Genomic DNA, 125,000 nt, shown 5'->3' on the forward strand with positions numbered 1-125,000 from the left:
GTTTTAGACTATGGAGATGTGTTTTACACACACTCCACAAAGACCCTGTTGAAATCTTTGGATTCTGTGTATCATTCAGCATTGAGATTTATAATGCATGCAAAGTACTCTGTCCTTCACTGTGTATTATATGAAATGGTTGGTTGGCCCTCACTTAACACAAGAAGACTCAATCATTGGTTGACCTTTGTGAACAAATCAATAACTGGACACACTGTTTTTATTTTTAATATTCCTGTGAAAAAGTGTGTCCTCTATGTGCTGCCTTCTTGGCCAGGGCTCACTTGTAAAAGATATTGTAATCTCAAAGTGATTTTTTACCCCTGGTAAAATAAAGGTAAATAAATATATATATATGCCTAGAGACACTGACAGAAATATTAGAAGATTAAACGTTTTTATTGCTATGTTTATTTTCATGTAATTTTTTTATTTTTATTACTTATTTATTTTTATTGTATAGTGTTATGAATGCTTTGGCAATGTAAAGATTTCTTTCACCATGCCAATAAAGCTATTTGAATCGAGAGAGAGAGAGAGAGAGAGAGAGAGAGAGAGAGAGAGAGAGAGAGAGAGAGAGAGAGAGAAAGAGAAAGAGAAAGAGAAAGAGAAAGAGAGAGAAGTCAAGGGAAGAACAAGCATGTGAAAGCAGAAACTGAGACTGATCTATCTATCTATCGTTCTATATGTCTGTCTGTCTGTCTGTCTGTCTATCTATCTATCTATCTATCAGTTGATCCTTCCTTCCATCCATCCCTGGCACAGTTCACATCATTGGTCTGGTTTGTGTTGATGTGGTTCTTCTGAAAGTGCTGTGTCATGATCACGTTCCTCTGGTGTTCTCTGTTAGTTCTGATAATGTTCTCGAGTCATCTGGTGAATCCTCTCCCACTCGTGCAGTGGTGATTCCAGCGGCTCTGGTTTAATACTCTTCCAGCGGCACCAGACAATAATACCGTCCTCTCCACCTAAAAGTCACTCCAGAGGCCAAAGGCCTCATTTACAGAAATTAAGCAAATCAGCCAGAGGTGTGAGTTAATGTTCTTCTTCTCTGAGCAGAGGCGAGGTTGAAACACATTAAAGCGTATCAGTGTGAATGGACTCGACTGCGCCGGCGGGCCAGTGCGGACGGTTTCGACGAACGAGACGCCGGGAACGACTTGAATGAGATTCGTAATGAGCTCAACGCTTCCTCAGCATGCCATGTTTGCCCAGAGCCATGAAGCTAATCGTGTCTGGAGCGCAATGTGTTCAGAGAACATGCAACACACACGGCTGCTCTCGTTTACTGCACTCGTATTCATTAAAACCACATCCCTTTCTCATAATATTTCACTTGTACCATCTTCTGTCTTGTCCTCTTTAAGGTCTCTGTCTGGTATTATTCTTCCATGCATGTCAGCAAGACATTTATTTTGCACAAAGGCGGGTCTTTCATATCTTAGGAGACTTCAGTCACGGCGTCTCTCTTTCTTTCCTCCTAAAAAGGAACAAAAATAGACAGTTAATTTTAGACATTTAACAACTCAGATCATTTGCTCTTAGAATAATGTTTGAGATCTCAGGTTTTCAATCGCAGACTTGTGAGATCTCTTATGAAACTACAGAGAAGAGGCAAATGGTGATTTTCTCAATGAGAAACAAAATCTTTAATGAATTTAGTTTTTAAAGCGTTTCCTAAACTGCAGTATGCAGTATTTTCTGAACAAGTGTTTTCTGTTGGATGTTAAAGCAACGTCCAGCACAATGTTTTAAATGTAAATGAATCTGATCTTTTTAAGGTGTTTATCAGATGATTGTACATAAGATGCTTAAAACACAAGATGTGCTCCTGCTTCAAATTCACATTCTGTAAAAAGACTGCAGAAAAAATGCCTAAATATGAGGGAAAATGTGCAAGATGGAGATCTAAGGACAACTATGTTGGCCATATCACAGCTGGACAGCCTTCATTTACATCCGTCAGAAGCTTTTACCCAAAGTGACTTACAGTGCATTCATTTGCTGGGAATCAAACCCATGACCTTGGAGTTGCTCACGCCGTAGTTTCTCCAGGAACTCAAACTCAATGCATGATGCATGATGTGTCCAGGTTGCAATGCATTAAGCAAAGCGTTCACGTCTGTATACTTGTGTAAAGTTTGCATGTTTCAGGTAAGAGTCGTGTGAACAGAAGTCAGCTTGTCTAATGAAGTGCAGAATATTCATCAACTGAAACACTCAACTGTTCATCCCAGACGTTCCTGCTTAAAGAAAAATGGCCTCTATGATTCAACAAATTGATTTTTTTTTTTTTTTTTGCTTTTTCTATGGCTAATAAATCTAATTGTAAAAGCCAGTGGTCCTTAAAAAGGTTTCTCACAATGAAAGTGTGTCTGCGGCATGAGGACGAGGAGATACAATAACTACAATCCTAATAATGCATATATGCATATTCTGATGGACGAGTACGACACGCAAGCAAGCTGAAATGGCTTTATGTCAAATTGTGTTGGCACAGCTCTAAATGGACTTTCCCTAAATGTACTGTCTAATGCAGTGTGTAAAAACAGAAGAGGTTCGTTTAGGGTAAAAGCATCAGGTAACCGGTGTTTAGACGGTCCAATAGATCAGATGCAGTCTCATGATAAATATTTCGGTACTGTGTTGCACAAAATGCTTGAATATACATCGAAGTAGAAAAGGCCTCTTGAATATTCCGTCAAAGATCCGCTGTGTGTTTTTGCCACTGAAAGCCTTTATTATCACACACTCATGTGCTGAAGGTTGAGTTTTAAGATTTTAATATTATTGTGCTCCATAGCAGAGCATCTATATTTTAACTCGTATTTCAAGGCTATGAGTTCAGAGAATGTATTTACCAACTTAATTTAAAGCCTACAGTAATGCGAGACCGATCTCTACAGTGAGTCGTTTGTCCATGAAAAACTCACTGGTTGCCAGGGCGTTACTACGCAGGTTAAAATTGGATGTTGCTGTAGTCATACGGGTGGATGCTAGGTGTTTTCTTACTGCCTCAAGATTATTCTGTACTGTAGATATGTGCATATAGATAAGTATAAACAACAGCAATAGTGAGCAATCAAATTTGTGCTTTTGCCTGGCAGACGATAAAACAGGCGCACAAAAAACTTTTTAAAAAGTAGGCTAATTCCTTCAGGAACTGATTTCTACAGCTGCAAAATGCATTAAATAAAAGTGCATTGCACACGTTGATGGATATAGATTCCCATACAAAGTATGGATAATTCATAATAATTTTCCTTTGCAGTTGATTAATTCTTGGCAAGTATTTCAGAGCGAAGCCCGTTCTGGAGTCCTGCGTGTCGCGAGCGCCCGACTCGCCTTTTCATATTTCATGAGCGAAGGAAAGACGTGCGACAGTTTTCCCCATTGTGATGGTGATTTCCCCTTTTCTCTTTAATCCCGACAAACCAGATTATGAATGGTGCGCTCCTCTCCGCGAGGAAACGGGAATTTAAATAGGCCCTACGATTCATGGTGCCATTTCTCCCTCATCTCCCTGAAGGAGCAGCAGGTTTTTTCAGGAATTAATTAGCTGGATTTGTATGAAAATAGGTTTGGCGTGACATCTGGTCTGGTTGTAAGTGCTAAGTGCTAATGAGGCCTATTCAGAGGATTTGCATCTGTTGACTGCGTCTGGCAGAGCCGAGGATCCTGTGACCCGGTGTCCTCTCTCCAAGGAGACACGAGATCTCCTGACAAGGGCTTGAGTTCAGATCCTCTTCACTTTCTGAGGAGAATGAATCATTAGAACCATTAAGAAGAAGCATGTGGATATTTCACATAACACAATCAGCAAATATTGAAACGCTGAGTGTTGAATTGAAGTGCGGCGGCCTGACTGTCGATTAAACTTCCTGCCCTTAATAATGAAGAAATAATTCAGCAAAAATGAACATTTTGTAATCATTTACTCATTTTCTTTGAGATGTCAGGCTGAATGTCTGAACAACTTTTTCAATATAAGGGAATTGGATGGTGATTTGTTCTGCTAAACTCTAAAAAGAACAAATGTCATAAACGTGCACATTATTTTAAGTCACACAAAATGCAAATATGGATGGATGGATGGATGGGATCGATAAAGCTGTATTGCATTAAAAAATGATGTTTGTGACTGAGCGGTTGTGAACTCCAGAAAACCCCAGAGGTGTGATGACGCCTCAAAGAACCTCAACCTGCCCTCATTTCCACTGGTTAAACCAGTTTACCGCATCTGACTGCAGCTTAACCAGGAGAAAACACTGACCTTATGACCTCAAACATGTGCTTGCATTCAGACGTCGAGGATTGCAGAATAACTCATTCTTACATTCAGATTAGCCGGAGTTCACCGGTACATGGTGGATTTCTACAAAACATTATGTTTCTGTAAGCTTTTGTTTGTTGAACAAAAGCGGAAGAATTGAGCTGAGAAACGGCAGCGCACACTGGGACATAAATAGATGGCGTGCACATCCTTATTCAAGGTGAACGGCGCAGAGTGGAATCTGTACAGTTAGCTCAGCATTTTCACTCACAGAATCATTTATCAAGGAGAAAAGACGCTCCGCAGCGCTCCATATGTAAACGCTCGTCAGCATGACCCACGCACTAACACTCCAGGAGATTTACAGATCTGGATTAGGATATTATTATTGCGTTCACGCATGCTGTCAGGATACAGTTGTTTGTGCAAAGACAATCTGCCTACCAACACATTTCACTTACTTGCACATAAACCCACAGTGCTCTCTGTTTAGGGTTAGTTGGCCTGCTGGTTCAGCCTGAGATGTACCCAAAGCCCTCCTAAAACCACCAAACAAGACCAGCAAATCACGAAAGGCTGTTTCTGATTTGTATTTTTATTGGGCTCTTGACTTTTTGGACATGAACAGCTACTCCGAATACCCTAGCAACACCTTAACAAGTGCACGGCAACACCCTGTCAACCTGTGAAACACACATGCATGCACAACAAAACTTGGGGATGGGCTGTTTTGCAACTCTACAGCAACACCCTGGCAACCTTCCACAACAACCTAACATCCCAGCAACTACTCAGAACACCGCATAGCAACACCCTAGCAACCACCCACATGGTATCCTGGCACCACAAAACTCGGGATTGGTTGTTTTGAATTGGGCCAGTAAGAAACTACCTAGCAACCACCCAGAAGACCCTAGCAATGCCTTAACAACGACCAGGAAAACGCTTAAAACACCCTAGATACCACCAAGAAATGCCCTAAAAAATGCACAGCAACACCCTGGCAACCTTCCACAACACCCTAACAAAAAACTGTCTAGTACATTCTAGCAACTACTCACAACACTGCATAGCAACGCCTTAGCAACCACCCACACGTATCCTGGCACCACAAAACTCGGGATTGGTTGTTTTGAATTGGGCCAGTAAGAAACTACCTAGCAACCACCCAGAAGACCCTAGCAACGCCTTAACAACGACCCGGAAAACGCTTAAAACACCCTAGATACCACCAAGAAATGCCCTAAAAAATGCACAGCAACACCCTGGCAACCTTCCACAACACCCTAACAAAACTGTCTAGTACATTCTAGCAACTACTCAGAACACTGCATAGCAACGCCTTAGCAACCACTCACATGTATCCTGGAACCACACACACACACAAAAAAAAAACTCAGCATTGGCACTTTTGAATTGGTCCAATAAGAAACAATCCAACAACCACCCTGAAGAACCTAGCAAGTGCTTAGCAGCATGTTTGAGGTTTCTTTTATTTAACCCCAATGTAGGGATGCTGATCTCTCTCTCTTCACTACAATAAAACTGATTTACACACTCGCAGCTGCTGAGATCATAGAAGCTTTGTGCTGTAATCTACGTGAAACACGGGAACACACACACACACACACACACACACATTGTGAAGCGCCGTGTGTCAGATAATAAAACCGTGCCCTGCGGCCTCACTGAATTCAGCCCTCATCTCTCTGCCTCTCTCACAGTGGCTGTATATCTCTATCTGTGTGTGTGTGTGTTTAAAATACACTCTAATGATAGTCATGGAAACAATAACACACAGATTACACAAAAAACACCTGAAATGCACACACACCGAGACACTGATCTTAGTTTCATTTAAATATGAAATGTGTCATACCTTAAAAGGAACAGATCGTATAACTTCAGCAGACAAACATGTCAAAAGCACTATTTTTATGCTCATTCTCAGTCTTTTTTGCATAAAGATACTCTAAAATTTCTCCAAGCAATTATGTTTACGGGTTTGCAACAACATGAGGGCACGTAAAGAAGAACTTTCATGTTTATGCAAACGGTTCCTTTAAAGTGAACATGAAACGCTGTTCGAAATTGATTTTACTTCCTTAATGAGAACGAAAAGATGCAGGACAGGACTTGATTTTATCCATTGGGAACTGATTGGATGGTGGAAATCAGTGTTCAATAGGAGGCTGACTGGAACATGAAGGCTAAAAGAGCATCTCCACGAATCCCAATGGAAATGTTTCGTTTTCACATCATCATTAATGGCATTACCTACAACAGCAGCCTAAAACAATTGTCTCCCTGTGGTGAAAATCCAGGTTTTAATGTTGTTTATATGTCTATGTGGTGTTTTTAATGTGCTTTAAGACAAACCATGTGTAAATTCATAAGTCGACACCATTGCTGAGTATTTTCTGCTTAAAACTGCAGTGAACCAAAGACAGTCTCAAACACACGCTTTGAAATCGCTGGTGTTTCTGACGTCACAAACTACCTTGTAACAATCAGATCAATGTGTGATCGTCAACCAGTGGATCTCTGAGCTGAGTGAGTGAGGAGGCGGGGCTTATTTGCATATTCATAGAACCACGAATACTAAATGAGGCAAGGGTGTCACATTCAAGATATTTTAAGCCCTGACGAATGTTTTTTCAAGGATTGTTTTTTTTTAAATATGTCATTTTGGTGATCAAAGATGGGCTTTAGGGAATGGGGGGGGGGGGGACTTTAAAGGTACACTGTGTAGGAATTTCTCCCATCTAACAGTGAAATTGTATTTTGCATTCAAACGAATAGTGCTCTCTAGTGCCTTGCTTTTTCAAATTTGTGTTGCAACTATGGTAGCCATTATGTACCAAGAAGCTATGCCAACAAGTCTTCCAATAACACTTCATCGAGTTTAACTATGCATGTTCTACTGTTATGCTGCCTATATAATGATTTACACAACCAAGCAACGAAAAAAAGCTTGTAATTTAGACCATAACATTGACTTACCTGCCGAGAAGAAAGCAGGCACCTTCAGCATCCCTTTCAAAGTCTTTCTCCTTCATTTGCTCTTTCCACCTGGGAAAAGCTATCCCGATATTTACCCTCGGTTTTTGAATTCGCCGGTCACGTTTCAGTGACAAGTGCCTCTCACTGATCTCCTTGTGTTTCTGCTGGTTTCAGTCACATGATGCTGGCTCTGAATGAAAGCGCGTTGTGGAAACGCGTTGAGGTAGGCTAGTGCTTTTTGTCCCTCTCTGCTATTATAGTTTTTCAAAATGGCGGAACGACATGGACTTACCCGTCTAATGTAAATAAAGATAAGTAATTCTTCGCTTTCAAAGATAAGTCAGATCATTAGCAGAGGTAATTTTACACCAATGAGGACATATTTATGAATAAAGACATTGATTTAGCTAATAAAATACTTAAACTACACAGTGTACCTTTAACAGCTTTTCGACTATCTGTTAATATTTTTTTTTTGGAAAAGCGTGCTGATGAATCCTTCACAATAAAACCGACACACAATCAATTTTGATTTTACATGTTTACAATAAATAAGTGATTTCGGTCCTAATTGATGCCACGGTTGTATAACACTGTGCTTTATGGCAGGTGTGTGTTCTGTCAGCTTCCATTTCACTGGCTGTTGTTGTTGTACGGCGAGTGGAGTTGCATGTTTATCCTCCCCGAGGACCTTCGCTGTTCTCAGTCTGTGGCCTAGATACAGATCGACGGTGTGTTTTCTTACACCGCTGCCTCCGTCCTGCAAAACACGTCATTCTCGCCGGGCTCTCAGCGACTGTCCTCACACTCGCTCTCCGCTGGTTTAAGTCGTTAGCACGTTATTCACCCTCCACCTGACAGCAGCAACAGAGTCTGTGTGTTCGCAGTCACACACACCACTGTTCACAGCGAGTTTCCTCCACAGGTCGCCTCCATTCGCTCCACATGTGTTAAAGCAACAGGGACGCGCGTTAACACGTTATCCTGCTGACTGACAATGAGAAGAAGAGAGAAGACTGTGAACCAACAACCGCGTGTGAGGAGAGAAAACAAGGGAGGGACAGAGAACGAACACGGAGGTCTAAAGATTCAGGAAGTAAATAAGTAGCTAGTACAATTATAAAATGTTTTGGTAACACTATCCGATTGTTAAGTCTGACGTCACACGTCACGTTTAGCCTTTTCCGGGTCCAAGCGCTCCTCTCGTCCAGAAATAACAATGGTGGAACCTGTACATTTATTTACGATCACGTCCTTCTTAGTGAGGCACCCTTGGCGGTCAAAAAGGGTTTAAATTCCTTTAACACCAACAGAGTGGTTAGTGTAGCTCATCACTCAGGTGGCATAATTAAGGGTAGAGTCCAGGCATCAATGAAAAAGAAGATTTACGAGGTTGAAGTGAGTTAGCTCGGGACACGGGACACAGCACTACTGCATTGTAAAAACACTCAATAATAACCAAAACACTAGCGAAAGCGGTAGGTAGGTAGAGAGGACCTGGACTTTGGACCCGGAAAGAGTATTATCGGAGAGTGGTTACGTCACGACTTAACAACCGAATAGTTTAGGGGCAAATTCTCACTATTACCTAGTTGTTTTTAGCACATATTACTAGGATATTGGCTGTTTATTAGTATAAAGCACATAATAATGCCTTATTCTGCATAAACTTAACATCTACCTTACTATTGGTTAGCTATTAATAAGCAATTAGGGTTTATTGAGGCTAAAGTCGTAGTTAAAAGTGAGAATTGGACCCTAATCTAAAGTGTGACCCATTTTTTTATTTAATAAAAAAATACATACAGAAAAACTATTTGAGTAAAATGTTTGATTGAAAAACATGATTACAGATCATGATCAGCATCACTCATATACTTTTAAATATAGAAATAAATCAACAATAATTGACCTAAAATAGTGTTGTTCAATTCTACACTAGTCAAGTCAAGTCAAGTTTATTTGTATAGCGCTTTTCACAATACAGATTGTATCAAAGCAGCTTCACAGTATTAAATTTAAATAATACAACAAAGTTTATTTCAAGAGGAATTTATTGATTGATAAAATTAAATTAAATATCCCCAAAATATCCCCAACTGAGCAAGCCAAAGGCAACAGTGGCAAGGAACCGAAAAACTCCATCAAGTGACCTAATGGTGTCCTAAAACTCCATCAGGTGACTTAATGGAGAAAAAAAACCTTGGGAGAACCCAGGCTCAGTCGGGGGCCAGTTCTCCTCTGGCACCTATGAGCCAGAGGCCGGGGATTGTAGTTTGAACTGTGGGATTATATGAATGCCTGGCTGAAGAGATGCGACTTTAATCTAGTTTTAAACTGGGAGAGCGAGTCTGAGCAACGAACAGTATCAGGAAGACTATTCCAGAATTTTGGAGCCAAATGTGAAAATGCTCTCCCTCCTTTGGTGGTTCTGAATATCCTAGGTATGACCAAAAGCCTTGAATTTAGTGATCTTAAAGAGCGCGATGGATTATAGGGCGATAGAAGATCCGTTAAATAGACTGGAGCTAAGCCGTTTAGGGCTTTATAAGTCAGTAGCAATACCTTGTAATTAATACGGAACTTTATAGGTAACCAATGCAGTGATGATAAAATCGGTGTTATATGATCATATTTTCTTGATCTCGTAAGAACTCTAGCGGCGGCATTTTGGACTAACTGTAGCTTGTTTATTGAGGATGCAGGACAACCAGCTAATAAGGCATTACAGTAATCCAGTCTCGAGGTCATGAATGCATGAACTAACTTTTCTGCATCAGAAACTGATAGCATATTACGTAGCTTAGCAATGTTTCTAAGGTGGAAAAAGGCTGTTTTTGTAACATATGAAATATGATTTTCAAAAGACAGGTTGCAATCGAGTATAACACCCAGGTCTTTTACTGTAGAGGATAAAGTAACAGGACATCCTATGATGTTAAAGTTGTATTGTGCGAGGTTTTGTGGGCGGTTTTTTGAACCGATAAGTATTACCTCTGTCTTGTCTGGATTTAATAAAAGAAAATTACGCGTCATCCAATCTTTTATATCTTTAACACACTCTGTCAATTTGGAAAATTTAGCGTTTTCATCCGGCCTTGATGAAATATATATTTGAGTGTCATCAGCATAACAATGGAAACTAATTCCATGTTTCCTTATAATATTTCCAAGTGGCATCATATATATTGAAAATAACAGAGGGCCTAACACAGATCCCTGCGGCACTCCATAGTTTACTGGAGTTATGATCGATTTTTCTCCATTTAAATAGACAAAATGGTAGCGGTCAGATAGGTATGATTTGAACCAGCTACCAGCTACACTACCATTTCAAAAGTTTGGGGTCGTTCAGATTTTTTTATGTTTTTGAAATAAGTCTCTTCTGCTCACCAAAGCTGCATTTCTTTAATTAAAAATGCAATAAAAACAGTAAAATTGTGAAATATTTTTGCAGTTTAAAACAGCTGTTTTCTATGTGAATACAATGCAAAATGTAATTTATTCCTGTGATCAAAGCTGAATTTTCAGCATCATTACTCCAGTCTTCAGTGTCACATGATCCTTCAGAAATCATTCTAATATGATGATTTGATGCTCAAGACACATTTATGATTAATATCAATGTTGAAAACAGCTGTGCTGCTCTAGATTTCGGTTTTAAATTTTATTTCGAGGTTTAACTTTCTAGAAAACTTTCTAGAATCTATTGCTCTCAGACTTTTGGATCCCACAGTAAACGAACTGTAACAGCAGGCAATAGCCTGTATTCAGCCGGCATTTCCAGTCCCAGTCCATCCCTGGAAAGAATAAAGAGAAAGAGAATGAAAAATGAAAACCAGGAGAATAGCAGCGCTCCCACACACAGCTGGATAAACAGATCAACAAAACGCTGATGCAACTCCTTCTGTCTTCTTCCACACGGCCCTTCTCATCTCGTTATTAAGGTCACGCTTGTTTTTTATAATTCTTTTTTGGTTGGAGGAGGAGTGAAACCTCAAGTTTCAGGAGCAAAACTAATTATCCGTGGCCTGTAAGGAGCGGCGTGGAGGTGCGAGTGGGAAGATCGGATCACGCCACTGGATTGGATGTGGAGCGGCAGCTGATTGGTCCTTCAGGTTTAATACACTCGCTTCGGTTGCTCTCGACAGGGGAGTTTCCAGATGGATCCAGGTGTTGGCAGCTTTTGATGGCGGCCCGTCGGGATTGGACGATCTGGGGGTCACGTGACCTCCAGCCTGAACAACTTGTGTTTGTGTTAAAAATGTGCTGTAACAGGCGTTTGAGGGCTTAGTCATGCTGCGCTGCTTCTGACGCGGCTCTTTATCCCTGACGCGCCGCATGCATACAAACACACCTCACACACTCTCAGACTGCCAGCCTCACACTTCACTCGCTTCTGCAGTCAAACCACACACACCTTGATATTCTTCAACCTCATTTACACTGTAAGGCCTGATGAATAGACGGGATATGGTGACGTCTATTTACATTTAATAAAAGACTGCGTTTACTCTGCCAAGACACTACTCTGCTATCATTAGTTAGCTTCTTTTTTTTTTTTTTTTTTGCTTTCATAAGGGTTTAGGGTCATTTTTGTATGAGAAACACATTATTTTGGACAAAATTGATTTTATAATGAAACTGGAAATGAAAAAGTCATTCCACATTGTTCTCCTTTTGTGTTTAAAAATGTAATAGAAAATGTAGTAAAACTAGATTAGATACTAGATGTTTATAAATATATATATATATACATACATACATACATACATACACACATACACACACACACACACATACACACACTTTTAAAAATGTATATAGAAATGTAATTAAATATATATATATATAAATTGTTATTTAAATTAATTTATATATTATACATTTAAATGAATTAAAATATTTGAGAAGAAATACAAAAAAATTATTTTAAAATAATAATAATTAATAATTGGTTGACAGTGTAAATGCGCCCTTATACCAATTTACAGTGACATTCATCGTGCACATGCATATGATTGTTTTTTTTTATTATTATAATTGCTCTGCTGTTCTTGGTTTAATCAAAACAAACCCCACTTCCTTCCTAATACACTTGTCTTATTGTGAACAATTCATTATTGCATGTAAAGTCATGTTTGTCTTCATAATCTTTCATCAAATTGTAACAGCTTGCCTCACCCCTGAAATGCCTTTCTTCTTCAGCTGACAACACAAATCACTCTTTCAATCCCTCAACTTCAGTTTTTTACGATCCATTCAATTCCTGATGTATAAAGTCAAGTCCTTCTCTACATATTTCACTCTGTAATATCACAGATATAAGCGTTCACATCACGTTAAAACGGGTGTTAGGTGTTGCTAACCCTTTAATTAGTGCAATCCAGACTAACTGAGCAGGGAACGTTGTTAATAAACATGACTGACCCCTACACAAACACAGCCATCTAATGCTCGAGGCAGACTGTATCAATATGCAGAATCCATAAGCCAAACAAGTCAAAATATGAAGAGATTAATGCAGAGCCATGCCACAATCCATCACGCAAAAGGCCACATTTGTGTTCATATTGGAAAACTCGATCTGGCTGCTTCGTCCTGCCCTTTAAAACTGATAACTAAATCTGCGTTCTCCGCGAGCTGTTTGCGCGCGCCCTCGGTTTGATATGCATCAAAGCCAATTACATGCATAGGTGACTCCTATTAGCGAGAGTAGATCAATGTCACTAAGAGGGATCTGATAATTAAATCAATTTAACAATCAACTCACTAAACGAATGCGGGTGACGTTGAAATTAATCTGGCACGATCCGGCAATTGTTGATGTCCTATCCGTGCGGGGAGGATTCTCCAGAGGGATAATCACGGCTTGGCCGGAGTCCAGATCTAGAGGCGAAACCGAGGTTAACAGCGTTCGCATGGGCTTTGAGGAGTCATGAATTATGCTCTTCCTCAGCAGATCTGCAGTTAAAGCTCTGCTTCATCTCTGCTGTCCTCTTAGTTGGGTTATTGGGGAAAGACGTGAGCGTGCTGTGCTGGAGAGAAAAGGTTATAAGAGTTTAGTAAAGGTAACTAACCTTTTACATTCACATTCATCTCCAGTCTGGAAGTGCTTTGAATTCTGCTGATCTTCAGACACTCGTTTCTGCATATACAGGTCTTTTTGAATCATAAGCTTCTGGGAAAAGAGGTCCTGACATCATTGATGACACTGCGAGAACAAACGGGAGACATAAGTGCATTTCATACTTTGAGGAATTAAAGGATTGCTTCTTTTCAGCTCATGCATGAGTTGGAACTTGAATTGAATTGTTCACAAACAAGCAATGTATTCTGGAGAATTAAGTGCTCTTATTCTGAATGTCACACAAATGACACAACAAAATTGAGCACTGGCAAAACATTTGCTAAATATACTTTAACAGTTGCATTTTTCAGAATACGACAGAATGTGCACTTTCAAACGCCATCAACGGAGAAATGCAAGAGTGCAACCAAAACTTTCACGGCCATAAATCCAATTGCAAAAGCAATTAAAGGTAGGGTAGGCAATTTTTGGAGAGGCTAGCAATAGTGAGCTAGCTGTGAAATAATACGATCCCACCCTCCCGTCAGAGCGTCTCCAAAGCCACGCCTCCTCCAGAACACATGAACGCAAACAAATGCGTCATGAGAAATGGCGTTAAAATTACCTCATGTCTCAAAGCACATAACATTACAATAATAAATATAGCTGCGGGCAGCGATTATCGTGGTTCGAGCGCTTTAAGGCCTTGTACACGTAAAAAGGTATTATGTTTTATTTAGCAACCATTGAATCACTTAGATCATAGATGGAATAGACCATTTACAGCCAATACAGGCCGTTTACTAAGGAAATACTTGGATTTTTAAATCTTTTTTCACCTTTATATCAGTTAAAGCGATGTCCATAGAGTGTCCATGCTTTAGAATCATGTGACGCATGCACACCCAATTTTATGAAGTTTTACGCAAATCAGACAGGAAGAGGGACATTTCTAGCCATTTCATGTGATTTGCATATAAATACAGGATTTTTAGACCTTTTTAACAGTTATAGCCCCACCTATGGGCCAATCTCCGTAAAAGTTGGCACGCTTCTTTAGAATCATGTGCTCATCTAATGATGTGAAGTTATGAGTTTTCGTTTAGGAATGATAGGCTTTTGGGTAGACTTGGCCACATCTATTTTCTAAATGTAGCTATCCAAAGGCCAAAGTGTAAAAAAATGTTTGATAATCATTGACCTAGAGAGTCCGCAGTTGTTTTATCAAGGTTGAGCCGAAAACCTAGGGCTAGTTCGCCTAAGTTGGTTTTTGAAATAATCTCCAATATTTAACGAACGATTCAATGGACGGCGGTGGTCCAGAGGCAAAGATGCTCAGAATGAGGAGTTCTTCCATGTGTGATGAATGTCGTGGGTGTGTGCAAAAAACTGTACGATATACTATCCTTTACGCACATGAGAAATGCAAAGACGGCCTCCCGGTGGGCAATTTATTTCACAAATTTCTCACAGGCCTCTAGGGCCGCAAGTCAAACAGGCCCAGTGAGTTTCGTTCCGCTCGGCCTCCGTTAACCTTGTCTGATAGCTACTCAAACTTCAAAACACATATTTCGAGATACGCAAATGTGTTCAAAGGCGTTCTTGGAACTTTGGGCGAAGACACTGCATGCCAATTTATGTTATAGCACCATCAAGTGTCCAGTTGCCGCGTCCTTTTTCACACGGCCACAGAATTTTTTTTAATAATTATTGACAATCAGACTCCAGAGAATGTTGCTGCACTGGTTTGGTTCGTATTGGGCCAAAAACCTAGGACTAGTTCGCAAAGGTATGTTTTTCAAAATACCCCAAAAATTCGGGCCCTCGTCTAACGGTTTAGAAGTTATGAGGGATTTTGTACTTTTCCCCCGTTTTGTAGCGCCCCCTTCAGGCCAATCAGGGCGAGCCTTGGCGTTGTTGTAGACGGTGTGAGTACTACCAGCCCTCAAAGTTTCAAGTATCAACTACGACTGAATGCAGTGATTAGAAGAACATTTTATGGTCCTACGCCTTATACAGACTATATATATATATATATATATATATATATATATATATATATATATATATATATAGGGGAGAGCGGGGCACAACCTAACGCTTTTTGACTTTCTCAGTTTGTGTAAATCTACTTATGGTTCAGAGTATTTATTTTTTCCCACATTAATTTCCCACATGTCTAGTACAATTATGTGGTTTTGTTTTATTAATACAGTATATACTTTTTTCTTGACATACCCCGAAAGAATGGAAGTGAAATGTGACAACATGCCCCATAGGTGGGGTACATTGTAACATGTGTGGGGCACATTGTAACATAACATTATGACAGCTTAAAATGTTATCTGATCTAATAAAAAATATATACAAAACAAACTAAAATATTTTCTAAATAAAATACAATTAAAAAACTTTTTCATATAAAATAATGGCAATTTTTTATAATTAAATATAAACAAATTTTTGAGTTTTGACTACGAACACATGAAAACACAGCTATACAACATAGTTCAAAACAAATAAATAATTAGTAATTTCTGAACATTGACTCTCAGTCTTTATTCACCTTTTTCTCACGTTTTCCCAATAAAATTAATAAAAGTATAGAATATAATAGCATATTTCTAATAGGGGCACATTGTAACGCAGTGTGACAACATGCCCCCGCCTGCACAACTGGGGTTTAAACTCTGCTAGTGTCTTCTGCTAGTTAGCGAAGCATTAAATAACTATCTCAACTGTTAAATAACATATTGGAGATTAAAATAATATCAGATTTGTCTTATTTTAAATAAACACAAAAAAATAGAGATGAAAAATTAACTTAAGTAAGAAATTTACTTTTGCTATGGTTTAATAAATGTCTATGGATATCTTCCAAAAAAAAAAAAAATGTTGGCGGAATTTTTTTTTCTATATAGTGTTGATATGGCAACTAGTAAATACACAAAGTTTCGTCATCCAGTGCGGAAGTATTTAAAACAAGCGTGTTACAACTAGCCCCGTGTTAGGTTGTGCCCTGCGCTCCCCTATACACACACACACACACACACACACACACACACACACACATCCACACAAATACATTTAGACCACTTAACTTAGTGATTGCTATCAGGATGTGAAGAGACAGCATACAGTCACAAAAAATGTTTCTGGAAACAAATCACTTACTCTGCCTTTAATAGGCCAACTGTGAGCAAACTAAGCGATAACACTGCCGATTTAGTCCTATATGAAAGAAATATTTTACAGTTGCTTCTCCGATGGCAAAATCCCACAGCGTGCACCTGATATGCACTATTTTAACCAATAATAAATATGGTTGTGTGTGTGTGTGTGTGTGTGTGTGTGTGTGTGTGTGTGTGTGTGTGTGTGTGTGTGTGTGTGTGTGTGTGTGTGTGTGTGTGTGTGTGTGTGTGTGTGTGAGAGAATACTGAGCACAAGTCAACAGTCAGAAACACAGAAATAAAGAATCCAAGTACAAGTGAACTCTATGAAAAATCTTTAGCTATACTTTAGCCTCAGGCAGATCCCGCATGAGCGCGTGCGAGACATAATGCTGAGTGTGAGTTTATCAGCGCAGGTGCTCGAGACTGCAAGCTGTTCCCGCTCGAGTCCGGATCAGGGCCGCGCCCCGCGAGAATAATGACAGAATCTGAAAGATTTACAGTCATTCTGCACCAAAATATCCCATCTGACAGCCCTTCTGGAGGGCGTCCATAAATAAAGATTGTTGACTATTGACAAACGCGGCGCTTCAAAGCCAGGCTTCCTCCGGAGGAATGGAGATGAACTGAGATATTGATGCCGATTCTTTAAACTTTTATCATTTTGTTCGCGTTGGCTGCCAGTTCAGAGGGAAGCCCTGGTTTTGTGTCAATAACTTCATTTTATGCTCTTTTGCCTGAAATATTCAGCAGCTGCGCGTCTCCGCACAGAAACCGGTCGCTGTTGATTTACTGTAAATCTTTTGTTTCTCATCAGGGGATGTTTTCAAAAGCATCTGAACGATGTCGGTTTCGCAGTGGGGCCGCTGTGGCAATTTCGAATTATTAAGGTTCATTTGCGCCGAAAATGTTGAATTATTAAGTGTGAATAAGCGCGTTCTCCCACGCGCGCTCCGCTCGAGCGCGTTCACATGCGCTGCGCTCAAACTGTGCCCGACATAATCTCATCTAAATGTGTTCGCTCTCGCTTTCCGCTACCCTGTTAGAGTAGATAAAAATATTAAAGCTATCTGCCTTCAGATGAGATTAAAATACTCACCCCGGGTTCAATCTCATATGCGGCTCTTGACAGAAAGACATGTTGAGCTGTCTGTGAATATGGGCTTTCATTTAAAGTCAGTGAGAGTTAGTGGAGAGCTGGAACGAGGCGCGTAAACATCGGGCGTCAGGCCATCGCTCTTTAGTTCAAATCCACGCGCTGATGGATAACGGGAACGGAACGGGCTTTCTGACTGTCAGACGGTAAATTACTGCCACGCTCATGTCCGTTAGTACCGCATATTGTGTCCACACAGTAAATTAATGACGGAAATGACATTCAGTCGTTATTGGGGGTGTAATCAAACTTTACATATGTATATGTAGGCCTACGTTATATACGTTCTATAAAACGTTCTGCTAATGTTCCCATTGGGGGTGTAATCAAACTTTAGGCTACATAAGTAGGCTATATGTAGGCCTACGTTATATACGTTCTATAAAACGTTCTGCTAATGTTCCCATTGGGGGTGTAATCAAACTTTACATAAGTATATGTAGGCCTACGTTATATACGTTCTATAAAACGTTCTGCTAATTTTCCCATTAAGTTCGGAAAACGTTATTTCTGAACGTTCCAAACATTTTGGATTCAAAATTCCAACATTCCATTTAGTCATTCTGCAAACGACCGTTATATTTGAATGTTCTCTGAACGTTCTAAAACAAGTAGGGCATATTTTATACAGTCTGATTCATATTCCATATGAAACTGGAAAGCAGTTTCTCAATTTGGCAAACTCGAATCTGATTGGCTTGTGTTCACCAGCTCGGGTTATCAAGGTACTGGTTTGAACGCTTTTGAGAAAAGAACTAATCAGTGATTTTACCCAAATATTTTAGTTTGGAGAAATATTGAGAAGGCCTACTTTTGGATAAAATAATTGGAATTTGTCTTATTTCTTTTATACAACAATTCAGACGGTGGCACATTTTTAATTAAAAAAATATTTTTAATTAAATTATTTAATGTCAGTGATATAACAATAGACTGGTATGAAATAATAGGCTACATTCTATACATGTATAATAAATAAATTATAAATATAAAATGTACATATATAATTTATTTTATGCTGCTGATATATTAGAACAGCATGAAATAATACATGCATTTATTAAATAATAATATATAATAAATGTATAATAAATACATAAAACATAACTAAATATTATATGATAACAGACTGGCATACAATAAATGCATTTCTTAATTTATAATAAATGCATTATCAATTATAAATTAATATCAATAAAATAAATTATAAATATGAACTTTATTCTATGCCTGTGCGGTATGTGTTTCAAATAAACTGACACTTAAATGGTTCGTAAAAACAAAAAGTACTGTGGTCAGTCACTTTACATGTCGATTAGATGTTTCCCATGACTGGCAGTCTTGGTCCAAATAGCTAAGCATGCAAATTGAACCAGGCTTTATGTTGTAATCAAACGGCCTGACTATGCAGGGCTAGCCTTGACCAGGAGATAAAGCTGTGCAGCGCATCTTTTCTGTCATGTTAGCAGTGTGCTAATCACACGGCAGGGGCTCCATTGCTAAAAACAAGATCTTTAGTGCAACTCAGTGCTCCTTGACCCCCACAGTCATCGTGCTTCAAGATGTCCGAAATCTCCAGCGTCCCTGTCGTCTTCGGGATCAATCCCTTGACGTAACAGCACTGCCTCTGCAGTTTTGCTGTTTATGCAGCTTAATTATGATTGGGCTGCGCTGCGTGTCGGCTTGAAGCGCAGTAATGAGTGGAATCAGGGCTTTTTTCTTTCTTTCTTTCGGAGGTGTGCTTTTAATGTCGTCGTCTTCAATCAGCCGCATGTGTCTGGGCCTGCTCAGAGATGTCAAGACGAAGGATGTTTCATCTATTTTTACGGTTTATTTTGTGTTCTCCTCATTGGGGAGGATCTTTGGCCTTCTGTCCCGCGCGTCTCCGGATCTGCGGGTTTTAATAACAAACAGAACGTCAGTTGAAAGGCATTCGAGATGCGTTTTAATGTGACAGTGTTTCAATTCTTACTCGCTGCGACGGTTAAACATTTCTGGTCGGTTTCTTTGTGTCAACTCGATTTAGAGATTGTCGGCTCAACTGTCTGTTGTTTGTCTTTAAAAGAACACCTAAGTCATCCTGCAGGGGTTCTTGTAAAGGTAACGCAGACATTTGCATATGAAAGTCCTCGTCATTCAGATTTATACAAATATTTACTTGTGAATTTAATCCTTATCATCAAGTTGCTTATTGCTTATCATCAATCCTGTTGATGTTATTTTACTTTCAAACACTTATTTAAACTATATATTTCTTATTTGTGTAATTGCACTTTACAATAAGATTCAATATATTAACATAAGCTAATGCAACCTATCTTGAACTAATGATGAACAACAATTTTCCTTACAGGATTTATTCATCTAGATTAAATGTTAATTTATAAATAAAATACCGTTCATCGTTAATTTATTTTTGTTCATAATATATTAAAGGTTCTCTAAGTGATGTTGGGTGAAGTCACTTCTTGTTGACGTTCGAAGTATTGTCAAACAAAACGGAGGCTAGCTCAACCATCCCTCCTCCTCATGCTTCATTCTCCTCCACTCCCCACATGTGCACGTGCACTAACCCCCCACCCCCACCCCCACCCCTAAAATCTTTCTTGTTGGTTATTGGCTGGAACACTGTTTGTTATGTTTCGTGGTCCAGGCTGGGCCAGTTTGTTTTTGTTGCCGTTTGCGGAGCCTGGGGTGTCTACAGAGACCGTGTGTTCAGGGGACAGGCAGCTAGCGGATAGTGAGGAGATGTTTGCTGAATGTGACAAAAAAAATTTGGCCTAAAAAAAGCGTGACATTTAGCCATTATTTACCCATTTATCATATTCGAATTGTTAAATATGTGTATGCATTCATTCAAGTTAAGCAAAATGATTAAATCCAGCAATTTTTCGCTGCAATAACGCTGCATTGTTTACCAACAGTATGTAAACAGAAGCACCTACACAAGAGAGTGTGTGATTTCAGATGCAGCCATAGACTCTCTCTCTGTGTTACACTGTGTTGGCACAAGTGTAAAGCCTCAAGGTTGAGTTGTTTTGACCTTTTGCCCTTTAGATATTCAGTTTGTGTTTCAGTACAAGTCTGTGTGTGTGTTTGTCATAGGTGAATTTCCACTGAGCGCCGGTGTAATTTGCTCTGATGTATCCCGCTGACGTATGCAGAAGAAATCAGGCCTTAAACCCCAGAGGGCCGCGGTGACCCACACACCTTCGCACACGCAAGCACAAAACTACTACAATTTCACACACACACCTACTACACGCTGCAACTGCACAAAACGAATAATCACGCAGGGAAGAAAACTCACTCATGAGATCTCAGGTGTTTCTCCTTGACAGCGATGAAGAGAAATCCTGAAGATGATCTTAGATGTTTCCAGAGAAAATATCCTGTGTCTCCACTAGAGTTTCGGAAGAGATCTCGAACTGGCTCAAACGGGGCAAGAAGTCTGCAATAACATGTCAGAGATTATAATATCACTTTTTAGTCATTTTAGTTTTAGTTATTTTAGTACATCAAGTTAAACTAAATGAAAATGAGAAATGTTGCCATGGCAAATAGCTTAAAGGGGGTATATGTAAGAAGATTATTGTATTCATCGCTTTTTATTGCCAGTGTGTGAACAGCTTGTAAGGAAACTTTTTAAAAAAAGACCTTCCTTGACCTTCATTTTTGAGTGGAAGGAAAAACATGCTGTTTTCGTGCATATATCTTTAAATGCAAATGAGCTGCTGCTCCCCGCCCCCTTTCCAGAAGAGGGCGGAGCCTTTACCTTTATCATGTTCACGCTCACGTTACATTGCAGTCCTTCATCATCATGAACGTTTATTATCTGCATGCGTTTGAAAGCCATATCAGTCTAAACTTCTGATGGTTTTCTGAGCGCACACATCTGAAGCAAGCGCACAGAAAGCTGGATGTCAGACGGCGTGTGGCGTGAGTATTAAAGTAAGTTCTCTTTCACGTCTTATCGCTCTTAAACTATCAAAAACACAAAGTTCATAAACACAGTCGGTTATGTCTGTGAACGTAAACAGCAAGTAAAGAAATCGCTTGTGTATATTAGATCTGTGTATTAAAGTGACAGCAGAGTAATATACAGTACTTACTCTTATATATGCTGTAAATATGAATCAAACTGCTAAAGAGAAACAGAAAATCACTCACTGCGCTTGACTGAATAACTTCAGTAGCTTTGATAAAAACACATTTCTTACTTGAATGCTGCTGTTAAATGCTCTAGCGAGGAGATAAACATGGCGGAGTCAGTCAGCAGTCGTGGGCGGGGCCTGTGCAATGTGATGTTAGAATCTGCAAACGGCTTGTTCTGAGACACTGCTTATGATTTATGGGGAGTAAAAAAGGAGTGGGTGGATTTTTACCATTATAGGGGGGTTGTGTACACACACTGCACACACACATTCATGTTCAAACACCATGTAAAAGCTAATTTTGCATAATAGGCTTTAATTAAATTAAAGATTTTTAAATTGTTTTTGTTAATACAATAACAACACTGGAACCACATTCAACATTATAACAGATCTAGCCGGATATAATGTGAAGTAAACGTGTTTCTAAGGCGCTCGACTGCTGTTGACGGCTCAGGGTTCAACAGAGAACGAATGAAGCCACACTCAGACATTTTCTACCCAGAATGCTTAAATCTCATCTGATCTAACAGAGTTTATTCATATCAGCGCTGACTGGATGGGCCGCATGACATTTGGATATTTGAGGGGAGTCATCTTATCATTCCCGGGAAAACGAGCAACACGCAACGGCAAACGCTACAGCACATAAAAGACACGCAGCCCAAAAGTGACGCAGTTGTGTTTCTGAAAGCTTCAGCGGACTTAAAAAAGCAAACGCTCATGCTTTTCATGAATAAGCAGTTGGTATAAATATATGTATATAAATCATACATATACAAACATAGATATATATTATTACCAACTGCTTATTCAGGAAAAGCATGAGAGTTTGCTATATATATACATACATATGCACAATATTTATCCATAAACACAAAACATGTATATATAAAAAACTAAATATATTATATACATTTTAATTATTATTATTTAATTGATTGATTTATCAGAGTTATCCAGATTAATGAATTAATTTACCATGTGATCTAACAGTCTGAAAGAGTCTATGTGTATCTGTACTGACTGGATGGGCCACTAAAAAGCAAACGCTCGTGCTTTTCTCTGAATAAGCTGACGGTAAAATGAGAGGGAGTGAAGAAACAAACAAGGGATTCATTAAAAGGTTTCCGAAAGGATAGTGTGTGATGAATGTGGCACTTTTAGAGAGCCGCTGCCTCTGTAATGATCCTCTGAGGTCTGCGGCGGTCACGCTGTTTGCCCCCTGAAAAACACACACCGATCCTGACCTCGCAAACTCAATATCTACACACACATGCCTTATCCCAGTCCACAGATTTATAATAATGCACAATGGGATCCATTTTTCTGCTGCCGGGTGTCACAACGTTATTTACATTACAGTTAATGAACAGAGATCAGCTCATAAATAAATGTATAAATTCGAGCAGGCAAAGAGGATAGAGTCAGTTCTGGATGGAAACGTCGGTAATGGGAATCGGGAACACTATAATACAAACGCACAGAGGAAATGTGCGCGCTGAAAACATTAAAGTGCTGCTGGGTGTTTGAGGGGCCGTGGATGTCAGTCACTTGTGGAATTGAGGTCTTTCCTCAGAGCAATAAAGGTTAATAAGAGTTACTGTCGGGATCTGAAACAACTGCACGTGTTCATCAGGGTCAGAAGTGCAGGAGAGAGAGAGAGAGAGAGAGATGAAGCACAACTTCACCGAGAAACAACATCTGCTCTACACAATACCATCCGTCGCACGACACGGATGAACACGAGACACACACTGACAGCTTTAGCAAACGATGTCATGTCAACGTTAGTGGCACTGACTATCCTGAGGTGTGACGTCAGAGACAGAGAAAATATCATCTCACACTTTTAGGGCCCTATCTTGCACCCAGCGCAATTGACTTTGTACACAGACGCACAGCGGACTTTTCCCTCCACAGACGCACGTCGGTAAATTAGGGAATGAACTTGCGCTCCCGGGGGCGGTTCAGCGCAAAGAGGAGGCGTGTTCCAGCGCAAACGTTCCCTGGTGCTATTTTGCAGTTTCAGAAAACAATTCCACCACTGACCAGGAGAAACCTAGTCTAAAGTCAGTGGCGCGTTCAGATGCTATTTTAAGGGCAAATCCGCCGTTATAATAGATTAATATAGATTATAATAATTAGATTTGCGTCGGGCACAAGAGTCATTTACCCATTTATTTATATTAGAGTCATATAATAGCAACAGCGCCCGAGATCCGCCCACAAAGTTACTTGCGTTTCGCGCTTGATACTTGCGTTTCAGATCGTTAAAATAGGGCCCGATGTCTCTAAAATGACTAAATATAACAAATGTTGTGCTAAATATGTTAAATATAACACAAAACACATACTTTTTTTCCCCTTATAATTTTATTATATATGTATATACTGTATGTGTGTGTGTGTGTGTGTGTGTGTGTGTGTGTGTGTGTGTGTGTGTGTGTGTGTGTGTAAACGCATGCGATATATTTTTTTGTTTAACACGTAAAAAATATGTATTCAATATTTATTATATATTGAACACTTCACAGTCTTCACTGCGTAAATTATAAATTAAATATAGAGAGAGATGAAGCAAAACTTGAGAAACAACACCTGCTCTTCACTATCCGTCGCACGACGTCAGATGAACACGAGACACACACTGACAGCTTTAGCAAACGATGTCATGTCAACGTTAGTGGCACTGACTATCCTGAGGTGTGACGTCAGAGACAGAGAAAATATCATCTCACACTTTTAGTCTCTAAAAAGACTAAATATAACAAATGTTGTGTTAAATATATTAAATATGTGAAATATTAAATGAAACACACAAAACACACAGGTTTTTTGTATCCCTTAATCTTATATATGTAGAGCGAGGCGGTTGTTATAGCGAATACAACCCCGACAGGCTGATCATATATATATATATATGTAAACGCATGCGATACATTTTTTTCAGTTTAACACGTTAAAAATATGTATTCAATATTTATTATATATTGAACACTTCACAGTCTTCACTGCATAAATTATAAATTAAATATAGATGAACCCTTATTAAAGCTACAAGAGTTATTCAGTCGAGCAGTGAGTGATATTCTCTTTTGCTTTTGTTCCTTGATTAACACGAACAACTATTTAATTGACTAAAGCTGCAGTCGGCAAGTCTGGCAGATTGCGGGGTTTAATGTTTACAAACTCTCATGCCCCTCCCCCCCACCACTGAGCACCCTCCCATCGAGTTCGTAGTCGTCAGTGCGTGTGCACCAGATTTTCTGTGAACGTACCCGTCTCTTCAGCGTCAAAACATCATTTTCTTTGTTAGTAGATTTGTTAGTAGACCTTGTTAGTAGATTTTCTCTCCACCATCACACTTCCTACAATCCAACACACCTGCGAACTTCAGGCGTGTGCATGTGATATTGTAACGTGTGCGGGGGGAGGGGGATCTGTGGTGTGTGCACGAACTGTGATTGACAGTCAGATCTCACACAGCCCTGCGCTGATTGGACCAGAAGTACCGGGAGCGGTGGATTTTTGCTAAATAAATAGCAGGTGGAGGGAGAAGCGCGGGTGTTTTCTTAAACCGGCTGATTTATGTTGTTCTGTCGGAGCATAGTGTCGGTTTCAGTGAATATGATCAAAAAAATCTTGCCGACGGCAGCTTTAACTTTATTTAAACACAACCGTACGTTGACCAAAGTGCTGTACATGACGCGGATCTGATGCACACCCTATTTTCTTTATGTTCAATTACTCGTTAAAGACTGAGCTTGTGAAGATACTCAACAGAACAGGCATTTTGCCATAATTCTGTGTATTTTTGTCGGTTCATGCGCTGTCTGAAGCACTTTCTGTGTGCATGAGTTTGTGTGTGTCACATTTCCATAATGAATCATGAAGAGAAGTCATTCATTTTCAGTGAGAGTTGTCCATCTCCCGGTGACATTGACAGCAATGTCATGTGACGTGTTCGGCACTGCAACAGAGCTGAGAATGAGCGTTTAACTTCATGCAAATATGGTACGCCGTGCTCAAAATCATCTGTTCAAGTTTGGCTCTGTTCACACTAGACAGATCATATATGTGACCCTGGACCACAAAACCAGTCACATGTCGCACGGGTATCTCTGTGGCAGTAGCCAACAATACATTGTATGGGTCAAAATTATCCATTTTTCTTTTATGCCAAAAATCATTAGGATATTAAGTAAAAATCATGTTCCATGAAGATATTTTGTAAATTTCCAACCGTAAATATCTAAAATATTTATTTTTGTGAGTGAATGCAGCACAATCGTGAACATAAATGAACAACTTTAAAGGAGATTTTCTCAATGTTTAGATTTTTTTGCACCCTCAGATGTTCAATAGTTGTATCTCGGCCAAATATTGTCCTATCCTAACAAACCATACATCAACGGAAAGCTTATTTATTCAGCTTTCAGATGATATATACATCTCAGTTTCAAAAATTGAATGACCCATGTGACTGGTTTTGTGGTCAAGGGTCACATATAGTAAATTCAGCTAGTTTTTGTGGTTTTCACTGAATAGGAGTGACAACTATATTCATCTGCAGTGTGAACGTGTCTAACCTCTGCTTTATTCTTGATGTACGAAGCGCTGAAGTGTCCTGCGAGGATATTCCCACAGAAAGGGCAGTTCGCTCCTCTTCACAGCGAGTGAAACCGGCCGTGATCTTATTAGGGAGCGAGTCGGTCTGGGCGGCCCTTGGGCCAGACGAACAGACAGAAACAACATAATTACTTCCACTTAAAATGTTTAGCGTCACATCCAGGCAAGTCTGAGCAATCCTGAAGAAGCTGATCTCCAGTGTGTCTGAGGATTTTCAGACAGCGCGTGTGTTTACTGCTTTCAGGTTTTGTTTTGTCTGGGTCTTTTACTTCTCGCTGCTGTTCTGCTTTGAGACGCAGACGAGATCCGAGGGACTCATGCTTGTGAACTCACTGCAGTGTGGCATTTATATTCTCCTCTGTCTCTTTGCAAGCACTGTGTTTGAGGCTACATCTGCCACTGCGATCCTGCGAGAAGAGGTTAAAGAATTAGCAAACATGGCAGCTCAATAACTTCATGCAACTCCTTCCTTCATAAGCCAATGTGAAGCATCTGAGACTCTGCTTCGTACAAACTGTTGTTGGCTGGAGTAACTAAAAATAGCAACACTACTAACTTTTCAGACCTGCAAAATATATATATTTCTAAAAAGCATAAGGTTGTACTTATATCAAGTTTGATGCCAATAGAGTTACGCAAGATTTTATTGCAAGTAAGATTTTTTTAAAGAATTGCAATAGAATATATTTATTTTATATTACAATTTATTTTATATTACAAGTGTAATATTAGACTATAGTTACATAAAAGTCACTGATAGTCAAATTAAACAATAATATAGTATATTAAGTATATAAAAACCCATAACATTTACACATGAAATAATAATAAATTCATTTTAATTAAGAAATTTTTTTTTTTACATACAGTATAATTGAGAATTAATTAGTGAATTACTAAGATTTTTGCATTTGAAAATATTTATTTTATATTGGAATATAATAAATATAATATTAGATTATAGCAATATAATATGAGTCAAAAACAATAATATAATAAATGAATTAAATAATTATTTAATAAAGCAAATCATTATAAATTTATATAATTTAAAAATAAAACAATACATTTTTACATAAAGTATAAAGTTTTACATTAATTAAGTTTGATACCAATTGAGCTACTAAGATTTTTCAAAGATTTACATTGTAATGAAATAGATAGCAATATACAATATTGTTATATATATATATATATATATTTAAAATATAATTACATAATCTGAGAGTTAAATTAAATAATATATTAAATTAATATGATAATTAATAATTGAATAAAACATTTAACCATCTCTTATTGTACTCAACAAGTATTTAATAATAATAATAATAATAATAATATATCTTGTCATCATTGAAAAAAAAAACATTTCTAAAAAAAAATATTTATGAAATAAAAATAATAAAACAATACAATGGCTTCAATGTATTCAAGTTTTTGTTATTATCTTTTAGAGCAGCTAACTATATTTATAAGGGAAGCTTGACTGCATTTTCAGTTGTTTAAATTATGTATTTGCATTATGAGTAGTGTGGAAACTTCCCAGGTTTCCCGAGCGCATCATCTTGTACCTGCCTTGAAATCCTCCTCATCCTCCTCCTCCTCATCCTCAGGTGATCCAGCGGTCACTGGGACAAGAGTGACGGATAACCTGCGTCTGAAACCCACGAGACAGAAAGAAAACTCTGATCTGCAGGTTCAGCGGTGTGGATTTGAGATTCAGAAACAGTCTGACAGGCCTTTATTTCATCCACTGAAATTGTGAAAAGTGGGTGTTTCATACCTAAATGTTGATATTGTGCCCAAATACTGTTTGCATTGATTAATATTTCATTTTGATGAAGGATTCTCTAGAATAATATGCATCAAAAAAGTCATTCAACAAGTGAGTTGCATAAGTTTTGACTTTTACATTAAACTTTTAAACTTTCATAACTTGAATATATGTTTTGGTTCCCACAACATATAGATTTGGTGCAAATTATGCATTTCTTAAAATCCTGTAAATTTTTTAAATCAACTTTTAAACATTGCAGTGCTGATAATATAATTTGCAATAACATTGTTCATATCAAATTGAAAATGTGTGTAAAATATATATATTTTTTTTTTTACCAGGGGTCTCTGATTTTTGTACCCCACTTAAACCAATTAAATTACTACCTATAATTGTACTGAACTGTAAAAACAAGTATTTAATAATGATAATAATAATAATAATAAAACTAATAAGAATTACCCTTATCAAAAATAATTATTATAAATTATATATATATATATATAGAGAGAGAGAGAGATAGATAGATAGATAGATAGATAGATAGAGAAATATTTAATACTGTAATAATAAACAAGTATTAATATTAATAATAATTAAATCCTCATCGATAAATATAATTTTTATTTTATTTAAATAAATTAAACATCAATTATATTACTACTTATTAATGTACTCTTAAAATATAAACAAGTATTTAATAATATTATTGTGATCAATAATAATAACAACAATAAAATCACTAATAATAATCCTCATCATCAAATATTTCTATTATCAAAAAATTCTTTCATTTAAATGATATACATAAAAAAATTCAATAAATATTACAATTTATTACTGTACTGTAAAATAAAGCAAGCATTTAATAATAATAATAATAACCTCATAATAATAATCAAAATATTATTTATAAATATATTACTATTTATTATTGTACTGGAAATCAAAAACACAAGTATTTATAACTATTATTATTGATTTCCACTAATAAACACTGCATCCAGAAGAAGAAATGCCCACGACTGCTTCACATCTGTGTCTCTCGGACCCGGTGTCGGGATGTTAATGTCCAGATGTTAGTGAGTGTTTGTCCCGATCCGACACACTCAACACCTCTGCCCTCCGCTCCGGATGCAACACATGTTGGGCTTTACCATGTGGCCTTCGGTCACATCCACTGCCGATTCGTCTGGACCAGCGCTACGCCTGCTAAGAGAGCGGATCATCCTGGCAGAGCACAACACAGAAACTCAAGCGCTGGGAGGAATAATGATAAAAACTGATTATAAGTCTATTACGGCCACTCTGCAAGCCGAGCTGGGGAAGAGGAATCCCATTATCTAAGATGTCTGGATAATGGATTTTGCGTGAGGGGCTTTTTCTGGCACTGGGTATTGAGTGTTAGGAATATTATCTTCATGAAGCCTGTAATGATACCTGTGGGCTTGGCAATATGAGAGGAAGAAACTCATCGCAGAGACGCCATCGACTCTCTCCTCGTCTTCTGCATCGCTCAGCGTCTTCTCAGATCTCTCTCCTCTCCGTCTCTCCTCACCTGCTGTTATAAAAAGAGCCAGCGCTACTGTCAATTTTACTTCGGTGTTGCTTAGCCGACAGTTTTAGTTCTTGCAAATGAACGTTATTGCAAATTAACAACAGAAACGGGTACAAAACAGGTGAGAGCGAGGCACGAGGGACTCGGATGTCTTCGTAATCTAATTCGGCAGCATCTGAATCAAACTCTACAGATGCAATACTATATTAAGCATAAAAGCACGTTGGAAAAATTACTCTTGACATTTCTCTCGCATCTTGACATCTTGGATGCATTTGCAACAATGCACTGTTGGATTCTCCATGAAAAATTCAGGCAATGCTGCATGGGAATTTGGACAAAAGTAGGTCATCCTAAAAGTTGTTAACTTTTGCATTACAATACTACATTTATGCATTTGGCACACGCTTTTATCTGAAGTGAAGTCTCTGGTTGGAGTCGAACTGATGAGAATGACGTCGCATCACTCATTTTCAATGATATAACAATCAAGCAGTTGAGATTTGCTGTATATTAGGGGTGTCACAATATATCGTGTCACAACAGATCACAATACAAAAATGCAACAATATTTATCGTGGATAGTTCACCCAAAATAAAAATTACTGAGAAAAAATTCAAGTTTACAGAGTTTTGGTGTCAGTACTACATTAAACTATATATATATATAATGTTGAATATAATATATAATAATGCATAATGCAATATATAGTAATGCCAAATGTCTGATGTTACCAGTAAAAAGTGGCCTACATTATTTTAAAGGGGTGACTTTTCACAAGATGTAAAGTAAGTCTCTGATGTCCCCAGAGTGTGTGTGTGAAGTTTTAGCTCAAAATACCCCACAGATATTATTATATAGCATGATAAAATTGTCATTTTTTGAGGGTGAGCAAAAACGCACCATTTTGTGTGTCCCTTTAAATACAAATGAGCTGCTGCTCCTGGCACAGGGGGCGGAGCTTCAACAGCTTGCACTCACACAGACATGCACTGAAAATTTCAAAAACTTTTAGCCTTTTATGTTCAAACCGGAGTCAGACAATGATGGAGAGACTCAAGAAGAAGTGACAACATGTAGAAGCAACAGGACATTTCTGAATGGTTAGTTGATGAGTTTATGTTGCTTATGTGTAGTTATCTTCTAGTCATTGATTAGCATATTCTGTCATGATAATCTATAAATCGTGTTCCGGGGGCGGGGGTTATGTAAATTCTAGTGTTTGTGATGTCACTAACCCGGGAGGAATGTGGTGTAGTCTCTACCAGCCGTCTGTTGTAGTCCTTAAAAAGCCATTTCTTTAAAAGCAAATCTCTCCCTTTACTTTGAACTTTGAGTGTTGTAACTTTGCAGATGTTGATGATGCTCAAACAGCAACATTACACACTAACTAAAGTGAGAAAAGTGAAATCATATTTAACCACCCCTTTAAATATATCTAGTCAGTGAAAGAGTTCAAGCATATTCGTCTAAAATAATTCTGTTTTCAGCTTCAGAATCATGAATATTGTCATTCTGGTGTCTCTATTGTCCTGTGCTTTGGGTTTCCAGCACAAGTCCAAGTCTATTCATTTACACACACAATGTCATACCAAATTTAGCATTTTTATCAACAGTAATATATAGTATATATTTTGCTCTTTGCACATATACTGTCTGTGTGCATGCAGATCAAGTTGGATCCATTGACAGGTACACATTTTACAATCAACGAAACGAGGCATTAGAAGGCATGCAGTAAAATCATGCAGGCAATTTCCCGCCACGAGTGATGCTTTAAAATGTCTCTGAGAAGTGTTTGCCGCGCTCACATCTCCTTGTGTCACTCTCAGAGTAACTAACACAGCAACTTCACTGCGCAAGTCATTACCTGCAGTCTTTGGTCTCTGGCCAATACATTAAATCTAAATTACACGTCTGTGGAGCGAAGGATTCCCGCGGCGAACTGCCAGTAAACAAACAAAGAGCCCTCGTGCTTCTCACTGTTTACTCTGTTGCTGGCGTTTACACACACACGGCTAAAAACACACAGTTTGACCTGTAATTGACAAGCGCTTCAATCAAGCTGAGGACTGTAGCGTGCAACCGTGTTTGCTTTGTTTTAACGTCTCCCTCCGTCACGGAGGCCAAAGACACTGTCTTCTCGCTGTAAAGCGCACTACATGCATGCCGTTCCGTGTCACTGGGTTCGTACAGCGGCTTGCACTCATACATAAATGCATGCAGTAAGAAATGGGACACGTTTAAAACATTGGCCTTTACAGGGGACCCGAACGCCCTGACGGGACACAAGCTGCGCGAGCATCATTGCTTTCATTACAGGCAGTTTGCATCATGCGTGAAGGCCACGTGGCATCCGGTAATGCCCTGCGTTGGCGTCTCAATTCAGTCAAATGTTTTCGAGGCGTGGAACGCTGGCCGGGATGCTCGTAGAAAGCGAGTGTGATATTCAGAAGCAGACTGTAGGGGCTTTATTGAAATCTAAGTGTCAGATCCACAGCCCTGGGAAACTCATCCTGATGTGACTCATTCAACGAGCACTCGTCCGTTTAGAAAGTTCAGCTGAGAGGAAAACACAGAGAGATAGAGTCGTTAGATCTTGTTCCAAAACCTAGTGACCGTGCTTCACAGATGGTGCTTTATTTTACACTGTATGCATTTGACAGTATGCTTTTATTTAAAGGGATAGTTCACCCAAAGATGAAAATTTGGTTATTGATTACTCATCCTCATGTCGTTCTAAACCCGTGAGCCTTTCCTTCATCTTCGGAAATGAAGATATTTTCAATAAAATATGAGAACTTTCTATCCCTCCATTGACAGTCTACGCAACTACCACTTTCAAGCCCTAGAAAAGTGGTAAAGGCATCAAAATAGTAATCCGTGTGCCTGTTTGCACAAAAATTTACCGCGTTATTTACAAAATAGTTTTGTAAACGCACGTTCATGAGAGCAAGACCAATATACAAGCCTTTTAATATAAACCGTTATAAAGTCATTTTTGCAGTGCACTGCTTAACGAAACGTAACGTCTTCTCTATTGTGACGTATATCCGAGTGAAACGCTTCTGGAACAAGAACGCATGTGGGCGGGGCTTGATTTTGTCTGTGAGGAATTGATTGGATGGTGGTGGTTTGCTATTGGCTGATCTCATGTGAGTGACAGGTTGCTCCGCCCACATCATCAGAGAAGAGAAGAGATGCTGCGAGAGGAAAGGAAGTTATTCTGATTCAAGATTACGAGACACGTGAATTAAACAAAATAATGACGTGCAACGGAAAAATCATTTATAATAAATACTAAATATTCCATTAAAATATCATTTTGATTTCATGGTGACTAAAATGAAATAAAAAAGTTCAACTGACTGATTTAGTCCACTTTTTGTGCACATGTTTTGATGTAGGATCGACTCTATAGGAATATCAAATATTATAATTTGTGTGCGGCTGACTTGATGTCTATGCAGAGCGTGACAAATCTGCTACTTATTTTGTAATTTTAGGTCACAAAAACACAATTCAGCTGACTAGGTTTTGAAACGGAGCCGCTGAGTGAATAAGAGGCACAGATGCATGCTGGGAAGAGAGCTGGCCGTTGGACGGCGTGCTCAGAAAGCTCATTACAGATTTGGAGGAGCTCAGGGGCCTAATTAACAGCAGCTCATTTCCTACCTGTGCAGAAAAACACTCGGCTGTCGTTTTTCATTATTAATTCTCGATCAGCAGTTGACCGTCAGTCAGGCCAGAGTCACAGATCTCCAGGCTTCGTCAGTTAACCGGGTCATGGGCATGAATATTAATCCTCACCTTTGTCATGTGGGTACCCAGTGTGACCCCCTTCAGACAGGGCAGGTTTCTCCGGAGGATCCGCAAAGCTCTCGTCGCAAATGACCTTTAACCCCCCGTACGCTCTCCTGGATCCCCGAGCGAACCGCCGGCTCGCGTGACGTATTCAGCTCAGCTCCACTTTCAATCAGTTCATGCATTCTCTAGGAATCAAACACATGACCTTGGAGTTGTTAATGTCATGCTTTTTTGCTTTTTTAAGACATTATCGGCATTTACCAAGAAACTAAAAATAACAAGCACAAGATTATTATGACATTCAGAATTTAATTGAGAATGAAATGTCTAAAAACTCGAATCTGAATGTGAGGAAGCAGAAAAATAAACTCATCTATACATTTTAAGTCGAAAAATAAAACATTTTACATGGAAAAGCTTTTTTTCATTTCTTTTTTTTCCCAAAAGTTAAAGTTCAAACTAATTGAAATGTACAGAAATTTAATATAACTATAAATGTTAGCTAGAAAAGCATATTTTATTGGCTTTGCAAGCCTTGTTTAAATGTTTAAAAAAAACTGAAATATAAAGAAATTATTGCAACTATAAATTTTACCAAGAAAAGCAAATTGTGTTGGCTTTGCAAAGCCTTGTTTGAACGTTAAAAAGGCCTTCAAGTTTGAAGGTTTATTATAGGCTTAAAAATTTCAAAATGATGTTTCACAAACTGTACTTCAATACACAAAGCGACGCTTTCACGAACACCGCCTGGTTTTGAATAAAACCAGAGAGAAAAACATGAAGCCAGATTCACAGGTCATTAGTTCTTCGCCATCCTTTAAAAGTTCCCCTGCAAACACAGAATGTAAACCAAAGTTTTGTTCCCAAGCTCAAAAACTGTGGCAGGAATTCGCAGGTTTCCACTCCCATCAGGGGTTTGACCTCCGAGAGTTTTCTTGGCAAAAGACGGGAGAAGCCTCGCTGCTGGCCTGCTTAAACCTGCCGGTATGCATTAAACATGGAATTGGCCGAGGGAGCGGTGAGATACTCTGTTGCATGGGTGCTGCGAGTCTTTCATTACCTGAGCTGTGCGAAATCTTCATCTCCACAGGAGCCCATTCCCTCCCTGCCCCGCTGCTCCGGCTGAATGAGGCCGCTCGCTCTCCCATTCTGGGCTCCGGTTCCTTCTCTCCTGGCCTTTGGCGGGTCCATTGAGTTCCCAGTTGCCCTTTAATGCCGTTCTCACTCTCTCTCTGTCATCTCGTGCATCTATCGCTGCTCTTGCTGTGCTCTCCATGACCCTGCTATACAGTGAAGACACACACGTGCTCCTGGACTGCAGCCGTAATGAACATGACTAAAGCATAAAGCCTAGTGCACACTACGGGCCCTATCTTACACTCGGAGCAATGCAGCGCCAAACGCGGCGCAAGTGTTTTTGCTAGTTTCAGCCCGACGCAGTTATCATTTTCACGTCCTGCGCCACGTTGTTTAAATAGCAAATGCATTTGCGCCCAGGTGTGTTCTGGGGCATCATTGGCGCGTTGCTATTTTGAGGAACTGAAATAGACTGAGCCATTGACCAACTGAAACCTGGTCTAAAGTCAATGGCGCAATATTTGTTTTGTTATTTAAAGAGCGCATTAGTAATGTGCGCCTATAGGCGGGTCCACAACGCGCGTACACTCTGCTTATTACACACACAGGGACGCACAGCAGCACACAAACATGCCAAATATTTAAAATAAAAGGATAACAATGTAAAAGATTATTATTGTGTACATAAAGATATGGTGAATCCGGCTTGTCCCGTAGATGATCTGCTAGCGCACTTTAACGTTGCGCACGAGCAGATCCGTTTGCGCACTGGAGACGCGTTCGGTCTTTCCACCATCAAATTCCGTCAAGTAAATAGCGAATCCGCCATGGCGCGAGCGCAATTGGCATTTAAAGGGAATGGGAGATGAGACTCTGATTGGTTTAATGCACGTAAATCCCAAAATACACCCATTACTCATTAAGAGAATAGGGACAACACTTTTAGACCATTTTTCCCGTCGTTAAACTAGCAAAAGTGAACTTGCACCCTGCGCTTTAGACCATGTGCTAGATCATTCAAATAGGGCCCCATAGCTGTCATGATTTAAGTCTACTTAAAATAAATAGCCAACTCACAGTAAGATTTATAGTAAGACAAAATATATATATTTGACATTATCGACATTCACATTATCGACGACTGATCTTGAGAAATCGTTTCAGACTTGTTTGATAACTATACAAATAAAGGTTCCAAAATGGGGCGTTCGCAGTGATGTCATAGTAGAACCATTTTTGGGGGAAGAGGAAATAACCCATAGTCTTAATAAAACATACATGTGAACCGTCTGCTAACAGATTATTTATTTCCACAGAAATTAAAGCAAAATTAAATCACATCTTGGGTTTTTAGTAATAACTACGCCCTGTACACACTACTGTTTAAAGGTGTAGGGCTGGTAAGGTTTTATGTTTTATTTTGTTTTTTTTTTAAAGAAGATTCTTAAGGCCTGTTCACAGTAACACCCAGGACGAGAACTATAATGATAACGATAAAGACAGTCCTAAAAATCATTCTGAATCTAAAAGAGTAACAGAGCTCACATCACAGCTATAACAATAACGGCAGAGAGGAACGTTTTGTTGGAATCACTTTCAGAATGATTTTTTCCAGCATGATGAAGGATAATAACACTGACAGCCAATCAGAATCCATCCCACTTTAAAGAGCTCGAGCATTTAAAGCGACAGATGACAAAACTGCAGCTCTAATAAACAGAACGACATTGATTATAGTTATTGTTCTTGGTGTGAACGGGTTTTTATGCTCACTAAGGCTGCATTTATTTGATTCAAAAATACAGAAAATATTGTGAAATTTTATTACAGTTTTTAAAAAAATGTCTATGTGAATATACTGTATAGTAATCATTTATTCCTGTGATCAAAGCTGGATTTTCAGCATCATTACTCCAGTCTTCAGTGTCACGTGATCCTACAGAAATCACTCTAATATGATGATTTGCTGCACAAGAAACATGTTGAAAAAAAATGTTTTGACAGATTTTTTCAGGATTCTGAATAGAATATTAAAAACCAAATCTTTGAACAGTAGTGTATATTTTAAAGATAATTTTACCTTCTGACATATATAGTTTCACTTGAATTGATCCCCCACACTGTCGCTTGTCACATTGTCCAACAGGTTTTAAGCTTTTCTTCAGAAGACGACGTCCACGCAGAGCACGATCTGTTTCAGTCGAACAGCACATGCTCAGGTGCCGACTACACCTCGTCTAAACTCGGCCGGCGGAGAGCCAGATCATCTTTCCTGTCAAGTCTGTTTCCCACACCCAAACCTCTCTCACATCTGCTGGATCATCGGCCAACACGCCTTCTGGTCCTCAAACATACAGCACTGTACATCTTTAAAACTGAAGACAAAAGCCTCGCTGCCAACCATCTACAAAACACAAATTACTAAAAACAATTGTTGCAAATCATTCAAAAGTTTGAGGTCAGTAAGATTTTTTTTTAAAGAAATTAATACTTTCATTTAACAAGGATGCATTAAGTTGTTCAAAAGTGACAGTAAAGATTACAAAAGATTCTAGTTCAAATTCAACTCTATTTCAATAACACTGATAATAATCAGAAATGTTTCTTGAGCATCAAATCATCATATTAGAATGATTTCTGAAGGATCATGTGACACTGAAGACTGGAGTAATGATGCTGAAAATTCAGCTTTTGATCACAGGAATAAATTACACTTTGCATTGTATTCACATAGAAAACAGCGATTTTACACTGTAATAATATTTACTGTATTTTTGAGCAGGAGAGACTTCTTAAAAAATTTAAAAATAAATACTGACCCCAACATTTTTACCATTGTTTGACATTTAAAATCGTTAATGACCTTTAAAATGCATGAGGTCAAATTATAACCAAGAACTTGCATTAAATGGTATTTAAATTATTTATTTATTTTTCATTTAAGGCGATGAATTAACACTTCATATTTACACACTTATATTTTAATGACTATAGCAATGGATCTTACCGTTTCAACTTTTATGCATTTGGGCTTGTTTTATATCAATTAAATAACTCAAGTCCAAATGCATAAGTTGAGCATTTTTTCTAGCCAAATCAATTAATATAATCTGCATTTATGATACTTCAGGTTTAATTTTCGATCAGAATTTTTTTTCCTTCAAAACATCTTAATACGTTCTTTGTCTAAAAACACAACAAAAAAAACTTAAAAAAATTGCACTTTGGTTCAAAATAAATTTGCATTAAAGCAAGTCTGGCCAAATTTTGACTCTGATACACCAAACTTCATGAGCCACTCAGATCCGCTCAGAGGATGTCTGAATCACATTAAAAACACATTAAAGTCGCTGGGATGAAGACTTACTTCTTCTCACATTATTTGATCCTGTGTTTTGGCAGTGGTGATTTTGGGCCGAGGGCACCGTCTGGTAGCAGGCGCTCATCAACACCCGTGGCACAGCTGTGTAAGATCTCACATCAGTCCTGGAGTCGGCTCAAGATGCTCTCTCTGTGAACACAAGACTGTCACAGACATGCATGGCTCTTTATAGAAGACTTCACAGTCTGTCAAAGTTCAGAGCTCAAGTGAAGATCAAGAGGAATATAATGCTACTAATAGTCACAATAGACCGACGCCATATTTATTTTGGTGTGAACAAAACAAGGCATGTTTTCTGGCGTTTCTTAAATGGACTTTACTCCAATTCTTTATTGATGTCATATTAAATATGGCCTTGTTAGAAATCAATCCCTGGCCTTACAAACATTCAAGGAGGATCCGACTCGCAATTAAGCCTCGAAAAGAAGCAAAAACAAAAGACTGTAGGATTTTTAGAAGCACGGTCTTTATACGAACACATTTTGATAACAGTGTCTGCGGTTTCAACAATGAACTTTAAAATGCATGAGATCAAATAATAACCAAGACCTTGCATTCAAATGTATTTAAAGTCTGTTTTGAATGTAAGGTGATGAAATTTTAATGACTATAGCAATGGATCTTACCGTTTCTACTTAAATATAAATTAAATAACTTATATAAAGCAAGTCCAAATGCATAAATTGAGCATGTTTTCTTGCCAAATCAATTAATATAATCTGTATTTATGATACTTCAGATTTAATTTTTGATGACCAGTTGAATATAGTCAATTTCCTTCGAAACAACAACAACAAACCTGACAAATGTACTATGATTTTTCAAAGTTGCAAATAAAACAAAGATTATTGGGAGTACGTAAAAAAAAAAAAAAAAAATTGTTTAATTTCATTTCATTTACTTGTCATTTATTTGTAATTATTTGTGAAATGTAGCAGTTTCTGAGCAAAAACTGTTTAAAAGTAAATCCTACACCAGTTGCAAATTAATAAAGATTTTAAAAACAGACACTCAACAACATATTGTGTTTTGCTTTGGAACTTTGTATTGGTACATTAATAACACTGTCATCATATATGGATTTTTATATCACAAAATCTTTAAGACTGTTGACGTTTGGCTTCATACGCCACAAGGCCTTTAACATTTCCTATAGAAACTCCTTTAAAAAGCACGGGGTGTGTCTCAATCCACTCCACACTTCAGTACGTACACTCGTTTAAGCGCACTGAAACATTTACTGCCTAAAAACCAAATGCATAAACGCCAGTGACTTACAGTAACTTCTGATCGCAGACGGATAAAGCTCATGGAGATGCAGAACCATGTTTCACTCATGTTTGGTCTATATGCATACGTGAATGAAATCTTTGGCCGTTTTGCTGCGGCTCACTGCTTTTCAGCACAAACAGCATATCATCACAGGCACGGCGAAAGTAGGAAAATCAGGAAAAATGTCCATCAAATTTTATTTCAGTTTCAGGATTTTTAGTACTTAAAGTTTCTAATTTGTCTTTTCATTTTATTGTGTTTTCATTTTAAGTTTATAAATTTAACTTTATTAACAAAGATTATTGGAGTTTTCGTTAAAGGGGTCATCGGATGCCCATTTTCCACAAGTTGGTGTGATTCTTTAGGGTGTTTATGTAAAGTTTGTAACATACTTTGGTTAAAATTCCTCGATGGTCGTGTAAAACAACAGCACTTTACCTCCTCAAAAACAGCTCCTAAAGGGCTGAGGGCGGGAATATGCTAATACGGGACATATGCTAATACAGGAAATATGCTAATACGGGACAGTCCGTCAGTGGTCGTGGGTGGAGCATGAGCATTATGACATCATATTGCTCAGAAAATCCAAACGGCCTGATAATTGAGTGTTTAGACTTTTTGAGCTTTAAAAAAAAAAAGGACACACTGCAAAGACACATTCATATGCAAACACCATATAAAAGTGAATTTTGCATCCGATGATCATTTTAAAGATTATTGGAGTCTTATTGGAGTTTTCATTTTTATTAAAGATCATTCGAGCATTCGTTGGAGCATTATTGGAGTGTTATAGGATTTGTTTTGATTAAGGATTATTGGAGTATTAATTGGAGTTTTATTGGAGTGTTACTGTAGTTTTTATTTTTATAAAAGATTATTTAAGTATTAATTAGAGCTTTATTGGAGTATTATTGGCGTTTTCATTTTTATGGAGTATTATTGATGTTTTCAATTGTATTAAATATTGTTGGATGGATTTAAATTTATTAAAGATTTTTGGAGTTTTAATTTTTGTTTAAGATTACTGGAGTATTATTGAGATTTTCATTTTTATTAAATGATTGTTGTAGTATTATTGGATTTTAATTTATTAAAGATTTCTTTGGAGTAATATTGGAGTACATATTTTTTTATGAAAGATTATTTGCATATTAATTGGAGCATTATTGGAGTTCTTGTTTTTATTAAAGATTGGAGTATTATTGGATTTTTCATTTTTATCAAAGGTTGTTAGAGTATTATTTGGAGAATTATTGGAATATTTATTTTATTATAGATTATTGGAGTTTTTATTTTTATTAACAAAGATTATTGGAGTTAGTTTTACAGGAAAATTTCAGATTTTGTATGTTTAATTCAATGTTACTTATCATTTCTTTGTAATTATTTCTGAAATGTACCAGTAATTGGGAGTGAAAACTGGGTTACACTTTATTTTAAGGTGTCATTGTTACAGTGTAATTATATATTTAAGCACTGAGTAATATTAAGCAACTACATGTTCTTACTATAGGGTTAGGGTAGGATTAGGGTTTGGTTGAGGGTTAGTTGCATGTAATTATGTATAATTTACTGTTATTACTACGGTAAGTACATGTAACATATTAGGACACAGTAAAATAAAGTCACCGGAAACTGTGTAAATGTTTTCAGTGTAATGAGTTAACCAATGTATAACTCATGTCAGGGGGTCCTCAGATGACATCTAACACCTGAACCTGAAAGCATGTGTGCAAGCGTTCTCACTCTGGAATAAACTAGTTGTCTAAAGTGCTGCGTTCACCAGCGAGTCTCTGTGGTCTTTCAGCCTTCACCCGTTTTCTCTAATGAGCTTCACTCACTACTGACGGCGTTCAGCAGCCTTTTAATAATTTGTGCTCTTGCTGCTGTTCTGAATGCCCTAGCAGAGCACTTTCCCTGACATTCTGCTGATGGAACGACATCCAGAAGTGCTTATGATTACAAAAACCTCGTTTGACTCCTCCCACTTCCCCAATATTAGCTCGGCTAAAATCTATAAATAAGAAAAGCAGGAAAGGGTTCGGAAATAAATAAGCCACAGCTTATTTATCTGTTTTCTCAGGGTGTTTCGCACCACTTAACACATATTTTGCGAATGTCAGTTTGGCAGACGAGAACGAGGCGCTTTGCGTCAGAAGATCTGGGACAGGAACTCAGGTGCCCAGTCCATGGCGGTCTGGGCCACAGCTAGCGCCGCGGCCCCTAGCGTGGCGGACAGACCCCACACTGCCATCTTGATGAGTTGGTTAGTGTTCGCTGGCTGGGGGCTCATGGGAAGGGCTGGTGGGTTTTCATGGCGCTTCTGTTGGCGAAGGACCGAGTCTGGACGCTGCATCAGCGTGGACGTCTGGAAGTCCGTAAAGGTGCTGATGGCGATTCTGGAGAGAGAAACAGACAAGAGTGGTGTTTTAGTATCATTGTTATGCTAAGTATTTATTCATTTTTTTTATTCATTTTTTTTTATATATTGCATTTTCATTTTAGTTAACAGGTTTAGTCAATTTGTTGAGTGTTTTGTTATTTTGCACATTATAGTTTTATTAATAGTTTGAATTTTTATATTTACATTTTAATTTTATTTGAAGTTTTAGTCATTTTTATTACTTTTTTTGGTCTACTTTATACATTTTATTTCAGATTTAGTTTGTCATTTTGATTTCATTCCATGTAAGTTTTAATTTTAAAAAGTTTTTGTCATTTTGTTGTGTTTTAATCAGCCTTTTTAAAATATGCCATTACATTTCTATAATTTTTTTTCTTTCACTGCATTTCATTTAGTCATTTTAGTACTTCAACTGAAACTAAATGGACATTAAACATTTTCAAAGTTGTTTTTGTCTTTAAAAAAAAAAAAATGTCCAACTGAAATAAAAAAGTTAGGGTTTTTTTATACATTTTATTTTTGTTCATGTTTGACTTTATTTCAATCAATATAAATGTTTATTTTGAATATTTTTAGTTTTGTTTTAGTTCCTGATAACACTGGTTTAAACCTACACACATTAGCAATACTGCAAACACAACAAATGCTATAAACTATAAATGCTGTATGATTTAGTCTGAATGTTTTCGTCAAGAATAATGTTTAGTGTTAATGGACCTTTAATGGTTAATGGATCCTAACCAGGCGAGACACACGATGAGACACACGTTGAGTGTCATGTAACTTTTGTCTTCACTGAAAGAGAAATGGTGCATGAAGCCACAAAATTCATATCCAATTAAACAGATTTGATCCAAATTGATCCACATGAACATAAGAAAACAAATAGTTTTCCTTCAGAATAACATGCATCAAAAAAACACACAAAAAAAATTAAACCAGGAAAATTGTGGACCAATGAGATTCAACGACAGAAATAGAAACCAAGCGACCGACAAAAAGGGCATATTAGACGCCTGGTTTAATAGAGAACAACAGCAAGAGAAGAATAACTGGGTGAATCATCAGAACAAAAGAAAGAGGGAACTGGAATGAGAGCGGAGGCATGGCCTCAAGTCTTGATCGGATAGATCCTCATTTCTGGAGTTTTCCCAAATCCTGCGGAGCCCATGCTGAGGGCTACACCAAGCAGACTTTCTCTCGACAGTTTAGAAGAAAAACATCATTAAAAAATCATAAAATATTCAATTCCATTTCATTACGGTCTCTATGGAAGAATAGTAAACATGGAATGCAAATGCCTTTCACTCAAGATAATAAAACAAGCAGAAATACATTCAACATTTAATGAAAAAGTGTGAGAAACACCATAGGCAGGCGCTGACGGGCTCAGCGTCTCCAAGTCTTCATTCGTTTTTATGCTTTTTTTCTCTCCTGCCTCCCCCAGTTCTCATTAGTATCTACAGCTAATGCGCCACTGCTGGAAATAGCTGACAGGTAACAGCAGAGCAATTAACTTTTAAACTTTCCCTTTACCAGCGGAAGGCCCGGGAGAGCCAGTGGTGTGCGCTGACGAAACCCCAGTATAATGCGGTGACGCCGGCCCGGCGGAGCGCTGTCACTCACGTCGGCCTTAACCTCTAATGAAAGGATTTTGGGAAGGATCTTTACGCCGCTCTTTTCCATTCAGCAACAGTTCATCAGTCGGGTTACTGAAAGCACCAAAGAACTCGTGCACTGAGTCACAGCTCTTCTGACATTAAATATCAGCATTGCGTAAGGTGCAATTATTGTTTCTCATTTTCATTTAGTTTTAGTTATTTTAGTACTTCCACTTAAACTGAACCCCTTAAGTGTCACCCCCCCCACACACACACACACACACACACACCTTTTTTGCATAGACATGAAAAAGCACATTCCAAACTTACATTGTTGTAATTCAAGAATGCTTTGGAATACATAATTGGTATTGTTTTAAAGAAGATTTGGTAGATTTTTTGAAGAAATGAAATAAATTAAGAAAGTGAAACAGAAAAAAAGTTATAGAAGTCTGAGTTTATGAAAATGTACAATGTAAAAATGTAATTATTCATATTTTACATAAAATAAATATTTTCAAAACATGTTGGACTCTAAAACTGCAAGTAAATCAAAGCCAAAATTCTGAACAAGTTATGTTTCAAATTTTAGGTTGACATCTACAAAAATGAGCTTTCAGTAAGATTTTGTTTGGGCGCAGTACCAAACTTTTTCACTAGGTGACAAACAGACATTACTGCCCATATAAGGGCGCCTCCATTTCTATATGGTTTCAGTGATCTGAACCATATATATCCATAATTTTCAAACAATTTATGAAGTAGACATCCTTTTGAGAAGTACTATGGGAAGTTTGGCAGATTTTTATATGAGTTCAACCGATAAAAATATCACGCATGTGCGTTATAGCTCGCCTCTGTATCACAAATGGTGAATCTATTATTCTTTTCTTAATATTTAAAACATTTTAAGACCTTTTTAAAAAAAAAGAAAAAAAAAATTAATGGATGTTATCTCTTGAACTCTTGGCATGAAAATAAACTGAGGTTTCTACAAATCTTTCATGATTTTTCATGTTCAACACTATTTCAAAATAAAGGTCTTAACACGCCATATATGAAAATATTCTTGTTGCAAATTGATAAGTTATGTCTCCTCTGTCATTTATTTTGATAATCAGACACCAAATATGAAAACTATAGACTGTAAGCTTTCAAATGATATATAGTTTGTCAAGATTAGTTTAGATTTAGTATAGGATATTACGGTTATAAATATGTAATGGCTGTGGGCCCACCGGTGGGGCGGTGACACTCAGGGGTCATGAATTGAGAAATCAAATTGTCCTTGATCTTTTGACATATAAGAGGTCATTGTACTATAAAAAAGTATTAGTCCAAAACAGCTTTTATTGAAACCAAGCTGCCAAAACAACTCGTTTCAGATTTTGTCTCAGTGTGACGTCATAGACATAGTCCCGCCTCCGCAGAAGGTCAACGCCTACTTCTACATCATTGCCACTTTAGCCCCGCCCACGATTCGATGAACTTTATTTTTAACGTAGTTCGAGTCAGATCGCATCAGTAAGACACTGTTCACTTGGTTTTGCTGCAAATTCAGCACTTAAACAAGGCACAGTTCACGTTGCTGAGAAAATCATGAACGATGAACATAAGAATGACAGTCCAGCAAACGATGGTACATTCATTCATAATTCGTTTGCATGAAAAACCGTTAAGTTTAAGTACTTAAACTTTATTAGCCACAACCAAGATGTATAAAGCATATGTAATACGCATAAATGTTTCACAGTTGGCAAATGTTTGAACTATGTAACGAGATAAACACCTTTCTGTCTTCGCTTCAACATTAATATAATGTGATAAAAATACAGTAAAGAATTAATATAAATAAAGATGATTAATTCCAACGTTGTCACAGACTGGAGGATCGTTAATATTGGAGTAGGTGCAGGTTTGTCTTCGGATTCAGGATCTAAACATGTATGGCTGAATTTCACCGGATTTCAACATTGGAAGTTTCAAAACATCTCCACACGTGTAATCGCAGGGAGACGGCGAAAGATATTTGATTATGCAGAACTGTTACCCGATCATAGCAGTGGCCGCTTACTTGCAAGCCTATCGTTCGCAAGAGAGGGTCAAAAACAGGATAGAAAGTAGCTTATTACTTCTGTATGACGATGCTTTTGATGTAAAAATCTTGCTACATTATAAGTGGACCTAAAAGAACACTATAAAATTAAATAAAATGCAGTTAATGACCCCTTTAATTAAAATTATATAGACATAAAAGGAATTAAAAAAAACAAAAAACATTTACAAATAAAATATATCTCAAACTATAATATAATAGTATATAAACCCTAAAGTGATTGCTATGTACAATATTTACTGAAATCTCATTTGCAAAACTGTGGTCTAGTTGCATTGCACCAGGTTTTGACGTCATCAGTGCCAGCACAACTGATCCTCGTGAATATGGGGAGTGAAGAATAACTTTGTTTGATGGTTTTCTCACACAGAGCTTCACAAGGTTTGCATATGGTCCTTTTTTGTGTGTGTGTTTGTACTTTGTGGAGCTTGTCAGATGTGAAACTAACTGCTGTTGTACGGCAAAAACTGGGAGAAAATTCTACACGGATTCTATTCAAAGCATATACAGGTTTCGAAGGACACGAGGGTGAGCAAATAATGACAGAATTATCTTTTTTGTGTGGGGGTGAACGGTCCCTTTAACTCCTAACGTGATCAGCTCTGCAGGGAATCTCTCTTCCTGCGTCTTCAGAGATGAATCCTCGTCTTTGGTTTGCGCTCTTCTTCAAGGTGGCTCGTCTGACGGTCTTTGATCGCTTTTTCTCCCTCCCTCTTGTCTCTAAAACAGTTTCTAATTTTACCGTTTCCTCTCTCAGAAGCAGCAGATTGTGTGACCTCTGTCACATCATTCTTCTGTTTTTCCTTCACCCTCTTCCTCTTGCTCAATCTGTTCTTGCTGTGGTGAAGAAGATACAGCAGATGATGGATGTGTTTACGCTGGAAGAACATTTCCACGGCTGCACTCAGTCAAACCATCACAACTCCACAGTCTTCACGGAAATCCGATCCTCATCTTCCTCCTCTTTGAGAGCCTTGTTCACATGCACATGTGTTAGTGCATAAAATACGAGGGCAAACATTTTATATGTGTATATTAGGGGTGTAACGAGACCCTCATGTCACGATTCGATACATATCACGATACGATATTATTGCGATACTCCAAGACATATGATAAAAGGTTAACAAAAAAAAATTAACTGTTGATTAAAATGCTAAATTTGGTATTACATTGTGGGTGTAAATGAATAGACTTGGATTTGGTGCTGGAAACCCAAAGCACAGGACAATAGAGACGCCAGAATAACAATATTCATGATTCTAAAGCGGAAAATACAGAATTATTTTAGACAAATATTTGCACTCTTTCACTGACTAGATATATTTAAAATAATGACGGCCACTTTTTACTGCTAAAATCAGACATTTGGCAAATATTATACATTATATTCAGCATTATTTAGAGTAGCTTAATGTAGTACTGACACTAAAACTCTGAAAACTTGAATTTTTTTACACAGAAATGATCATTTTGGGTGAATTATACACAATACATACTGTATTGATGCATTTTTGTATTGCGATATAACGTGACACGATATATTGTTACACCCCTAATATATATATATGAGACTACTGTCAAAAACACTAAAAAACTCTTACAGACCCAAAACCGTTGAACATTAAAGTAATAAAGTTACAGCCTCTGCAAATGTCCAAACTAAGCGCTTAATATGCACTGACCCTAAAGTTGCCCCTGCTCTCCTACAAGTGTAACATGCCTGTAAACCTGATCACCATTACAGCCCGGGGAGCCTGTGATTGGCTTCTACAGCATATACTTAAACCCTTCTCTCTCTCGCTGTCATGACGTTATGGGTTAACACAGTTCAGTGGGATGCTCTAATTCAATGCGTCCTTCCATCTAACACGCATGATGGCCCTATTATTAGACACTTGCTGCTGAGATGGTACGTCCAATTACCCATCAGTCTGCACTCGGCTTGTGTGAGAGTGTGTGTGTGTGTGTGTGTGTGTGTGTGTGTGTGTGTGTGTGTGTGTGTGTGTGTGTGTGTGTGTGTGTGTGTGTGTGTGTGTGTGTGTGTGTGTGTGTGTGTGTGTGTGTGTGCTCTGCAGGCCTTTGTGAATCAGCCCTGATGTCCTGATGACCCATAAGTGCTGGCGCTTTGTCACTTCACCATGAGCTGCTCGCTCAAGCATGTTGTGATGCACCGAAGGCTTTTGCTTACTGGACGCTCTTAAAAACGCATTAAAGTTACAGGTGGAGGTTAAACGTTCCTATATCACGAAGATCTGAAGGTCTAAAAAAAAAAAAAAAAGTCCAATAGCCTCTACGCATTCACTCACAGCGCTTCGTTTTCCCTCAGAAGAGCTCATTGTAGTCTGGGAATTTGTGACTTTGGTTCTCAGAAGAATGATTAAAAACCCAGCAAAAAAAAATACGCAACATGCATCAAACAAATGACCACACGTCTCCTTTAGGGATGCACGATATACAGTATCGGCCACCATATCGGTATCGGCCAATATTATGTTAATTTTTAGATGTTAGAGTTATCGGCCCAGTAAGAAAATTTGGCTGATATATTAAAGCCGATAAATAATGGATTATTTCCTTCAGCTGAGACACTTCAGATGTGCACTGTTCAACATGATGGTTTTAATATGATTGAAATCACTGTAAAAAAGGAAAATACGGTACAGTGCAACATGTGCAGCGCAAGTGTGTCATATCGGCTACATAACACATGAGAACATTATAATTGTGTTTTTGGGACAAGGCTTTTTAATGGTGAGACTTTTGTTTTTGTAATCAGGCTCTCAAAAATTAAATAAGAATTTGGATTTTGAGTCATCGGCCAATATATCGGTTATCGGCTTTCAAATATAAAGAATAATCGGTTATCGGTATCGGACAAAATGTTCATATCGATAAATCGCTGCACATTTTAGATCTCCCTTATTTAACACACCTGATTTGACTGATTAGTTCATTAGCTCATCAAGCGCTCCGTGATCTGAATTAGGCATGTCAAATAAACCATAATGTGCAGTGTTGTGGGGTTCAGAAATCATGTGCAATAAAACATGCAACAGACTGAATGATTCTCTTCGGCCTTTCCGAAGTATGCGAAAGCTTTATATATGTGCTCAAGGGTTCAGACTGGCTCTGGGTGGATGTGTAAATTGACGCTGTGTCCGAAATCGCATACTTCCCTATTATATAGTATTCGAGAAGTACCTGGATGATCTACTACTTCTGGCAAAATTTCTGAAGTGCACATTCGATGGACACTTTACCGTCCCATGATGCCACAGGAGAGGATTTATGAATGGCAGTGATGCGACGCAACTGATGCCTGTAGGTCACATGATAATGACAACATGGCGGATGTAGTAAGTTCGAATTTCTCATATTAATTCCATTTAAAACATACGTATTTTAATGGTCACACAGTCAATTCCAACTCAAACGTAGTCCCTACTCAGACAGTTTGAGATGTCGGACGCACCGTAGTGTTATTCAACATGTCAGTCATTTTACAGAAATCTTTCAATTAAGTGTGGCAGATTTTGAACTGTGGATCTGTATCTCTATATGTGTAGATTAAATGTTTTTAAATTAAGGTTTTGAAACGAATGCAAGTTTGCAGTCAAATATAGAAGTATTTAGCTTTCAGTTAAATACATAATCGAATACCCCGTGTGGCCTAGACGACATCATCTGAAAAGGTTTATGAAAGATTCTGATTACACTTCTTTTTTTTTTTCTTTTTTTTTTAAGTTACATGCATGAATCATTCAAAATAAGACCTGAAACATGAGTTATGAAAATTATTTTTGATTACAAGTTGATTTTAACCTGCACACATACCCACCGACCAATCAAAAACCCCTGTGGGATACAAAAACAGAAACATTTTGAGTTAAAACTGTGAAATATAAGTTGCAATTACAAAAAATAGATGCAAATATGAGATTTGTGAGAAGAACAGATGCAATTAGGAGAAATAAAGGCAGAATTAAGAGATATAAAGTCACAATTACAAAAAAAATGCAATTGGGAGATAGGAAGTCAGAATTGTGAGGTATATTGTTGCAATTCTGAAAAATAGACGCAATTGGAAAGTATACATTTGCAATTGTAAAAAAAAAATATATAATAATAATAATTGTGAGATAGAAAGTTAGATTTGTGAGAAAAAATTAAATAAAATCACAATTACTAAAAATAGATGCATTTGGGAGATATAAAACCAGAACTGTGAGATATAAAAAATTCTAAAAGGTAGATGCAAAAGGGAGATATAAAGTTGCAACTTGCGATTACAAAAAATAGACGCAATTGTGAGATACAAGGTCACCGTTAAAGGAAACAACCTGCACACAAACATCCTCAATCCACAAGCTCTCTAAATCCATCAACCTACACACAAACACATGATAGATGCTTGGAAATTCTCCTGTAGTTTCTTCTTTCCTGAACATGCGTGATCTACTCAAACCCGCAACAGGCAGCGCTAACTAACACCGAAAGATGAGATCAGAGCATCAGTCTCGTGATAATATAATTTTACTGCGTTGATGAAGTCGGGTGCGAGCAGAGGGCAGGGTGTCACGCCTGAGGGTGTGTGCAGGGGGTATTAATGAAGAACATGTGGGGGTCAAAGCCATTAGGGAGGACGTGCCACTCCTCATTACAGCACTCCACAGGGTCACACAGAACAATAGAGATCAAGGTCACAGGTCACGGCCTCGCGACAGGCTGCTCATATCACTGACACACACACGTATGTTCTTCGCTTTTCAGTGAGGCCACAGATGCTGGTGGGGGAGGGGTTATGCAAATTAGGGTAGCGCATTAATAACCCAGAGAGGCGGAGCTTACTTTTTGCAGGACTGATTTGCATAAGACAGGCAGAAAGAGAAAAAAAAGACATCTTTCTCATTTAAGTGTTAATATCTCTCTCACACATTGTTTCTCACGCATTCCCGTCTCTCTCTCTCTCTCGCTCTCTCACTGCCCCTCTCTATCACTCTCTCATTTCTGCCACTTCCTTATTCTCATTTCTGTCTCTTCTCTCTCTTAATCTTCATAGGCGACAGCAGACGCAGGGAGATCTTAAACAAGACAGATCTCCCCTCTGATGGCTTTTTCAGCGCTGAGGGACTTGAATTCAGTTCCCGCTGAATGCCGGAGGAATCGTTTCCCGCTGCCGTGAGAGATAAATCATTAAAGTGGCTTCACCTGCATCTGCAAACGCAATCTGCAGACTGACAGCGAGTGTTTAGACACACAGGGCCGAGACGCAGACAGCTCCGGCTGAGCGTCCTTCACGTCACAACAGGGGCGCAACAGAGGGGACGTGATATCATTCTCAATAGCTCCACCTGATGGACACAGGTGGAAACCAACACCCCTCAGGGCCAAAGACTAGTTTAAACGTGTGTGTGTGTGTGTGTGTGTGCTGAATCCTACAGTATAACAGCACTAGAACTGGTATGTTATTTGTATACTAGGTAGGGCTAAACTATTTGCCTTAAATTATTACATTGTTTAAATGAATAAATTTTTAGCAAACTGTGATTTGCATAATGTACATTTCTGAAATGCATAACTTAGACAGTCACCTCTGATAACAGATCACTCTAAATTGTAATGTGGACTCGTGCATTTTCTGTAAATCTGCTTTGAAACGATGTGTATAGTGAAAATCAATCGAAAATTGAATTATTTGGGGATAAAAAAAAAATCAATAGCGATTCTTCTGATACAAATTGTATTGTGAATTAAAATGTGAAATACTGTGCTTATTTGTAAAGCTGCCGAATTTGTTAAAAGCAAAATCATAGTGTGATTATATATGACTACACAAGAATAATAATAATAATACTGTTAAATAAAATATTAAACAAAACAAGAAATGTATTACTTTTGTGATAATACTACTATATTTAAAAAGGAGCATATTATGTAGAATATTCTAGAAAATAATACAAAATTAATTTGTATTTAATAAAATAATAATGTAATTTAACTGTATAATTGTAAAAAAAGACTCCAGAATTTGAAATAAGAATTAATAAAAATAACGCTTTATAGCTGTATAACAGTTTAAAAAAGACAATACTAAAACTCCAGAAATTAATAAAAAAAAAATGTTTATTTAATAAAAAGAACACTTTATTTTACTGTATAATTGTAAAAAAATACACTTATTAATACTCAATAAATTAATAATAATAAAAAATTTGTATTTAATAAAAAATATATATAAAATATTAATTAACGTTAAAAAAAGTTTTATTTAACTGTACAACTGTAAGAGTACAATACCAATATTCAAGAAATTAATAGTTTTAACTTTTTTTATTTTCAAACATTAAACCATTTTGGCTGGAAAATGCAGCCAGGGAGATTTAAAGCTTCTCCTTTTGGCAACAGGTTTATAAACCTTTATTATAACAAATCAGAAACCAGCAGATCTTCAGCTGCACACGTGTAAAAGCAGGACACAGAGCAGCGTCTCACTCTGAAACACACAGCGCATGGTAAACTGAAGCCTTTGTGATGTCATAATCACACTAAGCCATGCTGAGATTTTGATTGATCATTCTGCACTAATACTAGTATTAATATATGTATAAAATAAATTAAATGATAATTTTTTGCTAATAGTTTTCCATTGTTAACTGAAGACGTAAAACACCTTTGTAAAAGTGAGTGTGTTTGAGAGTCTCACATGTTGCATGACTGCAGCGCTGCAGACTGGGTCATCAGAGAGGGCGGGCAGCTGATGAAGAGTTTCTGAGCTCGACCAATCAGATCCTCGTACGGCAGATCCTGAGGCATCTGAGACAGCAGGTGATGAACGCTGGCCATATCACACTCGCTGCTCTTCACTTCCTTCTGTCTGTACAACACGATCTGAAGAGAGAGAGAGAGAGAGAGAGAGGGAGAGAGAGAGAGGGAGAGAGAGAGAGAGAGAGGGAGGGAGAGAGAGAGAGGGAGGGAGAGAGAGAGAGAGAGAGGGAGAGAGAGAGGGAGAGAGAGAGAGGGAGAGAGAGGGAGAGAGAGAGAGAGAGAGAGAGAGAGAGAGAGAGAGAGAGAGAGAGAGAGAGAGAGAGAGAGGAGAGAGAGGAGAGAGAGAGGGAGAGAGAGGGAGAGAGAGAGAGAGAGAGAGAGAGAGAGAGAGAGAGAGAGAGAGGGAGCGAGAGAGAGAGAGAGAGAGAGAGAGAGGGAGGGAGCGAGAGAGAGAGAGAGAGAGAGGGAGAGAGGGAGGGAGAGAGAGAAAGAGAGAGAGAGAGAGAGAGAGAGAGAGAGAGGGAGAGAGAGAGAGAGAGAGGGAGAGAGAGAGAGTCAGACGTACCGCCCACTGTTCCGTCACTGATGCACAAAAATGACAATTTAATCTGATCGACTGATTTTGCGCAACTATACGTCATGTTTACGATGTTAAAACGACACTTCTGAGGAAGAGAAAAGTCACTCAAGTAGGCAAGGTTTTGAATCAAAGAAGTTTGAGGTTCATAACTTCAAAAATATAAAATATATAATAAAACAATAAACTAGTATCATGTAAACTAGATATTCATAAGCAGAGATATTCAGGTCTGATCAGGTTACAACAAGAAAAAGCACTGAAGGATTGAAGGATTTTCCCAAAACTATGTGTTGAACCCAAACTCTGCCCTATTTATTTGCTGCTTTACGGTTTTCAAATATATATTTTTTCTTCTTGTTTTAAGCATAAAAGTCAGTCGATTTTGTTCAATTTATACTTAAATAAGATTGAAAAAAAAAAACATTGTGTGGATTTTTTATATATAAATAATATAAAAAATTATGTTTATCATAAAAAAAACAAATTATAATGCAGTAAATAAAAAATAAAAAATATATAATACACAAAAATATTAACTTTGAATGATTTTTGTTATTTAAAATTCATATAGAAAAAGGTTTACAGAAAAGACGAATTAGCCGAAATTGTGTCAATTTCCCATTTCTGCTAAAATAAGTTGGACTTATGACTTATTTTCAGGAATCTGGGTGTGCAAGGATCTTAAAAAATCCCACTGTTTCCTCCACTTATGAGCAAACAACAATGAGGATTTCAGCCATAACCATAAAGTAAAGCTCAGCTGGCAGATGTTCACTACACCCTCCTCACGCCCGGTCAGATTCATCCCAGCAGAGGTCAAGCCAGAGCCGTCCAGAGCCGAGTCGGGGTCGGCGAACTACCTAAGATGCGGGATGAACTACATTTCCGGCTGGCTTTCTTATCCTGACTTCAAACGGCCCCGGCCCCGTTGTCTCTGACAGGGGAGCCGCTCGTGGAGACAGAAGAAAGAGCCGCGTTTAAAGGATTCTAGCACAAACACGCAGCCTCTTCCACACAAACCTCTGGTGAATTCATTAGAGTTGTTTAATTAACCGATCCCGCTACAACAAAGTGCCCTCGATTCTCGCATTAGACGAGGAAGGAGTGGAAAAATAAAAGAAGATTCTTTGCCTCTCTTTTGGAAAAGAGGTTTGTTGTTGTTGTGCTGATGAATTAGCTATCGCCTAAATACGTGAATTAACAAATACGAGGGCAAAACATGGTAAACAACATCCTCTTTCTGGATTACAAAAGCTTGTGTAGAGTCTGAGGGGCAACAGCACACGGAGGATCGTTCAGTTCTGCTGTCGTCGCAGAGTACAAACTATTCTTCCTAGCAAAAGAGTAGCTATTCTTGGGAAGAGAGCTTCTTAATGTTCAACGGATGTGTGTCACATTCAGGGTTTTCTAGAAATATACCCAGAGTTACAGTCAAATTCATTATTTTATAATGATCAGTTTAGAGATCAAACAGGACCTTTTAAGAAATTATCTTCAATTATAAATCTCAGTAAATGAAATAAAATACTAGATAAATATTAGATAAAAATGTATTTATTTATAAGTAAAATAAGTGATTATAAATAAAGAATAAATATGATCAATATTTATTATTATCATTATTAAAAAAACTTAAAGTACTAAAACTACTAAAACTAAAATAAATGAAAGTTAAATAAAATATTAAACAAATAAATGATAAATATGATTATATTAATAATAATATGTATTATTTAATATTTAAATAAAAAGTTGAAGTTGAAGTACTAAAAGAGATCAAACAGGACATTTTAAGAAATTATATTCAATTATAAATCTCAGTAAATTAAATTAAATACTATATAAATATTAGATAAAAACTTATTTATCTCAGTTGGTTACAAAAGCATCATTTGTAATTGTCATTTGCAACAGTACAACAATTACTAAAACTAAAATTAAAATAAGTGATTATAAATAAATAAAGAATAAATATAAATATTTATTATCATTATTAAAAATAAAAAACTTAAGTACTAAAATAAATGAAAGCTAAATAAAATATTAAACAAATAAATGATAAATATTATTATATATGTATTATTTAATATTTAAATAAAAATTAACAAATAAATAAGTTGAAGTACTAAAATTACTATAAAATAAATGAAAGCTAAAAATAAATAAATAATAATAACAACAACAACATATTTTAATATTTATAATTTCATATTTAAATTTTAAATAATACTACACTATAAATAGTAATAAATGTTAGACTAAAATCTTAAATGAAAATTAGAAGTGTTGCCATGGAAACTAACTGAAATAAATAGTTGAAGTGAGAAATAAAAATATCCAGTATGAGCTCATACAATAATAATAATAAGTCTGCTTTGAGCCAATCATAAAGTCGAAACTGCGATGGCACAATGACTCTGCGCTCTTTACAGTGAGGGCCAGTTCACCCAGAATGCATTTTTGTGTTTCACTGTTTTTCTATGTAAACATGAACTAGACGGGCATTTTTCATCTTTAACTGTTGCATCACGTCTCGGCCACTTTTTTCAGCGTCGCGTCTCACGTTCCTAAAAATGCAATGCTCATATTGATTCCCAGCATTTGTATTCTATACTACTCAGCGTCTCGCATTTTTAAAAGCATTCAATGTGAACGGCCCCTTGCGCCTGTCACTCAGAAGACAATAAACGTTGTCAAATTGAACAGATGAAACTGAAGAGCTTCTGGTGCGGATGCGTCAGAGATATCTTACCAGTAATAATGCGTATTAGTGTATCTAAGATTTTTTTTAAAAGCTGAAAAGCTGTATTTAAGATGCTGAAAAAGCTGCTTTCACACATTCAAATTACTTTCAAACCTAATTTGAATGTGTGAAAGCAGCTTTTTCAGCATTTCTAGGATGCCCGGTCAAGTTAAAAATAGTTTTAAAAGACACTTCAGTCCTCCTCTCTCTCACGAACACTGAAAAGGTCAGAACGCAGCACTGCCTCGATGTCCTTGAAAGGCAGGAGATGGACTGACTAAAGTGAGAGAGAGAGAGACGCTTCTCCTTACCACAGCGGCGAAGTAGATGGCCATGAGTGGGTGAGACGCCAGGAAGAAATCATAGAGCCGCAGAACATGCCGGAAATCTGACAAGACGTAGCCGTACCATGTGATCAGCCAGCTCAGGGCGAAGATCGTGCCCACCTCAGACCTGCAACACAGAGACCAATGATCAGCATAATCAACATCATCAGCTCAAACTGAACAATTACATATTATAAGTACAAATTACCTAATTATCTTTTGCATGATATTTTCCATCTTGGTTAAACTCTCTCTTCAATCTATTGTCGATTCTATTTATTTGGATATACATTACCGCTCAAAAGTTTGGGATTGTTACGATTTTTAATGTTTTTTAAAGAAGTCTATTATGCTTACCAAGGATGCATTTTATTTTTTTTATTTTTTTAAATGCACAAAATAAATAAATAAATAAATAAATAATAATAATTGTGAAATATTATTGCAATTTAAAAGAACTGTTCTCTATTTGAATATATTTTAAAGTGTAATTTATTCCTGTGATCAAAGCTGAATTTTCAGCATCATTACTCCAGTCTTCAGTGTCACATGATCTGATATGATGATTTGATGCCCAAAAAACATTAATTATTATTATCAATGTTGAAAACAGTTGTGTACATATTTTTTTCCAGGATTCTTTGACGAATAGAAAGTTCAAAAGAACAGCATTTCTCTGAAATAGAATATTTTGTAACATTATACATCACCGTTCAAAAGTTTGGGGTCAGGATGCATTAAATTGATCAAGTTACAGTAAAGACATTTATAATTCAAATAAATGAAATAGAACTTTCACGTGACACTGAAGACTGGAGTAATGATGCTGAAAATTCAGCTTTGATCACAGGAATAAATTACATTTTACAATATATTACAATAGAAAACTACGGAAGAGGATTAGGGCCAAGCAATAATAAAAAATAATAAAACCATCTCGAGATTAAAGTCATTATAATGCGAAATTAAACTCGTTAAATTTCGAGAGAAAAAAAAGTCGAAATACAATCTTGAGAATAAACTCATTAAATTTCAAGAATAAACTCGTTGCGTTTCGAGAAAAAAACTCGTTAAATTTCGAGAGAAAAAAACTCGAAATACAATCTTGAGAATAAACTCATTAAATTTCGAGAATAAAGTCGTTGTTTCGAGAAAAAAACTCGTTAAATTTCGAGAAAAGTCAAAATAATCGTGAGAATAAACTCATTAAATATCGAGAATAAAGTCGTTGTGTTTCGAGAAAAAAAGTCGAAATGAGTTTATTCTCGATATTTAATGAGTTTATTCTCAAGATTGTATTTCGACTTTTTTTTCTCTAAATTTAACGAGTTTAATTTCGCATTATAATGACTTTAATCTCGAGATGGTTTTATTTTTTTATTATTGCTTGGCCCTAATCCTCTTCCGTAGAAAACAGTTATTTTAAATTGTCATAATATTTAACAATATTACTTTTTTTTTTTTTTTTCTGTTTTTTTTTTTAACTTTTAATCAAATAAATGCAGCCTTGGTGAGCAGAACAGACTTCTTTTAAAAACATGAAAAATCTTTAAAACATAAAAACATAAAAAATCTTGCCGATCCCAAACTTTTTGACTGGTAGTATATATTTGACCCCCTGAGGTTTGTGATCACAAACTTGCATTCATCCATACGCTTGTGTGCGTCACATCGAGCATGAATCCGGCATAAGTAAACATGACCTTTTGAAAGAGCCTCTAATCTGTGAAACCGACATTCAAACATGACAGGACACAGCAGAGCTCTCCCGAAACTCCTCTAAAACCCGCCGAAGCATTTAGCATGTGCGACACACAGGAACGCATGTTTGACACGTTCATTAATCACAGTCACTGATATTCCATGCGAGCAATTTAACGGGCTTTCCTCTGCCTTGTAAATGTGCTGCAAGGTCACGAGCACATGCCAGACGGGAATAAAACTCTCCGCGTGACCAGGGACAATAGCAATCGTCATGATTCGCATCGGGTGAAGCTCTCTCTGTAAGACAGTGGCCATGTTTGAGAGCTCGGTAAATGCAGAGAAACTGACGCACGAACGGGAACGGAAAAGCAACGTTTCTTTTTTTAGGGCTTTTTAAAAGTTATTAACTTGTTTGGAAAGATTCATAAAAGCAAAAGCAACAGCACCGGAGTGAGCAACACCATTAAACCTGTGGACCGGCACTGCGGCGAGACGCGCCGATGCAATATTTATGAGGAACCTCTTATTCTCTACATTTTAGATGAGTCGCCATTATAAATAACCTGCTTTTACAAACTAGAGCCGGGAAAGACTCACGCAATGCAGAGCTACAGGTTTATGTGAACACTCTCACTCACACACACACACACACTTTCGGGATGTCATAAATGAATCACATATCAGTGATTCTGTTGGCTTGTCAAACCAAATGGTTCTCACATAAACAAGATGGTCGCACGGCAAGAACTTAATGCATCAGGTTGCAAAGGACAAATAAACAACACATGGCTGTCAAAAGCTAAAACCGCAAGATGACATTGAGAGCGTGCGGGGAATACACACCACTTTAAACTGTCTGACACAGAGCTCAGCGATAAATACAGTCAGTGTGTGTGAGTTTCAGCCCCAGATCTTACATTTCTACGATCTATCTTATAGTTGCTGAACAACTTGTATATCTTAAATATTTGTAATTTCTGTGAGGTTTAACTATATCTGCTGATATATGCATGATAGCTAGCAAACATTAGATGAGGATTTATCAATATTGCAAGACTGATTTAACAGTCAGCCGCTCCTGTAAAACAGGCTGAATTTGGCAAACAAACCATTAGTGTTTTCTGCACTCTATGACTTCATCTCCTGATATTTTACTGATTTTTTTTTAGTTTTATTATTGACTAAGAAAACAAACATCGACAAAACAGCTCTATCATAACAGTAACATACCAACAAATATATATAAGATAAGATAAGCTATACACACACACACTTTTTAACACCTATTCTTTTTTTTCTTTAAAAAATAAAGATAAATACAAACAAATTTAGAAGAATAACAAATGAATAGGTTAATAAAATTCATTTTTAATTCCAGAGTAGAGGCACATCGACTAAACATTATGCATTTAGGCTTAAAAATAAGTCTTATAATTTACAAAAGATTATTTATTTATTATAAATCATTTAATAAAGTGGAAAAGAAATCTAGTTACTTTTCAAAAAACTCTCACTAATGTTGCCTATTCATTTAAAACACATTTTCTCTACTGGCTGAACAATTATTTGTTGTAAAATAAATATATATTATTTGTTGTAAAATATATATATATATATATATAATTCTGACATTATTAATAATAATAATAATAATAATAATGCAGATAAAAAAAATTTGAGAATTAAAATGTTGACCAGGGAAGTAAAAATCTGGCCCAACCGGAACAAATGTTGAGCCCTGTGACAGTGACTTTGATGAAGGGTTACACACACAATAGTCTCTTGTGAGAATATTACATAAAGCTTGTGTGTGTGTGTGTGTGTGTGTGTGTGTGTGTGTGTGTGTGTGTGTGTGTGTGTGTGTGTGTGTGTGTGTGTCCTTGCGGTGAAATCAGTTTTATAACTGTCAGAGCTCAAGCGAACCGAACATCACTGTGCATCAGCACACACTCCTACTCCCCTTCTCTCCCCTGATTCAGTGTACACACACAGCTGCTGGAAACAAACGTAGACATTTGAGATTCATGTCACAGATTTCAGCAGTTTTATAGTCTCAGTCAGTGTATAACAGTGTGAGATAAACCTGTTAGCAGGAGTCACTCCCTCACAGCTCTGTCTGCACATTTAAAGACGCCCTCTGCTGCCCTCTTCAGGACAGGGAACGACATTACCCTCAGACGCTCAGGATTACCTATGACATGGATCTGTTGTAGTGTTGATTACCACACAAAATTATTTTGACTTGTCCCTCAGTTTATACACACTTTCATTCAATCATTCACAATCATTCCAGAGGATAAGTAACAAATGTGAAGCTCCTGCTTGCTTAAAAATGTTTCCATACAAAAATGTGTGTTATTTGAACTGTAAAGATGCATAAATTGCCCTATTTAGAGGCGAGACTTTTTTTGATTGGAGGATAAACTTCTGGTTATGAAAGTTACGACAAGTTAAGACATTTTTTAATCAAACCTACAGATCAATTAATCTACTTAAAGACGGCCTTGGTTGGTTTACTGCTTTTATAAAGTAGTGGCAATGTTCATTAATACTAAGTAATACTATGCCTCAACTAATCTGAATTTAGAGCAATTTTAGTGTTTAATCTCTGTAGTTTATCTAATGTAATCTCTGTGATTGATCCACGTTCGTAAGTGCATATTCTAGATGATCAATCACAGATAATCACTAGTCAGCATTACACAATCGAGTGTACCTTATCATGAAGTCGTGTAACTCTCGGTCCACTCGCTCCAGAATGGGCATCAGGTAGTTCAGGATGTGTTTTGTGTTGTCCATGGTGGGGTCCATGAAATCCCTGCAGTTCCCAACAGAAGAAAACAAACATTGTTTATTGATATTTATCACTATCAGATTAAAAAGGAAGAAAAAGAAGAAAAAAAAGATAACTTTGATTCAATTCAGTTCAATAACAGTGTCGATGCTGCAAAACCCATCAGTTATGAAACAGAAATAGTTCCAGCTGTAAAGCAGCTCTACAGAAGACAACAGAGTCATCAGAAACGGGAGTCACTTTGGATAAAAGCTCCTGCCAAATGCATAAACGTAGATGTTGCAGAAACGATCACACTATCAGTCAAGTTTCTGATCTACAATCCAAAAATATCCATTTGTGGAAAATGGTAATACACATTTTTATTTGCCGCAAGAAACAATGCAAAACATTATAAACAGGATTAGGTAGGGAAGAACATAAGGTCAGGTTAGAGCTCTATGATTCTGGATGAGAAAAACACCTACTGGTGTAACAATGTAATTGATACAATCTTTATTTGACGTGTCATGTTACTTTCAAAAGCTGATTTACTCTATGTTGATCACTCCCATAGAAATAAGTGATTATATCTGAACTATAAACTTTTATCCCAGTACTTCTGTGATCATCTGAATTATTGTAAGACAGAAATGTGGTTGAAAAGACTGTTTCATACCTGTATACAGTATCTCTCTCCCTCAGAACGCAGATTTGAGAGTTCACTGTGATCGTACTTGTCAAAGGTTTAATAGACATTAAGCCGAATCACTTTGATTTAGGACTGAGATCCCGTGGGTGTTTGAATCGATCTTGTAACGGTTAATGGTGCAGCTGTAGGTCCGGTTTACTCACCTGAGATGATGATTGGACAGTTTATCCATTATCGCGATGGTCATCCTCTCTCCCACCACCAGCAGGAAGGTCACCACGAGGTCATGATAACCCTGGTAATAGTGCAGTTGAGGATTTCTCCTCAGAACATCCAGGATGATGTCTATCAGCTGCTCCTGGAGAACCTCTCGCTCGTCCACACGCATGCCTGAGAACCATTACATCAACAGCAAAACGGGGCATTTTAGAAAAGCAGGGCAGAATATGAATTATTCCATTATCACAGGGTCAAACACACCCTACAGACATGATGATGTGACAAAAGTCTCCTTTATTCTTCTTAAAACCTGTATGATGAAACTGTTTTTGTTTTTTAACCACAAAGGCTGCTATTACACTCTGGTCACGTGACACGCGGGAGTAAAGCAGTTAAAGCAATTGTTACATTATAAAATATATTAAAAACGTATAAAAACTTGTGATTTAATGTGATTATTCTAGTTAATTTTTTAATCGATTTGACAGCACTAATATATATATATATAAATATTAGTGCTGTCAAATCAATTAAACAATTAACTAGAATAATATAATATAAAATATATATATATATATATATATATATATAAAAATATAAATATATATATATATCAATGTATACATAAAAAAAAAATATATATATATATATATATATATATATATATATATATATATATATATATATATATATATTAAACACTGATTTGAACTCAAATTGTTATATTATACTGATACTACAATCTGAAATGAAAATGTTTTCAAGTTGTTATTCAAGATAATAGAATGGGGGAAGGAGTAAAAATAATGTTAGAAACAAGTGAATTAACACAGTTTGTCTTTTTTTTTTTTTATCATGCAATTTGCAATGAAAAATATAGTTGTCAAATCAATTTTTTCACGCTTCAACTGTAAACTTCTATGGCATAGAAGACCCAAATTTATACAGGCAGAGAAACAGAGAAATCTCAACCGGTTTATCACTCAGCCCTGATTGGATATATGTGTCAAGACTCTCCAGACTGAGTCTGTCATGTGATCATGTGATGGTTTGTCATGTTGTTTGACTGATAAATCAGATTCTGACCTTTCGGGAAGCGCCGCATTGACCTCCTGACATCGAGCACCACTTGTCTGTAGTCTTTGTGGTCTTCTCGGACATCTTTGGCTTTAAAAGAGGAAAATAAGAAAAAGTAAACATCACTGAAGATTCTGTGGCACGTTCCAGACACACAGACTCACACACTTACAGGGTTTGGCAGGCAGACTGTACACATTGACACTGAGGAGTTTGGGCCAAACTTTCCTCCTAATGTCATCCGTCAGCAACCCGCCTTCGCTCGCAGCCGCCCGCCGCAGGGTCTCGATGTCCACGGGGTCACAGTTCAGGGCCTGATGGATATCAAGCAGCTTCTGTTTCTTCCAGGGCAATTGTTCTGCAGATGAAGCACAAAACATGTGGGATGCAAAATGAACACTGGGAGTAAATAGTTAATAATCAGTGTAAGAATGAACATTTTATCTTGTCTGACGACATCTGACACAGTCTTTATAGGCAAATCAAATCAGAAAAGTCTTCAGACATCCTCAAATAACGTTAACTTTTACCTCAGCGGAAAGTAAACTTCATTAATCGTAGCCAAAACTTCATATAAAGATAGATACAAGAATTAGCCTATACAAAACTACACATGAGGAACTAAACCATGATTGAAGTCTTGATGGCTTTCACAGACAGAGTGACAATGAACTGCATAAATAACTTATTTGATTTAGAGGGTGAAAAAAACATGAATTAGCCTAATGCAAAACGTTCAATAAAATTAATATTTAAAAAAAGATAATTTATACCAATTAGACCACATATAGGCCTTTAATTACAATGACATTCTAATGAATCTCGTATTCACTGATGTGACATTAAGGATCATAATTCAATGACACCAAAACAGTAACAACTGTCATCATACTGGACCTGTCAATCAATCAATCATTTAGTGTCAACATAATGGATCTTCTTACACGTTCAGTGACACACACACACATTTAATGATTTTCTAATGGATCGCACGCACACTTAGTGAAATCATAACGGACCTCTAGCACAGTCAGTGACATTATAACTGATTTCCCTCATACATTCAGTAAGTTTATAATGGACCGAAACCGGTAACTTGCCTTCGTGTCTCCTGACAGACGCTTGCGATCCGCTCGCCGGCAGTCGCTTCCTCGCTTTTCTCATCTCTTATAGCGACTCGCAGTCATGAGGATATCAAATACATGCTGTCGTGTTGACGATCATGTCATTTTAATTCAAAACTGGCCGTAAAAACGAAAGGAAAGTGGCATGTATGATTCCCCTCAGATCCGTGTCGTTACGTGGAGAGGAGTGCTCGTCACCCAAGCTTGACTAGTCGTCTCTCACTGGCTGAAAGTGCCGGTGAGTCACTCAACCATGACTGCTGTCGACGTCTCACCTGATTGGTTTAAAGTAGTTTAAAGACGTCAAGAGGCTCAACGCCATTGGCTCATTTCAAACGAGATTCTGCACCTGCTTATAATGACAGGCATGCGGCGTGTTTGTATTTACAAACATATGAGTTCAGTTATGTAATATATCAAACTGACTGAAGCAGCTGCTGAACCACAATTTCAAGTTTCAGTTAATATATATATATATATATATGTGTGTGTGTGTGTGTGTGTGTGTGTGTGTGTGTGTGTGTGTGTGTGTGTGTGTGTGTGTGTGTGTGTGTGTGTGTGTGTGTGTGTGTGTGTGTGTGATTTATTTTAAAGTTATTTTATTTGGTAATTTTATATAAAAAAAAATTATTATCATAATAATAATCAGAATCTGAATGAAATTTACTGCCATAAACAAGGAATTCGTCTTGGTGAAGCTTCCAGTACACATACAAAATTAATTAAATAAAAATTATAAAAAAATTATAGTATAATTGTATAGTATGTTCATATATTATTATGTATAAAAACAGTTGATGGACCCCATTGGCTTCAGAATAAAATACCATGGAAGTCAATGGGGTCCATAAACTCTTTGGTTACCGACATTCTTCTAAATATCTTCTTTTGTGTTCAGCTGAAGAAACAAATGAATACAGGTCTGGAACACATTGAGGGTGAGTAAATTATGACAACATTTTTATTTTTGGGTGAACTTTCCCTTTATCCTCAGCTCGTGTTTCCATTGCAGTCCCAAAAACCTGCTTTGACATTAAATAAGGCCAAGAAAAGAACAGATGTATAGAAACTCCAGATCCATCCAAATATGTGCATGCTCTGGATAGAGGTAAATAAACAATAAATGCAAAGAATGTACTATATCCTCGTGGGTTCTATTTCTACATCCATATGTTTTATGTTTTATCATGATAGGTTCATTTGTCACCACTGGATCAATACAAAGTCTCTCACCGCATGAGAGCAAATGTGTTTTATGATATTTGTCAAATCCTGTAGATGGCTGTAAAAACAGTGTAATCAGTGGCTTTATGGCTGAGTGAAGTATGCCATGGTGCATCAGGGTGTCACCGCGCACATTGCGCAACGTTTGCGCAGCGCGGATGGCTTGATGCGCCGCGTCCTTTTCGATTCAGCGTGATATCAAACGTGAAGAACATGAGAGGAACAATGTGTCTGTTTGTTTCACTATAATCGCGAACATGGGCGACAGAAGCGAGAGGGGTTCGGCAAAGCACAGGCGGAGAACCACGATCTCCGGAGACGCGGCGGCTCACGCGAAGCGCAGCGGCGCAACAGAGACTCTCAGCGGGCAGGTGAAGGAGAAAGAGCCGAGACATGAAACATCCGCGAGTAAACAGAAGAATCACAGCGATGCTGGAGATGACACGTTCAGGTAAAAGATGCTATTGAAGTAATATTGTTTTGACTTGATATGTACAGCGTCTGTCTATCTGGATAGCGAGAGAGATGCTTGTACAGTAACATTCACATAAACAGACATTTATTATAGGCCTATTCATACAGTATGTACATACACATAGCATATACAATTTTCGTCTTCGTTTGATATAAAGGTCTACAGAGGACCCAAAACGTATTTGGACACATTTCTGGATGTCATTACATTTTCGAATGATTAAATGATAGGCTACAGTATTAAAGTTGATGCCTTACATTTTTAAGCAAAATCAACTTGGAAGCCATTTCAACATAAATTACATTACACTGTAAAACATATTGTTGGTTTAAACGTAAAAAAGTAAGTTACCTGGTTTCCCTTAAAAATTTGAGTTAGTTGAAATTAAAAGTTTGAGTTAATACAATGAAGGAGATTGGTTACATTTTTTTAACACACACTCAAAATAGTATGTTATCTGAACCACATTAATTATCTATGTTGATTTGACAAAAGATAAAAAGTTGTGATAATTTTTTACAGTGCACACTAAAGAAAGATGAAAAAGGAGAAAAGCATAATAGCAGCCCTTTAAAGAAAAGCAGTTCTGAGAAAAGATCCAGCAGCATTTGAGTGCATTTATCATTCTAAAATGCAATGACATCCAGAAATTGTTCTGTTGTAACTGAAGTGTCCATTGACTGAGTTTTTACGACAGACTGAGGCGATGTAGAAATCAGTGATGAAACGCCCTCGAGTTTGAGCAATCTCACTCCTACAGGAAGAGAGCTCTTAATGTGTGAGAGTCAGAAAGGGTTGGTTACTAAAGTTATTAAGGTCATGTTGATCTTATCAGTGACGGTTTTATCAATAATAATTGTGACAACAGCTCAAATAATGGCTCGACCTTCACACCTTTACCTGAAGAGCTCTGTATCTTATATCCTCTTGTATCTGGGCTGGTTAGGGTTAAACTTCTATATAGAGTTCTATATTTAATTACATAGCTTTTTTTCAGAACTACCGTAGTACTTTTGCAGTATACTGTATGTATTCTGAGTATACTATAATTTAAAGATTCTGGTTGAAACACCAGGACGATTTGGCAAAAGGAGATGTTGCTGTTTGAGCATAAAAAAACTCTGCAAAGTCCCTCCAGCCGGAGTTCTTCTCTATATCAGAGTCAGTGTTTCTGAACTCCCTGGAACACATTGTAGTCTTGAGTTTCTTCCGGGAACGAACACGTCACAATATTCCTCATTTAAATAACACGCAGAATAAAGGGGCGGGGCCTGGTTCAGTTAGCTAATAGTGTGTTGAAACTGGCGGTAATGGAAAGGGGCGGGACATTTCCCCAAAACGTTCGAAGCGCTTGACCAATCACAACACACTGATCCAGCCGACCAATCAGAGCACAGTGTGCTTTTCAGAAGGAGGGGCTTCATAGAGTCAGGAACAGGCCGTTGAATTATTAGAAAATAATGCACATTTGAGGTGGTAATGCGGCCACGACGTGAAGCATATTTTCTAAGAATTCAACAGACCGGAGTCAATTATTCTGCTTACACTGTGGTTACCACGCCTCAACATCGTTCAGAAGATGTTTGTCAAAATTTTTCAGGTTTTTGTCCTTAAAACGTGTGTAGGACTAATTTCTTACGCATCCCATCCCCCTTGAGACATTGATAGCAGATTAATGCCTTTATTAATGCAGTTATTCTAGAGAGAGAGAGAGAGATTAAGCATGTGTGAAAAACCTGAATCTCTGTTTCTCAACACTGTTCGGCAGCAGCATCTCCACTAATAGCAAAACTGTAAGTTTATCTGCTTCAAGAACAGCAGCGTTATTTCCGCGCTAGTGAGAAATGTCATGTACCTTTTAAGTTGCTAGTTTAGTTTTACAGATAAAATGGCCAGAGCAGCGCTGACAACACCTTTCTGTGCGAGTGTGTGTCCGTACTGTGTGTGTGTGTGTGTATTTGAGTAGGAGAAAGTTTATTAGTTTTCAAAATAATAAAACGTAATTTTGTGGCAAAAAAACAAAAAAACATGGAAATAATTGTTCATTTTTATCCTACTGTTCACTATATTTATTTGCTTGGTCGGTGTCTTTGTGGGTTTTGGTTCTTTTGCTGTTGCAGGACCATTGAAATAACTGAAATCATGTGGTGAAGTGATTCGGACATGTAATTCGATCAAGACCAGTCTGGAACAACTTTAGCCATGCATTTCCCTGAAAACACCTTAACGTTCGTCAACCAATCAGATTCAAGCATTCAAGCATGAGAACCTGTTCTTGGAGAGCCCAAAGACAAAATCAGGACTTTGTAAAAGGGCATAATATAGATTGACACTTGATCGATATGTTATCCGTTTCAGTGGCATTCAGACATTTTCAAGTGTGGCATAAGTATCCGAATACTCTTTCAGGCTGTAGTTTGTTATGTCAGACCAGAGATGCATATGCACATTTGAATGTCATCTGCTACTGTTTGACTCATTTGGTGTGTCTCTTCAGCTGCCACAAGCTGCAGGAGTCACTGCTCAGCTCTGATAGCGGATACAGCAACTACAGAGGGATCCTCAACTGGTGTGTGGTCATGCTGGTGAGTTTACACAGACACTGGCACTCACACGCCAACTAACGTCCAAATTATGACAAAAATCATAATCACTTTAAATATATTGATTCTTATTAAAGCTACGAATGTTATTCAGTTATGAGCATTGAGTGATTTTGACTAAGTGTAAAAAAATTTTTTTTTAAAAAATTGAAGGTGCAAAGACTGAGTCAAACACCCTTTACAAATAAATAAATCAAAATCAAAAGGATGAGATGAGAGAAGAAAGAAAGACACGAACATCTTGGATGACGTGGCAGAGAGTAAATTATCAGGACATTTTAATTCTGAAGTGAACTAATTCTTTAACATGATTATCTGCTTACTGTCACTTTAAGAGCTAATGCACAGACCGAATATACTGACACGCATCCTATTCTCTCCCAGCTGCTTTTCATCACTTTACACATAACTTACAGTTTACGTGAATACACGTCAAGTGTGGGCGCACTGCTGTAAAGGAAAGGATCTCTATGGCGTTATTTTTTAGTCAAAAGTTATGAGCGTGTAAGACATGCTCACGAGCACATTATGTTATTTCACACGCGCAAAAATGAACCTTCAGCTGGCATGATAAAAGTACTCGCGCACAAATTCAACAACCGAGAGGTGTACAGGTAGCTGCGAGCGAGCGCCTGGCATACTCTCATAGGTTAACTCTGCGTGTACAGTGGAATCCTGCTCGCGCGCAGCGGGCTTCTGCTCGCGGAGTGCTGTTTTGCTCGCGCAGTGGATTTCTGCTCACGCAGTGGATTTCTGCTCCCTCGAGTCTACATGACTTTTGACAATTTGGGGGCGGAAACCAAGGAGGGCACTGACCCTCTTATGATTGGTCACTTTCATCGTAATCACACCCACAGGGAAATCCTTGTACCTTGATTGACAGCTCTCATTACAGGAAGCACGGAAGTCAAAGTATCTGACGGAGTTCAGTTAACGGAATGGCGGCGACACCTGAAGATGTAGGCGTAAGTTATATTGATATATGATGGGGGCTGTGTGTTTGACAATGCAGCAATTTAATCTGAAATTTGTTTGGAACATGTAAGTAGCTAACATAAGCTAATCAACCTTAAAGGAACACTCCGACTTTTTGGGACTTTAGCTTATTCACAGTATCCCCCAGATAGATAAGTCCATACATACCTTTTTCATTTCTGTGCGTTCTGTAAGTGTTATTTGACGCACCCACCGCTAGCCTAGCTTAGCACAAAGACTGGATGTAAATGGATAAGGTAGCGTACTAATCCCAATAAGTGACAAAATAATGCAAACATTTTCCTATTTATGTGTTGTGATCTGTATAGTCACAGCGTGTACAAATAACAAGGCTATATGAGACAGAGACCATTTTTAATCGTATAAATACTGGGAACTATATTCTCACTAGGCGTAGGAGCACAGCTACTTGGGCGGAGTGATTAGCGCAGCACACGAGACGCCCTGTTGATGGTTCCGTAAACAAAACAAACGAACTCTCTGCTCCTCACCACAGGTTGATTAGCTTATGTTAGCTACTTACATGTTCCAAACAAATTTCAGATTAAATTGCTACATTGTCAAACACACAGCCCCCCCATCATATATCAATATAACTTACGCCTACATCTTCAGGTGTCGCCGCCATTCCGTTAACTGAATGACTGAACTCCGTCAGATACTTTGACTCCGTGCTTCCTGTAATGAGAGCTGTCAATCAAGGTACAAGGATGTCCCTGTGGGTGTGATTACGATGAAAGTGACCAATCATAAGAGGGTCAGTGCCCTCCTTGGTTTCCGCCCCCAAATTGTCAAAAGTCATGTAGACTCGAGGGAGCAGAAATCCACTCCGCGAGCAAAACAGCACTCCGCGAGCAGAAGCCCGCTGCGCGCGAGCAGGATTCCACTGTACACGCAGAGTTAACCTATGAGAGTATGCCAGGCGCTCGCTTGCAGCTACCTGTACACCTCTCGGTTGTTGAATTTGTGCGCGAGTACTTTTATCATGCCAGCTGAAGGTTCATTTTTGCGCGTGTGAAATAACATAATGTGCTCGTGAGCATGTCTTACACGCTCATAACTTTTGACTAAAAAATAACGCCATAGATCTCCATCTTCTTAATTTTTCTGTTCTCATAATCACTGAAAGCCAAAAATCGAATCGAAACTACATTAAATGCACATGTCCATAAAATATCCATGTTTTTTGTCTCCAAAAAGCACCATGAATTCATACAACTTCAGTCCTCTAAAGGCATATGATGTTTATCTGAGGAACAGGTGGAAATTTAAGTCTTTATTCACTGAAAAACATATGGTTTCAGAGAATGAAACATGTAAAATAAAGGTTTTGACTTTATGCCTGGTTCAGATTACACGATTTTTTTGTCTGTTACTTGTTACGATAGTCGGATAGTCCGACCAGTAATCGCGTGCTGTCTCACACACACATACAATTCACTGACATACACGCACTCACACACACGTGCTCACTCATCCCCACGACACATACGTCAAACGGATCGTGCCAAAATCTGTCTAAAACCGTGTAATCTGAACCAGGCATCAGACTGTGTAAGATCAGTGTGTCTATGTTTAGGCCCTCGCTGTTACCTGAACATAAATAATGACACCCTGTTGGCCGGTGATGTCTTTGGTCTGATCACATCGGTTATTTCCGTCCGCTCTTCTTCTGCTGGAGTCTGTCCACCTGTTTGCCCTCAGATGATCTAGATACAACGACTCAACTCGAGAAGGAAACATCTAGTAAATCACCATGTCTTTGCCAGAATGGTGAAGACTATTCGCCCTTCATAACGGTCACACGCATCAAGTTCACTCCGGTCTTTTGTGAACTCAGTGGGATTGATTTGAGTAAGACTTTGACCTTTATCCTCGGCTCCGGTCTCAGATAATCATATGACATGCAACACAATGCCAGGCGTATTACTTATTTCTTCAGTGACTGGAGTTTAGCTGGAGATGTTGTGACAGGCTCGATTCCCTTGCGTTACCACATCAAACCCAGAGGGAGTTTACTCCTCTGCTCACTCTCTCTGTTAGTTTAACTCTCCAGAGAAGCAGCATGGCATCATCATCCAGTCGCTGTTTGAGATTTAATGCATTCATCTCATGTCCACATAGAGACTTCAGACTCGTTTGCTGAGCAACACTTGTCCATGCTTGTTTTATTGGAAATGTTATGTTAGTATTATTTATTTACTATTATTTATTATAAAATATTATAGTTTTTAAATACTTATTTCAATTAGTTGCCCGTGCATCATTTAAATGTACATTTTTTTCATCTACTAATTATGTTTTATTTCAGTATATTGTATAATATTTGTATATATTATTATAATATTAATTTATTTTTATTTCAGTTTTAGTTGTAGTAATTTTAGTACTTCATCTTAAACTTGTTTATTTCAGTTATTTGCCAGGGACACTTTTTATTTTATTTTTTGTAAAAAAAATTTTTTTTTAGGTTTAAGTTTTTAAATATTTAATATTTATATTTTATTTTAATTACCAAAAATTATTTTTAATTGATTTAGTTTTAGTCATTTTAGTTTTACTTACATTGACTAAAATTACTAAAACTAATAAAAACATTTTTGAAACAAAGCTGTATTATTATTATATATATTATATTATATTAAAACAACAATTTTTCAAAAGTTGAAGCTTACATTTGTAATGTTTGTTAAGCTTAAGTTTTTAATGTAACATTATATTTTATTACAGCTTTGTTTCAAAGATCAAAAATGTTTTTAATAGTTTTAGTAATTTTAGTATTTTTTTAAACTAAATAACTGTACAACTAAAATGACCAAAACTATTAAAAACGTCTTTGACCATTAAAACAAAGCTGTAATAAAATATAATGTTATATAAAGGTTTTTCATAAAATATTATATTTTAATGTTAATTAGCGAATGTTAATAGTTTTAGTTTTAATTAATAATAACAACACTGTTCATTGAACATGAACCTTGGCAATATCATAACATACCATAATAGCAGTTGCATACAATAAATCTCACTGGAGTTTGGAAACTGTATTGCTCAGACCTTTGTGTGTCCTAGAGTGACCTTTGACCCACTAACAGAGCCTGCCAGCCTATAAATACAGTGTCAATGACTGTGACATGTAATATGCTGAGGATGTATAAGCGAACGCCTCAGTCACACTTATGATGATCTGTCAATCAAAAGACAAGCTGTCCTTCAAGTCCAATCCAGTCTGTCAAAGTCTTAAAGTTTCTCTTCTCTGCAGTAATGAAAAGTCCAACACATCCGGGGATTACTTTAATGAACGCTCAGAAATGTCACGCGTCCTCTAAAAATAAGCATCTATTTCACCCTGAACCGCGAGGAAATGGAGCAGCATCTTCAAAGCCACGGAAAGCAAATCACAGTTCTGAAAGCAGTATTAATCCTGGCTTTGAAACGCGATTGCATTGATGTTCTCTGTGGGATTGAGATTTCACCTCGGTTATTATTTTTTTATTTTAACCATATTCCCATGCAATATCCTAAAATGCTTTGAATCCACGAATGGATAATTATGAAAGTCAAGGATAAAGGCGGCTGCTTTTGAGAGATTTCTGCTGGAGAAAATTGATGGAGCGCAACAGTGTCAAACTCTCACTGAGTTTCTCCAGAGAGAAAGCGTTTTTTATTTCAGTTATTAATTTAGTTACATCAATTATTAAATTAGTTCATTTCATCTAAAGCCAGAAATTATGTCATCGTCCAGCTCAGTTCAGTTCTCATACAGCAGCGGTGTGTGTATGTGTGTGTGTGTGTGTGTGTGTGTGTGTCATTAAATAAACTGACGTCCCACAGCCTTTAAGCATTTAGCATAGATCTATGTGCAAATCAATTAGCAATCCTCTTTGAACGAGGTCAGGGTTGAGTCTGGCAGATTTCCCAACGCAAATCTAATTAAATGGCCTTTGGAATGAGAAAGTCTGTCGTAAATCATCGCTTACAAGTGGTTCAAAGTCTTCAGGCCTTTAAGTTTGATTAAAAATTACAGCCTCCGGGTGGATTGTTTTGCTTTTAAGAAATGCAATGACCAAACAATGAATTTAGTTTTAAAAAAGCTGGTTTAACATTCAAAACAAGTTTATTTTCCGTAGTCTGTGTGGGTCCGTGACCTGTACGAGACTGATAACAGTGCAGGAACCGACAGCATGGAGACTGTGGTCAAGGGTCAGAGGTCAGATGTGTTTATCTGAGGTTGTTTATGTTGGTGTGCTGCAGACTTTGCTATTGCTATGTGACAGTTTTCAAAAACAGTATTATGGAAGATACTACATAATCATTGGAGAGAATCATGTGATCTTTCTATTTTAGAGTCATTTTATTGTGTACAAACACATGATAAACATCTTGACCGGAGTAGATTCACATACAAAATCATTTTTTGTTGTTGTAATATCCAACCAGAAATGTTTTAGCGATGCATTTCAGATTAGAAAACTATGGAAGCTTGTTTCTGCCACAGAAAAAAAGAGATGTTTGTGAGATATAAACAATTCTGACATTTTTCTCTCGATTCCGAGTTTGTAAATCACAATTCTAAATGTTTTCTCGCTATTAAAGAGTTTATAACTCGCAATTATGACTTTTTTCTAACAATTCAGAGTTTATAACTCGCAAATATGACTTTTTCTCGCAATTCTGATTTTATAACTCGCAATTATGACTTTTTCTCGCAATTCTGAGTTTATAACTCACAATTATGACTTTTTTCTCGCAATTATGACTTTTTTCTCGCAATTCCAAGTTTATTACTTGCGATTATGACTTTTATCTCGCAATTCCAAGTTTATTACTTGCATTTATAACTTTTTTCTCGCAATTCCGAGTTTATTACTTGCAATTATGACTTTTATCTCGCAATTCCAAGTTTATTACTTGCATTTATAACTTTTTTCTCGCAATTCCGAGTTTATTACTTGCAATTATGACTTTTTTCTCGCAATTCCAAGTTTATTACTTGCAATTATGAATTTTATCTCGCAATTCCAAGTTTATTACTTGCAATTATGACTTTTTTCTCGCAATTCCGAGTTTATTACTTGCAATTATGACTTTTTTCTCGCAATTCCAAGTTTATTACTTGCATTTATGACTTTTTTCTCGCAATTCCGAGTTTATTACTAGCAATTATGACTTTTTTCTCGCAATTCCGAGTTTATTACTAGCAATTATGACTTTTTTCTCGCAATTCCAAGTTTATTACTTGCAATTATGACTTTTTTCTCGCAATTCCGAGTTTATAACTCACAATTATGACTTTTTTCTCGCAATTATGACTTTTTTCTCACAATTCCGAGTTTATTACTCACAATAAAAAAATGTTCTGACAATTCTGAGTTTATAACTCGCAATTATCACTTTTTTTCCCCTCAGAATAATAGACTTGCAATTGTGAGTTATAAAGTTCGAATTGTGAGATAAGAAACAAGGTTTCATTGCAAACAAATTACATTTTCTATATAAAAACGAATACATAAAATAGACCGGGATGTGGCGAAAAGCATCTGAATCATCTTATTTTCCGTGTTAAACCTCAGATCTCATCCAGTTCTTTTGAAAGAAGAAGTGTAACTCTTGTTTTGCCTGCAGGGGTTTGATACAAATGAACCGTGTTTAAATGCATTAAATTGCTTTATTTGTTTCTGTTTCCAGGTTTTGTCCAATGCACGGCTGGTCCTGGAGAACCTTATAAAGTAAGTATATCATTAACATCATTTGTTGTCTAATTCATAATAAGTCGGCTATGGTAATTTGATTTCTCATGCTCAGTGACTCTCTAATTTCTGGCTAATGATCCAGCTGAAACATCTGAATAAGACAGATAATGACTATGCCCGGCGGGAACTAAATGCATGTCTTTTGTTTCTTGTCATTAAGCAAACACTTTCATCCAAAGCAGAATACAGTAGCGTAATCGCAGGGCCGTCCCCTGGAGAAATGGAAACTCTCCAGTTTATTGGTCGCTTCCACCAGGTGTTGAAAACATGAGCTTTGGCTTCTGGGATTTTTCAGCCCAGTCTCACTATAGAAAGATTTGTTCAAATCACTAACCAGCAAAAGTCATTTTGACACTTTCCCTAACAAACATCAGTAGCAAATTACAGTACAGTAAAAAAAAAAAAAAAAAAAAAAAAATTTAAGCTTATTATAATTTATTATATTATTAGAGCTTTAAACATTACAATATTCTATTTGACCTATAGCTGATATAAATACGATATATATATATGATATCACAATATTTAATTTAACGATAGTATAAACACATTCATAGCAATTGCTGAAATTAAGTTTATATTTATTTTACATAATATTTACTGAATTAAAAATAAATAATTAGAAAAGTAGTATTACAAAAATTAACTGAACTTGATTTTTTTTTTTTATCTGTAAAATAAACAGATTTATACTTTAGTTTGCAACTTTTTTAATTATGTAACCCATTATAGTAGTTTTCAGAAATAAAGAAATTGTTAAAAATATGCTGAATATAATATCGGCCTTGGCGATGTATCAGTCGACCACTATATACACACACAATTATTATTACATTAATTATATGAAACATTTATTCCAAACACCAGCATTAGCACCAATAGCAATACAATCAAGTTTTCTTTTTATGACAGCACTGTATGAATTTAGTTGATTAATGCTTACATGAATTTGACATATACATTAATTTGACATATACATAATGCAGCATACGTGACCCGATATGATGTCATCAAACACATTGAATAGTGAGGCTCCATTTCCCCTCCTGTCTCCAGATATGGCATTCTGGTGGATCCCATCCAGTTTGTCTCTCTCTTCCTGAAGGACCCCTACAGCTGGCCGGCTCTGTGCCTGATCATCGGTATGATGAGTGTGTGTGTGTGTGTGGTTTGTGTTGTGTTGCTTAGGGACCATCAGCAGAGACGTGCAGAGCTCATGCTGAAGACATCATTTCACACCACATTTATGCTTTCTGTCATGCATAATGTTGTATCATTAAAAATTCACGTCAATTCTTCATGCATGCTCAGTTCAATATGCCGTGTCTAATCTGTTTTCCTTTTCAGCTTCCAATGTGTTTATAATGGCAGCTTTGTACACGGAGAGAAAGCTATCCGTGGTGAGTTGCATGCTGGGAATGAACTGTGTGATTACTGAGAGGCTTACAATTATAACCAATTACACAAACCTGAATCGAGTCTCACAAACCCGACAACATGTCCAGGTCACATGTTGTAACCCACACTCACTCACACGCACACACACACACACACAGTACATACATATACACAGTACATACTATATACACAGAACACACACACACACACACACACACACACACACACACACACACACACACAAACACACACACACACACACACACACACAGTACATACATATACACAGTACATACACACACACACACACACACACACACACAGTACATACACATACACAGTACATATATACACAGAACTCACACACACACACATATGACTAAAATATTATTTTCTTGTGAAATATAAAAATAAATAAATATTTTTTCACAACATTCACATATCATTTTTCACATTTATTTATTTAAAAATGTACAATAATTATAATATATGTGTGTGATTTATATATATATATATATATATATATATATATGACCTGGAAATTTCTTCATGAGATTCACCTAAAAAAATGTGATTGTTTATTGAAACTCAAAGTTCATTTGCTGATTCATTTTAATAAAGTCATCTAATTGAACTTTTAGGGCACCATCTCAGAGGGAACCGGAACATTCCTTCATTCCATCAATCTTGCAGCACTTTTATTTTTCCCAGCCGTCACCGTTCTCCGCGTGACCTCTATGACCCCAGGTATCACACACGCCGTCCACGCTCCCTCTACTGACACCTTTAACCGGCAGTCGTATTACGACACGGTTGTTTTTAACTGGAAAACTATGCTTTTTGATTTTAGTCATTTGTTTCCTTCGTCTTTAATCTGATCTTCATTATCTATGCAATATCAAGATGTATATTATTCAATTTAATGACAGAAAATGAGTCATGGATTTTGTTCTTAACAAATGGACTGATTAATCGGCATTGTTGAAATATATCAGTCTGACAGTAATCATTACTAACCACAATCTATCACTACATTTAGCATCTATTTACTGTGCTCTTTATTATGTCTTCTTGCGTGTTAATTCTCCACTCTTGCATGTTGTGTGTGTGTTTTGCAGTGGGTGGTGTTGTGGCGTTGGGCGTCTTCACCGTTCTCTTCCTGAAGCTTTACTCCTACAGAGACGTCAACAAATGGTGCCGAGAAATCAGACACGCCAAAGCCCGAACCCTGTCTCGCTCTCACTCCTGTGAGTCAGACAACGACATCTTCATCAGATCACACACAAACCACATCTTCATCAGATCACACACAAACCACATCTTCATCAGAACACACACAAACCACATCTTCATCAGAACACACACAAACCAGATCTTCATCAGAACACACACAAACCACATCTTCATCAGAACACACACAAACCAGATCTTCATCAGAACACACACAAACCACATCTTCATCAGAACACACACACCTGACAGCAAGCACATCCCCATCAGCTCATGCTTTCTGAAACACACACTCTATGCATGATGTGCAACTGCTGTGTTCGGAAGTGTGTCACTGAATGAATCCTAATGCAATGCAAGTATAGCATGCATTAGAGTTAGCATTGGCTTTAGCAGGGAATTTATCACTATCTGTATGAATGCATTGTTTTGATTTGCATTATAGTTTGCAAAATTAAAAAATCAGTGGCAGGTTTTACTGAAACACACTATGCATAAATGCAAACACTAGATACGCAATAGAAATGTGTCAATGCACGAATCCTAATGCAATGCAAGTATAGAATGCATTAGAGTTAACATTGGCTTTAGCAATGAATTTATCAGTATTCATACGAATGCATTGTTTGGGTTTGCATTGAAGTTTCACCAAAACTTCAAACTAACCTTCAAATGCTGTCAAGCCAACATTCAAAAAGGTCTTTCAGTGTCAGCATGATCAGTGAGTCCAGTCATTGGGTTTGTGTTGTTTTTGGTCTCTTGGCGGAGAATATCTGAACGTATTGTGTGTGTTAATGTTCAACTTTCTCCTGTAGGTCCGTCTGTGCACAAAGCCAACGGCACAACCGGACACACACACGTGACCTATCCGGGTAACCTCACGCACAGAGGTCAGTCTCTTCAGTCATTACATAACCTGAACCTGATGGAGAGTTTAAAGCGTAACTCTCGCCAAAATGCAACCTGGGAAATGCCCGCCGGCATTTTGTCAGTCAAAAATAGTCGATCTCCGAATGCAACGTAACAGGGAGGAGAGTAAAGATGGAAAGCTTCATATAAATTCACGGATAATTAGTTGTTTTGTCGTTAGTGAAAATCAAAATTGACCTTGTATTTGAAAAATGATCCTCATATAAGAAGCAATACTAAAATTCAGAGTCAGTTCATTCACATTCGCATGCCGGCGGCCGGAAACAACAACAGATACAGTGAGTTGTTCAAAATCTTTCTTTTTAGTAAACTCTGTGTACACAAACACTGTTCTCAATGCTGGAGTTCATGTGTAGAGCCTCTGGTGACACTTCCAGCAAAGTTTCATGTTGTGTCGAGCCGCCTTAGTGTTTTAAAAATAGTGATTTTGATGCTATCATAGTCGTGCCTCAAGCACTCCCATTCACAAGGCAATTTGACCGAAAACGAAAATATGGTCAAACTTAAAAGTGGCGTTTCCATCCTAATTATGCTTTTACACGAAGGTTTGCCTCGGGTAGATTCACAAAAAGACCCTAGGTTGCATTTTGCCGAGAGTTACGCTTTAATAACTCTCAGTTATGGAGGAATTGCTTGTTTCCCGCTGCAGAATAACAAAATAAAAAAGGCAATTGAGAGTTTATACTTATCTCACAATTCTGAGAAAAAAGTCTGAAATGTGAGATATAAACTTACGGAGCCCCACACATGGCATGCAGGAACAAATATATATAATTAACAATTCGTTCCCACGACTTACTAATATGTCAGCTTGTTTTACTTAATTGTGGCAAAATCCATTCCCTTGTTTTTGTTCAATCAAAAGTACTGTACAACGTGGCCATGATTTATTAAAACGAGACAAATTATTATATCATACACACAATTTACTTAAAATGAGGGACGGAATTAGTAAAACATGGAATTAGTAAAACATGGCCACGATTTAGTAAAACAAGGGAACGAATTAGTAAAACATGGTCACTCACGATTTACTAAAACAAGAGAACTAATTTGTTGCCATGATAGATAGATATTTTAGTTCGCATGTCATGTGCCGGGCTCCACATTAACTTGAAATTGCGAGAAAATTGTGAGATCACAGTTCGCTTTTTTTCTTTATTTCATGGCAAAAACAAATTTCCAGGAATTTCAGTTCATTTGTAATGAAAATGGACATTATTTATTTATTTACAGACATTTATTATTTCATTTTCGTCCCAACTCTGTGTTACGAGCTGAATTTCCCGCGGTCTCCACGGATACGGAAACGTTTCTTACTGCGCCGTCTTCTTGAGATGGTGAGATCAAGCTTATGACAGCAGAAGCAAACCGGAGAACCTCTTGAATTTCATGCATGTTTCTTTCTTTCTTGCAGCTGTTTTTAATGCAGCTAATAGTTGGATTAATACAGCAGGTATGCAAAGAATTCGTCAGAAAATCAGGGTGATTTGTATAATGACCTGATGATTTTAATGACTCTTTGTTTTGTCTTCTGATAGTGGATGGTTCCGACGATTCAGAACTCAATGAAACCCTTTCAGGTAGAATCTGAATTTAATGTTTTAACCCTGTAAAGCCTGACATATGAAATGTCAGAAACATGTCATTTTTTGAAATGTAACCTTTAGGCCTTATATAAAAGAAAAAAAGTTTAAGAGATACTTGCATATAGCGAGAATATGGAGCTCATACTCACGAACACTTTATTCAGAGGCCCAAACTGAGTATAAATTTGCAATTTTGAGCAGATTGTGATATTTATATGGCCAAAAAGTAAGATGAAATTATGATACAGTAGCTTGTAATGTAAATCAATGAGATATTTATAACAGTATACTGTAGCAGATACATAAAATGCATATTAATATCAGTTATCACTCTTTAGCATGTAGTCTTTATCTATTTATCATTTTTATCTACTTATTAATCATATGAGTATCTTTCTCTTTTAACAGGACATGGATTTCACTAGAATAGTTGAACGTCTGCTGAAACTTGCTGTAAGTGTGGTGAGAAACAGACGCAAACACAGACAGATGCTGTTGATGTCATGGATGATGCTGTTGCTATGACTTCTGTTGCTAGTGCTTTTGCAGGTGCTATATATATATATATATTAGGGGTGGAGCCGAACCCGAATACGGTATTCGGAAAGCACAAATAATGTGTTTTTTACGAATACTTATTTCGAACAAATACTTTTAAAAATATTTGTATTCGGGAACAAGAAAAACTTTATATCAAAAAGCTACGTTTCCTCATGAGACATGGCGACCGGCGGTGCTGCTGATGTGGTGGCTGAAATATTTTGGATTAGGCTAATGTCACGTTGTCATAAGGGGTAGTTCACATAGCGCGTTTTTTGCGCGTGCAGATTTCAAATGTAGGCGCGCGGCAAGCGCGCTGCATAGCAACGACAGACGCCACGGGAGGGCAAGCGCTTGTGGAAAGGAGAAAGCGTGCGAACTGCGCTCTTCATGATTACGAAGTATCAGCAAAGAATTAATTGATTTCTAGCCCTTGCATTAGCTTTAGATATATTTATGGAGATGAGAAATGAAATAAAAAAGCCGTCATTTTGTCATTAATATCAGTCCGTCAGAAAAGCAGTTCTAGGCTTATTCTTGGCTGGATAACTCTTAGCAGGTTTAAAAAGCTCTTTTAAAATTAAATATGAATGCAGTTTTGGATTAAATATAAGTACAGTCAAGTCAAATAAAACATGTTTTATCTCCTGTTTGGTAACACTACAATAAGATACCATTCATTAACATTACTTAATGCGCATCTAACATCAACACATTGAGTGAACAATATATTTTTACAACATTAATGTTTGTGAATGTTATTTAATACAAACACTTGATTGGTCATGTTTGTTCACTTCATTCATTGTGCATTAAATAATGTTAACATAAATAATGTTAACTTTTGATTTTAAAAATGTATTTTTAAATGAACCCCAAGGAGAATAATTGCGACAGTATATAGCCTAACTATTGTTTATTGTTAGGTCATTTTATCTATTGTTATCTAACAAATGTAATATTAATGTAGTGTTTTTAATACTACAGTTTCCATCTTTGTAACCGTGATATAAACTTTAATATATGTAAATTTAATCTAAATTAAGCTTTACCGAAATTGTTACCGAGAACCGTGGATGTTCACAGGTATTGGTACCGAATACTGAAATTTTGGCACCGTGACAACACTAGTAGCTCTGTTAGCTTGGTAATTTAGACAATATGCTGTTGACAGAGTAACATTAACGTAGGTAATGGCTGTTATGTTATTTTCTTTTCAATGACGTTCCTTGTTACATGTTCATTGCTGGATTTATGGAAAAACATCAACCAATATTGCATATCCATAATTATTATAATTGATATATAATTAAAGAATACTTACACTATAACGTAAATTAGAAGTGTAACGCAAAAAAATGGATTTTTACACCTATTTTGAAATTTACTCGAATACAAATACAAATACAAATACTTTTCCTCTCTCAACAAATACAAATACAGATACAAATACCGGCTGCTTTGCACACCCCTAATATATATACAGTTTGGCAAAAAATATTTGACTGCAGAACACCACAATTGACCAATCAGAATCAAGAATTCCATGCGGCTTGAATTTTGCACGACAACGGCTGCTGTTGCTATTGTTGATGTCATGTTTGTGGCCCCTCCTCCTCAGAGTGTCTAATGGCACAAGCCCCGCCCCTTCTCCCTGTCCCTCTACAGGTGCCCAATCATTTTATCTGGCTCATCTTTTTCTATTGGTATTTCCACTCCTCTATGAACTTCATAGCTGAGCTCATGCAGTTCGGAGATCGCGAGTTTTACCGAGACTGGTGGTGAGTGGCTTCCTCCATCCAGAGCTGGTTTACTCTTATCATGCTTAAGTATGTTTTACATTTACATCAAATTTACATCAAAAACTCATTTAAGTTAAGGCCTGTTCACACCAAAGTTGATAACAATACCTATAATGTTAAATAACCCTTCTATGAGAATTGCAAGTAACTGTAACGATAGCAATGATATTGTTGGAATCACTTTCAGAACTATTTTTTTCTAGCTGATGAAGGATAAAAATACTAACAGCCAATCAGATTCCATTCTGCTTTAAAGAGCTCAAGCATTTAAAGCGGCTGATGAAAAAACTTCAGCATGTGATTAGAATAAACAGAACAATATCATCCGCTTGTGTAGATGCTAATGTAGTTATCGTAATAGTTATATTTATAATGAATGGGCTTGCATTACTTTTGGTGTTACTGGTATTATCATTGAATGCTTGGATGCATCACATTACAGAAGTAAAATAGCTTGCGGATGTCATTTCACAGAAAGTTTTCACATTTTGTGAATACTGAGCTTTATATTCGCAGGAACTCTGAAACGATTCCCTACTTCTGGTCGAATTGGAACATTCCTGTTCACAAGTGGTGCCTACGGTGAGACGGGATCATCAGTTAATATGATTGGATCTGTCTGTTATTTGTGCACCAGAGGCGGTTTTCTTGCTCTCCCTTTGCATTTATATCATGACAAAAATCAGTTCTGAGGAAAGTTTGTGGTATCTGTTCATTGGTTTTTCATTCTCTGTTTCCCTTCAGACACTTTTATAAGCCCATGTTGATGAGAGGCATTAATAGGCTACCGGCTCAGGTCGCCGTGTTCTTCCTGTCTGCATTTTTCCATGAGGTTTCACTGCACACTTGTATTGCTACAGTTTACAGTCATGTTTTTTCCTGTGTATTAATAGTCCTGACAATGTTTTGTTTAATTTTGCCAGTATTTAGTGAGCGTTCCTCTAAAGATGTTTCGGCTCTGGGCGTTCCTGGGTATGATGTTACAGGTCAGTCTTAAATACCACATTATGCTTGTTAAACTCATCTTTTACTTAATCACATTGAAACTGTTTTCGGTATTTTTGGCACTGTTTTAGATCTATTTAGATCTTGTTTGACCAGACGCAGACAGTTTGTTGCTTTAGGGGAATACAGGTCTGATATTGGACCAGTAACTACTGGCATCCCCCAAGGCTCAATCTTAGGACCCTTTTACTTTATACTTATTTCCACTTGGCCAACTCTAGTTATTAAGTATCATTTTTATGCTTTTGACACAAATATATACATTCATTGTAAACACAGTCAAAGTGAGGCTGTCTCATTGCTCACTAAATGTACAGTAGTCAACATTTGAAGTGGATCAAAACCTTTCATCAAAGTTATACATGAATTTTGAACAATACCCGTTCTTGTCTTAGGACAACTTTTTTGATCCACTTCAAATGTTGAATACTGTATTTCTGAGATAAAATCATGGATGGCAAATCATTTTCTTTGCTTTTTCTTTTCTTTTCTTTTTTCTTCCAGTTAAATTTAGAGTTGATATTAAAGTTCTTATGCTCGCATACAAAGCACTTCACAAACCGGCTCCGGACTATTTATCTTAGCTTTTAACAACATATATATATTTCCCAAACCGTAACCGACGCTCCTTTCAAGGCACTATAGAAAATAACGTTTTATTATGAACATCAAAGAAAATGGAGCCGTTTCTCATTTCACATTCTACTTCCTGTTTCAGATCCCACTCGCCTATTTCGTTGGCCGATTCTTGAGAGGAAACTATGGGAACGCAGCCGTGTGGATGTCGCTGATCATCGGCCAGCCGACCGCCGTTCTGATGTACGTCCACGACTATTACGTGCTGCATTATGGGAGCGCGTCAGAGGGCGTCGCGGTATGACGCAGCCATTTCTGCAATAACCGAGATGTTGAATGTAAAAAACAATGCATATATTTTTCGAAGGGACATTTTTAACAGACTTCAGCCCAAATCAAATGTGATTATTAGTCAGAAGGCACGTGGAAGGTGAGCAGACATGTTTTATCACGTGCAATGCAACCAAGTCAAACACTGCCGAGCCAAAGCAGCACGTCATCGCAATGCCTTCTCACTAATGTTTCGTACTTGACATTTTCCTACTGATAAATTCAAAGAGACACAAAATCAAAAGTGCCAAAAATATGGTGGTGTCTTTATTTTTCCCAATGCATTTCAGATGGACACTCATTTGTATCTGCAATTCAAGTGTAGTGTTTTTTACTATTTGTGCTGTTGCTTTAGTGTGTGATTGATTGAATCTGTGAGCCTATGCACTTTATTAAAAAATGCATGACGTTTGTGAACCTTTTAAAGGTAAAGATTGTAACTGCTTTAATGTTGATTTCAATACTTGCTGTCAATTTTAGTTTCCATAATGATACATGAATGTGTAAAATGGTTAAAGCCAAAAAATTTTGTGCCATTTTAATTGCCTGGAAAATTATTTCACTGGGATTTAAAGTTTATCTGCTCTGTTCATTAGGGGCCAAGCACCAATGGGGTCGAGACATCGAGATTTCAGTTTCCGTCCGGCATGATTTTCATTGTAACTTTGGAAATCCATGGCCTTAAGTCATTACTCTGCTCTCTTTAGATTCCTTAAAACAATACCCATCTTTCCAAGGTCATGTACAGTACAGTACGTTGCATGTCTGTTATTCTGTTAATTTTATCACTTTTTCAAACAAATTTGCATCAAATAGTCTTGGATTTGTTTTATTACCAAACCAATTGTAAGTAACATGTCAAAGGACACAAAGTAAGAAGTGAGGATGTTTTTTTTGCCGATTATTTTCTTCAAACTGAGTACCAGATCTTGCCCTGCTGGTCAATTATTGTAAATGATTTATATATTTGTTATTTGTCCACTGCTGCGGTGCTTGGTCCCATTATTAATGATTGCAGGTGTTTTTTGTGTGTGTTTTTTTCTGGTGTAAAATCTGTTTTGATGGACACTTTCTAACAACATCATCTTTTTATGTCATAGACAAGAATTTATTGATAACACTTTTAGATTCATAATTGACCATGGTTATAACACTTGAGATGTGAATTGACTTTATCACATTGAAACTGCTGCAATAAGGTGTGAGAACAGATTTGTTTGAAGAGCAGTTTTTGGATTAAGTTTAAAGTACCTTTTTACAAAACATTTGAGAGATTTTTCCTGTGAAAGCCAAAGTTTGTACCTGAAGACACGTGATGTTTTTCCTTGTGCGCTTGTGGCAGCTCATGTTCCAGTTGAATAAATCTTTTAAAACACTAGCAAATAATCAAACGGACCTCACTTTGTGCATATAAAATATTTATTTAGCAGATGGAAACCAATCACACAGATCCAAAACAACACTTGAAGAACAACAAAAAGATTGGGCCACTAGAAATCCGTCCAGTATGAACATGTGCAGATAAAGCGAAGGAATCCAGTCTGCTCCTTCACTGCTGTGGAGAAGATGCACAAGATTAACACACATCTACATAGAAACGTTGAGTTAGCACTTGAGCAGCTCACCTTTGCTTTGTTTTGTACTGGTAAATAGAGTTTAAATTCAGCGGGGAGCTCGTCCTCGGAGTACAGCCGGTCAGAGAAGTAAACCCTCCTGATGCGACAGTTTGCGTGGATCTGAAAGACACGAGGAACCCGTTAATCATCTAAAGTCTGACAGCTTTTCTCATACCAGCATTTACAGTATAATAACCACAGGACACACAACGTCATATGCAATATCTGCTTAATACTGAAAAGCTTTTATTGCTAACACCCTGAGGTCTCTTCTTTGGTAATAACCTTTTATCAGAATCATCCTACATGTATATTGATATTGATATTGGCTTGAGACTGATATTAGAAGCAGATCTAATCAAGGTTTGCTGAAAATAAAAACTCTTTGTATTGGCAGATTTTAAAGGCACTGAACAGTTAATCACACTTTTTTTTTTTTGTATTAATGGCTGAATCTCAGAAACAAGAACATTTCCAAGTCATATTTCACCCCAAAATTTCACAAATGCATATATACGTGTGTGTGTGTGTGTGTGAGTGTGTGTACGTGAAAACACAATGTTATTTTTCCTTATTGCTCTTTATTTGATACATTTTGATTTGACAAAATAAACATTTATAAATATATATAAATTAAATATAAATATATTTTTTGAAGACAAATAAGCTCAACTGTCCATTTATATTGTATATATGTATAAATGTACACAGTGTGTATTATTGAAATTGTAAAGAATTTTGCATTATACAAAAAAGTAAATGCATAAGAAATTATGTATTATTGAAATTGTAAAGAAATTAAATTGCTAAATGTATGCCAACTGTTGTATTATAGAATATTGTATTACAATATGTGTTACTGTCAGTGTCATAAACAAACAATCAAGTGTCAGTTGAGCACATCTCGTCTTAATAGTCATGAAAATGTCCCAGTTAAAAAAAACACAAGTTCTAAAAAAGATTTTTTTTAAGAAAATGTCTAATTTTGTTCCTCTTGATTTAGAGGTGAAATGTGTTTTGATGAGCTCACCTGCACTGTATTAGTCCTAAAACAGACACAATTCATTCTTTTGTTATGTGGATGTTTTGATGAGCTCACCTGCACTCTCAGAGTCTCGATGTAGTTGGTGCCGTACGCTCGGCGTGTGAAGTCTGACAGGTTGAACTGGATCTGGTTCCAGCCGTCGTCGAGCCTCATGGGCATCGTACAGATGAAGGGCTTCACGCGGGTCGTGCTCTGATAGTTACTCGCCCTGAACCTCCGCCGCACGTTCTTATCATCCAGCACCTGGAATGACACTTATGTCATATAGATCGTGTGCTGGTTCATTTTTTGGGGGGATGAATTGCAATATTATCGAGACCCTACCTGAACTTCAAATGTGAAATACTTCTTGAGGTTCTTGATGATCATGACGAGGAAGGGCAGTTTGATGCCGAGGGTTTTCTTGGGGTCTGCGGGACACGTGATGTAGGTGGTGCTGTGGAGAGACACACACACGGGTCAGGCTGGATCAGGAGGATCATGTGATCAGACAGACGGACACACACACACACACACACACACACACTCACCTGACGTTCGTTCCCTCCACCTCCAGCACCAGAGACTGGATGTCATTGTCTGTGATGCGTTTGATGTGTCCGTTTCTGACCTGCAGGGACATGTGTGTTTGAGTTAATGCATTATTCACATCTACATTAAACTCCCTATCCTTTAGTTTATTTAAACTGAATATATATAATCTATACATACACAATACATACATATAACATAATATTAAACATTTATCATTTCAGTTTAACTTGTGTGTGTGTGTGCTTAACTTGTGTGTGTGTGTGTGTGTGTGTGTGTGTGTGTGTGTGTGTGTGTGTGTGAGAGAGTATGAGTGATTATGTGAGTATAAGTGCGTGTGTACATGTGTGACTGAGTATGAGTGTGAGTGAGTGTGTGTGTGAGTGAAAGTGTGTGAGTGAAAGTGTGTGTGTGTGTGTGTGTGTGTGTGTGTGTGTGTGTGTGTGTGTGTGAGTGTATGTGTACTATGAGTGTGTGTGTATGAGTGTTGTGAGTCTGAAAGAGTGTGTGTGTATGATGTTGTGAGTGTGCGCGAGTGTGTGAGCGAGCGAAAGTAAGCCTGTGTGTGTATAAGTGATGGGAGTGTGGTCTGTGTATGTGAGTGTTGTGAGACTGTGTGTGTGTGTATGTGTGCATAATATGGAGTTCATTTTGTGCCATAATTAAACAAACAAATCCAGCATTTTGCAAACAAACTCGTTTTGCTTTGCAAAGGAAAACTCGACTCGCAAACAAACAGAAAGCAATGTGCAAGTACAAACATCAATTTGAGCGAAAGTGCAGTGGAGTAACAAATATGTATTGTGTTTTACAGAGATAAATGAGCCTAGATAATATTTCACAAATAAATACAAACCATCCTACAAATGACATGTAACCTTTGAACAAATACCAAATCTAGTGCATATAAATGCATATCTGTCTGTTATGATTGTGTGACACTTGGCTTTTTATGAGATCTCTCGGCTCCACTTACTCAAATGCAGTTGAGCAACTTCCTCTTCTAAAACAGTTGATGGACCCCATTGACTTCCATAGTAATTTTTTTTCCCCCCACTATGGAAGTCAGTGGGGTCCATCAACTGTTTGGTTACCGACATTCTTCATAATATCTTCTTTTGTGTTCAACAGAACAGAGAAACCCATACAGGTTTAGAACAACACGAGGTTGAGTAAGTGATGACACAATTTTCATTTTTGAGTGAACTATCCCTTTAAGTTTTCCACATTTATTATATGTCATTATGTCAGTATCAGTACTTGCTTTCTACCATGCACAAATAAAACTGTCACTGAACTTTTGCTGTGTAACTGTAACAATGAGCACTCACACACACCAAACCAACAATTACTAAAAACACACACAAAAACTCATTTTACACGGGCATTTTGCACTAGTAGTATACACACAAAAAGCAGATGAAAATGCCAGAGCATTAAGTGATTATCATATTCATATACTACGCTATTTATAAGTTACTCAATGGTTCTTCAAAAAATGCCATTACAGCATCATTATGGTCATGTTCAAAACCTGTTACCATGGTAATACCATAGTACTTTTAGCGAGAATTAGTATAATCTTATCCAAGTCCTAATGTTCTAACCTACTTTAGATTAAATGTAAACGCTAACTTTAATTACAGCCTAAATGTTATGTATGTAAGTTAACGTTAGCTGTCCATTAGCAACATCTGAGCTCGCTCAGCCCATCTAACATCATCATTTCCGGCGTGTGCTCACCTTCTTGTCCCAGATCTGCAGAGGTTTGCTGCCGATACTGTAGAGGATGGACAGGAATCCGCTCTGGAAGGTGTTTTTGAACATAATCCTGCAGCTTAAATTGAAATAAAATCACACCATACACACTGCTTATTCTGCTTTGAACGCGTCCGGCTGGATCGCTGCGCTGGAGATCTCGGGTTCCGCCTGACAAACACTAAATAAACTTATACATAGGTTATGAGAACAAGGTATTTTATAACTCGTTAATTAGTTGCGTCCGATCCGATTAATCTCAAGCAGCGACACGGACGAGGTTTTTCGGAGTTTATTTGGGAGTTGCTATGCGACGTGACGTGACCTGGTTGTCACGTCGGACCCTTTAATGTTGACACGGCTGTTGCTATAGTAACGGGTGTCCCAGTCCCACTAGCGCATGACTGCTGGTGTGACGAAGCTTTATAATAAAGCAATTAATATATGAAATACATGTTTATATATAGAAAATGTTGTTTAAAATAGGTTTATATGGAGTATAGTCAGACTAGCTGTATTGTTTTGAATTGTCAATTAAATGTTTGTTAAATAGTGCTGTCTGTAATATATACACATACACACACACAAACATACACATCCTCTCTCAAACACACACTCACTCTTTAGCACACACACACTGACACAGTCACACATACTCTCAAACACACACACACACTCTCAAACACACACAGACACTCAGACACACACACACTCAAACTCACTCACAGACACACACACTCACACACATATATTTACAAACTTTTATTTTAGATGCAATTAATCGACTTGACAGCACAATAATATTAACAAAATTAAATGTAAAATATTTTAATGCTGACGATATGCTTTCAAGCAAAACAGCAAGGTTTATTTACTCAGCATTATGCATTAAATGTGGTCATGCATTGATTGCCATCCTTAATTAATCAACTAAACTAAATTAAATTTCACACAAAAAGTTCTTAACCACACTTATTTAATTCAAGTAATTACATTTAATTAAACAAGCAACTCGATGAGGTCATGTGACAACAAAATCAACTCTATTGTTTGTATGTATGCAGTGTGCTAGTATTCCATTGCAGTTAGGACTGCACGATTAATCGCAATTAACATGAAATCGTGCTTAATCCGATTTGGTTTATTGCGATTATGAAATTGCAAAGGCTCAGATTACTTGTTATGTGCAGCTTGTCAGTGACAGACAGCTCTGTGATCAGTAGTAAACGCTGCTCCATCTGAAAGCACTGCGAGTTTGAGTCGCTTATAACGTGAATTTGAACATGCCAAACATCTTGTCCAACAAAAGACAACATTTTAAAAAATCAAAGCGTTTCAATCTTCTGTTTATTCATTTTCTGTTTATTATTTTCCTGGAATGACTTGTGTGTGTATTATAGTACTTCTGTGGCGGGGCATATTTGGCGTGTGTGTGTGTGTGAGAGCGCCCTCTGGCTTTCAGATGGAGCAGCATCTCCTACTGATCACAGAGCCGTACTTCACTGACAAGCTGCGCATAAAATAATCGCAGCCTTTGCCAAATCACGTGTGGTTTCATTTCGATTAATCGTGCAGTCCTAATTGCAGTCCGATGGATCAATGTTCGGAAACTCTTACTGGATCTGATCAAGTGAAATCCGCAGAACTGTAATCACACGCTTGCGAGACACAGAAACACACACAAACTCTCTCTCATACACACACACAAACACACACATACTCACACATACACACACAAACACAATCACAAACTCTTCTTTTAGATGCAATTAATCGACTTGACAGCACGAATAATATTAACATAAAATTACATGTAAAATATTTCAAATTAATGCTGACAATATGCTTTTAGGCAAAATATCAAGGTTTATTTACTCAGCGTTATGCATTAAATGTGGTCATGCATAGATTGCCATCCTTAATTAATCAATCAATTAAACTAAATTAAATTCACACATTTTTAACCACACTTATTTAATTCAAAATACATTCAATTAAACAAGCAACTCGAAGAGGTCATGTGACAACAAATCAACTGTATTGTTTGTATATATGCAGTATGCTAGTATTCCATTCAAGTGAAATCCGTAGAGATGTAATGAATCACACGCTCGCGAGACACAGAGAAGCGTTTGTTCCGCCGAAGCCGAATGAGTTGCTGAGCGCGACTCTGTGTCCGCTAGCGCTCCAGGGCTGCGCTGTGCAGGGCACATAGTTCATGTCGAACTCCGGCTCGGTGCGGTCCAGGTTGAGGGTGGGCGGCAGGATAGCGTAGCGACACGCGAGGGCAGTGAACGCCGCCTCCAGCGCCCCGGCGGCCCCCAACAGGTGCCCTGTGGCTCCTTTAGTGGACGACACCGCTAGCGAGTGCGCGTGCGTCTGAAACAGCCTCTTAATGGCTGCGTTCTCCGCGGCGTCTCCCAGCGGTGTGGAGGTGGCGTGGGCGTTGATGTACGTCACGTCTGAAGCGCTCACACCAGCGTCACGCAGAGCAGCTGACATGCACCTGAAATATAGCAGGACGTTTGGGTTAGAGTTAGACCGACTGAGCTGGACTGCATACTTTAGGATCAGCACTGGATGATATCTGCGCATCTAGTGCAGAGTCTCCAGCATCTCATATGTTTACTCCTCCATCCTAAACCTCACTATGCTATAATATGCTATGTTATGCTATGATGTTATGCTATGCTATGTTGTTATGCTATGCCATGTTATGCTTTGCTATGCTATGTTATATTGTTATGCTATAATATGCTTTTGTTATGCTACGTACGTTATGCTGTTATGCTACGCCTATGCTATGTAATGCTATGCTGTTATGCTATGTTATGCTATGCTTTTGTTATTCTATGCTATGCTATGCTATGTTATGTTACGTTATGCTATGCTGTTATGTTATGCTATGTTACGCTGTTATGTTATGCTATGCTGTTTTGCTATGCTATGCTGTTATGATATGCCATATTATGCTGTTGTGTTATGCTAAGTTATGCTATGCTGTTATGCTATGTTATGCTTTGCTATGCTATGTTATGCTATGCTATACTATGTTATGCTATGCTATATTATGATTTGCTATGCTATGCTATGTTATGCTTTGCTAAGCTATGTTATGCTATGCTATGTAAAAATTCTAGATTACAAAAAAGTGTTTATTTGCATGCTGAAAGGTGACGGTATTACCGAAAGGCTCCGTCTCCATCTGCGGTTGGTGCGGTGATGTGACTAGCGTCTCCAGAGAGCCCGTAACCCAAGACCTCAGCGTAGACCTGCGCCCCTCTCTTCTCTGCGTGTGCGTACTCCTCTAAAACAAGCACGGCCGCCCCTTCTCCCATCACAAACCCCTCTCTGTCCGGATGAAACGGGCGTGAGGCCAGTCTGGGCTCCTGGTTCCAGTTGGTGCTGAGGGCCCGAGCCCGAGCGAAGCCGGCTATGGCTAGCGGGCTAACGCAGGCCTCCGTCCCGCCGGCTAGCATCACCGTAGCATCACCGTGAGCGATGAAACGGGCCGCGTCCCCGATAGCGTGAGCGCCCGTGGTGCATGCGGAGGAAACGGCGTGATTTGGACCCTTTAGTTTGTGTTTGATGCTTATGTGGCCGGCGGCCATGTTGACCAGGATGCGGGGGACGAAAAACGGGCTGACCTTGAAATAAAAAAGGTTTATATGGAGATTAGATTAGCTGTATTGTTTTGAATTGTCAATTAAATATATATTAAATAGTGGTGTCTATAATATATACACATACACACACAAACAGACACTCACACACACTAACACATACTCTCAAACAGCACACACACTGACAGACACACGCATACTCTCAAACACACACTCAGACAAACTAAACTAAATTAAATTCACACAAAGTTCTGTGTGACAAACGGGCTGACCTTGCTATAGCCGCGCGTCTGAAAGGCTAAGGCCGTTCGAGCGATTTCCTCCAGAGACACCATTCCCATCCCGACCGCCACACCGGTGTCCAGCTGCTCCTCAGGGCTTCTGGGAAACCACCCACAATCCTCCAGAGCCAGTTGGGCGGCACCGAGGGCCATAACCGTGGCTGGAGACATGCTGTTTATCTCTCCTTTGGATACAAACGTCTCTTCATTGAAATCTCCAGGTTTATCTCCTCTCGGCACGCGAGCCGCCACCTTACACGGCACTGTTTTATACTCCTCCGAGTCCAGAGCAACCAAACCACTTTCTCCACCAATCAGACGCTGCCAAGGCAGAGCACTTCCTGTTCCGAGGGGAGAGACGAGTCCGATGCCGGTGATCACCACCCTCCTGCGACTCGGAGCCGCTCGACTCCAGTGTCTTTTGGCAGAGCTCAAACACACGCAGCTCTTCACACTGGACAGAGAAAGTCTCAGTAACGTCTTCTGACAGCATCTCAGGGACATCGTGACCAAACCTGTTCTGGGAAGATCGAGGCTACATCAAATCTCCACTGTAAAAGACACAAAGAGAAGAAGTTCATTATTAGCATTACTGCCGCCTGATTTCATGTCTCATATAATATTAAAACATCAGGATAAAACACCATGAAAATGTTTCTATTGTGCTTTTTTTTTCTCTTTCATTTAATATAATTTTTTCAGCATAACAAGTAGACTGAAAGGTGAAAACTTAACATACACATATCCATAAATATGTGTATATATATTTGTATATATATATATATATATATATATATATATATATATATATAGTGTGTGTGTGTGTGTGTGTGTGTGTGTGTGTGTGTGTGTGTGTGTGTGAAGCACATGTCCACTGCTTTATACTACTTCTATTAGACTAAAATCTAATTTAAAATGTATTTATCTCTAATATGTCGAAATGGTGTGTTGCAACTTGCAACATAAAGCATGAGAAGATTAATGCCTTAACATTATAGATGTATAGTTTAAAAGCACATCACAAAGTTATATAAAAAATGTAGAGAATATGCTTATATAATAAAAATATTTTAAAATAGGTTAAGATGAAGTATGGTATATTATATTGTCACTGTTGTCACTGTCTGAAATGTCAAAAAAAATTAAATATTTTATTTCTGTCAAGAAAAGGATAACCTTGGAACATAATATCTACTGGGAGTATATTGGTCCATTTATGCATCTCAGTGGATTGAATATGGTCATGCACGAATTGTCATCTATCAGCTAAACTAAACTTAACTAAATGTCACGTCGCAGATTTAATAACTACATGTAATTAAATTCAAATACGTACTCTCATTCACGTGGATTCAGCCATGGCTAATGTAAACAGACCAGATAGTGACGGACTTCCGGTTCTTGGTGATTTCTATAATAAAAGTATCCAGACTTGGTGCTAAAAGTCCTCGTTTAATACACCTAACGAATCAAAGGCACGATTTACACATTCTTCTCCAAATTATCTGACTTCAATAGGACCATTATTATGATTCATAATAGTAGTAATGATAATAATAATATAATTTATTAGATTATCTATATTCTGAAATTATGAGTGTTATTATTACACGTTGAGGAGATGCAAGTAGTGCTAGGAGAAGCGAGGTTAATCCAAACACAGCACTTTGAGGACATCTGCTGGTTCAAGCCGTGTACATGCAATGAACTTGTTAAATTACAGTTAAATTACTGTATGATGTGCAGTCTTTTGTTAATTTGTTGCACTTATTTTGTGCATTTTGCGACACTTTTACAGAGACAAAAATGTTAACGACTTAAAGTAAAAAAACTGGCTGAGATAATAGATTGAAATGTAGTTTAAAAATAAAGTTTGATTGGATTTTAATGAAACAATTTCTGATTGGCAAATGTCACGTGGTTCCTTTCGCGGAGTCTGTTCCGTTGAAAACAATTCGCGTAAAAAAATAGTATGGAAATATAATGGGTTTGTATTATAATACGCAAATACCAGAATATTAGATATACAAATATAAACAAAAACAACCAAATAAAAATAGCATATAATAGACTGAAATCTAATCTAAAACGGCCATATCTCTAAAATGATTTTAAATGTTTTATTTCTGACATGAAAAAAATAGCCTTGAAAGTCCAAATGCATTTATTCGACTTAATTAACTAATTAAAATTAAATTAAAAGTAAATTAAGTTATTTGATTGGTCAATAAAACATCACGTGGTGCGGCTCGAGGCGTCTGTTTCATTGAAACCAGAGGCGTTGAGAAAAGTATCATGAACCGTTTTTTTGTCTGACAAATGTACCATTTTACACACCAAACAAACCTGATATGGTCAAATAAAATACTTTTCCACGCAGATGGACCTGATTTCACCCTAAATTAGAAATGATCTAATCATATTTCATCATTATCAAAGTGGATACTGGTCCTGAGGTAAACGACAACATCAGCAGTTAAACGAGGACTTGTGCTATTTTCTTCGGAAGGATACACTCTGAGTCCAGCGGCTTGAGCTCCTATTATTCGGTCTCTTTTGCTGTGGGCTTGTTTCAATGGTCTTTTTTGTTGAATCCAGGGTAACAGGAGGAACTGAAGGCGGAGTTTGCAAACTTTAGCCCACCGCAGACAGTCGTCGGAGGAATGTCATGCTGGCTCTATACCTCCTACCAAGAGGGAGGAACCGTTAGACCCGCACCTGCACGCGCACTACAACACATCTGTCTTCATTTGATCTTTTAAACGGACATGCTTTTCTTATGGTGTTTATAGACCCGTACTGTTTAATTCCTCTGAGTTGATTGAGTGCTCTTATATGATGTCAGAAAGCTCTGGTGTCTCAGGGGCCCTTCAGCGCCTGATGCCTCTGGCCCTCAGGGGAGAATGGATGGCACTAGAACAGAAACTCAAGACTTTAGAAAAGGGAGATCCGGACATCTTCCACTTCGACGAGGTGAGATGCACAGCAGATGCATTTTATTATTGCATGCTTTAAAAAGTCATTATATATATAAAGAGTCATTATTATCATCACTCAAAATGTATTATGACTGCAATTATAGTATAGAGTAAAGTGTGATAAAGAGTCATTAACATTTATAAATATATAATATATAACATTTATTTATATATACAGCATTTTAGCATGTTTAGTTGTGCATATAGCTCTTTAAATCTGTGCATATACAGTAGGCTACCAGTCAAAAGTTGGAAACATTACTATTTTTGTGTGTGTTTTGAAAGAAGTCTCTTATGCTCATCAAGCCTGCATTTATTTGATCAAAAATACAGAAAAACAGCAATATTGTGAAATATTATTACAATTTAAAATAATGGTTTTCTATTTATACTTATAATATAATTTATTCCTGTGATCAAAGTTGCATTTTCAGCATCATTACTCCAGTCTTCAGTGTCACATGATCTTGTTGGAAACAGTTGTGCTGCTTAATATTTTTTTTTTTAACCTGTGATACTTTTTTCAGGATTTATTGATGAATAAAAAGTAAAGTAAAAAAAGAAAAAGAAAAGAAAGAACAGCATTTATTTAAAATATAAATCTTTTGTAACAATATACACTACCGTTCATAAGTTTGGGGTCAGTAATTTTTTTCTTTCTTTTTTTGAAAGAAATTCATACATTTATTCAGCAAGGATGTGTTAAATTGATTTTTTTTTAAAGTGATGGTAAAGATATTGCATCACAGGTTCAAGACTTTTAAATATTGAAGACAAGAAATATTAAGCAGCACAACTGTTTCCAACACTGATAATAAATCATCATATCAGAATGATTTCTGAAGGATCATGTGACACTGAAGTCTGGAGTAATGATGCTGAAAATTCAGCTTTGATCACAGAAATAAAGTACACGTTACTATATATTCACATGGAAAACAGCTGTTTTAAATGGTAATAATACTTCCCAATATTTCTGTTTTTTCCCAATAATTAAATTTTTTTGTATGAAATAAATGCAGGCTTAAAACTTTAAAAATAGCAATGTTTCCTAACTTTTGACCAGTACTGTATAATGTTAAATATGCATTTAACTAATCATGCTTCATGGTGCACCTTTTAGAGATTTAGATAGGTTTTAGATTAAATTTTAGTCTATTAGATTTTATCTGGTGTGCATTTTCTTTACATTTTATATATATTCTGGTATTTGCTGTTTTATAATAAACAATAATATATCTTACGTAATTGCAGTGCTGTAATGATTATATATAATTTTAATTTATTAATTTTCATAACTTCAGTACAGTAGCAGTTCTGTGCTTATGCAGTGTTCAAAATGCTTTATTATAAAATCCTTGCATTTTAATGAACCTCAGCATATTTTCTGCATCTGTATGTTCAGCATTTGTATTGATTTCCCTGCTGTGTAAAGCACACATGCACTTCAGCTCTGAATACACGCATCCGTGAGATATTGCCTGTGTTTCCTGATGATATATGTCCTCGCTGTCCCGCAGGAGTCTGGCTTGAGCCTGATGATGGTCGCGGTTCGAGAGAATCGTTTGTCTGTCGTTGACAGGCTTCTGGAACTGGGGGTCAATCCAAGTGACAAAACCAAGGTAGGAGTTTCCCACCGTCTGGACTCGTGTCTTAAATAACTTCACTCCGCTGTGAGAAAACCAGCACCCGCCACTCAACGCACATGTTGTTCATTACTAGCACGCAATTAAACTTTTAATGGAAACGGTTCGATGGCGTAGAAGCTTATTATAGAGCAAGTGCTGCCGATACTCTGGTCTGTAGATACGGCCCGAGTGCCTCCTTCAATAAATTCTTAGAGAAAAGTATCAGCAAACCTCTCCTACTTTAGTACTTGTTTTGGGGTTTGCTCAAATCATATTTTATGATCTTGTTTATTTTTTATGGAGTCATGAAATCTGCTCTACCGTATGTTGGTGTCAGTATCTGCTAGTTTTATAACTCGGTGAACGCCTCAGTGAATAATTGTGCCTCTGTGGGTGTTTAAAAGTGCAGCACGGATCAACAGCGAACACTAAGTTGGATCTGACAGGAAAAGTTGACGGAACTGCATGGAAAATTATATTTGTGTGAGAGTGAATGGGCGAGAGAGTTAAACAGCAAATCTGTCCGCTTGTCCAACATGTGCTATAGTCTCCCAAAAACATCAGCATTTTACATACAGTATTTAAAGATATTAGTACTTTTACTCATCAAGGATGCGTTAAATTGATCAAAAGTGACTTACAAAGGCAAGGCAAGTTTGTTTATATAGCACATTTTATACACTATGGCAATCCAAAGTGCTTTACACAGAAAGGAATTAAAATGATCACAAAATAAAAGATTATATTTCAAATAAATGCTGTTCGTTTAAACCTTCTATTCATCAAAGAATCCTGAAAAAATAAAAATTTATCAGTTTCCACAAAAATATACAACTTTTTTTTCAGCTTTGATCACAGGAATAAATTACACTTTACTATATATTTTAGATTGCAATAATACTTCACAATATTACTGTTTTTACTGTATTTTTGATCAAATAAATATGCAGCCGTTGTGAGCAGAAGAGACTTTTTTTCAAAAACATAAAAAATCTTACCGACCCCAAACTTTTGAACAATTTATTTGCTCTATTAGATTTATTAGCACGTGCTCTTCAGCTTGTTGTGAGTAAAAGCTATAAGATTATTAGCCTGGGAAAACCCAGACAAACTTCCGTCAAATTTAGATTTGCCCTGCAAGTAGTCTGGCGAAGAACCCATTCAAGCCCATTTCTAATCCGTCCAAATCGAGGCACCAATCAGAAACGTTGAGGCGGGCTTTACACGATGACGATCGCTCTGATTGGTTTTAGGTCTATCCAATTGTGCCCAGAGGCATTTGAACGACGTCCGTTGGTGAAGCCCCTTTGGAAATTAGTTATTAATGAAGCTTTGCCAGACCATAACTCAGTTACTACTGAGAATGGTCTGGTTTTAACCAGGCTATAATATTATATGAAGAAGAAAAAAACCTAATCAAATCATTTTGTCTTGAAAGAATTTGTTAAAAAAAAATTGAGTTCATACTGAGATCTCACATTTAATTACAGACTTATGGTATCTTGGCAAATCTAAGCAGTTTGAGACATTTTAGATATTTTCCTGAAACTCTAGAAAAGACACATGTGAAGTAACTTTGGTCTTTTTATCAGGAGAAACATCTGAGAACTTCTGCAAACGTCTCCAATTGTTCTCAAATTGAATTTCGCCGCTGTCTAGGTCGGAGGAACGCTTCATATTTATAGGAGATCTCATTTCCTTTGGGTAGATAAGAACGTTTCTGCTTGGAAAAATCTCTTTTGTAAGTCATCTGCTAAATGCATAAATGCAATAATATAAGTTTTATGAAGTACGAACAGTTTCGCTTTACAAGTGTAAAACAGAAGTGCCAGAGTTTTCCAAAGCTTCAAATCAATGTGGAAATGGATGTTGTGAACGTGAATGGGAACATTTTCTCATGGCTGGTGTGGTGGACTTGAGGTCAGTCTAATTCTTGTCAGGTGTTTTTACTTGTTGTGGTGACTTTACCAGCTAATTTATTTCAGAAGGGATCATGGGACAATAATAACTAGATTTTTACATTTCATTTCTATGTGAAATTTGCCAAAAAGACTAGGATGTTTAGCAGGTGTTCTGACTGATGGCTGCAATGTTGTTTCCACTCAACATGATTTTTAGATTCGTTTTTCGGCTCTACGTTGAGCTGCATTTACACTCTGAAAAATACTGGGTGGTTTCAACCCAAATTTGGGTCAAATATGGAAAAAATCCAATTAAAAATTTTAAATTACTTTTTTTTTTACCCAGCGTTTGGGCTTGTCCATATTTGACCCAAAATTGGGTTAAAACAAGCCAGCATTTTTAGAGTTTTTTTTTTTTTTTTGCTTTGTAAAGCTCATTGGTATAGCGTGTAAATCTCCAAAGTTGAGTTTGTCTGTTCTTGAGTTTCTCCAAAACCCATGAGGTCTGGATTCAGACCAGTGTCTGTTTCTCACTCGCATCACATGTATTGAATTACCCTACAGTTTTGAAATACTACTTTTGGGCATCGTGTGGTGAACGACAAGTGAATCAATCATTCACGGGATGGGGGGGGGGGGGGGGTCTGTCAGTCGATCTATCAAAACCGGTTTGGTAAGAAAGAAATGTGCATGAGTTTAGGAGTGGAAACCTCGCTGTGGTTAGTCCGAAGTGATTCACTAAAATATTCCTCTGCGTAATCTCTTCCATCTTTGGAAGTGTCTGGAATGTTCTTTACTGTGTGTTTAGGGGGTTTAGGAGTGCGGCGCGTGTGGCCTTTCTTCAGGTGATCCGGTGTCTTTGACTTGCTGTGGTTTAGACCAAACAAAGTAGATCAGAAAAACACACTGTCTGCATTTGAACCTCAAGGAAAGTATGAGCTACACTTAAAATAATTGTAAATTTTCTTGTCCTAGTTTCAAGTTTGGCATGGACTAGTGAAGCTAGTTGCTCAGATACAAAGGTTAGTCACAGGCTGTGTGTCTAAAACCTAGTGAGCTGCCTTGCTAGCATTAGCCGCGTTGCCATTACAGATTTTTTTGCGATATTTTCTAAATGTTGATAAAAAACTATTGCGAAATGAACTCTCGCGATAAGTCATTCCAGCAGTTATGGCGATGGATGTTGGTAGGTTTACGTATATCCCAGTCGCCAAACTATCCATTATTTTTAATGGAAGGAGACGTAGGCGTGTTATCCAAGCATTAATGGCAAGGAAAGACTCTTACACTGTGAGCGGCTCATATGAGGTGTTTCTGGGTGTTTCTCCCTCAGATCTGCTTCAAGGTCTTGATTGTGGCATTTCTTTGTGGTTTAAAATCCAGTATTCTCGTAATTATTTTGTATTTTATGAGTTTAATAAAGAACTCCGTCTCGTCTTCTGTCCGAACTAACCGTGTCATCTACGTCAGGTGACCTGTAAATGCGCAAAAACGGTTTCCATTGTAGTTTCGCGAAATAATCCTTTTTCTAATTGCCTGAAAAACCACATCATGAGAGCGTAAACACTTTTTCTGCGATATATGTGAGTTTTTGCGAAATTGACGTGTTTCCATTGGGCGTATTTTCTACTCGCAATTTCAATTTGCGCAGTTTGAAGGGTAATGGAAACGCGGCTAGTGCGTAAATAGGCCGCTTCCTTCTAAGGCATCATCATAACTGAACTGTAATCTCAGAATTGATTTGGAACGCTATAGGCAGAAACTCGACTTATAATTGATTCCTATAGAATTTGTTTCTAAGATAAGACTATGTGACTTAAATGTACTTTTAAATGTAATCATTAGCAGATGCTTTTATTCTAAGTGGCTTACAAATTAGGAAAATCACATGCAATTTGTCATTTTGTGAATATTTATAAAAAAAAAAAATATTTATTTTTATTTTAAATAGACACTATCATTCAGAAGTTTGGTGTTGGTAAGATTTTCTTAATGTTTTTTTTTGTTTTTTTTTTCTTCTGCTCACCAAGGCTGCATTTATTCAATCAAAAATACAGTAAAAACAGTGAAATATTATTTACATTTTAAACAGCTGTTTTGTATGTGAATATATATTAAAGTGTACTTTATTCCTGTGATCAAAGCTGAATTTTCAGCATCATTACTCCAGTCTTCAGTGTCACATGACCCTTCAGAAATCATTCTAATATGATGATTTGATGCTCAAGAAAAATTTCTGATTATTATCAATCAATGTTGAAAACAGTTTTGCTCCTTCATATTTTTGTGGAAACGTGACAGTTTTTCTCAGGATTCTTTGACAAACGGGGAAAGTTATTTTGATTCTGATGGCACATATCTTGAATAAATGACTTTAGATTCAAAGATTTGATCAAATCTGTGTCTGTCTTTCAGTGTTTCTAAGCCCAAACTGCTCCTGCCGCAGTTCAGTTGCCATGGAAACCCCTTTTTGGGTTCCATCCAGATCCATTTCATTATTTGACGCAATGTTTTCGACTAATGATGGTCATATAGAAAAGTGCTAACAGGGTTGTGTTTCAATTGATTTCTTTGTGGTTAGCCACACTATAAAGTTACAGCAGCATTAGCATGTTCCCTGCTGTAAACAGCTGAAATTGCAGTCTTGCAGGGGTTTTTTGTGACAAGGGAAGCATAGACGTTTCCAATACCAAAAACGACATATGATTAATCTAAATTCAATTCACCAGCCGCAACATTATTCTTAAACTGTGGTAATGTGGGTGCAGAGTCACTATGTGTCCAGTTTGCTTTGAGTTGTAGCTTGAAGGACGACAGCTAGCATCCTTTTCTTCATTTACTCAAAAGCTTACGAGATTATTGCTCATTCGGTAACTCTTGGTGATCCTGCTGGAATGTCCATCCAGCTGTGCGTGTGTGTGTGTGTGTGTGTGTGTGTGTGTGTCAGTGACTCAAAGCTGTCCTTGGATAACCTCTACAAGCATTATAACCGTCTTCAAAGACTTCAAATAACTCCTAGTGAAAGAGACAAAGACAATGAGGTCAATATAAACACTGGACCCAGCTAACAGGGAACGTTCTCTCAATGTTACCAGCAAACATGATTCCAGTAACGTTAATAGAACATCCGTTCAAAGTTATCAGGTCTTTAATAATGTTTTCAAAATGTTAGCACAAAAACATTATTTAATCATCTTTCATGGAACTTTTTTCCTGAAACTTTTTTCCTGAAACTTGTTCGTCATACATTTTTTAAATGCTTCAGAATGTTCAGGAAACATTCAAAAGTAACATTGTAAGAATGCTTGAAAAATTCTAAAATGGAATGTTCCAGAAACAACATTTCTAGATCATATGTTTGTTAGATGGGGAGGTTTACAGTAATTTTACAACATTTCAGAGATCATTTCACTAGAATGAACGATTTCCAAATTTCTCCTTATTTTATCAGTGTTATGACAGGAGCCGTTTAACTCACTAACACAAAAACTACGTCAGGCCATAGTTCAACATTTCAGATAGATTAAAATGTATATTAATCCAAAGAAAAACAGAGGTATGTGTCTCTGTGTCCTGAAATACACAGAGAATACCACTGAAAACCAATCACAATCTTGTGTTTAATAGCTGTTGTTGTGTGTTGTTTTTGTTGATCAGGACGGCAGATCAGCGTTACATGTCGCCGCCGCTCACTCCAAAGATGAGATCGTTAAACTACTGGCAAGAAAAACTGATCCCAATTTACCAGCAGGGGTAAGATGCTCAATTTACCCATCTTCATGTGATCACTTTCAGCCCACGCTGACATATCTGTGTTTCTGTGTGGGGGAAAACAAACCAATTCGTACAAATATTAGCAATAGTTTAATCTTTGCATGCATTTATTTAAATGTATTAATCATTAAAAAAAAATTCTTACTCAGTATTTTTGTTTTTTTTATCCCAAGTACAAATATCTAAACATCTTAAATCAAGATACATTTAGCAAAATGACAACATATTAAGTCTTGTTTTCTGAAAAATGTATCAAAATGAAGTGAGTTTATATTCAAAACAAGTCAGTGGGTCCAGAAAAATCTACTTAATTCAAAGGGAAAATAAGATTATTTTTCTGACCCCGCTGACAGTTACTTTTTTCTTGTTTTAAGCACAAACTCACTTAATTTTGATAACTTTTTCAGAAAACAAGTCTTAATATCTTGTATCTTGATTACAAGATAATCTTCATTGTTGATTGTCTGATATTTATACTGGAAAACAAGACAAAAAATAGTAAGAAAATAATTTTTGATGAAAACATTTAAACATCTGTATCGAGTTATACGTGGCCATCGCTCACACATTTCTTACTGTTGCACCTTTTTAATCAAGTAATTGGCATTGTTTTGTGTTTATACAGTCTTTAAATGTGATTATTCACTGACCTCTGAATGCATGATCGTGACCAACAACACAAACACGTCTCAGAAAACGTTTCCTGGTTGTACACCAACTCCTCAAAACTGCTGATTATCTTTACAGTATTAGTCTTATTTTCATTTATTTTTTTCAAACATTTTCACAAGAAACATTACAATAATCTATCAAGTTGTTCCCATAGCACTGAATGTTTAATTTTCAAACCCTCAAGAAATAAAAACAACATTTTGTGTATGAATCTCTTAAAGTTTACATGCTGTACTTAAAAGAATACCATGGTATTAACATGTCCAAAAAGCATGAATTACACAGTATTTTTGATAGTATTTTATTCTCACACTGATCTCATTTCACTCTTGTTCACACGTCCAGCCCAGTGGTCAGTTGCCCCTGCATTACGCGGCGTCTCGACCGACCGGAGGACTCGGAGTCGTGCAAACGCTGCTCAAGTTCAGCAGCAAAGACGCACGTCTGACACCAGACAAGGTACAAACACTTCGTTTGCTAACCTTTTAGCAGGCTCCTCCCCCTAGTGGGCGGTGTCATGTTTCATATTACAACATTCACTGCATGGTTTTAGAATCAAATCTTTTTCTAAGCTTGTAAAACACATATTGTTGGAAAGATCTGAGAAGTTTTCCTGTCAATCCAGGACGGCTGCCTCCCGCTGCTGCTGGCTGTCGAAGCCGGGAATGTTGGGATTGTACGGGAACTCCTCTCCGGCCAATCAGAGCCTCAGCTCAGAGCTGTGAAGACCGTAAGCGCCAGACCTGAGGATCACATTCATACGATCATTACTTGCTATTTGAATTGTCAAATAAATGAAGTGGAGTTAAGTAGCTGTAATGTAAAGCGTCTATTATTTCCAAACTCCATTTGTGGCGCTGACCAACATGTTTTCAATTATGGTTAAATGTAATGTCGTTTTCTTCAGATGAAAAGCTCTTCAAATGAAACTCTTTATACTTAATGCTCATAGCTCAAAATGTAAAAAATAAAAAAGTCTCATTGAAAAAGGCTGAAATTCTCGATAAAACAAACTCTTCATTTGTTCATTATTATTTATTTTATTAGTGTGGGAATTTAGTACAAAAAACTCTTTAAACTCTCAAGGAATGCTCAAGGAATGTCTATTAAGGATATTTAAAATACATTAAAATGCAATTCATTGAGAAAGTTACTGCAAAAAGAACAATTTTCCGCCAAAAAAATCTATTTGGTACAGCCTCTTTGTTGTCATGTGACACTACTCAATACATTTTTTTTTAGGTTGACATTAGTATCAATGTTTTTCAAAAAACACATGAATACAAAGATTGCCTCATAATTATTATTTTTTTTTTTTAAAGATGTTATAGATCCTCATGTGTCACTGACCCGTAACATCAAATCCAGAATCAAATGAGCTTGTTTTGAAGCAATATGACCCAATTTTGCATTCCAGGATGAATTGTATGAATGCATCTGATTTGTTTTGTTATGGTTGAATTGTGTTTCCAGGCAAACGGAGACATGGCGCTTCACATCTGCTGCAGACGGAAAGACGTTGACATGGCCAAAGTCCTGGTGGAGTTCGGTGCGAATCCGGACTCTCAGAATGTAAGGAGGTCACAGAAACTCACACACACCATCAAAAAGAACAAGCAAAACACATGCAAAAGGCTTTTCTAGTGTTGATTTGTCCTGTTTTTTGAGTCGTTGTTCTGTTGTTGCTTCCACCGACTTCTGTTGGGCTTCGATTGGTGTACAGATGATCTTATCAAACCATGAACATCCAGGAAAAACAGGAATCTTGATACAGTCTCATTAAACTTCAAAATAAACAAGTAAAAAAAAAGTTTGTCAAGAAAAACTTTGATTTTGGCTTGAGAAAGTTTGAAGTAGCTGTAAAAGCTTGAGGTTTGAAACAGTTTGAGAGCTTATGAAGAGCTGATGATCTGCTGTTGGTGAATTATGACATTGCCAATTGTGTATATTTGGATATTTGCATATATTATCTCCCTCATCTTTTTGAATGAGCAACCGGGACCTGGGCTGGGTTTCCCGAAACCTTCTTAACGCTACGTCGTTCTTAAGTTCCTCCTTAAGCTGCACCTTATCGTTAATACGTGTTTCCCGAAACGTTCTGTAAGTCATACGTTCGGAAGGTTGGTCTGGACCACTCTTAGCTTTACCTTATCACTGTTGCAGGTTTAAATCCTGCCGAGCACCGTACGTAAGATGTACACTTTTATTACTGAAATGCTGGAAAGTATTTACAAGAACAATATTTCATCGCAGCTCCACCTCAGCGAACAAAAATGGGAAAGAGAAGAAAGCACTTAAAAATTTGAAATGGTTATTATGGCAGCAATATATGATACAATTTTAAAATATGTACGCTTGGCTATTATAGGCTATTATAGTTTGGATAATTTTTTTATAATATCCCATGAGTCCTAATAAATGCAATTTCAACTATTTCCAAAGTGCTTCTTTTATAAAGAACACCGCTTTCTCACATAATGCAGTGAAACAGCCCCTGCACGAGAGAATAATTGATTCTCGAGTCATCGATATCAACCAATTCAGCAGCATCGCCACGGACAGCACCGGGTAACGTCGCACGTAAGATGGTATATCTTAAGCAGCTTCCTATGGTATGGTTCGGGGAACACGCCTAGCAATGGTATACCTTTAGTTAAAGGGTTAGTTCACCCAAAAATGTCATCATCAAAGTAGTCCATGTGACATCAGTCGGTTAGTTAGAATTTTTTGAAGCATCGAAAATACATTTTGGTCCAAAAATAACAAAAACTACGACTTTATTCAGCATTGTATTCTCTTCCGGGTCTGTTACTGTCTGCTGACGTGTCATCTGGTGCGTCCGAGCTTCCTTTACAGTCTGAAGAACAGCGTCTTACGTCAGGAGCGTCACTGACAACAGACCCGGAAGAGAATACAATGCTGAATAAAGTCGTAGTTTTTGTTATTTTTGGACCAAAATGTATTTTCGATGCTTCAAAAAATTCTAACTAACCCACTAATGTCACATGGACTACTTTGATGATGTCTTTATTACCTTTCTGGACATGGACAGTATATCGCACATAAATTTTCAACGGAGGGACAGAAAGCTCTCGGACTAAATCTAAAATATCTTAAACTGTGTTCTGAAGATGAACGGAGGTCTTACGGGCTTGGAACGGCATGAGGGTGAGTCATTTATGACATAATTTTCATTTTTGGGTGGACTAACCCTTTAAGTTATACCTTAAGAGTCTGTCTAAGAGACAACGTTATCGGGAAACTCAGCCCTGGTCATTAAAAATATAGATGTTAAAAGTATCAACACAATAATCTGTTTATTACCGTTCTTTAAACACATTATTATTGTATTAGCAAACTCCAGTATTGGTCGACCTCTAATTCGTATGTTTTGATATATTGATACATAAACCATTTCAGTAGACATACATATTGAATGAAACATCTTACATTTTCAGTTCAAAAGTGAACTCAAAACTCTTTTTCCATGTTATTAGCAGAATCCAGATCACTTTTTGAGAAGTCATTAGCCTGGGGATTCAAATACTTTTGAATGGAAATGTATCATAATTTGTGTTTATGCAGATTGATTGTCTACTGATGTGACTTGTGTTTAGTTTAGATTGAATAATCCAGACGTACTTTTTTCCTGCGACTGTATTCCAGGTTTCTTTAAGGCACTGCATGTACTTGCATTTTCCACCACAGTTGTACAGTAAATTGACCCAGATATGAGAGCCAGGAACAGAAAAGAAGAACAGATTTGATCCCACTGAGAGCTCTGATAAGAAAAGACACGAGACAATGACAGAAATGTGGATTGAGGTAATGGGTGGAAGTGAGATAATGGATTTTGGAGGAGTTTTGAATAAGGAAAAGGCAGATTTTGTACCCGAGGGCCTCGTTGACATTATTGCCCCTTTTGATTGCTCACCATTTCTGTCTCCATTTCCTCCTGTCTGTAGCGGGAGACCCATCAACAGTCTCAGAAACATCCGTGACAATTATCCTCTGAGGATGATCAGAGAGTGTGATTGCTGATCAGTTCAGCCACATCCAGTACAGATGACTGATTCCTCTACTGGGTTATTTTAGTGGTACTTGCACACTACATTTACATTTATTCATTTAGCAGACGCTTTTATCCAAAGCGACTTACAAATGAGAACAATAGAACCAGTTAAACTAACAATAGGAAAACAAAATGCAAGTGCTATGACCCTTCCCAGTTTAATCTAACGCAGTACATGTATTATTATTTTTTTTTTACTATTATTGTTTTTATTAATATTTTGAATTAGCTATTATTTTTTACATTTTCAGTTTTCACTTTAATTTTAGTTCAATTATGAAAACTCTTAAAATAGTTTTGGTATGTTAATGTATTTGGTCTTGGCAGACTACAGCTGCTGGAGAGCAAGTATGGATTTGCTACTGCTAATAGATACACAGACACATGTAAGACATGTACATTGGCTGCAGGATCAGCATTATCAGCTTTATTTCACTGAACAAAAATGTTTTAATAGGTTTAGTTTTAAATAACGATAACAACCCTTTTCCCCTCCTGCATTTTTATGTAAATTATCTTCTGTCATGGCAAAGCTATGAAGCCAAAATAAATCCATGTATGTTTCGTTGTTGATGATGATGATGATGATGATGATGATGGCAAATATTCATCACTACATTAATTCATCTCTAGTGCTCTTACAAGATATTGAAGACAAAAGAAACAGGCACTAATGAAATCCACTGGAGGCAAGTTGAGATGAGGACCCAAACGCAAAATTAATTATCAAACATAAAACAAAAGCATGATCAGGCATGGAAAACTCTAAACTAAAACAGGAACATAAAACCAAAACTAGAAAACAAGAAACCAGATCTGGGACATGTAACAAACAGTACTCGACAAGGACACAGGGCAAACATGAGGGCTTAAATACATAGACTAATTACAAGACAGGGAACACCTGTGAACAATGATCAGATGATTAACCAATGACAAGACACATGGCAGGATCACATGACAAACAGGGAATCACCTGACAAGACACAGAAACATGACAATGACAAGAAACAAAACCCAAACCGTGACACACGCCATGTAAAATCGACTATAATACAATTTAAAATATTAGTAATTTAATTAAACACTAAAATGCTTTAAGAAATTCAAATAATAATTCAAATGATTAAAAATAGTTGTAATTTGATTATAACCGACTCCTGTGCATTACAGTAATTGTATTAATTAGCCATAATTACTGTAATACCCATTAATTGAGGGTATGTGAGGATGAAAATGTGCTGCATTTGCGTAGGGTCCTGTCACCCCTGTTGTGCTCTTTAGCCGAGTATTGTTTTATTTTGTTCGCTATAACAGCTGTCAATTGCAAGGGTGCGTGAACTTGGACGGGCACATAGCCTGCAATTGATCTGCTCCAACAGCCAGAACTGGACAGGGTGTTTGGAGGAACACTGGGCTTTTTGGAGGGTGGTCCGGCCGCAGTGAGACTGAACCCTCCCCTCTTCCAGTCTGGATGATCAGGACTACTTCGGTGTCTCAGGGTCCAGCGTAATCCCAGGCCGGGTTCCCTGACGCTTAGGCGAGAAGCGTTTCGCCTGATGAGGGCGCTGTCGTCTCTCAGTCGCTGGTTTGGCTGGCTGCTGAGTCAGCATAGGCCTCTGGCGATCAAGCGTGCGTGCGTGTAGATCACTGCACTGTTATTGCTGTGCAGTAGCACTGCGTTATTTTATAAAAGACTTCAGTAATCGGAGAAAAAGGGGTTTTCCCCATCGTGTCTAGCAGACGCAATACGAAGTGACCGTTCGAATGGGATCCTCTTATTGCTGCTTTGAAAAGCCCAAGAAACCTCAAAGTCATGAATATGAAAGGACCTTTCGACATATGTTCATATTTCTCTAGTTTTGTTGGAGACACTATGCTAGCATTAGAGGTTTGAGGTATGAAGATCAGCACGGAGCCGGTTGTTTCTCTTCAGGCCACGTGAAAAAGGGTTGCACACAAAAATCCTACTTTGAAATGTAAGGAAAGAAGCCAGTCTTCACCGTCACTGAGCGCTAGCTTTAACGTCTGCCGGGACGGCTGGGAGTTTCTGGAACGATCAGGAGTTTTCTGTGATGTTTGGAAAGGAATGAAGGTTGAGTTTGAAGGGTGGATGGATGGAGGAAGATGTTTGTCCTGTTAAAGGCCAGTGAGCAAGTATGAACTTGTAGAAGGTTATGTGCATCAATACAGTAATATTCCCAAATTGAAGAAGCACTGATGGATTGTGCTTCATATTTAAGTGCTTTCTGATCAGTTATTCATCGTTCAGTAGACGCCTGTGTTCATTAGAGAGCATCCGAGTGCTTCATCTTTATTTGAAGCGCACACGCTCGCATTATTTACAGCACTGAAACCAATAAAGAGACACTGAGGTTTACTAATACACAGAACATACAAGTCAATGTTAGAAATGCACAGATCGTGTGAGCTGACATTCAGATTTCCTATTCTGTGAGATTTCTCCAACTGGATTCGACAGCGTGGCGTTGAGCTAATTACCCAGCATGCCTTGTTTGTCCACAGAATGAGTGGCAGACTCCTCTGCACATCGCCGCTCTGGAAGGAGACGAGAACATGCTGAAGTTGTTATACCACTGCAAGGCCAGTCCCAACATCTTAGACAAGGTGAGACAGAAAGACACAAAGAGAGGAAACTTATTGGAGTATGGTTTACAAGAAAATACTATTTTCAATTTTTCTACTTCACAATTTTATGTTTGATTCAATTAGTTCTCTCAGAAATCCATCCATCCATCCATACATACATGTATATATCTATCCATTTATTCTTTTGCCAATTCATCCCATCCATCCATATATCTGTCCATGCATACTATACATGATAGAGGTGTGTTTTTGTCATGTGGCTGTTGTTGATTTGTTCACTTCTTTCTTTCTCTTCTGTCTCAGATGGACAGATCTCCTCTACACATCGCAGCAGAGCAGGGACACACCAATGTCGTCGAGATCCTCACAGAGAAATTCAAGTCATGTGTGTTAGCAAGAACGAAGGTGACTCGCTTTCAAACCATTTGTTATCGCTTACACATACTAAATGCATAGAAAATGTAAAGACAGAATTTAAAGTTGAGGAATAAAAACAGACACAAACGAGTCAATAGTTGTCCAACATTAAGAGTATAGAGCTACACAATGAATGTGGAGTTCATATTGAGATCTTTGACTTTTAATTGCAGTCTTTGAGTGCACATTAAAAGATACATATGATGAGATTACTGTAATCTATTTCTCAGGAGAAACGTCTGAGAAGCAGGAGATTTCAGCAAAAGTTTCCATTTGTTTATCAAATATATCATTAATGTAATTGCTGTCTAGAAAACAAAGAACTGAGAAATAAAGAGATCGCATATGTTTCTCTTTTATGGTCTTGAACACACTAAATGTGTTATTTCCCTGTGCTGTAATCCGTGAACATGTTTCTAATGAATCTCTTCCGGATGATCCCGTACAGGACGGCAACACACTTTTGCACATCGCGTCCCAGTGCGGTCACCCTGCGACTGCTCTCACGCTCCTGAGGAAAGGCGTCTTGTTGCACATGCCAAACAAGGTACTGAACACATCAGGGAAACTAGCTTAGAGTAGATTAGTAGATTGATTACCACAAGTGTGACGGCCTGAAGATCAAATCTTGTTTCATATTATAACTCTGGTTGTTGAAGGGTAAAATGTTTGGTTAGATACAGAGCATCTTGTTTTCTGAACTGTTTGTGACTAAACATATTTATATAATGTATTATTGTGCATAGTTGGATGTTGTGTAATTTTTGGCAGTCAGGGGCGGTTTGTCTTCACGCCGCTGCTAAGAAAGGCCACACGGCTGTAGTGAAGGCTCTGCTCCAGAAGGGGGCGCATGTGGACGCCACCACTAAAGATGGACGGACGGCTCTTCACATCGCAGTGGAGAACTGCAAGCCACAGGTGGTGCAGATGTTACTGGGATTCGGGGCACATGTGCAGCTCAGGGGAGGAAAGGTAACGAGAACACCTTAAAAAAACGGTTACACTTCATTTTGAGGAGTCATTGTTACAGTGTAATTATATATTTAAGTACTGAGTAATATTTAGCAACTACATGTACTTACTATAGGGTTAGGGTAGGGTTTGGTTGAGGGTTAGTTGCATGTAATTTTGCATAATTTACTGTTATTACTATGGTAAGTACATGTTGTAACAAGGACACTGTAAAATAAAGTGTTACCCATTTACACCAGAAATTTCCATCAGAGTTCAGTGAGATGTTATTTAAAAGGATAATGTCAACTAATTTAAAATAAATGTATTGCATTAATTAGCATTAATGAACATTTGCATACCCTCTAGCTTGCTTCCTAATCTAGCTGTCTAATAAATAAACCTGGTGCTGTATTTTATTAATATTGTTGGCTCTTTGACAAATTGCTTTTATTCCTCTTTTGTAAGTCGCTTCAAATAAAAGCGTCTACTAAATGCATAAATGTAAATGCTAAATCTTTGTTGTTAATTAAAATGCAGCTGTTTATTGTTAGTTCATGTTAACTCATTAGGCTAAATGATATTGAATGATATAACTTTTTATTTTAATAATGCAAGTTAGGGTAATTATAGTGAACTAAAACCATAAAAAAACATTTTGTTACTTGAAATAAAATAAACATTAACTCTAATAAAATACAAAATAATTTAAAAAATAAACTTGTTTTATTTCAGCTATTTGCCTAGGAAACAATTCTCATATTAATTTAGTTTAAAATGTATTATTATCAAAATAACTAAAACTAAACTGAATTAAAATGACAGAGAAAAAGGTCAAATAGACATAAAAGACAAAAAATAAAATGAAAATGAAAAATATAAATTTTAAAATAAAAACTACATCAAACTATTAATAAAAAACAGAATAGATTGTCAGTTATAATAAAATAACAGTGGTATTAGTAAATGTTGAAAGTAACATTAACTGAGATGAATAAATACTTTATAAGTATACAAACTGTATCAGTGCAAGAAAAAAAAAATGGTTCCGGCTATTTTAGTAAAAAAAATTAAGGAAAGTAGTTGGTATATACGTTGGATTTACAGGGAACGAAAGCAAACCCTTGGTTCGTGTGTGTGTGTGTATCCTCTATTCAGGCGCAGGAAACCCCTCTGCACATCGCAGCGAGAGTGAAGGAGGGTGTGAGAGCGGCTGAGATGCTTCTGAAGAGCGGCGCGGATGTGAACGCAGAGCAGGAGGTCGTCAGAAGGGGGCGTCACTGAGTCACACAGTTATACTGGATGTTCTGTAACATGGCACTGAAACTGTGTTTTCCTCTCTCATCAGAATGGAGAGACCGCTATGCATGTAGCCGCGCGTCACGGCGCTCTGGAGATGATGCGAGCGCTGATCCAGGAGGGCGGCGACGTCACATGGAAATCGAAGGTACGTTACCAAACATTCCTGGAGAGATACTGCATCTAAAGCTGAGACACTGCAAGCAAAAGTTAAACAATAAAACATTTAAATAAAATACATGATGGCTAATGCATTAAATGATATTAATACATACAAACTCACTAATGATACAGAATCATAAAAATATATATTAATAAAAAATTTCTGTGGTAACATTTTATATTGAGGTTGTATATATTAACATTATTGACAAACTGTCAAATGATAAACAATTTTGTGAAAATATATAATAAAGATTGTAGTCAATAAATTATATTTAAATAATAAAGTGTTGAATTTAATTTCTAAAACACAAAACTGATATTAAAGGTGTGTGTGTGTGTGTGTGTGTGTGTGTGTATATATATAGTGCTTACATTTAATATCTTTTTTAATTTTTTATTAAATTCAACCCACCCACCCCACTTTTTAAAATCTATTTCGTACAATATAAGATATAGCTATACTAAGATTTAAATTACATATATATTATAATTTTTTTATTAACTTATTTATTTGCAGTCATTATATCTATCTGTCTGTCTGTCTATCTATTTTTTATATCTTTTTTTATTCAGGTTGATGAAAACTCTCTCCATGTTGCGGTGCGTCACTGTCACGCTCCCGTGGTGGAGGAGATCTTAAACTCTCTGACCAATGAGAGAAGCCGTCAGGAGGCGGAGCTCTGCGTCTGTGAAGGGAACCAGGTCAGACTCAAAGATAAATAAATGATAATGATGTGATAAACTACAAATGCACCAGAGACAAATGAAACCCAGCATGCTTTGCTTGTGCGTGGTGGTGGTGGTGGTTTGGCGCCCCCTGCAGACTGGTGAGACGCCACTGCACCTGGCAGCTCAGCTCAGGAGGGACTCAGTGCATCGGGCGGATGAGGACATCTGCATCATCAAGACCCTGATGGAGCATCATGCTGACATCACTGCCGTCACCCGAAAGGTGTGTGTCGACCAGTCACATAATGGGCCCTATTTTAACGATCAAAGCGCATGGTCTAAATGCACGGCGCAAGTGCACTTAGGGTGTGTCCAAATCCACTTTTGCTAGTTTAACGACGGGAAAAATGGTCGGCGGTCCCGGCGCATGGTCTAAAAGGGTTGTCCCTATTCTCTTAATGAGTAATGGGTGTGTTTTGGGCTTAAAGGTATAGCGGAGGATTTTCCCGAATTTTAGAAAAGAACCGCCCTCTCAACTTTTTGAAAAAATGCACATGCGCAACACTCTCCCTGCTCCCGAGAGGGAACGCCTATTAAACGTGTGCACGAGAGAGCATGCACGAGCTAATCATAGCTTACATTAACTTTTACTAGCAGTGATTTTAAATGGATTTCTCCAAATAGCATGCCAAACTTTACCTGTCAAGTAGAAACTTCGCGACTGAGGCATCAGTGGGAAGCCCAACCTGTGTTTTGAGCGCACGCCATCGTGTGAATCGTGTGCACGAGCACGTACGACGGCCTTACGTAAACATATCACCAGAATGATTGACACTTAGGAGGACCAATAGTCTTGATGATCCACCCGGAAAAAGAAAATCCTCCGCTATACCTTTAACGTGCAATAAACCAATCAGAGTCTCATCTCCCATTCCCATGGCGGATTTTTTATTTACGTTGTGGAATTTGCAAGCGGAAAGACTGAACGCGTCTCCAGAGAGGGAAAGGATCTGCTCGTGCACAACGTTAAAGCTGTGTGTGTGTTTGTGTGTGAGGTTAAAGCGCTAGCAGATCATCTACAGCAGTGGTTCCCGACCTTTTTTTGTCTGAGACCCCCTTTTTCCCAAGAAAATATTTTAGGGCCCCCCTTCACATTTAATGATATTTTCGCTCTTGTAAGCTTGCAGCAAGGATGACAAAATATGTTGTTTTCAAACAAACGGTATGTTTACTATAAACAGATATGTTAATGCACAAATAATAGCCTATAATATTGATAATACAATAACAAAAACATTAGTAGGCCCTTTGTAATTTAAAAAACGTAAGCCTAGGAGTAGCCTATAAATTTGCCCTATTTTAAATGCAATAACAAAAATAACAGTATTCACACTTGTGTGTAGGTAAAAAAAGAATGAATATAGGCTATTACTAAATGACTTCTGTCTGGGGCCTCAATACTTGCATGTTGTTTTGTGAGGCTTTATCAATGTGAGGCTTTATTTTTGAGGCTTTTGGTGCTATAGCGAGCGATAATAAACTTGCGTTTATTACTGTAACAGAATAATGCGTCTTTCGGAAGAACATTGTAGCCGGAACTACTTCTCTCTCTGTGTCCGTCTATGACGAGTCACGCAGGTACTGGGCTACTCCGCAGCGGCAGCGATCCGAACCAGTGTGAAATAGTCCCAATGTAAACACTTATTATAGGTGTACCATTGTGATTCAGGATAAGACAAAAAAACGGTTTGGAAAATGGATTCATGATGAACTCGCTCATTAAATAAATTTTGAACAGAAAAAAGTTAAGGACTCTTATTTAATGCAAATTGCTCAAAACTTTTCAAAATATAACGCGACCCCCCACAGAGCTCGCTGAGGCCCCCTTGTGGGCCGCGACCCCCCTGTTGGTAGGCCTGTCACGATAACAAATTTTACTGGACGATAAATTGTCCAAGAAATTATTGCGATAAACGATAATATTGTCATTCGAGACCATTTTCATCTAATATAATGATAATGGCATAATAATGCAGGTACACCTTTTCAAAGATCTATAAACTTTTATTTCTTAAGAATATTAAACATTGAAAACGGAAAACATTTTAAATATCCACAAAAAATTAAGAAAAACAACCAAAACCAATAAAAGCAATGGTCTGCAGTGTCTGTTAACAAAAAAATTCACTTGAATAAATACCAAAAACAATGAATAAAATGGATGTAAACAAAATTGCACTTCAAAAAAGATTAAACATTAGGCTCAGACATAAATAGTGATGCATTCCATAACAGGCAAAACTGCCGGTTAGGACATTTGTAAACAAATTTAAAAAAAGCCTCAACAGGCCATATCACACAATTTTGCACTGTCCTCCTGTTACTTTTTCGACTAAACAAACGCCCGAGTGATTGTGTAACTTACTGTCGGGAAGACGGAGACGCACTTTATTGCGTGTATATGCTACGCACTGAAAATACTTGGTTAGGATTAGGGGTGAGGAGTGCGTGCGACGTATTACACGCCATAAAGTGCGTTTCATATGCACGCAAAAACAATTTTTTGCGTATAAATCAATATTGAAATGGCACGAGAAATAACATTCATGGTATAGATACGCATTTTCATGAGATCGGGCTCGCTGTCGCGTTTGGCTTTGAAACCAATTCCATCTTTTTCTTTTTTTTCCCTCCAACTCACAACTAGCGTCTTTTCTCTCTCCCGGCAGTCGCCGCGAGCAGTCCCGCCGGCGCTTTCCCATACAAAGACCATGTGACTGACTAGCGCCGCGGTGCCGCCTCCCCACACAAAGACCATGCAACTGACAAGGGGGTTCACTCCTCCTATACGCTAAGGAACCGAGAGTGGTCATCCAGTCTCTTTGGTAGAGAGAGAGAGAGACGAGGAAAACAAACAAGCATGCAAATGGAATTATCGCGGCCGGAAAAATTATCGAGCTCATTTTTTTTATCGTGCGATTAATTGATTTATTGACTATCGCGACAGGCCTACTTGTTGGGAACCGATGACCAACAGGACTAGCCGGATTCCACCATATCTTTATGTACACAATAATAATCTTTTACATTGTAATCCTTTTATTTTTAATATTTGGCATGTTTGTGTGCTGCTGTGCATCCTTGTGTGTGTAATAAGCAGAGTGTGGGTGTAATAAGCTGAGTGTACGCGCGTTGTGGACCCGCCTATAGGTGCACATTACTAACACGCTCTTTAAATAACAAAAAAAATATTGCGCCATTGACTTTAGCCCAGGTTTCAGTTGGTCAATGGCTCAGTCTATTTCTGTTCCTCAAAATAGCAACGCGCCAACAATGCGCCAGAACACACACCTCGTTTTCAGACCAGCAGCCTATGGGCGCACAGATGGGTGCAAATGCATTTGCTATTTAAACAACAATAAGAGTTTTCATGCAAGACGTGAGAATGAAAACTGCGTCAGGCTGAAACTAGCAAAAAACACTTGCGGGTGTATGATAGGGCCCTATGCGTGTTTGAGAACACACATTTTTAAACCAATCTGATCAGTATTCAGTAAGCTAGTATTCTGAACATGTTGCTTTACTAGAGTGGAGAGACGCCTCTTCATTACAGCGCCAGGGTGGGAAATACTGCCGTTCTTCAGGAGATGCTCAGTAACGTCCCCACCAACCAGCTCCAGACTGCCATCAACAAACACACCAAGGTACGAATCAACATGAGATCTGCTTCACATCTCAGAAAGTGATCTGGCACTTTATTAAAGGGTTAGTTCACCCAAAAATGAAATTTCTGTCAGTAATTACTCACCCTCATGTTGTTCCAACCCCGTAAGACCTTCGTTCATCTTCGGAACACAAATTAAGATAATTTTGATTAAATCTGAGAGCTGTCTCACTCCTCCATAGGCTTCTAAAGACGTTATAACTTGCTGGCCCAGAAAATGCATTAAAGACATCGTTAATATAGTCCAAGTGACTACAGTGGCTCAATCTTAAGTTTATAAAGCGACGAGAATACTTTCTGTGCGCAAAAACAAACAAAAATAATGACTTTATTCCACTATTCATTTCCTTCTCTCTGGGCCTCGAGTTTTTTCACGTAGTGTTTTTGCGCAGCACGTCTGTGTTGCACGTCACACGTAGGCTCACTATTGGCCGACGCTGGTCATGTGTGTAATGCGTGTGACGTGCAACACAGAAGCGCTGCGCAGTTATCCTACGTGAAAAAACTCGAGGCCCAGAGAGAAGGAGATGAATAGTGGAATAAAGTCATTATTTTTGTTTGTTTTTGCGCACAGAAAGTATTCTCGTCGCTTTTTAAACTTAAGATTGAGCCACTGTAGTCACTTGGACTATATTAACGATGTCTTTAATGCATTTTCTGGGCCAGCAAGTTATAACGTCTATAGAAGCCTATGGAGGAGTGAGACAGCTCTCAGATTTCATCAAAAAGATCTTAATTTGTGTTCAGCAGAAGAAAGAAACTCATACAGGTTTGGAACAACTTAAGGGTGAGTAATTACTGACAGAATTTTCATTTTTGGGTGAACTAACCCTTTAAAGGGATAGTTCACTTAAAAAATGAAAATTTTGTCATCATTTACTCACCCTTAAGTTGTTCCAAACCTGTATGAGTTTCTTTCTTCTGCTGAACACAAATTAAGATCTTTTGAATAATATGGGTAAGCAAACAGTCCCCATTGACTTCCATAGTGTGGGAAAAAAATATACTATGAAATACTATGCTCTCTATGAAATAGTATGCTCAATACTATGAAAGTCAATGGGGTCCAATCAACTGTTTGGCTACTGAGATTCTTCATAAATATCTTCTTTTGTGTTCAGCAGAAAAATTTGGAAAAAATTCCTCTGAACACTAATAAAATGGTTTTGCTTGTGTTATTTTCTTATATACTATTATAATTTGTATTACTATTTTGGATAAGGTTTTATTTTTATATTTTCATTTAAATTAAATTTAAATTTTTAGTAATTATGTTGCTTTTTTCACTTTTAAATATTACTTTTTAGGATTCATTTATTTTTAGGTTTAATTTTAATTTAATTTAATTTTTATTTTTATTCAGTTTTATTGATTTCCAGTTAGTAATTCAAGTGCTTCAACTTATTTCAGTTAGTTGGCAGGGCAACTTATTTTTCATCTAATAAATATATTTTATTTTATTTCATTTTAACTTTATTTTAATTAACAAAAATAGTTTTAATAGTTTTAGTTCACAATAATAACTCTGGATGCAAACTGTTACTTTGCATGTTTTCTGTCAGTTTGGCACAGTAGCTTCACTGTAAACAGTTTGGTGTAGTTAAACTTGAGCTTGTTTATTGATGTGTTTGTGCATATGTTTGTGTGACACAGAGCGGCTGGTCTCCGCTGTTGTTGGCCGCAGATCAGGGTCACACAGAGGTCGTGAGGGTCCTGCTGCAAAACAATGCCAGAGTGGACGTGTTTGATGAGGTCAGAAAGATGATTAATCACTCAAGCTTATTACTGACTCGTCTGGATCAGTGTTACTTTAGTATTGTTTATATACTATTATAGTATGCATTAAGATTTTAGTTTGTTTTAATTATTTTAGTACAGATGGTAATATGATACTGAATAATTGCTGTATTAGCCATGCTACTCCAAGAAACCTCAAAGAAATATCCCAAAAAAAACATGTTTTAGAAATAACAGTAGTAACAATAGTATTTATCTGCTAGTGTAGTATTTAATGAGCAGCATGCAGAGTTTAAAGTGCCCCATTATGCTTTTTTGGGGATATTACCTTTCATGTAGTGTGTAATAAAGCTGTTTGTGAATGTAAAAGCTCTGTTTCAAAGATCAAAGTGCACAACAAATAATTTTCTCCCAAAAGAAAGAAGCGATTCTGCCTGAAACGAGTCGTCAGTAATTTCAGTCTTACTTCCTGCTTTAACCTACATAGGTTTGTAACAAATTTGCATAATATCAGTCTATGGTTTTCATTGGCTACTGGTGAACAGCGTCTCTTACACTGTAGTTGTATCAGAGACTGGAAGAGTTTGGTTCGAGTTGTTCATGTCGAGAGGACGCTGTTTTCTGCTGCCAAAGCAAATCCACTTTGATCAGATTGATACTGTAAAACCGAGCCATCGTTACTGTTCGTATCACTGTGTATCGAGTGCTGAGGAAGAGCTGAAGTTCAGATATAATGTGCTTTTGGATTCTGTCACACGCTGGAAGCAGTCAACCAGTCACAACAGATTGGCCAATATTTTGACCAATCAGAGCAGGCTCTTGGAAAGGCGGGGCTTAGAGAGACTGAATCATTTATCAAACCGTTTCAGACCCTGTGAGAAAAGAGTTGATGCTGCAGTGTATATTATGTGAAAATGAAAGTGTTTTTGACCTTGGATGCATGTAAACCTATTGTGAGAGACATCCAAAACAAAATAAGTTACCTATAAAATAGCATAATGGGGCACTTTAAAATTTTTTTTACATAATAGCCTTTTATTATGAGACTTTTGGTCCTGAAGAACTTGATTCATGAATTGTGATTTTTGTGAAATATCAACAGGAGGGGAAGGCCGCCATTCATCTGGCAGCAGAACAAGGTCATCAAGACATCGTGGATATCCTGCTGTCCCATAAGGCCTTTGTGAACGCCAAGACCAAACTGGGCCTGACGCCTCTTCACCTCAGCGCTCAGAGCGGGTCGGCGCGGCTCGTCCGGTTACTGGTGGAGACCCATCAGGCCAGTGTTGATGCTCTGTCTCTGGTAAGAGCCCTGCTCTCTGCAGAGATTATAGGGGCTTTCGCACCGGAGGAACATTTTCATAGTTCCTAGAACTATATGGCGGAAATTCCCGTTTTTTGGCGTGTTCGCACCGCAGGAACTAGGAACGATTTTAGTTCTAGGAACTCCTTTTGGAGGAACTTATTTAGCTCCTACTTCAGAGTCAATAGCCGCTTTCCGACCAAGTAGTTACAGGAACCTAGTTCTAGGAACTGTCCACTTCTAAACAGTTCTATGAACTACTCTCCCCCAAACTCGGTTTTGCGTTCGCACTGGCCATAGGAACTGGTAGGAGGGGTAAGGGAGTGACGCAACCACAGCGACTTTTATTTTGACGGAGCGAAGGACCTTTATTTTGACGGCGCTGAGAACGCCAGAGCAAACAATGCTCGCATTCTCTGTGTTCATTAGTTAGCGATCTGTCTAACAATACTGTTTAACATGTTATTAGATAGAATTGTTATAGAAAGTACACAGTATATGAAAAAAAAGTTATTAGCCTATGCCGTGTGGTTGATGTCCAGTGTTGCTAGCTGAGCAGAAATACATAATCATGTTTCTCTTGGTCTCCTCAAAGTTTTCTCTTCAGCGTAAAGGTTTAGAGACCCATCTATCACTGTTTTCCATGTTTGTATCTAGTTTCTGGAGTAAATGTATTGGCTATAATCTGTGTGTTTACATATATCTGTTTTAAAAATGGCAGGTTCTAGTGTTTTGCATGCGTTCGGTCATCAGCGTACACTAACGTCACGGGTAGTTCCTATAGTGCTGGTTTAGACCCTACTCTGAAGTAGGAGCTAAATTAGTTCCTCCAAATGGAGTTCCTCGAACTAAAGTCGTTCCTAGTCGGCGTGTTCGCACCGCAGGAACATACGGGTACTTAAGCCAATAGTTCTAGGAACTGTGAAAAGGTTCCTCCGGTCGGAAAGCGGCTAATCTAAACCAGCACTATAGGAACTATCCGTGACTTTAGTGTTCGCTGATTGGCCGAATGCACACGAAACACTAGAACCCGCCATTTAAAAAAAAGGCTGTGTACACACACAGATTATAGCCTATATATGTAATAATTTTTCATTACTGTCTACTTTCTATGTATAACAGTTCTATCTACCGGTAATAACGTATTAGACAGAACTGTTAGACAGATCGTAAACTAATGAACACGGAGAATGCGAGCACTGTTTGCTCAGGCTCAGGCGTTCTCAGTGCTGTCAAAATAAAAGTCACAACAACAAGTGCGGCTTACGTCACTTCAGAGTTCCTACTGGCGGTGCGAATGCAACCAGGAAAACGTTCCTATGGGAACTATTAGTTCTCGGGGAACCACCCTGGTGGCTAGATCCTAGAGCTATCCGGTGCGAAAGCCCCTCATGTGACTTAAAGCCGGAGAAACTCAGCTGGATGTCTCTTGTTCACAGAGAAAGCAGACGCCTCTTCATTTAGCAGCCGTCAGCGGGCAGCTGGACATTTGCAGCAGCTTATTAAACCTGAAAGCTGACATCACTGCCGCAGATATCGTGAGTGACGTGACAGCTCTGTCGGCTGTAAATATGACACGGAAACATTGGCACTTGCAATAAATAATGTATTTATTTAATCTTGCATCACGTTTCCACCCTCAAATCCACCAATATTACGATTTGACCCTTTTTTAATGTTTCTAACTTAAAAATATTTATTTTATATATATTCAATATATTGATTATATTATATTATATTATATTATATTATATTATATTATATTATATTATATTACAGTACATGGTTAGTGCTATTACATTAATAAACAATTTACCTTACAACACTTTACAAAAAGTTTTCATATGTTAACATTAGTTAACATGAGCTGACAATGAACAACACTTACTTATTTATCTAGTTAATGTGAATTTCAGCATTTACTAATACATTTTTAGGATCAAAAAGGTAACATAAGTTAATGCACTTTTAAATAACATGAAAAAAAAATTATGTATATTTTGATTCATCAATTCATGAATATATATTCATAATTTCATATTTTTTCTGCTATTGTCATGTAAATGCACCTTTTCATGCTACTTCAGATGCACATTTTTGCTGTGTAAAGGTAGTATAAGATATTTTATATATATTCTCAAAATAATTCTTTATATGTTATGGTAATTTGGCTTTTCATATTCCCCAAGATCCTGTTTTTCCGACTCCTACAACTCTTTATAGCTGACAGATAATGGATGGTTTAGTGCTGTTGTGTTTCAGCACGGACAGACTCCTCTTCATCTGGCGGCGGAGAGCGATCACTCTGAGGTGGTGAAGCTGTTTCTGAGGCACAGGCCTGAATTAGCCACACTAGCTAACATGGAGGGCGCGACCTGCGCACACATCGCTGCGGCTAAAGGCAGTGCGGCTGTCATCAGAGAACTGCTCATGTTCAGTCAAGGAGGACCGCTCACACTCAACAACAAGGTCAGGTCAAGGGTTAAAGGGCACCGCCGGTCAGGAAATGACATCATTTTGTTTTATTATTTTAGTATCATTGAGACACACACACACACACACACACACACACACACACACACACACACACACACACACACACACACACACACACACACACAAAGTTTGAAGTAGATTATTTTTTTTATTTTTTTTATTGAGCTATAGTGTTTGTTTTTTATTTCAAATTTTCATTTAGTACAACTAAAAAGTTGGCAACTGGCTAAAATAAAAGGGTTTTTATATTTTATGTCAGTTAACATTATTTTATTTCAAGTAATGAAAACTTTTTTTATGGTTTTAGTTTTTTTGTTTATATTTATTCATTTTATTACAGTTTTATTCATTTTACTACATCAAATTAAACTAAATTAAAATAAGAATTGTTTCCTTGGCAGCTAGCTAAAACAAAATATGTTTAAGTTTTTTATATATTTTATTTCAGTTTACATTTATTTTATTTCAAGAAATCAAAATATTTTTATGTATTTTATTGTTATTATTTAAAAAAAAATGTCTATATAGTATTTATTTTTATTTTTTAAGTTTTTAGTTTATTTTCTGTTTATTTTTGTAAAATATTTTTTCAGTTACCACTAATTTTATTTCAAGTAATGAATATTTTTCATGTTTTTATTTATTTTTTAAATATGTCTATATAGTGTTTATTAATTTTTATTTAATTTTTAGTAATTGTATTATATCAAGTTGAACTAAATTAAAATGAAGAATGTTGCCTTGGCAACCAGCTGAAATATATATATATATATTTTTTAAATACATTTTCTTTTAATATTTTGTATTATTTTAGTTGATGTTTGTTTTATTTCATGTTTCATTTAATGCTCGTTTAATGTTTTATTTTATTTCATGTCTTAGTTGACTATAGTTACCCTGTATATTTTATGCTCTTTCTAACTAAAGCTAACTCTGACCAGGCTAACGGCGTGTGTCCGCTGCATCTGGCAGCCGCTGGCGGACACACAGAGGTGGTGAAAGTGCTTCTGGAGGCCGGAGCTTCAGTGACGGAGGAGGATCTGGTGAGTCCGACAAACAGTTGTAGACTTGTATGAGAAGTTTAAAGGGCTGGTATAATGCCCTTTTCACAAGATGTGAAATAAGTCTCTGATGTCCCCAGAGTGTGTGTGTGAAGCTTTAGCTCAAAATACCCCACAGATATTTGTATATAGCATGTTAAAGTTGTCACTTTTTGAAGGTGAGCAAAAACGCACAGTTTTTGTGTCTGTCCCTTTAAATGCAAATGAGCTGCTGCCCCCTCACAGGGGGCGGAGCTACAACAGCTTGCACTCACACAGACATGCACTGAAAATTTCAAAAACGTTTAGCCTTTTATGTTCAAACCGAAGTCAGAGAATGATGGAGAGACTCAAGAAGAAGTGACAACATGTAGACAACATTTCTGAATGATTAGTTGATGAATTTATGTAGCTTATGTGTCATTGATTAGTATATTCTGTCATGATAATCTATAAATCGCATTCCCGGGGGGCGGGGTTTATGTAAAATTGTGGTGTAGTCTCTACCAGCCGTTTGTTGTAGTCCTTAAAAAGCAATTTCTTTAAAAGCAAATCTCTCCCTTTGCTTTGAACTTTGAGCGTTGTAACTTTGCAGATGTTGTTTATGCTCAAACAGCAACATTACACACTAACTAAAGTTAGAGAAGTGAAATCATAATCAACCACCCCTTTAAAAAAGAACATTGATAATTCCACTGACCCTTTCAGGAGGGCATGACGGCCATTCATTTGGCAGGCAAGAATGGACACACTCATATTCTGGAGGTGCTGAAAGGAAGTGTTTCCCTGAAGATCCAAAGCTCCAAGGTGCTTCATATGAACACATGACATCTGCTTATA

At 37.4% G+C, this 125,000-nt stretch overlaps 6 protein-coding genes and 1 long non-coding RNA gene across 10 annotated transcripts in view; 2 read left to right on the top strand and 5 right to left on the bottom strand.

Moving 5' to 3' along the window:
- Window positions 1-18,807: 18,807 nt before the first annotated feature.
- LOC309510611 (uncharacterized protein) lies at window positions 18,808-37,047 on the bottom strand. The gene is made up of 9 exons (XM_082185484.1): window positions 34,662-37,047; window positions 33,605-33,786; window positions 29,676-29,796; window positions 29,270-29,465; window positions 28,030-28,115; window positions 26,792-26,865; window positions 26,419-26,553; window positions 20,983-21,123; window positions 18,808-19,563 (listed from the first exon to the last, which is right to left on the bottom strand). Exons 5-9 carry the CDS (start codon window positions 28,063-28,065, stop codon window positions 19,503-19,505), a joined length of 447 nt encoding a protein of 148 aa, XP_082041610.1. The 5' UTR covers window positions 28,066-28,115; window positions 29,270-29,465; window positions 29,676-29,796; window positions 33,605-33,786; window positions 34,662-37,047; the 3' UTR covers window positions 18,808-19,502.
- Window positions 37,048-39,512: 2,465 nt separating this feature from the next.
- LOC309510602 (TBC1 domain family member 20) lies at window positions 39,513-63,622 on the bottom strand. 2 transcript variants are annotated; one of them, XM_082185468.1, is made up of 8 exons: window positions 63,396-63,622; window positions 62,468-62,653; window positions 62,305-62,385; window positions 61,203-61,389; window positions 60,291-60,392; window positions 55,856-55,997; window positions 52,160-52,344; window positions 39,513-41,731 (listed from the first exon to the last, which is right to left on the bottom strand). In XM_082185468.1, exons 1-8 carry the CDS (start codon window positions 63,457-63,459, stop codon window positions 41,485-41,487), a joined length of 1,194 nt encoding a protein of 397 aa, XP_082041594.1. In that variant the 5' UTR covers window positions 63,460-63,622; the 3' UTR covers window positions 39,513-41,484. The 2 variants fall into 2 exon arrangements, with proteins under 2 accessions (XP_082041594.1, XP_082041595.1); XM_082185469.1 differs by lacking the exon at window positions 39,513-41,731 and adding an exon at window positions 51,748-51,949.
- A 1,132-nt stretch (window positions 63,623-64,754) lies between these two features.
- Window positions 64,755-85,245, top strand: dgat1a (diacylglycerol O-acyltransferase 1a). The gene is made up of 17 exons (XM_082185795.1): window positions 64,755-65,094; window positions 67,616-67,703; window positions 74,406-74,446; window positions 75,527-75,612; window positions 75,818-75,870; window positions 76,510-76,615; window positions 76,987-77,115; window positions 77,914-77,988; window positions 79,265-79,368; window positions 79,446-79,484; window positions 79,570-79,611; window positions 80,026-80,070; window positions 81,826-81,938; window positions 82,476-82,541; window positions 82,704-82,791; window positions 82,883-82,945; window positions 83,683-85,245. The coding sequence occupies exons 1-17, from the start codon at window positions 64,901-64,903 to the stop codon at window positions 83,842-83,844; spliced, it is 1,494 nt and encodes a 497-aa protein (XP_082041921.1). The 5' UTR covers window positions 64,755-64,900; the 3' UTR covers window positions 83,845-85,245.
- A 26-nt stretch (window positions 85,246-85,271) lies between these two features.
- Window positions 85,272-89,133, bottom strand: cfap20 (cilia and flagella associated protein 20). The gene is made up of 6 exons (XM_082185796.1): window positions 88,806-89,133; window positions 87,062-87,141; window positions 86,856-86,967; window positions 86,586-86,774; window positions 85,496-85,606; window positions 85,272-85,425 (listed from the first exon to the last, which is right to left on the bottom strand). Exons 1-6 carry the CDS (start codon window positions 88,887-88,889, stop codon window positions 85,420-85,422), a joined length of 582 nt encoding a protein of 193 aa, XP_082041922.1. The 5' UTR covers window positions 88,890-89,133; the 3' UTR covers window positions 85,272-85,419.
- A 1,644-nt stretch (window positions 89,134-90,777) lies between these two features.
- oxsm (3-oxoacyl-ACP synthase, mitochondrial) lies at window positions 90,778-94,132 on the bottom strand. Its single transcript, XM_082186401.1, has 4 exons — window positions 94,061-94,132; window positions 92,716-93,275; window positions 92,007-92,467; window positions 90,778-91,326 (listed from the first exon to the last, which is right to left on the bottom strand). The coding sequence occupies exons 2-4, from the start codon at window positions 93,226-93,228 to the stop codon at window positions 90,924-90,926; spliced, it is 1,377 nt and encodes a 458-aa protein (XP_082042527.1). The 5' UTR covers window positions 93,229-93,275; window positions 94,061-94,132; the 3' UTR covers window positions 90,778-90,923.
- A 1,286-nt stretch (window positions 94,133-95,418) lies between these two features.
- trpn1 (transient receptor potential cation channel, subfamily N, member 1) overlaps window positions 95,419-125,000 on the top strand; it is a 37,956-nt gene continuing 8,374 nt past the window's right edge. The window contains exons 1-21 of one of the 3 annotated variants that reach the window (XM_082185429.1): window positions 95,419-95,697; window positions 97,223-97,324; window positions 102,889-102,984; window positions 104,023-104,136; window positions 104,303-104,407; window positions 105,151-105,249; window positions 110,276-110,377; window positions 110,663-110,764; window positions 111,225-111,323; window positions 111,548-111,748; window positions 112,886-112,987; window positions 113,076-113,174; window positions 113,765-113,893; window positions 114,015-114,143; window positions 117,448-117,564; window positions 119,238-119,336; window positions 120,424-120,624; window positions 122,064-122,162; window positions 122,887-123,093; window positions 124,062-124,163; window positions 124,869-124,967. In XM_082185429.1, the coding sequence (XP_082041555.1) occupies window positions 95,560-95,697; window positions 97,223-97,324; window positions 102,889-102,984; window positions 104,023-104,136; window positions 104,303-104,407; window positions 105,151-105,249; window positions 110,276-110,377; window positions 110,663-110,764; window positions 111,225-111,323; window positions 111,548-111,748; window positions 112,886-112,987; window positions 113,076-113,174; window positions 113,765-113,893; window positions 114,015-114,143; window positions 117,448-117,564; window positions 119,238-119,336; window positions 120,424-120,624; window positions 122,064-122,162; window positions 122,887-123,093; window positions 124,062-124,163; window positions 124,869-124,967 (2,541 nt within the window). In that variant the 5' untranslated portion in view covers window positions 95,419-95,559. Of the gene's footprint in view, window positions 95,698-97,222; window positions 97,325-102,888; window positions 102,985-104,022; window positions 104,137-104,302; window positions 104,408-105,150; window positions 105,250-105,855; window positions 106,290-109,332; window positions 109,907-110,275; window positions 110,378-110,662; window positions 110,765-111,224; window positions 111,324-111,547; window positions 111,749-112,885; window positions 112,988-113,075; window positions 113,175-113,764; window positions 113,894-114,014; window positions 114,144-117,447; window positions 117,565-119,237; window positions 119,337-120,423; window positions 120,625-122,063; window positions 122,163-122,886; window positions 123,094-124,061; window positions 124,164-124,868; window positions 124,968-125,000 lie in introns of those variants that run through there. The other 2 variants (XM_082185431.1, XM_082185430.1) reach the window with 2 other exon arrangements.
- LOC309510620 overlaps window positions 114,272-125,000 on the bottom strand; it is a 62,715-nt gene continuing 51,986 nt past the window's right edge. The window contains exon 3 of the long non-coding RNA XR_014210404.1: window positions 114,272-114,341. This is a non-coding gene — a long non-coding RNA (uncharacterized lncRNA). The remainder of the gene's footprint in view (window positions 114,342-125,000) is intronic.

This window comes from Leuciscus leuciscus (assembly GCF_965113295.1).
Source record: "Leuciscus leuciscus genome assembly, chromosome: 12".
In the NCBI taxonomy this organism is placed as follows: domain Eukaryota; kingdom Metazoa; phylum Chordata; class Actinopteri; order Cypriniformes; family Leuciscidae; genus Leuciscus; species Leuciscus leuciscus.

Coding starts and splice junctions, on each gene's coding strand:
- LOC309510611 (XM_082185484.1), bottom strand. CDS start 28,065: ATGAGGAGGAGGAGGATGAGGAGGATTTCAAGGCAG. Junction 26,554..26,791: donor AATATAAATGCCACACTGCA/GTGAGTTCACAA, acceptor GTCTGGCCCAAG/GGCCGCCCAGACCGACTCGC. Junction 21,124..26,418: donor ACATCAAGAATAAAGCAGAG/GTTAGACACGTT, acceptor ATGTTATTGCAG/ACTTCTTGCCCCGTTTGAGC.
- dgat1a (XM_082185795.1), top strand. CDS start 64,901: ATGGGCGACAGAAGCGAGAGGGGTTCGGCAAAGCACAGGCGGAGAACC. Junction 81,939..82,475: donor GAGTTTTACCGAGACTGGTG/GTGAGTGGCTTC, acceptor TTATATTCGCAG/GAACTCTGAAACGATTCCCT. Junction 82,792..82,882: donor TGTCTGCATTTTTCCATGAG/GTTTCACTGCAC, acceptor TAATTTTGCCAG/TATTTAGTGAGCGTTCCTCT.
- cfap20 (XM_082185796.1), bottom strand. CDS start 88,889: ATGTTCAAAAACACCTTCCAGAGCGGATTCCTGTCCATCCTCTACAGT. Junction 87,142..88,805: donor TGCAGATCTGGGACAAGAAG/GTGAGCACACGC, acceptor ATGTCCCTGCAG/GTCAGAAACGGACACATCAA. Junction 86,968..87,061: donor GTGGAGGGAACGAACGTCAG/GTGAGTGTGTGT, acceptor GTCTCTCCACAG/CACCACCTACATCACGTGTC.
- oxsm (XM_082186401.1), bottom strand. CDS start 93,228: ATGTCCCTGAGATGCTGTCAGAAGACGTTACTGAGACTTTCTCTGTCC. Junction 92,468..92,715: donor AGACGCGCGGCTATAGCAAG/GTCAGCCCGTTT, acceptor TTTTATTTCAAG/GTCAGCCCGTTTTTCGTCCC. Junction 91,327..92,006: donor GATGGAGACGGAGCCTTTCG/GTAATACCGTCA, acceptor GCTATATTTCAG/GTGCATGTCAGCTGCTCTGC.
- LOC309510602 (XM_082185468.1), bottom strand. CDS start 63,459: ATGAGAAAAGCGAGGAAGCGACTGCCGGCGAGCGGATCGCAAGCGTCT. Junction 62,654..63,395: donor GTCTGTCAGGAGACACGAAG/GCAAGTTACCGG, acceptor CTTCATCTGCAG/AACAATTGCCCTGGAAGAAA. Junction 41,732..52,159: donor GCGCTGCAGTCATGCAACAT/GTGAGACTCTCA, acceptor TTCTCTCTCCAG/AATCGCCATCAGCACCTTTA.